Raw genomic sequence first — 144,179 nt, 5'->3', positions numbered from 1 at the left:
GAATCCCAGCTGCTCTTTTTGATTCTCTTGGGCATCATATTCCTCAGGAAACCTTTTCTCTGAGTCCTAGTTTAGGCTAGAGACCCTTTCATGGTACTTCCATTAGGCTATGCATGTCTCTATCATTATACTAACTCCATTTTTTTCTTGTATCACCCTTCTTTTCCAGATTATGAGTAAATTGAGAGCAAGTAGTAAAACACTAATTTTTGCATCCCTGGGAAATAGCGTCTGACACATAAAATTATTGAATAAATGCTGTCGGGAGGTATGAAGTCCGGACAAGTTCAGGAAGGGAACTTGAAGGTGTCATTTTGATTTTGAGGTACCAGCAGGTTCTTTAAGAAGCCAAAATTTGGGAAAGAGGTTATAGTATAGAGTGAAACTAAGGAGATGATCCAGGGGCTCAGAATGTCATGGCGCTGAGGGTATCCATCCTCTCATCCACAAGTGGGATGCCCTGACTTGCCTCAGTACACAGTGAAACTTGACAGGTGGTTTAAGAGATAATAGATTTATTTAATTTTTTTAAAGTTGTGATACAAATTTCAAAGACAAGTTAATTTCAGACACTAGCCCTTATTTTAATAAGACAGTGAGGCTGGAACAATAACACATCTTTCAGAATTTTTAAAACAAGTGATTTTTCCAAAAAAAAAGTGACTTTTTAAAATAATTGAATGGTCTCTAATTATTTAAGAGATTATCTTTCCCAACTTCTTTTCAGTCTCCCATATTACCTTTCCTCTCTACCACCTTTTAAACCTTTTAAAACACAAATATGTTTGTAATGGGCCTTCAAGAGCAATGTGAAGAAGTTTGGCTGTGGAAGGATTTCAGGTGAAGGGAGAAGGCCATATTATTTGAGGAGGTTGAGGACATTCATGAAATGCATATATATGATTTATAGGAAAACAGTCAAATCTTAATTAGTCTGAGAAACACATTTCAGAGCAATTCTGGAAGAGTAGGTGTTAATATATTTGAATATCAAAGGGAATGGTTCCAGCCTAGCATATAATTTGTCATCTTAATCAAATTTATAAAGATAGAATTATACTGCCCTTTTATGCTCAAGTTTTTCATAAACTTCCCTTGTAAAAATGCTTTAGGAATGGGTTGCTTTCTCAGGATTATCTTTAGCCTTATTATCTTCACTATCAAATCAACACCCACATCTCTTGAGATTGTATTTGGATTACAATATTTTATTACAGAACTAGAAAAAAAAAGTCTTAGAGTTGGAAGGGATCGTGTAGCTTTCTTAACCTAACCCTGAACAAATTGAATAGAAAGACAAGTACTTGTCACAGTGCTGTGAAAAGAACATAAATTTTAAAATCAAATAATCTTGGCTGTTGGCCTAGTTCCAGTACCTACCTTTTGGATTTTCTATTAAGTAGGAATGAATTAAATCATTAAATACTGGAATTAAATTAAAATAGTTGATCAGATTAAATGTTTTAACTATTTTAACTGAGTACCTATTGAATTAAATATTCAAATAGATTGTAAACTTGCTTAAAGCAGGAGTTTTTATGTTTTCCAGATCTGGAAATAATGCCTGGAACTTAATAGGTGCTCTATAAAATCTTTTAAAATCAATGAGTTTAATAAATTAATGGCTTTGGAGAAATAAAACCCTTTTAGCATTAAAACTATACTGCATATAATTCAATGTTGAATAATTCGAAGTCTATTACATTGACTTCCAGATATCTTGATATCCTTAAAGTGTTTTGATTTTGAGGTGCCAGAAGGTCATTTGGGGGTTCTGGTTTTATGGGTTGATAGAAATGGAGTCTATTAGGCTTTAACCTCTACTTTAAACTTTTCAGAGACAGGGATCTTACTCTGTATTTGTCCAGACTTTGGCTTTTTATTAATGTAAGTGAGACTATTCTCCTTGTGATTGATGGGACAGACCAAGAAATATGATTTAATTATAGGTAGCAAAATTTTGGCAGCAAACTATCAAATACATTCATTCATTAATCTATCCAACCACCGATCTATTCATAATGGCTCTGCCCTGGAAGCTGGCACGATGGATGAACTAGGAAGTGTATGGTGTAGAGTGGTTCAATAACATCTTCCTGTTTAATATTTATTGGGCACCCTCAGTGTGCTAAGTAACCCACAGAATACAGATTAGATCACAGTTCTCACCTTCAAAAAGTTAAGACATAAGGACCTCGTAAAGTGTCTGTGGAATGAGGCAAACTGCCAAACCAAAAAAAGAAAAAAATCTAAAAAGTAATGACTTCAATTTTACTCTTGATTCTTGATTCTTTCTTGCTCAGTCTGAAGAAATAAATCTGAAACAGAGCAGATGGGGCATATCCAGCCTATGTTCAGTTACCAGGCCATTGAAGTAGACCCATCCATCTGCAAAGGGCTATATAGAGCTGCCTTTATGGAAGAAGCTGCCTTGATTTGTGTTTTAAGAGATAATAAATTTCATCAATTTTTTTAAAAGTTGTGATACAAAGATTAAAGAAAAGTTATTCTAGATATTTCCCTCTATTTAATTAGGCAGTAACCTGAGTTAGAAAAAAAATCCTTTTCTAAAGGATATTTTAAAACAACTGAGTTTCTAAATAATTGATTCATAAGTAAAGACATATGAAGAGGGTGAAATCTCTAAGCCTGTGGTAAGAGAAAGCGCCTTCCTCTTCATCCTTCAGGAAAATCATCTAAAACACAAACATATTTGTAATAGAAATTTGGATTTATTCTATGAGCAATAAGGAACCATTGTTAGGTTTCATCACAAGAGAATCTATAACAGCATTGTCTAAAATGGCTCCTGGGCACTGAAATGAGTCTAGCCCAAACTGAAATGTCCTGTAATTATAAAATACACACTAGATTTTGAAGTCAGTATGAAAAAAGAAATGAAAACTATCTAATTGATATATTTTTATATTTATCACATGTTGAAATATATTTCGGATTGGTTGGGGTGAAGTATGTTATGAAATTAATTCCAAACTCTTTTATTTTACCTTTTTTTTTTTTTTTTTTGACGCGCCATGCAGCTTGCGGGATCTTAGTTCCCCAGCAGGTCAAACCCGTGCCAGTGGAAGTGCAGAGTCCTAACCACTGGACCCCCAGGGAATTCCCTTTTATTTTACCTTTTGAATGTGGCTATTAGAAAAATTTAGAATTGCATATGTGACTTACATTATATTTCTTTTGGGAACCAGTGTTGAATGTTGAGTGAAACTTTTCCTGTTGCCCTGAAATTGGCCTCTAGGACCTACAGATCAGGACAAGAAGTGCTAATTAGCTCCACATTCCAAAGACAGCAGCCAGAAATTGGGCTAAACAACGACCCTCTAAACTAAGATGTGGGGAAACAATTTCTTCTACAATCCCAACTTCCACCAAACAATACACTCCCAAGGGCAATGTTTGTGGAGAGAGACTTTCCCCCCTCCTTCCTGTGTGCACATTTCATCCACCTTCAAGCCAAGCGATGAGGCTTGGAGGTAGGAGTTGGGAATAAGGGCTTGAAGGTCACTGCAAGAGACAGAGCTACGCATTTTGCTTCCATCCCTGGCTGAATGCTTGATCAGTGGTGGGATCTTGGGACCACACTGATGCATCAGAATGCAGTGGAGAGCGTGGTGGAAGAATTGTTCAAAAAGCTTGAAAGTGACTCTTGGACTGAACCATGGAGACTGGTCTCTCTTTCTAGTCTAGAAATGCATGAGAGCAGGAGCCTTGCTGTAATAGTTTGCCCGGCAAAAGGGACTGTTCTGTGATATTCCTGTAAAGAAAAGTCAAAGGGAGGGAGTCATTCCCCAAGTCCGCGGCTCTTAGAAAGAACAGAAGAGGACCACTTTGATTCCCAGGGCTTCCTGTGAAGGGGCATGGAGGTTAGAGGAGGGAGCAGAGTCTATAGGGTTGCCCAGGCGTCCTGGCCAAGTGAGGGAATGTTCCACATTACCAAGAATGCTGTACTCCCTCTTTTCATGTTCCCAATGCTGCTTGTATGCATGTGTGGGAAGGGGGGTGATGGTCGAGGGAGGTCAAGGTAAATCCTGTTCCTGAATAATTGACTGTTCTTTTTATGATATGAAGTACTTAGCATTTGTCCTCACCTATGAGCTCTAGTCCCAAGCACTCAGCCCTAGTCCCAACATCCTGCTACATACTCACTTGTGTCACTGCCCTACTCAAAGGCTTTTCATGGTTTCCCATTGTCTGCAAGACAAAATTGTAATTCCTTAGAATATCGTACTTATGGAATTTGGTCCATACCCAGCTTTCTAGCCTCTATCTGTTAACCCCAATCTTTGTGTGCTTTAACCTGATAGAACCACCAGGAGCTGCTAACTTTTGCTTGAAATCATGCTTTCACTCATTCAGCAAATAGATATTATCTCTTATGCATCCAGGCGCTCTTCTAAGCGTTAAGGATGTAGGAGGAAAATCAGACGTTCTTCCTTTCAACACAGAGCTAACAGTCTAATAAATAGGATATTTTTTGTCTTGGTAAAATTCTGTCCCTGCTTCTTGAATATGTGTCTCTTCCATCACAGCTTAAATATTATCTCCACTGTGAAGCTTTTCTTCAGATAAGATAAAGGCTATCTGGCTCCGTACTTTGTATCTATTGTTTGACGGAACCTTCTATTACTTGATTACCTCTCCACCTAGTCTGAGATCTCATGGAACTGTGTTTGATCTATCTTTGGATCTACAACATCTGGCACATTATGGGTGCTTAAAAAATGCATGCTGAAATGCCTCAACCTTATTGTCATTTATTTAATTCTCTCTTTATTTCTTACTTTTGTGTTTTCTCAGAGGTTATATAACAACCAGAGACTTGGCAAGCCAAGTTTAGTTTAGAACAGTTACACAATCAAAATATGCTTTAAAGAAGTCTGTTCCAAGTAGCATTGGTTGAATGATTTAACATATTTCTTTCTGCATCTAAACAGTGAAGTCATTCCTGTCTTTTGAGCAAAAAGTGGAGTACATAGCTCCCGGAATTATTCTCAAAATTAAGGATAAACAGCTGCTGTCATTTTGAAAATATAAAACTATTTTGACCACCAGAGGCTCATTTCAATGCATACAAAAATAGACCTATATATAATTAACCCAGACTTGCTTGTTGCTAAGTTATAATCACTGAGTCATTGATTAAGGAGTGGCTTACATCTGGGGCTTATCTTGGAAAACAAGATTTTCTACCATCGAAATGGTTATTTTCCGTTCGTCAGTGTTTGATAAAAACTAAAGTAATACAAGATTTCAAATGGCAATCTGTGACACTTTCAAAACCAGCAGTTGAACTTTATTAATCTACTCTACTAGTGGGACTGAAGTAAATAGTTACGTAGTTGATTAGAGCCCTAGACAACCTCAGAATTTACAAGGCACAAAAACATCAGAATGATCCCAGGCATCTGAAAGTGGCATCAGAGGAATGAGGGTCCCAGCCTCCCAAAGTGCCTGGCAGCTCAGCACGGTATGGGGGTTGTAGAAGCAGCAGACAGGATGGGACCACAAGGAGGAGATCTTGTGATAGCAGAAATCTGTGTATAAAATCTACCAAGTACCAACACAATGATGGCCAAGTCAGGAGATGACAGCATGGCTGGATTATGACATAAGGCCAACTATCCACAGATACCTCAACCCCTCTGCTCTTGTGCATGCCTCCTGGTTCTCAGATGCAACTCCAGAAAAATGTCAGGGAATGAATCCTGAAATGAATTAGATTTATTTTTACCACCTGGTGCAATGGGCTTGAAGTATAAATCAAGTTGACTTAGAGGAAAAAAATAACATTTCTTGCCTACTTGAGTTTAGAAGCTGCTGTGCAAATATGTTGCACTATATTCCTGTGCATTTGTGTGTTTTTCTGAAGGATCTATTTCTAGAAGTGAAATGCTGCGTCAAAAGATATGTATCTTTCACATTTCGGTAGGTACTACCAAATCATCCTCTAAATTTTTATTTTTCTACTAACGACGTATAGGAGTGCCCTTTGTCTGATGCCCTTGCCAATATTTATTAATAGCTTCTAAAGATTCATTTACTTAAAATATTTCCTTTGGTTTATTTCCACAGAACGATCTCTTTTGGTTTGCTTCCAGAAAAGCCTTGCCCAAAGATAATTGCATTTAGCTCAATTTCATTCAAATCCAATGTCATTAATTCATTTTTATCATCCATTTCCTTTGCTTTGAGGACATGTAGAATAGAGGTGGAAGACAGGAGAGTAACATTCACTAGGTGGTTACTTTGAATCGAGCACTTTATAAATAGTATTTCTTATCCTAATGACGTTACTTCAGTGATTCTCAAAGAGTGGTCTCTAGGCAAGCATCATCAGCATCACCTGGGACCTTTGTAGAAATGACAATTCTCAGGCCCTACCCTAGACCTGCTGAATCAGAATCTCTGTGGAGGGCCCAGCACTCTGTTTTCTCTTTTTCAAGCCCTTCAGGTAATTCTAAGGTACCCTACATTTTGAGAATCACTGCATATGCCCATTTCAAGGAGAAGGAACTGAAGGACTAAGTAACTTGCTCAAGGTCATCAGCTATGACTTCAAAATCAGCACAGTGCTTCCTCCTTGTGTGGAGGTAAATGTTAATAGGATCCAAGGTATGAGATATGCTGTTGGGGGAGAACAAAATGATAAAGTAAGACAGAGTAGAACTTTGAGGAAACCAAGCAGCAGCAAAAGCCTGTGGATAATCCTTATGGTCAGGCATTACCAACAGAGGAAGCAGGGCTCCAAAACTAGGAGAGGGAGACAGACTTTCCCAGTATATCCGTTGGGCCTGAGATTGACCCTGCAGCTATGATTCCTTTTATTCTCACAAAATATGCCAGAAATGTGGATCGTAGATAGTATGCAGGGCATAAGCTCGTGATTATGGGTTAGAATTATTGTAGTCCTGAAAACACAGCAAAAGACAGAGGCAAAGTTGGAAGCAGACAAATTTATCTTGTGCTCAAATTAGGGCATCTTTGTCAGAGATGATTATTCGTCCCTGAAATGTTTTTGGTTTTTTAAAAAGCAGAAAATATTGCACTTTGTGTGGTAAAAAGGTTGGGTCACAGAAGTATGTGGGAACTAGAAAGTTTTGGGCAGAGGAGAGAGTTCACTGTAACTCACTGTTAAGTACAAAAGAAAATAAGTTCTATGAGATAGAGACTTTCCCTAGCTCTCCTTGTCTGCGCACGTAGAAATATAACTCGAGCTGTAGATAGTAACTGGCCGCTCCTCATTTCATTCAGGAATGTAACCTTGGAAAAGGAGTCCATTGGGTAGATTCTTAATTTCAAGAGCCCTTTGAATCTGGAAGTAGGGTAAATACAACTTTGGCTTCTTATCATGTACCTGAGTGCCCATACCAAGATCTCCTGGGTTGATCTCCAGGAAAAGGCAGTGTTTTTATTTTTTCACCAAATCATAAAATAACCAGAAAATGTTTTGATCAGCTTGGGGGAAAGTGATATGGGTAGCAGGGTATTATACAGTGGTTCTCACACTTAAGTGTGTATCAGAATCACCTGGAGGGCTTGTTAAACACAGGTTGCTGGGCTGGACTCCCAGAGTTTCTGATTCTTTAGGTTGGGGGTGAGGCCCAAGAATTTGATTTTCTAACAAGTTGCTTGGTAAAGCTGATACTGAGAACCACTGGTGTAGGGAAAAGAGTCTGGATTTGGAAATAAGATCACCTGTGTCCCTCTCCAAGTTGTAACGTCTAATTTCCAAATTCCCTTGGACAAATCACTTAACCTTCCTGATTTGGGATTTCTCTTTTGTAAATTAGGCAAAATGGTAATAACACCAAATTAATGAGGTTGCCCAGAATTTGGGGGAGGACCAAATGCAGTGATGCAGGAAAATGTTTGTGAATATTGGATAATAATTTGTGTGTGATGGTTAACTTTAGGTTTCCACTTGCCTGGACTAAGGGATGTCCAAATAGCCAGCAAAACATTACTTCTGGGTACATTCATGAAGGTGTTTCCAAAAGAGATTAGCAACTGAATCGGTAAACTGAGTAAAGAAACCTGCCCCCATCAATGTGAATGGGTATCATCAATCCTTTGAAGGGCCCTAATGGAACAAAAAGGCAGAAGAAGGGCAAATTCTCTCTTCCTCTTCTTGAGCTGGGATGCCCATCTTCTCCTGTGCTTGGACATTGCAGGTCCTGGTTCTTGGACCTTCAGATTCAAACTGAATTATATCATCAGCTTTTCTGGTTCTCCAGCTTGCAGACAGCAGTTTGTGGGACTTCTCGGCCTCCATGACCACATGAGCCAATTCCTATAATAAATCTCCTCATATCTATCTATCTATCTATCTATCTATCTATCTATCTATCTATCTATCTATCTATCTATCTATATCCTATTGTTTCTCTTTCTCTGGCGAACCCTGACAAATACAGTGTGTTTCTTCCACTTTATCTTTACAGTTCAAAACAAAACAAAACTCCTCCATCCACAAATTTATCTCCAGATGGTTCTGCCTTGCTTTTCTCAGGGCTGATGTAAGCCAGAGTAGGTGAGCAGTCTATCACAATGGTAAGTTGGAAATTCTGGTAGACCATATTTGTGGCCTACCCAATAGCCACCTCTTTCTCCTTTTTTCTTGTTAACAGAACATTAATTTTTTTTTTAATTTATATATATTTTTTTATTTTTGGCTGTGTTGGGTCTTCGTTTCTGTGCGAGGGCTTTCTCTAGCTGCGGCAAGCGGGGGCCACTCTTCATCGCGGTGCGCGGGCCGCTCACTGTCGCGGCCTCTCCCGTTGCAGAGCACAAGCTCCAGACGCGCAGGCTGAGTAGTTGTGGCTCACGGGCTTAGTTGCTCCGCGGCACGTGGGATCTTCCCAGACCAGGGCTCGAACCCGTATCCCCTGCATTGGCAGGCAGATTCTCAACCGCTGTGCCACCAGGGAAGCCCCAGAACATTAATTTTGTTCAAGAATGGGATAGCTTTGTGCTCAAGGACAAAGAGTCCCTCCCTTAGCCCAGGGATGTGAATTGGTCTAAGCCCATCTTGGCAACCTTGACTTTTTCTCAGGTGAATCATGCTAAGAGGGTCAAATTCATAAATTCAACATATATTTATTCAGTGCCAAGCATTGTTCTTGGTGCCAGAAAACAAAGATGAACAAGAATGAGAGGCCTACGTTGAACAAATAATAAGTAACTTCTGCCATGAAATAAAAGTACTGTGTGCCGTCAGGCAATGTAATTGGAATTCTAAAATGTTCTAGGGGAAGCAAGAGGAAAGGGGTATTAAGGAAAATTTCCGTTAAGTGGTACTTTAAGAATTAAGGATGGATAGGAGCAAAAATATTTCAAGCTTGTATAAAGGCTGTGAAAAGGAAAGAAACTTTGCACAATATACAGATTGGAGATATCAAATGGGGTCAGATCATATAAGGTCTGGTAGTTTCTGTTGGGAGTTTCAGACTTTAACCAAAGGGAAAAATGGGAAGTCACTGAAGGATTTAAGCTTACTCATAAAAACAGATTTGCATTGAGAAAAAAATTACTCTGGCTACCCATAAAGAATGAACTGAAAGGGGACCAAATGGGCATGTGAAGCCCATTAACAGACACTGCAAAAAGAGTTGGTCAGAGTTTGGACTAGAGCTGCTCAGTTCAATATGGTGGGCCTTAGCCACATGTGGCTACTGAGCACTTGAAAATGTGGTTTGTCCAAATTACAGTGTGCTGTAAGTATAAAGTACACACCAGATTCCAAAGACTTAGTAAGAAAAAAAGAATGTAAATATTGCGTTAATAATATTTTATATTGATTACATGTTAAAATGATAATATTTTGGATATATTGAATTAAACAATATATCTTATTAAATTTAACTTCACCTGTTTCTTTTTACTTTTTTAATGGAGCTACTGGAAAATACAAACTTATATGGGTGACTTGCATGTGTGGATTACATTATATTTCATCAGACGGCGCTGATCATTGTGTTGACAATGGAGATGGAAAGAAGTAGACATGTTTGAAAAGTATTTAGGAGACTAAATTGAGTAATTTGATGATTTATTGTGAAAGAAAGGATTATCAAGGATCAGATCTCTGTTTCTGGAATAAATAATTGGGTGGATATATCATTTCTTGCGATATGAAACGAGGAGTTGGACTGAGGAGAATATGAAAGGTAATGTGTTACATTCAGTCACGTTGAGTTTGATGTTCCCCCAAACAGATGCCTGAGCCGGACATATGAATTTCGGAGTTGGTGAATGAAGCTATGGGAGCAGTTGAGTTTAAGGGGAGACTGATAGTTTGAAGAAAAAAGGAGAAGACTGAGAAGCAGCCACCAGAGGAAGAAGAGGCAAACTAGGAGAGCGTTATCAGAATGAGTGAGGTGTCACCATACCAAAGACTATTGAGGCACGGGCTTCCCTGGTGGCGCAGTGGTTGAGAATCTGCCTGCCAATGCAGGGGACACGGGTTCGAGCCCTGGTCTGGGAAGATCCCACATGCCGCGGAGCAACTAGGCCCGTGAGCCCCAACTACTGAGCCTGCGCGTCTGGAGCCGGTGCTCCGCAACAAGAGAGGCCGCGATAGTGAGAGGCCCGCGCACCGCGATGAAGAGTGGCCCCCGTTTGCCGCAACTAGAGAAAGCCCTCACAGAAACGAAGACCCAACACAGCCAAAAATAAAATAAATAAATAAATAAATAAATAATTAAATACTTAAGAAAAAAAGAAAAAGACTATTGAGACAATAATCACAGAATGTTGATAGCTTCTGAAACTCAGTGATGGACCCATGGTATTTCATTATTATTATTCTCTATTTGTGTATTTTAAAATTTCCATAATGAAAAATTGCTGTTGAGTTTTCTAGAGACCTGGGAAGACAAGGGCCAGAATGTGTTCTTTGGGGGTGGATTCAGCCTAATCATCCATAAATTTCTATGAGTTAAATTGTACACATTTACAGTTCAATTAATGAGAAAACAAACAGATGCAGATCTTAAGGCTCAGGGAGGCTTGTCCAGTGAAGAAATACCTTATGAACATTCTTTTTTCCATGGTCATAGCAGTGTAACTGCAAGTAATTTGAGAAGGGGTAATGTGTGAAATGCAAGTACTCCTTGTACATGGACGAGAAGGAGGATAAGAATAAGAACATTCAGATCATGTCCTGTGAATTTTCATTCCATCCACTGCCCCAGAGGAGGAACAAATCACAGAGATGTAAAAACTTAGATTTCAATAATATAATATGCAGTAGCTTAAATAAAGGCTAATATATTCCAGCTTCAGGATTTCCTGTTACTAACATTTTAGCCAGTGAGCATTGTCTGTCTTTGTGCTTGGTATATTATAATTATTTTGATTATGAGTTCAAATTCCTGGGATTTTGAGTATAATGGTTCTAAATGTCAGTAACCAATAGATCATGTTTCAGTTTTTTTCTTCTCTAGGCATGAGCAAGACTAGAATTCTGAGAGCAGTGAAAGTAAGAAAAAGCAAAGGTTTAAGTTACATAGTTTGCATTAAAAATTTTAACACAATGTGAACTCTGGGAAAACTTATTCTTAAAGTTCTTTCAAAAATGTACTAGAAATATATCTTTTTGTGGAGAAATATTTTGTCTGAATATGGGAAGAAAATACACAATTCACAAACAGGATATATAAGAATTAAGTATTGAAAAAAGTTTAAGTTTGCAGGTTAAGTCTGGATTATTCAATGAATGCTTTTGAAACAGCTGATCAATTATTTGTAATAATCTATAATAAAATAGATTCCTAGCACCATATGTCCAAATATACTAAAATAAACTCCATATGGGTTGAATATCCAAATGCAAAATGAAACAGAAATGCTAAAGATTACATAAGTGATTATTTATATATATATATATATATATATATGCAGAAAACATAAGGAGAAATATTGATAGATTTAACTATAAAATTCAAGACTTGAAAAACACTCTAAACCAAAATAAAAGGCAAAACACAACATGAAGGAAATATTTACAACATATGAGAAAAGGTTAATGTATTTAATATCAAAATCTTACAGAGCTGTAAGAAAACAGATAAATGTGTAGTTAACATATAGACAAAAGGCGTGAAACATTTTCCAAAAGTAAAAAGAGTAAAATTCCATTTCCTGTAACTATTGGAGATTTTTTAAAAACAATAAATGCTACTCTGAGAACATGGGCTGTCTCATAGTCTGTTGATATAACTTAATATAATCTTTTTGGAGAGCAATTTCAAAACATGATTAATCCTAAAAAAACAGTGTATAGTTTTGACCCAGAAATTTTACTTACAAGACTATATTCAAGGATATTATCATGGTTATGTATAAAATATACATGTACAAGAACATTCATTAAAGCATTATTTAAAATTATGAAAATTAAAACAGCCTACATTTTCAGGAAGGTAGGATCGATTAAGTAAAGCATGTTACAAACACACAATGAAATGCCATTCAGGAAAGATGTAAGGATAAATATTTAATATTCTGAAAATATGTGTATACTTTTTTAAACTTTTTTTTTTTAATTAATTAATTAATGTATTCATTTTTGGCTGTGTTGGGTCTTCGTTTCTGTGCGAGGGCTTTCTCTAGTTGCGGCGAGCGGGGGCCACTCTTCATCGCGGTGCGCGGGCCTCTCACCATCGCGGCCTCTCTTGTTGCGGAGCACAGGCTCCAGACGCGCAGGCTCAGTAGTTGTGGCTCACGGGCCCAGTTGCTCCGCGGCATGTGGGATCTTCCCAGACCAGGGCTCGAACCCATGTCCCCTGCATTGGCAGGCAGATTCTCAACCACTGCGCCACCAGGGAAGCCCTGTGTATACTTTTTAAAACGGTAACAGAAAGTATGGTGCCATTTCCCACACATATGACTGTAGAATACACAGCAAAATGTTGAAGTGGTTATTTCTAGATGGTAAACTTGTGGTGGTATAGTAATGAAAATTTCTTTTTTCCTTTTGGCTTGTCAGAATTTTTAAAATGTTCTCTTATTTCTATCTTCAATAATTTATAAAATTATGATATAGTTCAATCATACAGGAAAGTAGAGTATAACAAAAGAAACATCCCAGAACTGAAAACTCAAAATGCCAAGTCTTAACAACTTTTTACAATGTCAATTTCAGAGGGTTTTCCCCTTCCCTTCCCTTCCCTTCCCTTCCCTCCTCTTTCCTTTTCTTTCTCTTTCTTTCTTTTCCTTCCTTCCTTCCTTCCTTTCTTTCTTTCCTTCCTTCCTTCTTTTTTTTTTTTTGGTTATTTTTCAGAATTAAATAATATTTGCACTTCAAACCATAAGGAAATAAGAGGATTAAAAAACTTAAAAATTAAATTATAAACAACCACTTTCTGACATTGGACTAAAGACAGCACTAGGATGCTTGAGGAAAGGTAGATGAGCCCTAGAGTCACCTATACTTGCTGCGTAAAGGTAATTGCTGTACTGTAGTACACATACATCTGATATCTTCCTCCCTTGGATACCCTTCTTGATCTCATTTCTAGTCTTTTTAATTGACACAGGTTTTTATATTTTTACTGTGTACATCCATTTAGTACTATATGGTACTGTTTGGCTTATATGGCTTAAAATTTTATAGAAATGGTATCATACTATATATATATTTTTTCAATACTATGTTTTTGAGGATTTTTTTCATATTAATCCCTGAAACTCTATTTTCTTTGACTGATACATAGTGTTAAATTTTATGAATCTGCAATAATTTATTCATCCATTACTGTTTTGATGGACATTTAGTTCATATTTTATACAATAAATAGATATTACTTTTACAAAACCACGAAAGTTATTGAGATTATTGAGCAGTAGTAAAAAATATTACATGATGGAATTCAATAATTCAATAATACAATAATTGAATAATTGTACAATAATACAATAATTCAATAATATATGGAATTCAATAATACATTGGCTGCAATATCTTGCAGGGATTATCTGATTTTGCCACTAAAATGTAGATATTCATGGATAAGTTCCCCTTATATAGAGATAAATTCTGTTTAAACTCATAACTTAAAATTTTTTCATCTTTAATTTTAAAAGACTAATTACTCTCCAAAATACTAAAAAGAATGTAAAAGAAAATATAAAAACCTATTTTAGCTTCTTTGTAATGGAAGTTTCCTAGGCAATCACACATCCAGCAGAAAGAGATGGTTTTAGCCTTTTTTAAAGGTCAACTGAATTTTAATGTACAATTTACCATCAAGTTGACATAAAGCTACTTATTTTTCTGAACCTAAAGTTAGGACTAATTCTCACTCCTTTATTTTAGGGGCCTGGCATATAATAGATGGCCAGTAAATATTTGTTAAATAAATTGATATTGAATATATTGATTTTTGGCTTTGAGAGAAGGTCTGGGAGAGGGCATGCTGGTGTTAAAATGTAGAAATTTCAGAAACACTTGGGTGTTTTATAATAAGGAGTGTGGGCAGAATATCTCTTTTAAATTGGTATTTTCCTAGAAAATCTGAGACATGATTTTGGTAGATTACAATAGATTCTTGTCTGCCTTGCTGTCCCTTTCACTCAGTACCTGCTAGATTACATTAAAGCTTCAATAAAGAAGTGTCAGATGGCAGTATATTGGCATATAAATCAACCCCCATTTAGGGAAATATAGATATATTTATATACATATTATTACATTCTATATAGACTAGCTTTTTATTAGAAATTTCAAAAAGTTGATGTTATATTAATTCTTTAAAAATGTTATAGTTTCAGTTTTATCATTGATAATTTCTTTGCTGTTTACATTTATTCTTGTTTTCTTTAAGATACATTCAGATATCTCAGTCATGTTCTCAGGTCACAACTTCTTTATAGACAGTACACGTTTTCCCTCTCTGAACTGCCTTATATTTTATTTTCTGTTAACATAGTGATTGTAATGTACAAGCAATTTTGAAAGGTAATCTTGAAACTGATGTCTAACTATATGGATGGAGCCACTCTTTCAAATGTGTTGGTGAAAATTTGCTGCAGATAAATTTTTGAAGACAAAACATTATGTTTTGTGCATTTCATTTTCACTCATTCATTTGCTCACCAGCATTTTGGAGTGCCTAAAATGTGGCAAGTTATTTTAATAACCCTACCGACTTATACTTAGTTGTCCTGAGGCCTGGGTTCTATGATTCCATAACCAACAGGCATTGGTGCAGTGATTCAGAATGCTGGCTCTGAAGAAGGACTCCCCATAACTGACATTTTAGCTGTGTGACCCTGAGCACTGTATACAACTGCTGCAGGCATCAGTTTCCTCATTAATAAATGGAAATGAAAATAGCACCCAGGATTAAGAGGATGATATGGCACAACATATAAAGCACAATGGCCAGCATACAGAGAGTGCACAGTAAGTGTCAACGCGCTGACGAAATTGATAATGATGGTTATGTTGGGCAAGAGCTGCACTTCTCTGGGTCTCTGTTTCTTTAACTATAAAATGCAGATTGAACCAGGTTCTCTTTAAGTGCAAATAATTAATTATTTAGGGGCTGGGTTGGGGAGGCATCTAGCACAAAACTTTTGTACCTCCATTACCTTAGAATAAATTAGGCATCCCAGGAGGTCTTTAAGGGCTGGTCGGAAGTGCAAAGTACACAAAGATAAAAATTCTGTTCCTGAGATGTGCACAAATTAAGTTTCCATAATGTTTACGTTGCCACATCTGTGGCTGATGCCAAGTCCTAGCAATGGTCATACTTTCTTTAAACCAGTGAAATAAAAAGCAATCTTGGTCAGGGTCGAAGCTGAATAGTCACCATTAGCACCATTAGAGGAAACACTGATTACATTTTTTCATACTTACAAAATTTTAAGGTCTGCCTTGTAGACATGCACAGTCATAATAGTAGAACATTACTACTTGGTATATTACTCATAGTATTATATGCTGAATGTGTCAGGATTTTAGCTCTTAAAAAATAGAATTATTTATTTTTGAAAATCAGTTTAAAATACATGTATCAAAGATCACATTCAGTGATCTATTATTTTCCTATACTTTTATTAAAAATTGTTCTATTTTTAGCATTGCCACTGTAGTATTTGGGGCAGATTGTTTTAGGCTATTGCTTTTATTTGTTTGTTCCTGCTTGCCATTTTGGGTTTGGGGCTTTTATCAGTTCTGTTTTGATGCTGAAACTTATTCTCAGAGCTGAGTTCTTATATGGATAGCTTGAACTCCTCTCTCGGTGGAGAAATGCACCCAAAACTGCTAAATTGCCTGCAAGTCTTTCCTCATCTGCTCCGTTATCACTTAGAGCTTCCATTGCATGTTGTATTTTCAAAGTATTTTAGCACTGTTTCAATTTGTGTTATGCCTGTGAAATGAGAATGCCATAAATACCCCCAGTAGGCTAGTTTATAAAGGATCAGTAAATATCTGGACTTTTAAGAGAAAATAAAGACCCAAACTAAAAATCAGAATAACAGGTAAATATATTTAAATAAATGCAGCATGAAAATGAGTCTAAAGGAAGTGTCCCTTGCAACAGAAGAGGGGGAAGGCTAATAACAAATGCTATTTTTAAAAAATATTTTAATAGGCTCCTGTTTAGACAATATTTTTTAAATATATTATATTGCATACAATAAAACACACAAATCTAAAGTTTGCACGGCTTAATTAATTTTGACAGATACCCACCCTGAGCTTCCCTCTCTCACACACCTCACACAGGATTCTAACTGCCTTAGTACATGTCTGTCTCTCCCCCCACCTCTTTCTACAAGAGTGTAAGCTCTCTGAGGATAGGGGCTGAACCAAGCTCTCTGGCTTCCCTGTGACCTCACAGAGCCTGCTGGTTCTCAGTCAGTAATGAATAAATTAAAAAATGAATAACTATTCATTAACAGGATCTCCTATTATCCTGCCTGGCTTCTTTTCCTGGTGGCTCAGATCTGGGAAGCAATGATGGGGATAAGGGTTGTTAATACCTGTAGCAGCCTCAGCCTGAGCGTGTGGGAGGGCGATCTATCAATCAGGTCTCTTCTTAAGTGCAGTTTAAAGTTCCTGAGAGAGAGAATCAGGCAAAAGATGCAGTGTCCTGAGGCTGACTCGTCCGGGAAACAAAGAGCTGTTTCAAGTATGTGGTTCTTGGAGTCAGAAGCAGAGAGGTGGTATAAATCCTATCAATATCTATTAGTTGACACAGTAGGCCTGTGCAAGGGAGCTGCATAAGGTGCCAGCATTTGAAAATCCTTCCTGAAAATAATGTCCTGCATTATTCAACAGTTTCTAATGAAAGCAACCTCACAAAGATCGAGCATTAATGTAAAATAAATGTCTTGATGATTGCAGACCACCTTGTATCTGGGATAAGTATATTAAATAGTGTATTATTATTATTATTATTATTTTTAAATGAGGTGCGTTTTAAATTTATTATTTATTTATGGCTGTGTTGGGTCTTCATTTCTGTGCGAGGGCTGTCTCTAGTTGCGGCGAGCGGGGCCACTCTTCATCGCGGCGCGCGGGCCTCTCACTATCGCGGCCTCTCTTGTTGCGGAGCGCAGGCTCCAGACGCGCAGGCTCAGTAATTGTGGCTCACGGGCCTAGTTGCTCCGCGGCACGTGGGATCTTCCCAGACCAGGGCTCGAACCCGTGTCCCCTGCATTGGCAGGCAGATTCTCAACCACTGCGCCACCAGGGAAGCCCCACATAGTGTATTATTTTGATAAAACGTCAAGGACGAGAAAAACGGAAAAAAGGTGAAAAGGTATACAGCACGCTTATGAGAATAAAGCAGTCATATGTATGCTTAGAAAAGTCACAGTAGTCTAATTGCTATAATAAACAAACGAACTCAAATTTAGTGGCTTAACTATACAAGTTTTGGTTTTTGCTCATGCACAGGTCAAATGATTCTTCCTGGTCCCTTGGCTCTTCTGGACATCTCTTCTACAAGTGGCAGCTCAGGGAACCAGGCTCCTTCCCTCTTGGAGTTCTTCCAACTCTTAGGGCCTGAGCCCCTCGAGAGATATTCTGCACCCAGTCAGCAGATGAGGGGAGAGAAAGAGGTGAAATGACGTACATAATTGCTCACATAGCTTTGGCCAGAATTTAGTTACTTAGCTGCACACCACTGCAAGGCAAGCTGGAATCTGCTGTTCCCAGGATAAAAAAGGAACGAGTGGTGAAAGTTAGCCATTTCTTTGCCAAAGGGCTAGTCTTGTCTTTTGCCTTCTATGAACTGTTAGGTTTGGGGTTTTGAGGTGCCTTTTGACCACCTTCAGCCCACAACCCCCTACCCCTGGCCTCTGGCAGCCACCAATCTGTTCTCTGTTTCTGTGAGTTCAATCTTTTCAGTTTCCACATGTAAGTGAGATCATGCAGTATCTTACTTAGCATAATGCCGTCAAGGTCCATCCATGTTATAGCAAACAGCAGGATTGCCTGCTTTTTTTATGGCTGAATAATATTTCATTGTATATATACATCATCTTTTCTTTATCCATTCATCCATCCGTGGGTACTTAGGTTGTTTCCACGTTTCAGCTATGGTAAATAATGCTACAATGAATATGGGGGTGCAGATATCTCTTTGAGACAGTAATTTCATTTCTTTTGAAAGTATACCCAGAAGTGGAATTGCTGTGTCATACAGTAGTTCTAATTTTAATTTTTTGAGGAACCTCCATACTGTTTTCCATCGTGGCAGCACAAGTTTACATTCCTACCAACAACACACACATGTTCCCTTTTCTCTACATCCTTGCCAGTACTTGTTACTGCTTGTCTTTTTGATGACAGCCATTCTAAAAGGTTTTGATTTGCGTTTCCTTGATGATTAGTAATGTTAAGCACTTTTTAATTTACCTGTTGGCTATCTGAATGTCTTCTCTGAAAAAATATCTATTCGTTTCCTCTGCTTATTTTATAATCATATTGTTTGGATTTTTTTTTGCTGCTATTGAGGCTTTTTGTTTTGATAATTGTTTTAAAATTTAAAAAAAATCTAATTCTCTGAGGAAAATATCTTCTGTTTGACAGTAGCTGACATTCTTACTTTAAGAGGAAGCCACAGCAGGTACTAGGTCAGACCAAAGAAGATGGTTAGGGCTGCAGGGTGGGTATGGGAACGTCTCGGACCTAGTTTAGGTGGCCAGTACTTGAGTTTATTCCCCAAAGAGCAAAGAAGCCGGTCAAAGATGCAAACACCACCAGATGTGGGTGGGTGGGCGCAGTACTCCATTCCTCCCTTAGAGACGTCACCCAGGAATTGGTGGTCCTGCTGATTTTTTTGGAGAGAGGTCTCCCCAAGGTTGGAAGACCATGAGGACTGTGAACTTGTTCTTGTCTACTTCCAGCCAGGTCATTGCCCCGGATCAGCTTACAGGTCTGTCCATCTACCAGTTAGGAACTCTGTCACCTTGTAATGATGTAAAACCTCTGGCCACAGAAATTCTTTCTGTGCCAGCACTGGAGTAATCTCTGTTCCCTGAGCCTGAATGTCAAGGCCAAGGAGTTTGCCATGTATGCCTGGGCTGGGACTTCCCACAGGTAGGTCTAGCTGTGGCTATCACAGAGGAGAAGCTGTTTTCCTAACTCCGGAGACTAGGTTTGGGGATCAAAACATGCTTTACTAATGGGGACAGAACTTCTAGCTGACAAGATCAACTCAGGATTTGCTGTATCTCTATTCTCCATTAAAGTATTGTAATTTTTTTTCACCTTTTCCTTTTTTTACAGACCAGGAGATCAATAGACAAACACTTCTTTGTTGCAGTGAGTTATGTGCTGAAGCAAATAAGTGTGGAATTCAATATGATTATGCAGCCACATGAGCATTACTTCAGAGAACATCTCTTTAGAAATGTTTTCTATCTCCAAGTAAACAATTTCTTATATTTCTTTGACATTAACAATGAAATGGTTGGTTTGATGAGCTAAGTAAATTTTTCAAACCGAAAAGAAAACTGAAATCATGCATTTTGGCAGGTTTTCTTTCAGTATAGAGGGAAATAAATCAGCATATCTAGTGAAAAAAACAGTCATCTGAACGTCTTTGTTGCCTCCTGTTTGAAATTTATATAGGCTTGACCTCTTTACCCCCCCTCCTGGTGAACTCACCTTTTCATCTATGCCCAGCTGCACCCAGTATGAGCTTCTATCCTAACATCATCTGCTTAAACAGTTGCCTCCTTCAGCTGGATTTCAAGAGCTTTAAGAGTCTGTTGGCTCGGTGTCTAATTCATCTTTGTAGCTCTTTGTAGCATGATTAACTAGTAATTAAGTGAATAAATATGGAAAAAAATTCAGTAAAAGCAAAAGTGATGACCAAAGTTGCAGGTGGCAAAGGCTTTCATATAACTAGTTATAGGGATTTGCTTTTTAAAATTTTTTTTAATTGAGGTATAGTTATGTATAGTATTATATTACCAGTAGTTTCAGGTGTACAGCGGGATTTGCTTTTTAAAATGTTTTCAATGAGACATTCCTTTTCAAAAAGTAAGGGACAACTTTTTTTTAAAAAGCCTCCAAATCCATGTATGCAAAACAATCAGTCCCTTGTAACTACAGCCTAAAATTTCTGAATATAATATTATTTTACATGTTCAAAGCATTAAAAGAACTTTCTTTAATAAACGACAGGTTGTTCTCTCTACCAGTAATGGTAAAAGTGATCTTGAAAGAACCAACTAAACTCACTTTTCCCCATGAGTTTTTCATTATAGTTGAAAACGACGTTCATAGATTCCCTTTTAATCTGTGTGCTTTGACTATAGGATGTGAATCAGAAGGAGATTTTCAACTGGAAGTTAACAAGAATGAGTAGTTCACTTATAATTTTTGTCTTGAGTATATTACCAGGGAGGATTTTTGTTCCTTTTTTTTTTAATGGCCCACGCTGTGTTTTTCTCACAATTTTACGTCCATTCTGGCTGGCAGTGGAGTCTTCCGTAGACATCAAAGGCATCATAGAACTGGTATAAAGAGCTTTTACTGGATCTTTAACCTGGAGTTTTTATTTCCAATGAGTCCAAAGTATTATTCTACTTGAAATCTGAATTAGAAATAGGCTAGATAGAATTGTGTCATAAAAATGAAGATGATTTCATTTCAGAAGAATGAAAGATTCTTACTCTATTCTATGAAAGTTGTCATTGAATGCCAGAGGCTTATTCCGGGGTGTACTTTTTATAGTTATGTTTAGATTCGAAAAGATAGACGGTAAAGCTACCAACTGCTTTGTGCCTATTGTGAGGAGTTTTTTTCTCACCTAAGTTCTTTAAATGTTGAAATAAAAGCAGTTACTACACTTATCAGTTTATGAGGATTACAGTGACATCTTGTGGCATGTTATTTTCCCTTTTAAAACTTGCCCAGGTAAAAGCTAACACTTTAGTTCTTGCTAAAGAATTTTAGCTTTATTAATGTAAGAGATATTAATGAAAAAACTCAGAAACTACTATTTGAAGTAGAAGCCTAATGAACAAAATGCATTCCACCTTATTTGGTTCAAGTAAATATTTCTGAATAATTTCAATTAGAAAAATATTTTCTTTCAGAAATACCAAGATCTAGCATTCATTTAAAATTTTCTTCCATTGACATCATTATGACATAGGAAATGCCCTAGAAATCAATCCATGTAAAGATAATGAAATTAAAAATTAAAAGTCTGTTGCTAAGGAAGTATTGTGTGATTATAGCTTCTATAGCTTATGAATTGTTAAGACAAGCTAATTGTAAACAATCTTATTGGAGGAAAGATTTTTATTGGAAGAAAAAAAATTTTCAGGACAAAATTAAACCTCTGCCATTTAATCTGATAATTATCAGCCTCCTCATGGATTGCCTCTAATTAGCACGTACAGTATGTAAGGCGAGAATGTTAAGCTACATTAAGAGATGTAATTTTTTTTAAAAAAAGATAAACTAGATTCAGTATTCCCACCCTCCCACTCTGCCCTCCTCACATGCATTCCGGTCATTAACATTCACTTCTATGTGACGGATGTCAGAAAAATTCTTCTTTCAGATGTTTTTTAATGACCAAGTTCAGTCTACGTCAGATACTGTAGAGTCATTTTGCTGAAAATAATTACTATTTGCAAGTAGCTTGTGAATATTTGCTGTTCTACTCCCTTTTTCCTTTCCTCTCTCACACACTCTCCTCTCCCCTCTTTTTGAATTTGAACTTCTAAATAACCCTTCTGAGAGCCAATGAAAGCCATCTCCGTTGGAATTTATACGTGACATTTCCACTCGCTATGTACTTTAATAAATGTGATTCCTTCACAAGTCTTGCTGTGAATAATATGCTACTTCATCCAATTCAAGACATCAGTTGTAGGACACTCCTTTGTTTTACGTACAGCTTAGAAAGAAAAAAATCACTTTCAGTAAAACTATGACATGTTAAACAGAATGTTTATTTCAAACTCATTTGAAACATTAAGTATATCTTCTATTTAGACTTATTTAAATACATTTTATTGTAGATCATACTTACGTATATATTAAAAAGAAAATATAAGCAAAGTAAAATGTTTCTAAAATACAGAGTCCAGCTCCAAGTCACTTTCTGTGCAGTGATTGATGTCCGCGTTTGCCCACACCATTATCCCCTACAGCACTAAGAGCACTGGTGACACAGTCATGCCCGTAGCACAACTTTTGTCTCTAGGACTTTCTTCTAAGCTATTAATAACTATTCCACAAGTTTTGAAACTGGCACTTTATCTGACAGAAAAATCAATGCAAGGTTTTCAGACGATAACCAGGATTCACAATGCTTCTTCAAATAGCCACTGTGATTCTTTCTCAAATGGTTTGTGGACTGAGAAGCCAAGAGATTACAGTCAGACAGCCGTCATGCAACAAGATTACTGTGTGCGCGGGCAATGCCATCTAAGTCTTGGTTGTTACCTTCACCAGCAACTGTAAGACACCATTGATCACTCCATTCTCTTAATGTTAAAATGTGAAAAATTATGTGCCTTAGAAGAGCTGAAATATGGTAATGTTAATGCTAATTGCTAGCCTTTCATCACTGACTGCTATGTGTCAAGTACTTATTATATTCCTCATACACATTATATCATTTAATCCTCAGATAATCCTATGAAGTAGGTGTTACTATTTGAATATACAGATGAAAATTAAACAACCTTGTTCCAAGGACAGACATCTAGTAAGTGGCAGATCTGGTGTTTAAACTTGATTCTGTCTCATGCACACAGCCCATGTTTTTCCATAGGTACCTGGTTATAAATATTTAAGCAGAAAATACTTGAAGGGAGGTAACTCAATCATATAGAAAAAGATGATCTCTCCATCAGCAATTTTCCTTGAATAACAGATAAAGAGCAATTGCGTGAACAAGTGTCAGATTTATATATTTGTGAATTATCACAAAATTTTCAGAAAAGGGGAGAAATGAAACACTGTCTCCTATTTGAAAAAGAGAAAAAACTGCTATATCAGCTAGTAGCTGGGATGACTGCTGAAAAAACATTTTCTGGAACATGCCATATGTCACAAATAACCATGTAATTTTCCCCCAAATAGACAAAAACCTCTGCAATTTTCAAAGAGAGGAAAAGTGTGTCTATACTCAAGACATAATAAAGGGTGAATTTGGACAAAGGACAGTACGTGTTTTATTTGCATTGGTTTTATTTTATTTTATTAAACACTTTTTCACAAATCCATGCATCTTTGTCTCATCAAAATCAGACGCCAATATATATATAATGCACCTTTAGCTTTTAGCTTATTAATGTTAAACTATCTTCTATAAGTAAACTGATTATTTTGTGGAAATATCTCTCCCAGTTTTCATAAGACACAGTTTTTTTCATTAGCTATTTTTATGTTCATGTAGAGGCTTCAAACTCCCTCAAGAATAACTTAGTTGGCAGACATGAAACAAAGCAGCTGAGTTAAGTTTCATATTCTCTAGATTTGCTCTCTTAGAAGAAAACATAGGGGAAAATATCCTGATACTGGTCTTGGCAATAAGTTTTTGGATATGACACCAAAAGCACAGGCAACAAAAGCAAAAGCAACAAGTGGGATTACATCAAACTAAAAAGCTTCTGTAAAGCAAAGGTAACTATCAACAAAATGAAAAGGAAACCTACAAAATGAGAGAAAATATTTGCAAACCATATATATGACAAGGAGTTGATATCTAAAATATATATCCAAAGGAAAAGAAATCAGTATCTTGAAAAGATATCTGTAACTCCTGTGTTTATTGCAGCATTATTCATAATAGGCATAAAACAACCTAAGTGTCCACTGATGTATGAATGGATAAAGAAATGTAATATATGCATTCCTGTGTAACATATGTATATATACATATATATAAATATACACAAATGTATACACACACACACACAAAGGAATATTATTCAGCCATAAAAAGATGGAAATCCTGCCATTTGCAACAACATGGATGACTCTGAAGGATACCATGCTAAGTGAAATAAGCCAGACAAAGACAAATGCTGTATGAACTCACCCATAATGCAGAATCTAAAAATAATAAAATAAAATAAAATAAAATAAAATAAAAAAATAAAATAAAAAAAAAATAAAATTAAATTAAATTAAAATAAAATAAAATAAATAAAATAAAATAATAAAATAAAATAAAATAAAATAAAATAGTAGAATACATAGAAACAGAATAGAATGGTGGTTGCCAGGGCTGAGGGGGTTATTTATAATAACAGAGATAAACTCGGAAGGCCTTGTGCTATGTGAAATAAGCCAGACAAAGGAAGACAAATACTGTATGGTATCAGTTGTATGTGAAACCAAAAAAAATAAAATAGTCAGACTCATAGAAACAGAGAGAAGAATGGTGGTTTCTAGATGCAGGTGGGTGGGAGAAATAGGGAGATATTGATCAAAGGGTACAAACTTTCGGTTATAAGATGAATAAGTTCTGGAGATCTAATGTACAGAATGGTGACTATAGTTAAGAATACTGTATTGCATGCTTGAAATTTGCTAAGACAGTACATCTTAAGCATTCTCACCACACACACACACACACACACACACACACATACACACATACAAAGGTAACTGTGTGAGGTGATAGATGTGTTAATCAACTTGATTGTGGTAATCATTTCACAATGTATACATATATCAAATCATTGCATTGTAAATTTTAAATATATACAATTTTATTTGTCAGTTATACCTCAATGAAGCTGAAAAATGGTTTAAAATAAAAGCAGATGTATAATTGTTGTTGATTTCCCCCCCAAAATATAAGATACATAGAAAAGTTTTCATAAGCTGGCTGTGCACACTGTGTGTGTGTGTGTGCATGTGTGTATCTGTGCTAACTTATACATTTTAAAGGAAATGGAACTGAACTATACTTTTTAATTTTTCTCCTCAAAAAATTAAAAATATAACTACCATATGATCCAGTAATTCTACTCCTAGGTATATATCTGAAGAAAATGAAAACACTAATTTGAAAAGATATATGCACCCCAGTATTCATAGCAGCATTATTTACAACAGCCAAGATATGGAAGCAATCTAAATGCCTATCGATAGATGAATGGATAAAGAAGATGTGGTACATGTATATGTATGGAATATTACTCAGCCATAAAAAAGAATGAAATTTTGCCATTTGCAACGATGTGGATGGACCTAGAGGGTATTCTGCTAAGTGAAATAAGAGAAACAAATACTGTATGCTATCACTTGTAGGCTGAATCTAAAAAATAAAACAAACAAATGAATATAACGAAAATGTAACAAACTTACAGATATAGAGAACAAACTAGTGGTTACCAATGGGGAGAGGAAAGAGGGCAGGGGCAAGATAGGGTAAGGGAGCTAAGAGGTACAAACTACTATGTACAAAATAAATAAACCACAAGGATATATTGTACAGCAGTGGGAGTATAGCCAATATTTTATAATAACTTTAAATGGAGTATAATCTATAAAAATTTTGAATGCCTATGTTGTATACCTGAAACTAATATAATATTGTAAATCAACTATACCTCAATTTAAAAAAAATAAACTAAAAAAAAAAGATTTACTTTTTCAATAGAAAGGAAATTATTGAAGAAATTATAAACAAAATCAAACAATAGGGAAAACTCGGTACTATCAAGTATTCTATTTTTAAGCACTCCACAAACATGCTAATAACAAGGCAGAATCCATTTTCATTTAAGGGACATCTAAATTGTATTGAAATATTTTATGGTAAACATTCTGAATGGTAGAGTTTAATCTTATGTCAGCTAACACAAATTGCATTTTGGGCTTTATAAAAGCCACATGCTTGTCTAATAATGTTTACTCTTCCTTATAGGTAACTCATTTAGTTGACTGATGGCTACACAGGTGTAGCAATATATGTAATGCTTAAGAAGTAGTGATATGGTAATAAAGAACACCACAAACTCAGAATATCAATGCTGAATCAACATTAGTTAGCCCAATCTGTGTACATTATAAATGAAAACAAGAACACTGGTCTCCAATAACCTCAGCTTTATGAATATGTCTTCTGAATATACAAGCAGTAAAAGATTCAGTGATAAGTATTGTATCCTTGGATACTCATAAATTCTTTCATGGGCATTGCCTATAAATGTCTTTATATTTTTAAAAACTGTATTTCAAGTGTTCTAATACGCAGAGGAAGTCTGCAGTTTTCTATGTATAACAGAAAAAAAAGCTTTAGGGTAAAACCATTTTTTTCTTTTTGTATAAATTCATAGCACTCTTAATGTAAGCTACAACCCCAACTCCTGAATCTCTCCAAGTTGCATGAAAATTATACAGTTTTTCTGTTTCCATAAGTAAAAATATCAAACATGTAAACCTATGTTAAGTGGAGCTTTGCTACCAACCTGAATCCGTGGGTCAGCAGCCATGGCATCACCTGGGAACTTGTTAGAAATATAAAATCTCTGGTCCCACCGCAGATCTACAAATGAGAATTTGCATTTTTAATAAGATCCCCAAGTGATTCCATTACAGATAAATTTGAGAAGCACTAATTTAGGATACTTCATTGATTGACCTAACTTTCTATAAATTAATCATATTTAAACAACTAGTGTATAAGTGTTCCACCTGTATCCTTTATTTTAGCAATATTCAAGATATAGTGTATAACAAAATCACCAAAGGAACTTGTTTAAAATGCAAATTTTCAAGTTTTTTCTCCAAGTTTAGAATTCAGTATGTCAAGGGTCAGGCCTGGTTGCTTCAAATCACAACTCTCCTGAACAGAATTAAAGTTAATAATAATATCAATTCTTCTTAACAGCTCCAAACCATAGCAAAATACCTAACACACAAGAGAGTCACATACAAACTGTTTCTGTTAAATCTTGAAACGTTTCAAACTTTTTCAGAATTTATTAATCATAGAATCAAAAATTTGGCAATAAATGGACCTCGTTCCATTCATGGAACATGACAAGACCATTCTTTTTTTTTTTCTTCCCCCCAGAGGAATGCCATTATTTCAGCCACAGGTTAACAAAATAATTTACTGGAGAACTTAAGAAATTGACACTGTCCCCGTTGGAATCGACTACTCTTGTACTAGAAAATAAGACCAAAATATTATGCAAAGGACTTATTACAACTCTCAAGAGGTCTCAAACAAATGCATCCCAGAGCCATCAGGTAACCAATGGGAGAAGCAAGGAATGTGTTATTCCAGTTACAGACATTCAAGTTCAAAACATGAAAACCTCTTGCACAGAACAAACAAAAACATCCCTGTGGGCAGCTCTCAGCCTATGATCTGCTAGTTTCTAGTATCTGTACTAACAGAGTTTTTCTAGTTAACTCTCCGGTGACATACCAGAGGGCATATTTTTATCATTAATTTGCTCTTTTGGCTTAGTGGGGGACTTTTGGGAACTATGCTACAGTTCAGATTTTACTTGCCACAGCAAAACATGGTGATATATCAGGCTCATAATCTACATCACCCTTATGAAGCCAATGATCTTTAAAGACAAAGTCAATAAGCTATAGCTATAATCTATGGGTTGGCCTAGCCCTATTTTTTTCTAACAAGTTTTGTCATGGAGCCACACAGAAGATGTTCAGTGTGCAGGTTTTTATATTACACTATACACTGTCTTCAGAGAATCAGCAATTAGAATTTTTGCAGAGTACCTGTCTTCACCTCACTTGTTGTTGCTTGTTATGTATGATGCTAATTTACTTTGGTGCTTTGTTTCTGCATGATTATAAAAGACTTAAGATGTCCAGAAACATCATTGTTTCCAAATTTCACCTAGAGGTATCTTTATACTACAACTTCTAAAATGAAAAACAGAGCTGTTCACATGTTCACTATGTACTTTTATTTTAAATACTAGCACAACAAACACAATGACATGACAGGATCATTACCTCAATAATACGGATAACATTCCTTGACAAGTTGGCTTATAATTTACATACATTGTTTTTATCGGGAGCTATTTTAAGTACTATCTTAAGATATATTGTAAACCACAAGTCTCAAATATATACCAGTTGCAAACATAATGTGCTTAGTTACTATTTTCCTTATTATTTAAATAAAATGATTTAAAGTTCCTCAAAATCATGTCCACTGGTGTTCATGGTTTCAGGATGCATGACTCGTCCCATGAATAGGATTGTACCTGCATTGGGTTGGGAATGAACAAAAGAGGAGTTGAACAAAAGATATTTATTTTCCTTCTTGCTTACAATTAGCAATATTCTAATTGTACATTATAAATGAAAGCAAGAACACTGGTCTCCAATAACCTCAGCTTTATGAATAAACTATAAGTCTTCTGAATATACAAGCAGTAAAAGATTCAGTGATAAGTATTGTGTCCTTGGATACTCATAAATTCTAAAGATAAAAATGTAAGTAAATTATTTTCATTTAAAAAATCATTTGAACACATCTGATAAATAATGCGGAAAATGTTTTCAATTAAAAAAATGATTTCTTTTTGGCCTATTAAAGTTCTGTTCTCATAACAGACTTACCTGTTCTCCTGTTCCTAATAAGAAAGAAAAATGGATGGTCGACAATAACTTGAGGATACAGCACAGCCATCCGGCTAATTGCAATCATTCCTGTAACGCAGAGAGAAAGTAATTACACGTCTGTGGATGTGCGGGGACTAATGAGTAATTTCTCCAGACTATCTATGTTTAACGCAAAGGTAATGACTTACACGAAACAAGATTTTAAAGACTTAGAGAAAAATTGTAAATGTGTTAACATTTCTACTTGATCTTAAAAAAAACCAAACACACACACACACACAGTTCCCTCATCATCCCACCAAAAATATAGGACAATTTATTTTGCATGTTACAAATTTTTATTCTCAGTCTCAGATAAATACTTACAGCTTTACTAAAATGAGCTTTGAGTCAAGGAAAGGGGAAAAAAAAACACCCCAAACAAACAAAAAACAGTTTCTTTATATTCTCAAATCATTATTTCTTTTATATGAAATGGGGATTTTTACATAGCAAGTCACCAGGCTTCTAGCAAGTGGCCAGAACAGCAGTGATTAAAGAGAAAATACAGCAGGGAGAGATGCAATGGTGTTTCCTACAGCTGGGAAATTGAATTCCCTTGAGATCCTTATTGTGAGATAATCATTTTATACTTTCTGCGGGGTGATTTGTTGTCAGGAAAAGGCCAAGATTAAATTATGTAGGATTTTAAGCTTTCTCGATGCCTGAGACTACTGTTTCTATTTCCTCCCGAAAACACCATTTTAACTGATGAGATCCTTTTAATGGACAAATGTATGCAGAAGTTAAAAATAATTTGTGCAAATATGATATGTTACATTTTACCGGAGAAGGGAAAAATCCTACCAAAATTTGATGATGGCTGTTGAACATGATATTGAAACAAATCCAAACAAACAAATGAAAAAAAAAAGAAAAATCCTTCTTGCTTAACTAAGGAAGTCAGAACATTCAAAATAACCAAGGACATTTACCATTTTGCTTTGGACACGTAATTTAGGTAAATTAAAAAAAATTTTGTATTTAAAATTATTATTTTATTATTAACTTAAAATTATGTATTGCATGCTATCATGCACTCTTGTTTGTGCATGTGCTTTTTAAAAACTCAAAGCTCTTCACTGACCAAATTAAGAACTAACTTCCAAAAATAATTAAGTAGAAAGAAAAATGATTAACTGGGCAGCAGGGAAATATTTAAAATATTTAAACAGGCAGCACAGCAGGAAAATCTATTCTGCAGAGCTGACAATCTCCTCCTGCCTCTCATTAGAGATGGGAGTTACTCTGTATGGGGCACTGAAATGAGTGCATGCTTCATATCCTATTTGGAAAATTCTAGCAGGTTCATCATTAGCTTGACTTCTAAGTTAGAGCAGCGTCAGTTTTTCGGCTTAGTTCTAAATGACCCCCTTTCCCCACCCAAGATTGCTTTAAAAATACAAATCTCAAAAAAGTGAGAAGATTTTGGAAAACAATAATTTGGCACCTGAAGCAGCAGCAGCTTCCGAGCCTTCTTCATTAACCTCTATGAAGGACTTGTGAATTGCTTTAGAAAGGAAAATCTCTTTGTTATCTGCAAAAAAAAGAGATAACAGAAGCATTTCTTTGGTATCAGAGAAAGGGAAGCACTTTACCTTTAGTTAAACAGATTTGAGAAATATAAGTGATATAAGATACTGATATAAAACATAAGAGATAATGTTGTAAGATTACATTTATGATTTGAAAGAACCATTGACGATGTGTTTTCTGTTTTGTCCTTATTTTATATTCTCTTGTTGATTTTCTCCTTCATTTTTATTGGGAATTTTCCCATCGTTTATTTCTTATATTGCCAGGAAAAGCAGAAACGTGGCTCTGTTTTTAATAGCAACCTCAAATTAGTTCATAACTCAAGATAAAACACCTTACATGTTTCTCACTAACTTGAAATTTCAAAACATAAAATGAAAACAGAAATCCGCATATAACCAGAATAAAAAATTTTCTAAAATCTAATCTCTAGTTACTGTGATAATAGAAATATCCTTGGCAAAGGAAAACAAAATTGACTTCTAGGTTGTAGAAACAGGAATATATTAAAAAGTTATTTCCCATTCCAATTAATTGGTTTATCTGAGGATTCAAAAACATGCTTTATCCTAAAGTCAGAGGAAATAACACATTTTTAATATTAGGAGGACTGTTTTTCCCTTTCAGTTGTCTTTCTAGTTATGCTTACTTTTAAATTAATGGCTGTTATCGGCTGAATTTGTTCTCTAAAATTCATATGTGGAAGCGCTCACCCCCAAGATTTCAGAATGTGACTGTGTTTGGAGATAGTCTTAAATTTAAATGAGTCATTCGGGTGGGCCCTAATCCAGTATGACTGGTTTCTTTACAGGAAGAGGAAACTTAGACACAGACAGGTACAGAGGGAAGACCATGCATGATGGTTAATTTTATGTGTCAGCTTGGCTTGGCCACAGTGCCCAGATAATTGGTCAAACATTATTCTGGATGTTTCTGCAAAGATGTTTTCTGGATGAGATTAACATTAAAGTTGGTGGACTTTGAGTAAAGCAGATTACTCTCATCATGTGGGTGGGCCTCATCCAATCAGCTGAAGATTTTAATAGAACAAAGACGAGCTTCCTCTGAGCAAGAAGGAATTTTGCCAGCCGACTGCCTTCAGACTCCTCCTTGTGTCTCTGGCCTGCTGACCTACCCTGCAGATTTTATATTTCCAAAGTCTACACAATTGTGCAAGCCAATTCCTTAAAATAAATCTCTTAATCTCTCTCTCTCTCTCTACATATATATATATACATGCAAATGCATATATCCATCTCTCTCCATATATATATATATATATATGTATATCCATTCATCCATTGGTTCTGTTTATCTGTAAAACCCTGACTAATACATGTGAAGACATAGGGAGAAAATGGCAATCTATAAGCCAAGAAGAGAGGTCTCATAAGAAATCCACCCTGAAGACAGCTTAATCTTGGACCTCCAGCCTCCAGAACTGTGACAAAATAAATGTCTGTTATTTAAGCCACTCAGTCTGTGGTGCCTTGTTACGACAGCCCTAGCAAAGCATACAATACAATAGCCTTCAGTCTTGGGTTTCCCACTTTTCCCCAAGATTAAAACAAAACAAACAGAAGATACTTCAAATATATAAAAAGGAAAATAGCACAAGAAGCAAGATAAAGGATTACTCAAGTTTGTACCAGTTTTTTTTTCTAATCCCAGGAGGTCTACTTCATATTTAAGATAAATAACTTTGTTGCTGATGCCCAGCCCTATTCAGTAAAAGCACAATTGACTTCCCATTAAACTACTTAGTAATACTTTCAAAAACACATAATTACTTGATACCGATAGAAAACGATGGTCAACAACATTTTTGGTACACCTGTTGCAAAGCACCTGCTTATTTTGAATAAGCCCCAAGACAAACTGGTGGCATCTCTGATTATATTTTAATAGGGATATTCCTTCCTCAGCTCATATTTAGCATTAAGATAGAAGCACTGCATTTTGAAATAGTCCGTCTCAAATATTATGATATTTTCTTCTAGAATGCATTTGATAACTAGAAGAAAAATTAAAAGCAATAAAGTTTTACATCAAACAATTAAGTATAATTAGCTTTCTCAAATCCAGATGACTATGTTTTTTTAGCAAATGAAAAGAAAAATATCAATTGCATTAAGCAACTAGTCAAAATAATTTAGTAGGCAAAACAAACACTGAATTCCAAGACAGTAAAATATAACTATTTAGTAGTTAACAGATGCTATATTATTTTCAGACTCTGCTGCCCATTTTCATCAGTCTGCCAGTTAAGGTAGAGTCATGCATCAATGGCCCTAAATGCGAAAGTGACAGCACCCAGTTCCTAAAGGATAAGGAGTGTCCACATTGCCAGGTAAGCCCTGTTCAGAAATTTGAGGGGAGGAACTTCCCTGGTGGTGCAGCGGTTAAGAATCCGCCTGCCAATGCAGGAGACACGGATTCAATCCCTGGTCCAGGAAGATCCCACATGCCGCAGAGCAACTAAGCCCGTGAACCACAACTCCTGAGCCCACGTGCCACAACTACTGAAGCCCGCGCGGCTAGAGCCCGTGCTCTGCAACAAGAGAAGCCACCGCAGTGAGAAGCCTGCGCACCGCAACAAAGAGTAGCCCCCGCTCGCCACAACTAGAGAAAGCCCGCATGCAGCAACGAAAACCCAACGCAGCCAAAAATAAATAAATTTATTACAAAAAAAGAAAAAGAAATTTGAGGGGAGTTTTCAATAACACCGAATGACATTTCAGACACATTAATTTGCACAAAGGAAACTGCCTCCAATATCCCCTGAGCCTGATTTGCTGACTGTACCAAGCACCTTGAAAGAAGGACTCTCATCCCTTCAACCCTGGCGTCTGCCCCAAGTATACCCTCCTCTAGTCCCCAAACCTTGCATGTGCTCTCATTTACCTCCACAGAACGGTTTTTAGGGGAGGGATGCTGCAAGACATCACGGCAGAAAGATCAAGAAAGCAAGAATGCCGAGGGTTTTTCCCACAGAGCTAGTTATTTAAAAGATAATGAAATGGACAAACCTATAATGAGATTTACAAAGAAGAAAGAGAAATTACCCAAGTAAACAATATTAAGACAAAAAAGCAGAACATACCTAAAGATAACAGAAGAGAATTTTTAAAAATCATGAAAAGTACTATATAATTTTCTGCAGATAATGTTAACTTTAAAGGGTATATTTTATTTACTATGCATTGTATCTATTTATAATACACAATTTGGTAAATTTTGATAGATGTATATATCTATGACCCCACCTCTACAAATAAGATAAAGAGTATTTCCAACTCTCCCCACAAGTTTCTTATGCTTCTTTATGCAGATAACTTTGAAATAGAAGATTTGCCATCAACTACAATTTTATAAAAATATTTAAATTATAAAGTTGAATCAAGGAAAAAAACAGAATGAATAGTCCAGTAACCATTAAAGTAGTTGAATCAGTAGACAGAATCTTGCCCCATCCTCAAAATTAAAGACTCCAAGCCTAAATGGTTTTCTAGGGAACTTTAACCAAACCTTCTAGCAACAGAATTTTCTGAGATAAAACTATTCCAGACTCTAGAAAAAGAATAAAAGCAATCTAAGTCATCTCTGGGTCGTCTTACTTGCTATTAAAATTAAAAAAGGACTGTCTAAGAAAAGAAAATCATAGACCAAACTCACCTATTAATATGGAGGTAAAAGTTCTTCAAAATCAGAAAATTAAACCCAGCAACACATACAAATAACTTTTTAAAATGAGTTTCTGGGGATGTTAGTGTATCATGACACAGCAGTTAAAAGTACTCTAACTGCCTCCCGTTCACATTAAAGCTTCCTCTGGGATGATCATCAAATACAAACCAATTCATGCTACTCCCCTACTTAAAACCCTTTATCACCTCTCCTGCTAGCTCTACCTCCCATCTCCCCATCAGTATATTAACACACTTGCACACCTGCTCAGTATGTAACATGAGGGCCTCCATGAGGTTGCCTCTGCCTCTTCCAAATAGCATTCTTCACTCTACACACTGTGCTCCAGATTATTTGAATGGCAATGGCCTGATCATACCACACTTTATCACTTCTGTGTCTTTGCTTCCCCAGAAACTCACTGAACGCTTGTACAGTGAGACACCTAATCTACTTTTAAGGCTCAGCTTCGAACCCTACCAGGACTTTTCTGCTCTCTCCTGATTCCTACCCCCCCCACTAAAGTAGAACTGATCACTCTTTCCCACTGAACCCAGGATCTAATTCTATTTAAGCCTTCATAATATATCATATTCACATTGCTATCTCTCTCTTCCTGGACTGTCCACTTCCTTCAGGCAAGGATTGTGTCCTTCCCCTTAGTGCCCCTGGCTTCTGGCATTTAGGGAGCTTAATGAATGAACTAACCTAAGTAGAGGGAGTTTCCTGGTAGTGTGTAATTTTCCAGTAGTTAACCCAACATTTAGTAACTGTTGAATGAAAGGGGTTAGTTATTTCATATTGTAAGACTTTGGGTGTTGTCACTCTGTGGGCACCATGACCACAATTCTGTTCACAATTATAGCTATAAAGTTTATTCTTGTAATAAATAAAACATGTGACACTAATCCAAAGTAGATGGTCTAGGAAAATTGATGGAAAACAGCCCCAGAGAGAGAAAGAATGCAAAGACCACACACACACTAGAAAAACTTGAAAATCTAATTGAGTAGAAGAGCAAAGGGAATGGGATCCAACAGACCACTGTCATCATATATATTTCAAAGACAGCAAAATAAAGATTGAATCCAATGTTCCAACTCCCAGGGGTGATTAACTGCTACACCAAGGACAGCAAATGTCTGCAGTTGTAAACAAGACTTCACAACACTTAACCTTCAGCAAAACACCACCCCTTTGGATATACAAGTAGGAGAAAATGTTAACAAGTAAGAAATCACATCATGAACACTGAGGGAACAAAAGAAAATGAAACTTTTTTCTCTAGGCACAAACTGCAAGCTGTCACATTAAAATAAAATATAAGCTGAAAGTAGTTTAAGCAAGAATGTGTCTGCTGCCACATCTTAGGAGATCAGATCATGCAGGATACAGGCAAGTTCATAGCTTCTATGTTTGCCCTCCAGTATTGCTCATTCTCGTGTAATTATACGTCAATCAAGGCCATCTTTCCTGCCATGCACTTATTCCCTGAGGGCCTGGACCCTCCTATCCTATTTATCTCCCATCCCTATCCCCAGTTCCTTGCACATTTCCAGCCACGAAGTACTCACTCAGGTACTCGAGGAATCATAATATGAGGGGAGTTAGAGATTTACACTGATGAGTTTGTCTTATTTGTTAGAGAAAAGTTAACTATTCTCTAAAAATGGAAATAAATAAATCAATGGCAAAAAGAACTACAAAAAACAAACAAACAAACAAAAAAAACCCCACACGCTGGTCCCAAGCAGTCTTCTCCTTCTGGCCACAGCAGACATTGCTGCCAAATAACTGGTCCTACTTTTCTCCAGGCAGCGTGGAGCAAGGCTTTTCACAATGGATAAGATGGAAACAGTGCCAGCAAACCCTAGGTTCCCCAGAGAAAAGCTGGGCAGTAATTCAAGCTCTTCTGAAAAAAGCAGGGCAAAATACTAAGGCATTCATTCAGTCACTGAGCAAATATTTATCAAGTACCTTGCCCGTATGAGGTATCGTGCAGGGCACCAAAGGCTCTAAGTACCTGTGATTGACATAACGCTGGCCGGATGGCCATCATGCAAGAGTATGCCACTACTTCCTTTGTGGCACTGTTCCTAAACAGCCAATTTTAATGGATTTCTGCATCACGCTTCAAGGACATGCTTAAAATAACAGAATGAACGGAGTTCCATAACAGAACCCTAGGATACCAAAAACGTCTGTCTCCGTACTTTAGTTGCTAAAATACTTTTAGCTTCAGCCCCACCCATGAACTTTAGAAAGGGTTTTAGAATTTGAGCTCCTTCAAGGTAGGAATAGTGTTTGCTTATTTGTTTTTCTGCATAGATTTTTGTTATAGACCAGCAAATATTCACTCATTTATTCTCTCATTCATTTATTCTTGTACTGAGCACCTCCTATGTGCCTGACATTGTTGATGCACTGGGTATACTATGGTGAGCTAAATAGTTCCTTCCTAATGGGGGAGAGAAGACATTAAATAACAAGGACAATAAAAAAGCAAATCAATAAATGACCACAATTTCAGGGTATGGTAAGTATAAGAAATAATATAAAGTGATGGGTTGGCTGGTGACTAGGGGAGGGAAGAGGAGCTACTTGACATTGGATGTTAGGAAAGGCTTGTCTGAGAAGGTTAATTTGAGCTGAGACCTAAAGAATACAGAGGAGCCAGTCCCAGGCAGACCTAAAGGTAGAGTTAGCAGTTGGGGGGGAAAGCCTAGTGCAGAGGCAGATACAAGCGAGGTGTGTTCAAGGACCCAGAAAAAGCCTGTGTGGCTGGAGCATGGGGAGTGAGGAGGGCCAGAGGCTTGAGAGAAGCCCCCAACTTGGAGCCAGGCGGAGCCCAGCACCATCTTCTCTGGGCACGCACCCACCCAGCATCTATCCTGCTCCCCACACCACGCTGGGCTCTGAGGACAGAAAGATGTCTATGACACAGTCCAGGCTTCTGAGGAGCTCCGAGCTCAGTGACAGGTATGAGAACAAACAATCCAAGGAAAAAGTAGAACTTGTGAGAGCACTTTGCCCTATCAGAATCCAGAGAAGGGAAAGTAAACCATCTAGGAAGGGCAAGATGTCAGGGGAAGCTTCTCAGGGATGCCGACATTTGGACTGGTTCTTGAAGAATAAGTAGAAGAGTGAAAGTCAGAGAAGGGGACAAGGGCATTCCAAACAGAGAATTATATCTGCAGAGTGAGAGAAGCAGTGGTGATGACCTGAAGGTCCAACTGAAGCTGGGGCTAGGAGGAGGAGGGGAGTGGCGGGGGATGTGCTTGATTTTAAGAGCTTGGACCATGATGCTGGAGAGCCCGGGCTTCGTCCAGAAGTAACAGGACATGACGGCTTTGATTTTAGAAGGTATCGGTGGCAGCAGCTGTAAAGCGTGAATTGGATGAACAATCAGCAGGGGGCAAGAAGATCAACTGTGTCAGCTGTTGCAACAGTCCAAGCAAGAAAGTGGGGTAGAACTGGAATTACGGTGCTGGAAGAGAAAGACAGCTCTCTGACTTACAGGTAGAAGGAGAAAGAGAACGAACAAGGGCAGGATGTAAGAGTCAGTCCAGCATAAATCTAAGCGCTTGAGTCTGACCTGAATATGGCTTTTGCTGTGTCTTCTTAATTCCTTTATTTCATTGGCTCCTTTATTAAAGCTCATACTTCATGCTGAAGGATTTAGTACTCTCTTTCTCTTTCCCCTTACACCTTCCAAGAGGATTATCTATTAATCCAAATGCTGATGGTCCTTCATTTCCATTACAAAAATAGCCCGACTCTATGGACTCTATGACAGGATCTTCGCTGCAACTAGATGAGCATTTTAAATAGAGCCTGAGAAGAAAATGATTCTCAGCACTCTCTAGATTCCATGTTTATTGCATGAGTCTTTACTATGTTTTATGTTCATGGAATTTAGCGTCAAAAGCAATGGACATCAAACTGAGGTGAAAAAATAAACACAATAAATACAGAGCATCTCGTCTTATTTGTTCCTTCATTCAGGGAGTATGAAGCAGAAAGCACAGTGCTGGGTGCTTCTTAAACACACATAAGGGTCAATTATGTGGAAGTTTAAATTCTGGTGGGGGATATCCAATGCATAAATAATAATAATATGAAATTATATGTGGTATGTGGCATAAGAAAAATAATGGAATATTGTAGTATTTAAAAGGAGTGATTACTTCTGGTTGGTGTAATCATGGTGGCTAAATAAAGTTGGAGATATCTGACCTGAGGCTCAGTTCAAAAGGTATTTCAGGTGGGAGAAATTTCATAAAGATGAGGGCTGGGGGGATGTGAGGTGCAGAGCGAATGTTCAGTTTGGCTGGAGCACACGCTGTGTGTAAGGAATCAGCCAGAGATGAGGCTGGAGGGAGCTGAGGTCTGAACGCCCTGCCGAGCGCGGACGGTGCACAGCAGACCAAAGGCAGGCTCTGAACAGGAACTGGAGTGATTAGAGAGTGAGTTTACGGTGATTGATCTTGGCAGTGGTAGATAAGACAGATTAGATGGTGGAGAGATTGGAAACCGTTTAGGAGGCTATTGAAATAGTCCAGGGCAGCAGTAATGAGAGTCTGAAATGAAAGTAGACGCCATGGAACAGAAAATGAAAGCACGGATTCAAGAGGTCTTAGCAAAAGACTCTCAAGTCATTCAGGTTTTGCAGAAGCAAGAGAATGTCACGTAGGGTATTTTTGGTCCACTGCTAAATCACATTAACTATTTTTAAAGAAAGATAAAAATCTCATTACATGATTCTAGAATGTAGCAGTGTCCCAATAGTACTGAATTGGTTTCTGGGTACTTTCGAGTTTTCAGATTCTACTCATAATGTTATTTTAAAAAGATTTCCCCGTAAGGCTTTTAATTAAAGAAGTTATACATACACAAGGTAGATTTCCAAACAGTACACAGTGATCTACGAAACGAAACCCCTTCTCGCATCTAAGAGCCTGTGTCCCGTATTCTCGAGGCAACCACTTCTATCATTTTCTAAGATGTTGTTCAAAAACGTTCTACGCATTTGGAAGCTTAAATACATACTTATGAGGGGGGTGGTCTAAGATGGTGGTGTAGGAAGATCCTGAGCTCACCTCCTCCCACAGACACACCAAATCTAAAGCTACATATGGAACAGCGAGTGTCGAAAAAGAACTAATAATTAGCTGACCAACTGGAGGCACAACAAGGGATAAAAGGGCCTCATGGAGACAGGTAGGAGATGCAGAGGGTCAGTCCCACCAAAAACTCCATGCCCCGGCGCAGAGACCTCCAACAGGGAGGGATCTCACAGGTCCAGAGCTACACCCTGAGGAGCAAGGTATTTGTGCCCCACGTTGGGCACCCCAACCCTAGGGACCTGCGCTGGAGACACAAGGTCCCCAAAACATCTGGCTTTGGAAACCTAAGGGGCTTATGTCCAGGGCACCCAGGGTGGTGTAGAGACCTGAGATACTCCTTTGAAAGGACTTGCACACTGTCTCACTCATCCCAGGACCCAGTACAAAGGCAGCAGTTAGAGAAGTGCCTGGACTTTATGTGAAGGAGGTTCATTTGCTAATCTTAAAGCATCGGCTGGAGGGGCAGGGACAAGTTGGGACTTTCTTTGGGGACAGAGGCATGGGTGAGCGCCGTTCTTGCACTCTCCCTATACCTTGCTAGTGCAGGTGGGCACACACAAGCATAGCCTTGCTGTAGCCTTGGGTGTGCCCCATTCCCAGCGCTCTTCCTCCACCTCGCTAGAGGCAAGGGTGTGCCCTTCCCCCAACGCTCTTCACCTGCATCGCTAAAGCTGGGGGTGAGCACGGCCCACACAGGGGGCGCCCCTTGATTGCCTGGCCCTGGTGGCCAGAGGGGCTTGCATTTCTGGGCCCCAAAGGACTGTAACAATCAGAGAAACAGTCGTGTGCAGGCTATCACCCCCCCCCAGGGCACTGCACAGACGGCAGACTAAAACCATCCCCAGTCTGCCTGTGAAAAAGGTCCATTTCCTTGTCTTGGAGCTTCAACCTGAGGGACAGGCTACAGGTTTGTTACACATCTAGGGGCTACAGAGGCGCTCACAGGGAACGTAGGCAGGGAGATACCATCCTTCAGCCCCCCCTTGGCCTCGCCACAACTTACTGGTACCTCCCCAGAGTTTATTCATTCATCTGAAACCCTGATTTTTGCAAACTGTCACCCAGGAACATGTTCAGATCTGGTCTGGAAGTCAGCAGGGTTTATAACTGTGAACCCACAGGGCTGCATGGATTTGCATACTTTAAAAGCTGCTGCCTGAAGAGCTGGCTTCTAATCAGCCTAAAACCAGGTGCTGACTGAGATCCCTCTTATTGGAACACTGCTGGGTCTTCACACACTGTCCACAACTGGGATTTATCAAGTCTTAACCAGGCTACTTAGACAATCACAAGGGTTCAGGAGTCAACCAAGAGCTGGGGAAAGGTTGAACAATAAGGTTCATCTCCTACACGTGGTCACTCCATCAAGACTGGGAGAGGTACCTGTTTTGCTTAATTCACAGAAACAAACACAGAGAGTCAAGCAAAATGAGGGAACAGAGGAGTGTATCCCAAATGAAAGAACAAGACAAAACCCCAGAAAAAGACCCATTAAAATGGAGATACAGAGTATAGATTGGTGGTTACCAGAGGAGAAGGTTACCGGAGGAAAGGGGTGGGCAAAATTGGTGAAGTAGGTCAATTGTACAGCGACAGATGGTAACTAGACTTACAGTGGTGATCACTTTGTAGTGCATACAAATAGCAAATTATGTTGTACACCTGAAACTTATATAATGTTAGATACCGATTTTACCTCAATAAAAAAAAAGAAAAAAAATACATATAGTCTCTTCCTCCATCTTTTGACCCAATATGCTCCCTCCCATTCTCCCCTTTGATTTTTTTCCTTTCTGCTTCCATAATGCTTTCTCTAGTACAGAGTTTCTCAATTCATTGCTATAGAAATTTGGGGCTGGATAATTCTTTGTCATGGGAGCTGCCTTGTGCAGTGTAGATCACAGGGATGTAGAAGCATCCCTGGCCTCCACCCAGTAGATGGCAGTAGCTCTCCCTAATTGGGACAACCAAAAAGGTCTCCAGCTATTGTCACATGTTCCCTGAAGGGCAACATTGTCCTGGTTAAGAACCACTACTACAATAAAACATTTCTATCACTCTTCCTTTTATTAAACCCAGCTGTTTATGTCTTTCTCCCCACGAATCTATGTGTTTCTTCAGAACAGGTATGATATCTTAATTATTTCTTCATTTTTATGACCTAGTACTTTGCTCACACTATCTGCCTCACAAAGAGTTGTTAAATGAAAGGAATAGACTTGGCATTGAATATAATTAGTTTGTGTATCTTAAACACCATGAAAATTCTCACTGAAGTAGAAAGTAATAACCAAATACATGCTAATAATTTTCCTGGGTACTTGTGGGGTTACTAAGTGTCATAAACACTGTAATCATCAAGGTTTTCATGTAATTTGGGGAGGCAAAGAAGTATACATGTGAACAGGACACCAATCATGTAAGGCAGAGCATATAGTGCTCCAAAATGATGCAGGGAATAAAGGCTATTGAATTTAGAGGAAGCAGAGAGGAAAGTTTTATAGCTGTGTCACTAGAAAGTTTTTGAATGAATGATTCATAAAGTAATGTATATATTTGTGTATATGTGTGTGTGTGAGTGAAAGAGAGAGAGAGGAAGAGAATGAAGAATGTATTGGTTGGGGTGGCTGGCATGCCGGGACTTCTAAGACTGTGGCAAAACTAGGAATTTTAAGAATCAAAGAATTCCCACTGAAAACTTGAGAAGTTGGTTTTACATCAGTTATCCTGAAGACCTGAACTGGGTAGTGTTTGAGGATGACCAATCCTAGATCTCTTACTAATATTTTAAGGAGTTAAATGTTTCAAGAAATATAATGTACAAGGTGGCCCTGGGTAAATCTCTTCTCTCCTTCTCTCCCTTGTTTTATCCTCTAGCAGACATCCACTGTGTGCCAACTACGTGTCAGCCCTGGGCCAGGTACTGGGAATGCAGCTCTGAGCAGGATGTTGAGAAGGATTCAGTTCTGATGCAGGTTTGATCAAAGAGCAAAGACTTTCCACTATAGACTGTATGAACTCTGAGAGAGCCTAGTGTGATTTCAAATCTGCACTCATATGTACATTTATGCTCTACTGTCTCTGTACATAGTAAAGGCAATTAAATATTACCTTATAAACCTTCCAGATAGGTCAAAAAATTTGACCTACACGGACCACAATAATTGATCTGCCACTGCAGTGATACTCCCTCAGGACTGAAAAGCAGTAAATATTCTGTGTGTGTGAAATAACTGCCTAGACGTTTGGGTGACACACTGAGGAAACTCTAATCAAACTGAAAATAGAGCCATGGTAAGAAAGCAAAATATAATTATTTAGTTGGAATTTGGCCAGTATAGCATTCTTTGAATTCCTAAGGAAAGGAGTATAAGAACTTTAAATTATCCTGTGCTTGAACCACAAATATGTATATATTTCTGCCTCAAGTACAATGTACCCATTACCCTTTGAATCTCCACTTATTCTACCTTCATGGCTCACATCCAAGCTCCTAGGGCTCTGAACTCTTGTTTTATCTTGATATAAATCTTTCTTTATCTCATCAGAAAACATATTGTTTTATTTCCCATGTTCTATAGAAATGATGAAAATTATCATTATCTAAGCTAACTAAATCTTACACTCACAGGTACCTTATTTCAATACGTGTCTTGGGATTAACTGCTTTAAAAATATTTCCAAAAGGATTTTACATTTCTAAGTACTTTAATGTTACTAATATGTTAAGATTTTTATCCTGACCAAATTAGGGCATCTGAATCAAATAATTTAACTGGTTGTTTTCCCTTGGGATATTTTAAATAAATTACTCAACACCCAATATGTCAAGTATATTTTGAAGCTACTTCTTCAAAACCATTGTTTTTTATTGAAGACTTAAGATAATATTTACATCATCTCACAGGTGTTCTTTTTAAAAGCATCTAGTTCTCACAGCAGGCACTCATTTATCCTCTCTTCCTTCTTTCTTTCCCATATGATTTATTATAACCGGACATATTGAGATATTCAATCAACACATTTATTGATTATCTGCTCTACAAGGCATTCTGTCAGATGTGATGGGGAATTCAAAGATGCATAAGACAGGTCTTCTGGAGAATATAATCTGCTATCAAAGACAGACATGGAGCAGAATAATACAAACAATGTTGTGACTGTATTTATAGTTTTGCTTGTAGAAGTTAAATATATTTCTCATATTTATCTGGCAACTGATAACTATATTTTACCTCAGAACTCCTTAATAAATAGAGGATTCACCACCATCATTTTAAAAAAACTTTATGAATAACATTTTTTTAAAATTGGTGTTTATTTCCTACCAGACAAGGCTGTCAAATTTGCATTTTTGATGAAAACTTCAGTTATTCCAAGAGCCTTCAAAACATGTTTTAAATCAATTTCCTGTTCCACTGTGAACCTGGAGAACACAGAGGGGAAAAAGTATTTAGTTACAGCATTTTAAAAGTATTTAGTTACAGCCTTTAAAAAGTATTTAGTTACAGCATCCTGCTACCTGGGACAGGAATAAAATGTTAGATATGTTGATTTTTAAAAGTCTGTTTTATAGAGGGTAAATTATACTGAAACTGGATTTTGACTATAAGTAGTATTTGATTGTTATTGTAAAAAAAGGGAGCATTGAAAAGAATAACATAACAGAATAGTATTAAATTATTAAGTCAGAAGCCAGATTGGTCTTAATATGGAATCTCTCCCAGTGAGATTGTATCAAACCAATGAATTGTATCACCCATCTTTCCAGTGAAAGATATGGACCGAGTATGGCTGTATTAACAAGTGCAGTTTTTAAAAGCAAAGGCTTTTATTACTCTTTTATTAAAAGTGAAAAACAACTGGTTAGAACTAAATATTTCCTTTTTAAAAGATGTTGCCTCCTAATCAATACAGATCATAAATATAAGTTTTTAGGCAATGGGCTGTGTCCTTAAAAAGCTAAGTCTGTAATAGTCACTAAACATTACTTTAGCATCATTTCTGATGTCTGGTTTTAAGAAGAATGAAAAGAGAATGATTGCTATAAACAAGACTCAGACACCAAGAGGAATAATCAGGGGAAAACCAACAGATGAGTAAAGGTATAACAAACATATTAGACTAAGTACTAGATTTTATCTATATCCTACACTTTAACTTGCACTTAACATTGTTTATTTTGTTTCCCACAAAAAGCAGATATTGACTGTGAAAGTAGAAAAGGGGGATGAGTAGGGAAATACATTGGAGAATATATTCAATGACTTGAATGAATTCTTAGTTTTCTCTGTGTGCTTTGTTATTTGTTTGTTTATTGGTCACATATGTAGCTTACTATATAATAGGAACTGTTCCAACATTATAAAACAGATTAATTTAACAGAAACAGATTAATTAATATCACTACAGCTCTTTGAGTTAGGTATTATTATCTTCAGTTAATATTTGAAGAAACTGAGCGGCAGAGAGACGGAATAACTTGACCAAGTTCATACAGCTAGTAAGTGGAGGAGTTGGGATATGGATCCAGGTAGTATTATATATATCCTGACCCACCTAAAATAGGAAAGTGAAGGAAGATGTGAGTAGGGATTCTTTTTACTTCTTAAAAGCAGCTTGGTTTGTTTCACACTTTTTAGGCTGTTTTGGTGAGGGTGATATTTTAGCTAGATTGAATTTGGGCAAGTTCCCTAATTTCTGAACCTTGGTTTTGGCATATGGAAAATGGCAATAATAATGCCTACTTCACAGTATTGTTGAGGGGATTAATTAAGTTTTCTAAACATCTTAGATGATGCTGGCTTGTAGGAGGCATGCAGTAAAGGGCAGATATGTTAATAGTACTTACCATACTGCAGTTATGTGTAACATTCACATTATTATCGATGTTAAGGTGTTGAATATTTGCATTTTCGTAGTGGTGGAGTAATTTGATTAAGTAGGTATACTAATCTCTGCTACTTTAACTGTAAATTTGTCAGATCTAGTGTTTTTTCATTTTAATATTTGTAGTATCTGGCATAAGATCAAATACGTAGGGTGAAGTGAAATAAAATCTACGTGTCCACGAGAGTGTTTGTTTAAAGTTGAAGACAAGATGTAAACAATTTCCACTTATCCATTCCTTGCCTTTGTTCCTTATCAAACTATTAAAAAATAGCTATTATCCATATACTCTCTCTTTCCTCTTTATATAGACTAATATTAATATAAATAATCATTATCATCTCCCATATACTGAGTGTTTACTATGTCCCAGGCACTATGCAAATCCTTTTACGTCTAGTATCTCATTTAATCATCCCTGTGATAATCTCACACAATCCTATGAAACAGGTATTGTTACCTCTATTCCACAGAAGAACAAACTGAAGTTCAGTAAAGCTAAACAACTTCCCTAAGCACACAGCTAGTAGGTGGCAGAATAAAGATATGAACTGAGATCTTTCTGACTGGGAAGTCCTCCCACCCTTAATCACTATAATTCCAACAATGGCTTATTTAAAAACAAACAAACTACAGGAAGATTTTACATTTCACCCACTGATTTTAAAAATAAAAAGCCACAATGCTACTTCTTTAAAACCAAAAGGCATGGCTGTTTTTGTAAAGGCATTCGATGTAATCTTGTATTTGCAATTTTCTATCTCAATAAATTAAAGAGGTATGTGGAGGGCAGAAGCATCGGAGACTGAGCAGGGACGGTGTGGGGCAAGTGTTAGAAAAGAACAAATATATATTACACATAAGGAGATTTACAAAAATGTGTAAGAATTAAGCAAATTCTTTGAAGAAAAACCTAATAAAAGCACTCATGATAAAAAATAAAATCAGATGGCTTATGCACTGGTTTTCTTTAACAGACATGAAACTGAAGTGCTTTATTAGTAGACAGTCTCTTCAAAATAGCAGGATGGTTTCTGGTTACAAAATAGAGAATACTTATCCTTTGATTTCTAGTACTCTGATCACAAATGACAAACCTGAGACTACAAAGGTAACAGTGGAAAGATACTACAGCCAGGTACATCTGCATTCCAGGTATTGGAGATTTCATTTTGATTTTACCAATAGAAAGATCTTTTTATACCTAAGCTGTAGCAGTAAGACTGAAAAGTAAGAATATACAGTGAAGAGGGTAATTTCATTAGAACCAAGTTTAAAAAAATCCTACTTAGAGAAAAGTATATAAAAAGATTGATTAACAAAAGATAAATACTAGGACTTAAAAATAAACAATAATAGTAATATTAGATAATAATTATATGATGCTTACTTTATGGCAAGCATCATTCTAAAGTGCTTTTTAGATATTTTACATATATTATATATATATATATATATATATATATATATATATATATATATATATATATAAATAATATATATTTTTACATATTAGCCAAACTGTTTTTTCTATGATGGCTAAATTGGAAGAATATTTGTCAATCTCATTTAAATCTTAGAGATATATGACTGTGCATAAACCTTGTGGTATTTCACTGGATTTGGTGATATCACATAGAGATAGCAATCTTACCCTCTTCTGAATAGATTCTTGTATTTTGGACAAAAATACAATTTCAATTCAGCATCTGATTCCTGTAGGATTTATTGTTCAGGGGAAAAAATATTAATACAAAGGTAATTGCCTCTCCCCCTTCCCCCTCCCCCCCAAGTACCCTATGCCTCTTAAGGGAAAGTATTTTAAAGCAACTTGTATAAAATCTGGTATAATAGAAAGTAAAAGTACCTGTGAAGTAGGACAAGAATGTGGTCAAACTCAGAAATGCAAAGTTGCATTTTTAGAGTAATGTCTCCATGTGAAAAAACTATACAAACCCTTTAAGACAGACACTTGAGTAAAGCTGGAGTACAACTATTAGAAAACTTTTACCTTTGCTAAAACTGAGTCACATAAATCACTTCCTTCACTGAACATTTGGTGGGTCGTAATGCTGTAAAATGGAGGGGTGGATAGTTCCCATTGATTATTACCAACACACTGGTATTTGGAAACAGTCAACCTCTTAAAAAGGGACACCAAATTTATCTTATCTAGCTACTTAGGCTCCCACTCTAAGCATTAGCCATGCAGAAGGAGAATTCATGGAACTCCTGGAGAAATGGATACATGGCAATTAACCATGCCTAGTTTAGTACCAGGCATTAATATGAGCAAGCAAGCTAAACTCTTTCATAATTGAAGAGTATCTCTTCGAAAATGAAAATTTAATTTTCTTCTGCTGCCACATTCAATTTCTCAGTGGACAGGACTCGAAGGCCACATTTTCTAGTGAATGTGGTTGAATTACAATATGTGATACTTAATAAACATTCCTTTAGAATTCTTTTAAAATACTCTAAATAACTTTGCATCCCTACAGAATTAAGGCATTTGGAGATGCTGCAGTCAATTCATAGAATTTAATAAGAGAAGCATTAACTCTCTACCGAATTTCTCATATTATCAAAAAGAATTCCTTATAAAAATGCAAGGGAAAAATACAAAATTTATGATAAAAGGTCACTAGATGAAGGTTTAAATCCGATTTAGTTATTTACATTTAATTATTAATATTTAAAAGTAAATTGTTCTTTTAGAGTTAAGATATATTGTTCATATATTAAATATGTAGATGTCAATTATCATGTATGAAAAAAAAAACCCTGGTTGTGTATGTTAGATATTCATTGGCTACCTCTCCTTGAGAATAGACTTACAGTGAAATCTTTCTCCATAAATTTATTGTCATGGAAAGTTATGCAAGCTAAATATCTTAGCTAAAAAGAAAAAAACATTTGGATTATGATTACCTTTTTATATGTAGACTGAGAAGTATATGGCTATATATTATATATGGCTGTATATTATGAACTACAACATTAACATAATGCATCAATATATGCATATTTCTAGCCAAAAAATGTCTACAGTTCCAAATAGCTCTCCTTCATTAACATAATGTAGCAAACAACAGCTAAGTTTTTGGAAAAATAAGCATTCATATAAGATGTAATTTTAAATGACACTTCCTAAGATTAGAATAAATATAAATGAGTCAATGAGGTTTTAGTAATTCAATTTTAATACTAATATCTTATTTATCATCCTTCAATATTCATACTAATTAATCATATTTGTGTAATTTTCTTACATGGAATGAATATTGGAACTCTACTTCCACATACACACACACACGCACATGTTTATTGGCTGTTTGCGTGTTTTGTTTTCTAGCCTAGAATTTATACACTATGTTTATAAATTTGTTGTTTGGTTTGCTGGTCTAGCTCCCCTATTAAGTTTTAAGGTATTCAAGGGGAGAAATAATATCTTCGGTTGGGTTTGATTTTGCCAACACACTGTATCGCTAGGATAGGAGAGAGAACTGACTTTACCCTAGAAGAATTTACAGAAGGAAAGCAAGACCTACAAAAAAGGTAATTCTGTTGTGGGGTGGTAATGTAAATGTACTGTCATAACAGGGAGGTGCATAAGTGAGGCAAAGTGAGGGTCACCTGCTCCATCACGTGGTTCATGGAAGGCTTCCTAGAAGAACTGGTGCCAGACCTGTACCCTGAAGGCTAAGTAAATAATATCTGGCAAAGGTATGTGAGGAGGGCATTTTAGGCCAATGCAAAAACATACATAAAGACCCTGAGGCATAAAAAAGCATATGGTGTCTGTGGCATAAATACAAGCACAGGGATAGTACCTACTACAAAAAATTGAACGTGGTGAGTGGCCAGAGATAGGGTCGAGGAAGTGGATGGTAGTCAGAACATCAAGGCCCTGCATGGATTTTATTCTTTCAGCCACAGGGAGAATTTTAAGCTGCTTCCTGCTTATTTATGGTTGCATCTTGGCACCTAGCCCATGACTTGCTTGCACTTCTTCCAACAAAGTAGAAGATTATTTTTTCTCCAGCTATTATCAATTTAAATATTAATGAAATACAGAAGACTGTAGATGCAAATGATATTCAGAGACCATCTATTGAAAAATCTTCTAAAATGAAGCTAAGAATATTGACTCATATCTGAAACTAGGTCTTGATAAGTATTATAGAATGATTAATGAGTCAGCCTGTGTCTCTGGGCAGGACTGAATGAGTATGAAAGAATACTTCTTAAAAGATGGAGGAGAAAGAAGAGGAGGAAGAAGACAGCAACACAAGACAAAATTCAAAAGCAGTGGCAAGAGTTTCTCTGCGTCAGAACCTTCATTGATACCCTCCCTCCATGCTATCAGAGGGAGTCACACAGGAACCTCTCACCTGGGGAGGTACACTTCCACTTTTTGCTTCTTCACAGAGTTTGCCCATTCTTCAATCAGCTGTGCTTTGACCAATGGCTCCAGAGTGGCCAGTGGAACTTCCTGTCTGGACAAGACCAGCATCATACTTATCTCATCCCCCTCATAGGGTATTTCCAGGACTTGGTAGATACCACCAGCTTCATTGGAGCCATCACTAAATTCCCCTGAAAAAGGACAGAAAGGTGATAAAAGGCCCCTTTCAAGGCTTAAATAATAAAATGTTTACATTTGTTATAACTTTCTTCCAAAATAGTGTATAGAATATAAAAAATTCAGGCATCTGAGAAGAAGAGGGTTTATTTTAAAGTAAGCCCTGAAATTCAAGTGAATCCTCAGCCCTACAGAATTTATTTTATTTTAGGATCCCCAGAATTGTTTCACATTTGTCATAGCATGTTCTCTAGACTTACTTTTTATTTTTAAATGAGATATCTCAAATGAATATATTTTAAGGATATCATTAAAAAAATGAAAAGTCATGATTAGAAAAATAAAGCCCTGGATCCAAGTCGGATGTAAATCACGTTTACCAATATCCACCTGGTTTCTAAGAAGGGAAAAACTGACCACATCATACCTGGTACTCTATTATTACCACAGCTAAAAGTTTTGAGGCCAAGGTAGCACAGCCAAAATGAAATCTACTTCATTCGGCAGTAGTTATCTAGAGCATTTGTGGTGATTAAAATCTCCAAGTTAGATAATTAGGTAAATTAGGTAATTGGCTTTGTGTTCTATGAACTTAGCTAAATTGACCAGGCTTTCATTAAAAAAAAAAAAAAAAAAAAAAAGTCTTTAAAACAAATGGTCCTGCCACTACTTTAAAATTTCCCCCATTTTCAAAACAAATGTAATGCTTTTGTTCTGAATATTTTCATTTAACTGATCTAGGTCCTTTAGATGTCACATTAAACATTTTGGTTCTCAAATAAATAGGTATTTCCCTTTCTTATTTTGACTGTTAATTTGAGTGACCGTGATTATCATATTTTAATTTTACTGTGTACCTTTAAATAGAATAAAATATTAGTTCTAACATATACTTAGCTTGCAATTACATTTCTGCTTATGACAATAAATAATTACAGTTCAGTATGGTATGGAGAAAGGATTAGCACCCTAAACTTCTGAAAAGGCCAATGAAATATCCCTGAAAATAATGCCAAGGATGCTGACTTGTATCACAAATTATATACTCTCAGTAAGTGAAACTATGAATGAATAATTATGCCTGACCATATGTAAACAAGTCTGAAAGCAAAATTTTAAAGGAATGCTTATAATTCAAGAAGTGATGAGGTGTTCAAATCAAGAGCTGGGTGGGACATACGGTTCCCTGAAAACCACCCCAAAGCGAATGACTTTCTGGAGTAACTCAGAACATCCTTACACAAGGTCAGATATTTTCACATGAATAAAGCCACTCTGTAGGTGTAATCAACTTTATAAATTAAGAAACATATTGGAAAACTATCAAAACATATAACATTCACTGAGGATCTAATTAGAGGCCTTTGAAAATGGGGCCAAGAAAATTGAATTGTAGCCCAAACCAGACTGTTGAGAAATCTGAGTAACGAATATTTCATGTTTTTTCTTAGAAATTTGTTGATATACTGCGAGAAGAGACAAATAAAAGCCAAAATGTCTTACCATAATAAAATTCTCCTTGTTGATACATCATCGGAATTTGGACTTCACTTTCATCATCTTTAGTGAAGGAAAAAGTTCTGGTATTTTCAGGTCTAAATTGTGACTTCCAATTCCCTTTGAAATAGACAGCATTGATGAGGGCCAGATGAGTGACGGCGTCAAAATCCCTTGGAGATACCAAATCTTTCAACAGACCTATTCAGGAAAAAATGAATGGATGAAAATTCATATTAAATTTGAAGGTGAAAGGAAACCAAAAGATTATCAAACTACCATCCAATAGAGTGCTTGAGATGAACTTTATATCATTATAAAATTTACAATAAAAATTAAAAGTATCTAACTTTCAAAGGAAAAAATGTTACACACACACACACACACACACACACACACACACATATACTTACAGACTAAGGGCATCTAAAATACCCACACCACCTAAAATAACACTAACTAGTAGCATCTTGACATTTGCACAAACTATAGAACCACATACAACAGAATCTCAGGCTTTACTACTTTCTGGTTGCAATGATGCATGTAAAACTCAACACAGAGTAAGCATTCAACAAATATTTCTTAAGTTTATTCTTGAACAATGTACATGATTAAAATGTCATCCAGTTCAAACCTTTCCCCCATGTACATTGGATATCTATCAGATATAAGAACTGCTTTTGATTAGGTGAAAACAGATGAGTAAAAGCCAATTTAACTAATGATACCTTATTTTTTATCACTTATAATGTTCCTTTCTAAATCCATTTTGAAAGACATTGGGACTTTATTAATGGCTGAAATTGTTTAAGAAGAATTTGGAAATAAACAGCTTTCAATAATCCAATCTAATGAAGCTGAATTATTATTCTTAATTTATTCTTTGAATGTTAAAAAATAACCATGTTTCGATCACAACTGGCTGCTGGACAATCATTGACAGGAAGACCCTGGACGTCACCAAGGAGGATACCCCACGTCCAAGGACAGAGGAGAAGCCACAGTGAGACGGTAGGAGGGGCGCAATCAGAGTAAAATCAAATCCCATAACTGCTGGGTGGGTGGCTCACAGACTGGCGAACACTTATACCACGGAAGTCCACCCACTGGAGTGAAGGTTCTGAGCCCCACGTCAGGCTTCCCAACCTGGGGGTCCGGCTACGGGAGGAGGAATTCCTAGAGAATCAGACTTTGAAGCCTAGTGGGAATTGATTGCAGGACTTTGACAGGACTGGGGGAAACAGAGACCCCACTCTTGGAGGGCACACACAAAGTAATGTGTGCATCGGGACCCAGGGGAAGGAGCAGTGACCCTGGGGGAGACTGAACCAGACCTACCTGCTGGTGTTGGGGGGTCTCCTGCAGAGGCGAGTGGTGGCTCTGTTTCACCGTGGGGATAAGGACACTGGCAGCAGAGGTTCTGGGAAGTTCTCCTTGGCGTGAGCCCTCCCAGAGTCTGCCAATAACCCCACCAAAGAGCACGGGTAGGCTCCAGTGTTGGGTTGCCTCAGGCAAAACAACCAACAGGGAGGGAACCCAGCCCCACCCATCAACAGTCAAGTGGATTAAGGTTTTACTGAGCTCTGACTGCCACAGCAACAGTCAGCTCTACCCACCACCAGAGCCTCCCATCAAGCCTCTTAGATAGCCTCAACCACCAGAGGGCAGACAACAGAAGCAAGAAAAACTACAATCCTGCAGCCTGTGGACCAAAAACCACAGTTACAGAAAGATAGAGAAGATGAAAAGGCAGAGGGCTATGTACCAGATGAAGGAACAAGAAAAAACCCCAGAAAAACAACTAAATGAAGTGGAGATAGGCAACCTTCCAGAAAAAGAATTCAGAATAATGATAGTGAAGATGATCCAGGACCTCGGAATAAGAATGGAGGCAAAGATTGAGAAGATGCAAGAAATGATTAACAAAGACCTAGAAGAATTAAAGAACAAACAAACAGAGATGACCAATACAATAACTGAAATGAAAACTACACTAGAAGGAATCAATAGCAGAATAACTGAGGCAGAAGAACGGATAAGTGACCTGGAAGACAGAATGGTGGAATTCACTGCTGCGGAACAGACTAAAGAAAAAAGAATGAAAAGAAATGAAGACAGCCTAAGAGACCTCTGGGACAACATGAAACGCAACAACATTCGCATTATAGGGGTCCCAGAAGGAGAAGAGAGAGAGAAAGGACCAGAGAAAATATTTGAAGAGATTATAGTCGAAAACTTCCCTAACATGGGAAAGGAAATAGCCACCCAAGTCCAGGAAGCGCAGAGAGTCCCATACAGAATAAACCCAAGGAGAAACACGCCGAGACACATAGTAATCAAAGTGGCAAAAATTAAAGACAAAGAAAAATTATTGAAAGCAGCAAGGGAAAAACGACAAATAACATACAAGGGAACTCCCATAAGGTTAACGGCTGATTTCTCAGCAGAAACTCTGCAAGCCACAAGGGAGTGGCATGATATACTTAAAGTGATGAAAGGGAAGAACCTACAACCAAGATTACTCTACCCGGCAAGGATCTCATTTAGATTTGATGGAGAAATCAAAAGCTTTACAGACAAGCAAAAGCTAAGAGAGTTCAGCACCACCAAACCAGCTCTACAACAAATGCTAAAGGAACTTCTCTAAGTGGGAAACACAAGAGAAGAAAAGGACCTACAAAAACAAACCCAAAACAATTAAGAAAATGGTCATAGGAACATACATATCGATAATTACCTTAAACGTGAATGGATTAAATGCCCCAACCAAAAGACATAGACTGGCTGAATGGATACAAAAACAAGACCCATATATATGCTGTCGACAAGAGACCCACTTTAGACCTAGGGACACATACAGACTGAAAGTGAGGGGATGGAAAAAGATATTCCATGCAAATGGAAATCAAAAGAAAGCTGGAGTAGCTATACTCATATCAGATAAAATAGACTTTAAAATAAAGAATGTTACAAGAGACAAGGAAGGACACTACATAATGATCCAGGGATCAATCCAAGAAGAAGATATAACAATTATAAATATATATGCACCCAACATAGGAGCACCTCAATACATAAGGCAACTGCTAACAGCTCTAAAAGAGGAAATCGACAGTAACACAATAATAGTGGGGGACTTTAACACTTCACTTACACCAATGGACAGATCATCCAAAATGAAAATAAATAAGGAAACAGAAGCTTTAAATGACACAATAGACCAGATAGATTTAATTGATATATATAGGACATTCCATCCAAAAACAGCAGATTACACGTTCTTCTCAAGTGCGCACGGAACATTCTCCAGGATAGATCACATCTTGGGTCACAAATCAAGCCTCAGTAAATTTAAGAAAATTGAAATCATATCAAGCATCTTTTCTGACCACAACGCTATGAGATTAGAAATGAATTACAGGGAAAAAAACGTAAAAAAGACAAACACATGGAGGCTAAACAATACGTTACTAAATAACCAAGAGATCACTGAAGAAATCAAAGAGGAAATAAAAAAATACCTAGAGACAAATGACAAGGAAAACACGACGACCCAAAACCTATGGGATGCAGCAAAAGCGGTTCTAAGAGGGAAGTTTATATCTATACAAGCCTACCTAAAGAAACAAGAAAAATCTCAAGTAAACAATCTAACCTTAAACCTAAAGAAACTAGAGAAAGAAGAACAAACAAAACCCAAAGTTAGCAGAAGGAAAGAAATCATAAAGATCAGAGCAGAAATAAATGAAATAGAAACAAAGAAAACAATAGCAAAGATCAATAAAACTAAAAGTTGGTTCTTTGAGAAGATAAACAAAATTGATAAGCCATTAGCCAGACTCATCAAGAAAAAGAGGGAGAGGACTCAAATCAATAAAATCAGAAATGAAAAAGGAGAAGTTACAACAGACACCGCAGAAATACAAAGCATCCTAAGAGACTACTCCAAGCAACTTTATGCCAATAAAATGGACAACCTGGAAGAAATGGACAAATTCTTAGAAAGGTATAACCTTCCAAGACTGAATCGGGAAGAAATAGAAAATATGAACAGACCAATCACAAGTAATGAAATTGAAACTGTGATTAAAAATCTTCCAACAAACAAAAGTCCAGGAGCAGATGGCTTCACAGGTGAATTCTATCAAACATTTAGAGAAGAGCTAACACCCATCCTTCTCAAACTCTTCCAAAAAATTGCAGAGGAAGGAACACTCCCAAACTCATTCTATGAGGCCACCATCACCCTGATACCAAAACCAGACAAAGACACTACAAAAAAAGAAAATTACAGACCAATATCACTGATGAATATAGATGCAAAAATCCTCAACAAAATACTAGCAAACAGAATCCAACAACACATTAAAAGGATCATACACCACGATCAAGTGGGATTTATCCCAGGGATGCAAGGATTCTTCAATATACACAAATCAATCAATGTGATACACCATATTAACAAATTGAAGGAGAAAAACCATATGATCATCTCAATAGATGCAGAAAAAGCTTTTGACAAAATTCAACACCCATTTCTGATAAAAACTCTCCAGAAAGTGGGCATAGAGGGAACCTACCTCAACATAATAAAGGCCATATATGACAAGCCCACAGCAAACATCATTCTCAATGGTGAAAAACTGAAAGCATTTCCTCTAAGATCAGGAACGAGACAAGGATGTCCACTCTCACCACTATTATTCAACATAGTTCTGGAAGTCCTAGCCACGGCAATCAGAGAAGAAAAAGAAATAAAAGGAATACAAATTGGAAAAGAAGAAGTAAAACTGTCACTGTTTGCAGATGACATGATACTATACATAGAGAATCCTAAAACTGCCACCAGAAAACTGCTAGAGCTAATTAATGAATATGGTAAAGTTGCAGGATACAAAATTAATGCACAGAAATCTCTTGCATTCCTATACACTAATGATGAAAAATCTGAAAGAGAAATTATGGAAACACTCCGATTTACCATTGCAACAAAAAGAATAAAATACTTAGGAATAAACCTACCTAGGGAGACAAAAGACCTGTATGCAGAAAACTATAAGACACTGATGAAAGAAATTAAAGATGATACCAACAGATGGAGAGATATACCATGTTCTTGGATTGGAAGAATCAACATTGTGAAAATGAGTATACTACCCAAAGCAATCTACAGATTCAATGCAATCCCTATCAAATTACCAATGGCATTTTTTACGGAGCTAGAACAAATCATCTTAAAATTTGTATGGAGACACAAAAGACCCCGAATAGCCAAAGCAGTCTTGAGGCAAAAAAATGGAGCTGGAGGAATCAGACTCCCTGACTTCAGACTCTACTACAAAGCTACAGTGATCAAGACAATATGGTACTGGCACAAAAACAGAAACATAGATCAATGGAACAAGATAGAAAGCCCAGAGATTAACCCACGCACCTATGGTCAACTAATCTATGACAAAGGAGGCAAAGATATACAATGGAGAAAAGACAGTCTCTTCAATAAGTGGTGCTGGGAAAACTGGACAGCTACATGTAAAAGAATGAAATTAGAATACTCCCTAACACCATACACAAAAATAAACTCAAAATGGATTAGAGACCTAAATATAAGACTGGACACTATAAAACTCTTAGAGGAAAACATAGGAAGAACACTCTTGGACATAAATCACAGCAAGATCTTTTTTGATCCACCTCCTAGAGTAATGGAAATAAAAACAAAAATAAACAAGTGGGACCTAATGAAACTTCAAAGCTTTTGCACAGCAAAGGAAACCATAAACAAGACGAAAAGACAACCCTCAGAATGGGAGAAAATATTTGCAAATGAATCAACGGACAAAGGATTAATCTCCAAAATATGTAAACAGCTCATTCAGCTCAATATCAAAGAAACAAACACCCCAATCCAAAAATGGGCAGAAGACCTAAATAGACATTTCTCCAAAGAAGACATACAGACGGCCACGAAGCACATGAAAAGATGCTCAACATCACTAATTATTAGAGAAATGCAAATCAAAACTACAATGAGGTATCACCTCACTCCTGTTAGAATGGGCATCATCAGAAAATCTACAAACAACAAATGCTGGAGAGGGTGTGGAGAAAAGGGAACCCTCTTGCACTGTTGGTGGGAATGTAAATTGATACAGCCACTATGGAGAACAATATGGAGGTTCCTTAAAAAACTAAAAATAGAATTACCATATGACCCAGCAATCCCACTACTGGGCATATACCCAGAGAAAACCGTAATTCAAAAAGACACATGCACCCGAATGTTCACTGCAGCACTATTTACAATAGCCAGGTCATGGAAGCAACCTAAATGCCCATCAGCAGACGAATGGATAAAGAAGTTGTGGTACATATATACAATGGAATATTACTCAGCCATAAAAAGGAACGAAATTGAGTCATTTGTTGAGACGTGGATGGATCTAGAGACTGTCATACAGAGTGAAGTAAGTCAGAAAGAGAAAAACAAATATCGTATATTAATGCATGTATGTGGAACCTAGAAAAATGGTACAGATGAGCCAGTTTGCAGGGCAGAAGTTGAGACACAGATGTAGAGAATGGACATATGGACACCAAGGGGGGAAAACTGCGGTGAGGTGGGGATGGTGGTGTGCTGAATTGGGCGATTGGGATTGACATGTATACACTGATGTGTATAAAATTGATGCCTAATAAGAACCTGCAGTATAAAAAAACAAACAAAACAACTAATACTAAACTTTTATTGGGTTATTTGTATGGAAATATGTTAATATAAATGTTTCAGACATTACATGAAATTTCTAAAAATCTTGTATTTGTATGGAAATATGTATGGAAATATGTTCATATAAATGTTTCAGACATTACATGAAATTTCTAAAAATCTTATATGTTCTGGTATAATGTTATAAGTAATAATCCTAGTTATTACTTTAAAATGTATATCTCAGAAATAACTAATTTTCTTGTCAACTGCATTATTATGAACTTTCATCAAAAATTTAACCGTGGTCATTTTTAAGTCTTTTGTCATTTACAGACAGTTCTGGGTGTACTCTGATGATTTTGCAAATATGTTCCTATAAAAGGGTTTCATCTTCAAAAAATTCATGGAAAAGACTCTGACAAGTACAGGTTTCTGGTAACTGACTGTACTGCTGAACTGAATGAATAAGCATTTTCAGAACTCTAATGAAAAACTGATGAACTCATAAAAGTGCTAACAAAAGATCAAGATGAAAAAAAAAAATTAATTACATGGGACTGAGTGAACTGATGAGGATGAGTATAATTTTTGTGACTTTCTGTCTGAATTTAAAAAAAAAAAAAAATCCCACAAGGACTCAGAGGCAAAGAATATACAAATCAATTTTCACTGCAAAGTAAAGGAGCTGTTGCAGTGGAGGATTACTGGACTGAATGTCAATATTATGACATAGTATGAGTGTGTTTCATGTTTGGTAATTGCAATCATTGTTGCTTTTGTTGTGGTCATCCATGTACAATGCTTGGTGTCAGTCTATTTATCTCTTGTAAAAATAAAATACAGTGTGTGTGTGTGAAAAAAAAAAAAAATAACCATGTTTCTTTTATCTTACATTTTAATCTCATAGTTAGAAAAGATAGGACCAACATTCACTCTGTATTCTCTCATTTTATTAGTCATAGCACTTCTTTAGGTACTTAAGAAGGTGCCTCAGCATTTTGGGGAATATAGGACAAAGGGTATGGGATGAGGGTCTTTTGTTGTTGTTGTTCCAGCATAAAATGTACTAGATTAACATTATTTTGGGAGTTTTGACAACATGAATTAATTAATTTAATGAGCAGCCATAGTAATCTACTTTCAATTTGGTCTCTTTTTTTATTCTAATTTCAATTATTTTGTTGGTAAAATCGGAAAATAAAATAGTAAAATATGAAACATTTGGAGAGCTTAAATACATTTTAAAAATATGATTTAGAATTAAGATTTGAAATAAATGCATCCTTTTCTAATTCCTCTCCATTTATTTGGGCTTAAAATGGGCTGCTCTTTTTTTTAAAGGCATCCTGTACAAATTTTTTGATTAGCAATCAAGTTCTGTGGTTTAAAAGCCAACAAATATCTTTAAACTCTCTTACTCTATTTTAATCATATTGTTAAGAGAGCCAGCAACTGTGATTCTCACTAGTATCTAACTTATTAAATGGTCAGCTCAAGCAAAATTCCATACAGTAGTTAAGACTACTATTCAGATGAAGCTCACCAACTGGAGAGCACAGATTTCATATTAATTTATCAGTGCCAATATTCTATACATGCCAAAAGAATTAACTTCTTTCTCAAATGTTTATTCATAAACAACGCTTCTAAAATAGGCTGTAATCTATACAAGATAATTAGTAGATACTCAACTAAATGCAATCTAACATTCAAAATGTAAAAGGAACAAGGGGACAAATAACTTCAGAAGTAAAAGAGAGTTAAAACTAAGCTATTAGAGAAAGAAAGGAACCAAATGACTTACTATTTGTATTATTCTCCACCCACTTATTGATACGGTTGGCCACAGCTACATTTTGACCGAAGTCCACATGATTGACTTCTGCGTTAAAGTACTTTTTTATCATTTGCAAAAACTCATCATTGATATGAAATCCATTTTGCACAAAGAGGGAATTGGCAATTTTCATCACATACTGACTCTCTTCAGCAGTCACCATGTGAGAAAGATGCTTCAAGAAAGAAAATTCTTCACCTGCAAAATGACAAAAGATAAGTTTATTAGTGGAACAAACACAGTGAAGGATACTGGAGAGTGGAGGAGCATGAAAACACAGCAAGGGGGATTAATAGAACAGAGGCCCAAAGGAAAAGCACTGGCTTATTCCCCACACTGACATGCTAAGGAGGTTCCAATATTTGTGTTGTTTCTAGATGTTCAAATTAACTTTTTGCAGTTTAGTATTATCAACTGATATTATTTTCATTTTAATTGACTTTCTCGGTAAAATCCATAAAGTAGAGATACTTCGATTGTTTTCTTTCAAAGTACTTAGGTTACTTTAATTAAATGAGTCTTATTTTATGATGATCAGAAATAATCTGTTTCTGTTATCAAGTTTAATTTTCTAGTTTAAAAATCAAAATATTCCTTTAAATTTTACTTTAAGTAGACTTTTTTTTAACCTTACAACTAGAAAATCCAATTGAAATTGTTTTGGTTCTCAACTTTTTAATGAGTTAATTCATATGTATATTAGAAACATTAAAATAGAAATTATACATCATTGAAAAGTGATTACAAAATACATGTTGGCTAGAAATTTTCTCCAGTACAAAAATTTTTCATGATAATACAACATTCAAAAAAAAACTTTTGGGACTTCCCTGGTGGCACAGTGGTTAGGAATCCGCCTGCCAATGCAGGGGACACAGGTTCGACCCCTGGTCCAGGAAGATCCCACATGCTGCGGAGCAACTAAGCCCGTGCGCCACAACTACTGAGCCTGCGCTCTAGAGCCCGCAAGCCACAACTACTGAGCCCATGTGCCACAACTACTGAAGCCCGCACGCCTAGAGCCCGTGCTCTGCAACAAGAGAAGCCACCACAATGAGAAGCCCACGCACCACAACGAAGAGTAGCCCCCGCTCGCCGCAACTAGAGAAAGCCTGAATGCAGCAACAAAGACAGAACACAGCCAAAAGTAAATAAATAAATTTATTTAAAAAAATTCTTGGATGCCATTTAAATAATGAAGGTACCGTTGATTTTAAGTAAAAATTTCTGATATTCTTAGAGAATAATGTTTTTTTTATAGCACTCATCAGTTACAATTTCTCATTTATTTATGTGATAATTGATTAATATATGCCTCTCCCTCTAAACTGGAAACTCCAACAGAGCAAGAGCCCTGTTTGCTTTTGTTTATCACAGTGAGGTTTATTTAAACAATAATAATAGAAGATACAATTTCCTTAGATTAACTCAGCCAGGGATACAGCTAGGAACTAAGAACTTTCTTGGGTTTCCTAATGGTTCTCTTACCCATATCACCTCAGTGAGACCTCTTTCTTACTCTTTGTAAATACTGCTGCCTCAGGCATAAGGCAACATAACTGAGTTGAATGTTAATGTCAAACCATCTTGAGAAATTAAATCTAAGCACACTTACCATTTTTCAGGCTATCATATCCCATTGAATGACGGATTTCTTTCAGGGTAGACCCTTGGGCCCCAAGTTCCATCATTCCCATTGCAAGGGTGACACTCAGTGGAGAGAAGAGAATATTTTCATCTTCTCCAGTGGCTCGAAGATGGTTATACATATTCACTGACAACTCAGCAATGGTTTCATCAGTGAAAGTGGTCCCTAATGCCAAACTTTGCAGAACCAGCAAAGAGAAGAGTCCAAGGAAAGCCATGTTGGAATAGTTTCAAGCCTGGAGAACAATATTTTACATATTAATTATTAATTACCTCAGAGAAATGGAGTGAAAGGTAAAAAAAATAATAATTTCATGGCAAAGTTGTAAGTAAACCAAAAGTTTTTAAACATATGCAGTGTTAGTGTCTCTATAACAAAAAGCCCATTAAAGGATTTGTTGGAAGATCCTATTAAGTCAATTAATAGTCAAATGAGCGAATAACACTGCTAAGTCCTGAGGATACTCCCAAGAACAAGATAGCCCTGGTCTCACCTTCATGGGGTTGAGTATATATAGATATACATTCAACAATGTTTGGTGAGGCTAATTTATCAATTTTCATAGCCTCATCATGCATATTTCAGTCATGACTTTGAAACAATTCACTCTAGCGTACACTCAACTACACAGGTACAGGACAATTAAAATGAAAACCAAAAGGTATTCACAGGGTTTAAGAAGAATTAGTGAAGTTAGGCATTTGAAAATGCCCCTTTACCCATTTTCTACAATTTATGAAATTAATGTACCATGCAACTGGGTTACCAACTAGTGGGGAGAGATCATACACACGCCTGCCAGGAGCCCCAGTTTATTCATCCCAGGCTGCAGAACCCACAGGAAGTGGTAACCCAGAGAAAAAGCAGATTCGGCACATCCTTGTGTGGTTTTCCTTATTTACTTGTTCCCTAGCAGGCTGCTGCCCTCAGTGACCATCTCTGCACAGGGAGACGCCTCCCTCTTACAACAATGTCCTTTCATTCTTAGACTTACATGACCATTTCAGCTTACACCAATACTCCAGTGATTTTATTTAAATGACTGTTTCTACATATCAAGCTCATCTGGTACTTGAACTGTTTTCTCTTGGGAAAAGAAAGCAGTGTCAGTGCCCAGATATCTCAGAATAATATTCCTGCCTTTTGGCACACCGGCATTCCACACGCTCTGTCTCCCCACAAACAGTCTGACTGGCACACATTGGGGACAGGATTCCCTCTTTCCTCGTATTCTCACACTTTGTCACTCTAGGCATCTGAAAGGTAAACTGCCGATTCAAACAGTTAAGTAGCTTCCTTGTTCTTGATCTTTAAAAAAAAAAAAACCATCATTAAAACAACAGGTAAATGGGCATCATCAGAAAATCTACAAACAACAAATGCTGGAGAGGGTGTGGAGAAAAGGGAACCCTCTTGCACTGTTGGTGGGAATGTAAATTGATACAGCCACTATGGAGAACAGTACGGAGGTTCCTTAAAAAACTAAAAATAGAATTACCATATGACCCAGCAATCCCACTGCTGGCATATACCCAGAGAAAACCATAATTCAAAAAGACACAGGCACCCTAATGTTCATTGCAGCACTATTTACAATAGCCAGGTCATGGAAGCAACCTAAGTGTCCATTGACAGACGAATGGATAAAGAAGATGTGGTACATATATACAATGGAATATTACTCAGCCATAAAAAGGAACGAAATTGGGTCATTTGTAGAGACGTGGCTGGATCTAGAGACTGTCTAACAGAGTGAAGTCAGAAAGAGAAAAACAAATATCGTATATTAACACATATATGTGGAGCCTAGAAAAATGGTACAGATGAACCAGTTTGCAGGGCAGAAATAGAGACACAGATGTAGAGAACAAACGTATGGACACCAAGGGGGGAAAGTGGCTGGGGTGGGGGGGAGGTGGGATGAATTGGGAGATTGGGATTGACATGTATACACTAATATGTATAAAATGGATAACTAATAAGAACTGCTGTATAAAAAAAAAATTCAAAAATTCAAAAAAAAAAACCAACAACAACAGGTAAAGTGATATTGAGCAAACACATTTGGAAAATTGTATTTTGTTAGTATGAAGCATTAACAGTCCCCACTACTCAGGTAACAGAGTGCACACATGTTTAACCTAAGAGCAGCGTGTTTCCTACAGGTTTTTGAGTCAGAATGTCCCAATCAGCCCTATAATATTTCTGATTCCAATTTCAGAGGACTTTGCCTGATCACTTTGCAAGTCCTTCCCATTTTAGGGTTCAGTTTCAGGTATCAGTTTTTTGTCTGAGAAGTTCCAAGTCCCCCTGTATCCTGCCCCCCACTTTTGTATTAAGGTTTAAATAATTCTTGCTTGTTTAGGAAGGTAAAGCTCAGCCTATACGTAAATATGAACTCTCACAACCCACGCTGTGAGGAGGCCGAGAATGGCTCCTGGCGGGAGATAAGTACGTGGCTGCAGAACAGAGTCTGCAGTGCAGGGAGCATCGGGACAGAAGCCAGATGCCACAGCACAGCTGCCCTGCTGGTCCGCTGGCTTAGGCCATTGATGGGAGGCTGCTGTGACATTCTCTCTTCCTCTGTCCTCTCCAGGGAAAGTGAAATGGAAGAGATGAGTTTTCTCTCTCTTCCTAGTTTCAGAGGGAAGAAATAGAGCACACGCTCTTCTAAGTTGAAAGAGAACTTAAAACGTATCCAGTATTTAATACTTAAGATGTAATAGTGTTTAGGGGAACTCTGAAATCCAAGCCCCTGATCTTCATCATGACACTATCGTGCTATCTGACGTGCCATCTTCACTCTACCAAGCAAAGACCCATTGCTTTCATTTAATGTTATCTAGTACAAGACCAAGAAATTAAACTCACTGTATGATAGTAGTATCTGTCATTCAATAACACAGCTATTGCAAAACCACTGCATTTAACATGAGGATTACATTTTAAGCTAATAAAAAGATTTCATTCATATAAAACAAAAACCTATTGCCAAACAATAAGCATCTCAGGAAGTAAGGCCAAGTCTATTGTGTTTGTAGGCGTTTTTATTTATGTATGTACCATGAGATAATAATAATAGCTGGCATATGATGTATGACCTGTGACAAGTCATGTGCATTCTTTCAGTCTTGGCGCCATTCATGAAATGAAGATACCAATCCCTACTCTGCACAATTATTAAAGAAATAAAGGAGATAGTGTGTGTGTCTGAAGCACTCATTTTAAGCTACAGGTTATCCTAATAAAGGACATTATCATTAAAAAATATGTTTCCTAGGTTTGTATACTTGCTAAGTCAAGCAAGAGGCTATAGAGTCAAAATGAGTATTTTATGATTCCTGTTGGCCCATGGAATGTAGCACCATTACCCATTCACTCAGCCAAGACTGATAGAGGTATCATGAAGATCCCAAAATTTATAAGGACAGGCTCTTGTCTTTAGGGAACTTACATCATTGTGCAGCAGGGCATGATCCATTACAGTGGTTCTTATCTTTTTAAGAAAAGAGATACTTTTAAGAATCAGGTGAAGGGTAAATCATCTCCTCAAGAAATGCACACATGTGGAACAGAACATTACATTCACTGGCCAGGATATTTGCTGGCCTCGGGTTAGGAACCCCTGGTCTACAGCAGATGGTCCAATGCAGAAAGAAGAAGTGTTTGATGGACCCACAGCTCTGCAACATTGCCTTACTGGGGGAAAGAGATGTCAAAACCACTCATGTCTCTTCAAGCTTCTAGAGGATTCCTGGAAAGAACACGCGTATGTTTGTGAGACAGGGCTCTTCCCAGGGTAGTGAGTGGACACTGAGTCATACTGGGAAACTCCTTAATAAAGATTTAAAGAACTCTGCTCTGGAAACACACATTTGATCTATGGTTAAGTGATCTTTCCTTCTTTCGAAGGCAAGATTTACCATGTGCAAGGAAAATGACCTCTGCCGGTCTGATCCAGCCTTTTTTTTTTTTTTTTTTAAATGTCTGTTCAGGTCCTTTGCCCATTTTTTAATAGAGTTATTATTATTTGCTATTTTTTTAAACTTATTTATTTAATTTTGGCTGTGTTGGGTCTTCGTTTCTGTGCGAGGGTTTTCTCTACTTGCGGCGAGCGGGGGCCACTCTTCATCGCGGTGCGCAGGCCTCTCACTGTCGCGGCCTCTCTTGTTGCGGAGCACCGGCTCCAGACGCGCAGGCTCAGTAGTTGTGGCTCACGGGCCCAGTTGCTCCGCGGCATGTGGGATCTTCCCAGACCAGGGCTCGAACCTGTGTCCCCTGCATTGGCAGGCAGACTCTCAACCACTGCGCCACCAGGGAAGCCCTGATCCAGCCTTTTTGATCCCACATACACCACCCCTGTCCCTGGCCCCCTTCACCTCTGCTGCCCCAGACTCCTCCTTATGAGTGTTTTTTTGTTTTGTTTTTTTCAGAGGAGAGGGGAAGATTTTCTTTTCCCCTTCTATCTTCTAAGTACAGGTATCCTCCATGGATCTATTCCTGGCGCTCTCCTCTGTAATGTTCTTCTTGCTCCTGCTGGTGAACTTCTCTCAAAAGAAAAAGGTACTTCAACTATTATCCCTATTCATACTATTCCCAAATAAGTAAAATTCTAGCTCCGGCTTTATTTTTATCTTCATTTCCGATGTGCATTGCAAATTGATCCTGCGATATCTAGTCTTTTACTCTTGCCAGCACTTTAAATTCAAGGTGGCTCAAATAAGAATCTTTGTCTTATCAATCACACCCACTCTTATTTCCTTAAAACATCAAAGTCTTTGACTCTTCCCCATCTCTTTTTCCCTTATGTTCAATGAATGTCAACCCTTATTCCATACCGCATCCCTGACACTTCTCCTAGCCATCGTCCATGGCCATTGCATTCCCAAGGACTCCATCAATGACTCTCAGCCATTCTCTGAAATCCAACATTTGCATATCCTCCAGATGAACTGTCTTGATGTGCTGTTATGAACAGATATTCTTATATTTACAAAACCTCAGGCTTGCCCTTATGCCTGGAGACTAAAGTCCCAAATCTTGAACATAACCCACTGCACTGTGTTCCAGCATTTCCTTCTACCCACTACTCTCCTTCCTGGATCCTGCAGTTCTAGCCAGAATCCCTTTTGCAATACATATCCCAGAATTTCCCTCTCCTGTTGCTGGCTTGTGGAGTTTTTCTTCTGGAACTGCTTCAACCTGGTTCCATATGTTCAAATCCTAACCACTCCTCAAGGATCTGCTCCACTTCCTTTTCTTTTATGAATACCCTCCTAGTTCTTCAGTTAAAACAACTATTTCCCCCTTTTTTGAAATCTTGGCATATTTTATCTCTACCTCTCCAATAGCATGTACTACTGTTTCCTTCTATTACAGATAATTCTGTACATGTGTCATCTCGTCTCCTAAGCTTTTTGAAGGCACAAATGGAAGTGCATTCATCTTTTTTTCTTTTTAATTTATTTATTTTATTTATTTATTTTGGGCTGCATTGGGTCTTTGTTGCTGTGCACGGGCTTTCCCTAGCTGTGGTGAGCAGGGGCTACTCTTCATTGCAGTGCGCGGGCTTCTCATTGTGGTGGCTTCTCTTGTTTCGGAGCACAGGCTCTAGGAGTGCAGGCTCAGTAGTTGTGGCATGTGGGCTCAGTAGCTGTGGCTCGTGGGCTCTAGGGCACAGGCTCAGTAGTTGTGGTGCACAGGCTTAGTTGCTCCACTGCATATGGGATCTTCCGGGACCAGGGCTCAAACCCGTGTCCCTGCATTGGCAGGCGGATTCTTAACCACTGCACCACCAGGGAAGCCCCTGCATTCATCTTTTATATCTTAGGATACGTAATGCATTACACATACTAGGTGCCCAATAAATATTTGTTGAATGAATACAGCATGAGATATAAAGGCCCACACAACTGCATTAGAAGGAACTGCAAGAGGGGCTGCTGCTTCTAAATTCTCCAGGCTAATTTAATTTGAGCCCACAGGTAGTAGCTCATTTCCATTTTTTATTCCCTTGATAAAGTGTTTCCTTATTGAGTATGAGACTGTCTTTCCAGCCTGACAAAGTGGCACTGTCACCAATGTTGGCATAATGCAATGGCTGGGCATGGGATGCATTAACAAACAAGTATACCACCTTGAAAAACTGCAAAAGGTGATACCCAAATGTTACTGTATTAACATTCATCTACAAAATGCCAGGGCCCCACCATTAATCATAATAATCAACGCATTCTAAAATACGTTACTCTCACATGGAGCATTACTTTGTAGATTCATTACTTTCAAGCTACTGAATAAAATGCCTTTACATAAAAGCAAGTGGCTGCAGTACCAGACTAGTAGTAGACTGTGCTGTTGTGCTAGAAAAGGCAAAGGCAGCTGAGCTGTGAATAAACCACATTCATTCTTGCAATTCTCCTCCCATTGCCAGTAGTAAGGTAGGTTATGGGCACGTGTATGTGAGTATCCTGCTTCAGAAAACACTTCATTGAAACAGGTCAGAGAACTAAATCTTCTGGTAATCGAGGTATGAGGAATCACAGAACTAAAGCTAGAACAATAAAAAAAGATAGTTTTTTTTAACTTCCTTAGTAGTTAGTCTGATTTATAGAGAGGCTGATTATTCATATATGAAACATTTCTTTTTAGATAACCCAATTATTTGAAATTTTTAAAGAACGGTTTCATAATTTTGAGTTGAGAAAACAAGGGAGGTGCTCTTTAGAAGGTGAGACGAATATCTGAAGAAGGTCCTTTCTTCAGCAAGAAACAGCCATGGGAAATAACTAAGGAGAAATGTCTAATGAAAAGAACACTGTCTTGAAGCCCTCTGGCCTATTAATTCTCAGATTTTTGCATGTAAAGGACTAGTAATTTTTTAACTGAGTGAACCGATATAGGGTTGCTAAATTTTTATTTTACCAAGTAAATATATTGGGATGGGGGCAAAAAAAATTAACAAGCATAATGACTCTTACAATCACATGAAAGAATGAACACATCGACCACATGAAAGATTGAACACATCAATCACATAAAAGAGTGAACGTTTCAACATGAAAATAAGACAGTCATTTAAAGTGGATACATTTGTATTCATGAAGGTTTTTTGTTTTTGTTTTTTCCCTCATGGGTAGGCACTGAGTGTTTGGAAATCACTACTCTAATTTTGGTTAGTAGTAGCTCACTTGATGAAATTTGGAACAAGTTGAAGTTTCCAGGTCTGTGTTTCCTGATTTATTAAGAGAAAGTGTTAACCTAGATCAGCAGCAATGAAGCTGGGAAATTTTTCAAAGAACTTGTCACATACAAAAAAAAAATTGTTACCTTGTGAAACAATATGTATTTAAGCAACCTATAATTTAGCAAATTTCCTCAACTGTAACATGCACGGTGTTCCTCTCCACCCCCAATTTTGCCTTTTCTGAAATTGGAGTAAGTCTTATAATCAATGTCCAGCTGGCTCTCAGACAGAGAGGCAAATTGTGAGACTGTTCCCATTGCCTGTATAAGTGTCATAGCCTGGAAAAGTGTGAACTTTAGGCTATTTGTCTATCCTTATTCTCTCAGCTGACTTATTTCCACTGATGCTGGCTCCCATAATTAAGTTTTTTGCTTCAACTTGGACCTAGAATTATCAGGACCATACTATGATGGCAGTACTTAAAAGAAAGAGGACCACGTACAGGGACAAGAACAGAAAGGAGAATGTAACCTACTGTAAGTGATGCGAGCATTCATCACTAGAGAAATGAACCAACTGATTTTCTTGTAAAACAAAAACCAGATTTTTTCTAAAGCACCCAAGAACAGAAGACACATGTAAGAGTTAATTTGCATTAGTAGATAAATCTTTTGTCCTTGGGATATATACAAAGAACTGTCTGTTGGATCCCAAGCAGTACAATTAAAGGCAGAAGAATTTGCCAGATTTCTCAGGATAAATCATAGTGTTTTCAAAGCAAGAAAAGGTGAATTACCTATGCATGCTTTGTGAAGGACTATTGTTCAGGTGCTAAGCTGTCAAAAGCTTGCTGTTAACTTTCAAAATTAGCTGTATACGTACATGGGGATGGATTAATCAAAGAATCAAATGGAAGTGTAGAGAACACATCACTATTCTTTGAAATGCCTTAAGATTACATTTTCAATCACAACAGCACTAAAAAGTTTTGATCAGAAAATACATTATGAAAAGTATAATGTCATATGCATGATAAATGATGGCCCAATGTAATTCAGAAGAATGATAAGAAGACTTAGATTTAAACTCTGATTATTAAGGGAATAATATGCTATGGTATGAATAAATATATTCCATTGTGCTATTTTTAAAAAGAAGTGTACATTTTTTTCCTTTTAAAATGTTCTTTGTCCTAAAAAAGGTGTTATTAAATTGAGATGTGTCTGAAAGCCAAGAGGTCAGAAACAAGGAAATAAGAGAAACAAAGAGGTTTAATTCTGTAATTGCAACATCTATGAAATTTTGATGTAAATGATTTAATCTTCTCATCTTTTTCTTTCTTTTGCTTCTCCCTTCAGCTATTCAGCCCACTGTGACCCTTTTCAATAGTCTCTTAACTTAGAGTTTTCAATAAGATACATCTTTATGTTCTTTTTCCTGTTCTATTGAATCAAGCAAAAAAGAAAGCTCATCAAGTATCTCTCAAACAAGGAGAAAATGGCCAGGCAAATCAGAGGAGCAGAACTAGGGAGAGAGTAAGCTATAAAGATTTCTACCCTAAAACAATTATAAAAGGCTTGGAAATGGACCAAGATGATTACTGGGCATCTTCAATGAAAAATTATACATTACCTAGAAATACCCTTCCAAGTTATCTGACTATGGGTTTGGGCCCTTCATAGTCTTTGAACAATTTTACAATTCTCTAAATCGCAGAGAATTGATAGTGACGCAAATGTCTATAAAAATGCACAGTGTACCTGGATGGTGGGATGCAACTGATTATTGTCCTGTGGATGTTGACCAGTTTTGCACCTATTAAGCAAACATATTTCAGTATTCCTGACAGACTTACGTATTCATCTGCTTTCTGGAGTCTCTCGTGAATTGTTTGTAACATCTTACTGGATCTCTCACTAATTAATGAGCTAAATAAAATCTTTGACATCTGTTCATTTTATATTTGTATTAAAATCAAGCCTATAACCTTTTAAAAAATAATTTTCCTTTAATATTTTAAATCAAAGTTAGAAAATTTTCTTTTAAAAAATGTTTATTTTCATGGGATACCCCAATAATCAGAATAGGAAAGAAATGGCAATATTAGCCTTTTCTTAATCACTGAATATTCCTTAATTATTGGTTGAATTAGTATTGTACCAGTGGTATCCCAAAGTGATTTGGTAGAATTCTGTGGCTTGGAATTACTGATCATATTGCAGCCAGCAGCGAGCTGGCTCTGCTATAGGTTTAAAGCTCTTGAGTATTTTGCATGCATCCAAGAGGTAGATTAGGGCTGGAAGAGTCTATGGCGGGCTGCTCATTTAGGGACTAACTAGTCCTAGAAATGTGCAGAAATAACCAAAGAAAGCTATGGTGCCAAAACTTCGCAGAATTTATAAAGTGCTTTGGTATACATTAATATAATTAATATATAGTCCTCAGGCTAATTGGAATGAAAATGAACAGTAACTGAGAAGATTGCCTTTCTTTGGCAGCACCGAAGGCTTCCAAGGAGTTTTTGAGCTTTCCCAGTAACCTCCCTGGGCCACATCATCTACCTGGTAGGAGATAGGGGCTATAAACCTTCAAGAATATTTCACAACAAAAATAGCCTCTTGGGAAATTGTTTTGACTCAATAAATAAATGCTGGATAAATAAATCTCTGGCCAAAACTTTTCCTACCTTAGGCCATAAGAAATTTCTAAAATTAAAATCCAAAATACTTGATTACTCTGTATCCTTCGGAAAGTTAGAAAAATGTGGTCCAACAGAACTCTCTGCGATGATAAAAATATTACGTATGTGTTCTTGTCCATAAGGTAGCCATTTGACACTAGTAATTATTGGGTTTTGTAATGTGACTAATGCAACTGAGGAACAAGAATTTTACTTTTATTAAATTTTAATTAATTTAAACAGCCACATGTGGCTAGTGGTTACCATATTTGAACGTACAGAGCTAGAAGCAGGCTAAATAGATTTAGTCTTCAATAACATTGATTCCTGACCATAATACAAGTGTTTGAATCAAAAACAGAAAATTAGTAGCGTGAACCTCACAAAACGCGTCTCTTTTTAAAAACATACTCTCTTTCTTTAAGAGACCTCAACTGATAAGGAGGCTCCTTTTGGAATTCCAAAGGCATTTGGTTACTGCTGGTGACTACTGAGGAAAACAAAGTCAATGCCAGCAAGAACCAGTGAGCTGGCAGGTCCTTAGCCCTCCTGGAACTATGATTTGGGCTCTCCGTTAAATGGTAATGAATGATTCTGCTTGGCACAACTGGGGGAGACTTCGTACTGGCCAGTGAATGACTTCCTTTGGAATATACTGCCGGGAAAGCTAAACAAGTGACACACAAGCCCTTAGGCAAAATTCAGTGAAGTTTCAGAGAGACAGGTTAAAAAGTCATCATCTATCAAGGTCATGCATGGCCCAAGGCCATTTTGGAACTAAGCCATACGTTAATGGTTTTAGCTTACCCATTAATGTTTTAAGAAATGCCTCTGCTTGCTCTCTTCCCTGGCCTGAAGGTTTAGCTGTTTACAAGATTGTATGTTTCTGCTGGAAACACCTTGTCCAGCCCCTCATTTTATAAATGAGGAAGGGAAGTCATTTATACGGAACATCTTCTTGTACACAAAGGATATTTAATGAGCTACTACGGATGTTTAAAATAAAGCCAAAAACTTCAAATGTGAATACAGAATTTCATTCACTCGTACAATAAATATTTGTCCTTGACAACTAGTTACTAGGGATGTAGAGGAGAACAGGGTGACATAAGAGATGCCTTTGGGGTGTTTTCCTTCATGTGTTAGGCCTACATTGTTCAAAGAGATTCAGCTTTTTATTCAGAGCTTCAAAAATATTCGATTTTCTAATTTTTCAATATTAAAATGTTGCTTGTGTAATAAAGTTTTTAAAAGTTGGATGTGTCCCTAAAAATCTAAAAATACCCAGATGTAAGGTTGCTTCTCAATTATTTTGCCAGTGGAGGGAGTAGTAGCCTGGCTCATCTTGCAGTCATGCACTAACACTTGAATACACCCTGAAAGGCTGAGAAATGAGGTAAAATATCCAGAGAAGTTATTTGGTGCACCAACCTAAAGAAAAAATTCTCACAGAAAGACTTTCAGAGCACTCAAAGCCAGTTTTAAACTTGTCTTGATAATTACAGTCAGAAGTGTAAATACACTATTGTAATGTGATGATATCCTAACAGAGGACAGTAGTGGTTAGGGCTCCTGGCCAGACACACCAAAGTATCCCAAATACTAGGTATTTATATTTGTATTTTTATTAAATTATATTTGGGTTATAATTACAGTGTTTCTGTTTCTCCTTCCTCCTTTCCTCCCTTCCTCCCTTCCTTTCTTCCTTCCTTCCTTCCTTCCTCCCTCCCTCCCTCCCTCCCTTCCTCCCTTCCTCCTTCCCTCCCTCCCTCCCCCTCTCTTTCTTTTCCTTCTTTCTTTCCTTTTCAGATTCTCTGTCTCTCCCCACTATAATGCAGCCCTCACGGCTGTTGTTATTTTGCTCCTTTAGCTTTACCCTCTTGCCTTATTTTATAAGATTGTGTGTGAGGGTGTGGGGACATCTAAACTCTCCTGAGGCGAAATGCATAGGGTCACTTTGCCTCAATGTCTGTTAAGGCCACACAAATATACTTCCTTGTCTTGGCTAATAACTATAACATTACCAAGATCTGCTTGCTCTTTTAGTAAGACGGTTTAGGCTCATGGGATTCTGACACCAAGGTGAATAAGGAAGGATATTAGTATTATATCGAATCCTGTGAAATTGCCATTTTTGTAAGTCAAAGTGGTCAGATATCAGCAACTTCATATGCTTCAGCCTACTCCTTACTGAGCATCTATTGTGTGCCAGGCTGAAGATTAGAACATTCATAGGCTGCTTTGTTACTTAATATTTCATACAGTTGCTTCACTGTTTTGAGAGGTCACAATATCTCATATTTTAAAAATGCATCCTATTTAAGAAATCTGGAAAAAAATATTATGATTCTGTCTTAGAATTCTTTTCTCTTCACCTTGTGCTAGAAACGCTAGAAACTGACAGAAGGAACTCTCCAACTGATACAAAACACCAACCTTAATTAAGTGTCTCTTTCTTTAAAAGAAAAAATACAAAATCCTCATGGCTCATACTTTCTGTACCCTGTGGAAATTAAGTTACATACATTCCTTTTTAAATGGTCTCTTGCTGGACTACAGACTGTGGGGAAAGTGAAAGCAAGAAAGAACATGTCAAAAAATAATTTCACTACTTTGTTTTTTAATACTCTTATAAACTTAAAATACAAAATTTTCCTGATATTGACTAACATTGTCTTAATGCTGCTTGAAAATATCCACTTGTTAACTCTATTTATAAACCTGCCACACTGTAATAGGGGATTTCTAACAGTACTTTGGTTTCCTCTTCCTGTTCATCACTGTGAATGACTGAAAAAGCAACTTGTAATTTTTATTGCTGATTGTGGGCAAACAAGTAAAACATAAGTACGTAGATATAAAGGGCTCTATGAAAGTATTCTGGTACACTTCCCTGTGATTTTCAGAAAAACATTTACAATATAGTAACAGCTTTAGGAAGTGTGTAGAAAGATGAATCAAGGAAATCAGCCAATGTAAATGTTGTATAGACAAAAAAATAAAATAAAAATAAAAATAAAGGGAGCTAGTGTACTTCTTCTCCACAAGGCAGAGTTAAACTACTGCAAATGGTAATCAACCTCTCTTATTTTCAGAGCTCTGCAGAGATATAGGTTTAATTCGTTTCTTCTGAATGTCTTCCAAGTTTAATAGTCCTCACTGATAGGAAATGGTCCCCATCAAGCTCCTTGCATAGCAGCTTAAGGCTTTTCCCATTATTGGACAGGTAAGATGGGAAGGATTTCTCATGGGTCTTATATCGTGAGCACCAGCGCTCACTGCCCTGACCTGTTAGGGTGCAGCTCTCTTCCTCTGAGTTAACTACTGAAGGATCCAGAAGAGTCTGGTGAAATGCAGGCAAGGATACTGGCTTTTCGCTTTGTTAACTTGTGGGCTGCCTCTTACATGTCTTAAGCATTGTCGAAAGTTAAAGCTAGTTGTGTCAGAGAAATTTCAGAGTGTATTTTTATGACTCCAAGATATGTGTCAGAGTCTACCTTGCAGATGAGACTTGTCTATAAGTAAATTGGAATAAAATGAAATCGCTCTCTCAACGTAGCTTTTTTAAAAAATTCAGATAATTGGCCTTGCAAAGAATGACTGAATGATGGGCATCCTGAGCCTCGTAGACTTTACACTGTAACAGAGCTTTAGAACTATATTTTTAAATATACAGTTTTATAGTCCCAGTGAGAAAAACAATGAGAGGCAAAGCTCAACTTGAGACAAGTGCATGGGAGGCCACCCAAATAGAATGGGATATGTTGCCTGCTTTCTCACTTCTAGGATTGCTTGAGAGTCTACATATGACTGGTTGGGAGCTTGAAGACTAGGTTCAAGCTAATAGAGTTCAAGAATATGATCGGAATTTTTTTTTTAGTTTATTTTTTATTTATTTATGGTTGTGTTGGGTCTTCGTTTCTGTGCAAGGGCTTTCTCTAGTTGTGGCAAGCGGGGGCCACTCTTCATCGCGGTGCGCGGGCCTCTCACTGTCGCGGCCTCTCTTGTTGCGGAGCACCGGCTCCAGACGCGCAGGCTCAGTAGTTGTGGCTCACGGGCCCAGTTGCCCCGCGGCATGTGGGATCTTCCCAGACCAGCGCTCGAACCCGTGTCCCCTGCATTGCCAGGCAGATTCTCAACCACTGCGCCGCCAGGGAAGCCCATGATCGGAATATTTAAGTTTCCAAATGAAAAGGAAAATTATTCCCATAAAATATATCCTTTGACCTCAATTTTCTCCCCAGGGACCAATTAATTCATGGAATTCTAGAGCTGAAATAATAACATCATGGACCAGGCATCTGGACATAATACAAATTATTGCTAATCCTCATAACAAGCTGGAAGGTAGGTGAAGGTAACCCCGTCTTGTAGATTAAGAAACTGAAACCCAGTAAGTTTAAGATATTTTTACCATGTTCATAAGTTTACTAAGGAATAGAAAAGGGATCTGAACTTTTGCCTGAAGGCTTCAAATCCCTTGCTAATTTTACTGTGTCATGCTGCCCGTGTTGGGCAGGAATTCCCTCTACAAGACTGACTCTGCTTGAATTCTGTGTGCCAAATAATGCTACAACAGGCTTTAAACATAACGTATGTTAATTGGGATCTTAACCTGTTATATAATACATTACAATACTTAAATTTTTTAAGCTAAAAAAAATTAAATAGGTAAAATATTCACAGAGTACAAACTCAAAAGTATGAAGAGCCATATAGTGAAGATTCTCTTTCCCACACTCTATTGTCCCTTAGTCAGCCAATTTCTCCTGGTGGAACCAACCAATGTTATCTTCCAGAAATATCTTATGTATATTCAGTATGTATATTTCCCATTTTCCTACGGAAATAATAACATAATATACACACGCTGGTTTGCAACTTCATTTTTTCATTTAGCAACATATCTTGGAAAATATTTCCCATCATTACATAAAGAACTTCCTAATTTTTTCTTTTACCAGCTTCAAAGCATTTCACTGCATGGGCATGTTATAATTTACTTAATTAGTCTCCTACCAATGGGAATTTAGATTATTGCAATCTTTTGCTATTACAAATAATGAGACAATGAGTAATTTCAGAAATACATCATTTCACAGGTGTGCAATTATCTCTGCAGGATAAATTCCTAGAAGTTAAGTTGCTAGGTCACAAGACACATGTACTCATAATTTTGATAAATGTTGCTAAACTACTCTTCTTAGAGATAATATCATTAAAAATCCTAGGAATATGCTCATAAAGAAACAAGGAAGGTATACACTAAAGAAAAACTGAAACGTCGCTGAGAAATAGACAAAAAAAGAATAGAATATTTAATCTGCTACGTGGTATTCTTCCTAAAATAAGGACAGATGAACATGTTAAACAACACCGTGGGGGGGGGGTGTAATTGACAAGATCCTGATGGCGGGGAAACTCCACAGGACAACTGATTCAGTTTCAACAAATAAAATGTAGAAATAAAGGGCAGTGGGAGGCAGGGAGGCAGATGGCTTTAAAAAGATTTAGACAACTAGAGAAAGCCCGCACGCAGCAACGAAGACCCAACACAGCCAAAAATAAAATAAATAAAATAAATTCTTAAAAAATAAATAAAAAATAAGGTTTATGTAGAAAAAATTAGAAAGCAGGAACAGCAAGAAAAACTCTGAGGAAAAAAGAACAGTGATAAGATACTAAAATGTAATAAAAAGCTATAATAATTAGAATAGGGATGGTGAGAAATATAATTTGGTATATGATAGAACTTAGCATGTCAAATCAGTGGGGTAAGAGAGATTATTCAGTAAGTGATAACTGGTGTTAGGAGAACAGAATATCCAGGTATTAAAAAATAAAGAAGATGAATATTCTAATTTATTATTTTGAATCAAGATAAGTTCCAGATGGACCAAACTTTAAAAGTGAAAACTGAAACTTGAAAATTCCAGGGAGAAATCATGGGAATTTTAAAACATACATTCATAAGTAGATATATATATATGCATATATATGGTTCATATATACATATGTATACATTATATATGTATAGGTTGCATATATTTATATTGTACTATCTATTATTTGTATACTTTATACATATATATAAATATATATATATTATACACACATGTATTATACACACAGTGTTGAAATGGACAAGGCCTAAGTGTGACAAAGACCTAGGAGCCATTAAAGAAAAGATTAATAAATTTTACTAAATAAAGATAAAAATCTGCACAGCAAAAGCCATATGAGAAAAGTCAAAAGACAAGTGACCAACTGAAAAGTCTTAACTTACAGACTAAGGCATTGGTCCCCAACCCCCGTCCAGGGCCTGTTAGGAACCAGGCCGCACAGCAGGAGGTGAGAGCGGCGGGTGAGCGAGCGAAGCTTCATCTGCCCTCCCCATCGCTCCCCATCGCTCACATTACCGCCTCAACCATACCCCACAATGTCCGTGGAAAAATCGTCTTCCACGAAATCAGTCCCTGGTGCCCAAAAGGTTGGGCACCGCTGGACTAAGGGATAAGTTCTCTGTTCTATACAAGACCTCTATAAATCAATAAACCCAACAAAAATCCTATAGAAAAATAGGCAAAGGATATGAATAGACATTTTACCAAAAGAATGTTAAACAGCTCTTAAACACATAAAAATATGGTCAAACTTACTTATCAGATTGATAAAAGTAATATTAAGGCCTAAACTATGCAGATATAACAATAAGGCCTTAAAGTCTTAGAACCACTTACTACAGGCACATTTCTTATGAAGATCAGGGTATTAATGTAGTGCCCAGTGTTAGATATTCATGATGATGACCCTGAACCATCTCAAAAATATTAACTTATTCTGTTTGGTAGATTCTGGAGGGATACAAATAACATACAGTTAGGTAAACTACCATAAGGCATCTGAAACAAAATACTGGGATATTTACTAGGGTACATTTCAATTGTCTTTTTCTAGACACACAGGAAAACAAATTCTTCCTTGGACACAGCTAACTATGATATTACTGTAGGTTAAAAGACAAATAATAGGGAGTTCCTTGGTGGCCTAGCAGTTAGGATTCTGGGCTTTCACTGCTGTGGCCCGGGTTCAGTCCCTGGTGGGGGAACTGAGATCCCACAAGCCACGAGAAGAAGCCAAAAAAAAAAAAAAAGACAAATAATAAATCATCATTGGTGTGCTTTTGTTTTTAACCCACAAGTCAGATTTTCGAGGCTTCAATCAATCTGAATTGAGTAATATCTAACTTACCTTATGATTATTTACAAAGGAATAGTTTTGTGGGTTTATGACCTTATTGTAGAACATGGCCACATGTCATATATCAAAATTACTTGCCTTAGCATAATTATGTCAATGGAGTGAAATTATGTTCACGTTTGAATCTGCAAGGCTTAATCATGGCAGCAGTCAGCACCATCTGTTGATGGCTTTCCTTAGTGTCTGTGGCAGGAAGGCTCTCGGAGGTCAATATTCTTTTTGGTTGTGGCTCTCTTTGCTATTCTGTACTTTTTAGCCATGTAAATGGATGGCATTTTAAAACTCTTTGTGTTTTTTGCAATAAAGCTACTAGGCAACAAAAGGTGCCCTCAGGGGGGTGAGTTATTTTAAGATTGAGACTCTAGTATGATTGGATAGTGTGTGTGTAGCCTCTAAGGATAATTAATATCATTAATGTGAGGCAAAAGTCCTGGAATAAATGGCTTCTGGGAGAGCATAATTTATTCAGAATGACATGACTTTAAAATATTTTTATTATTACCTGTTATTAAAAAGAAAGATGATAAAGCTATTTCTTTAAATCAGCACTTCTCAGGGTGTGGTCTGCATCAGAATTTCCTAGGATGAGGTGAAAATGCAGGTTGGAGGCCACGTCACCTAGCTCTTGAATCAGAAATTCTAGACACGGGCCTCCGTTGCCTGTATTTTTAAGAGATATTTCAGGACACAATCAAGTGTGAAAACCAAGTTAGTAGGATACCAACTAGGATATACCTGTCAGTAAAACTGAGGTTAAAACAAGGCAGTGGTGGCGTGAGAGGAACACTGTTTCCATTTGTTTCTAGGACTATTGTTTAATATCTATCTCCTCCCTAGACTGCAAGCTCCACGAATTACATCTGTCTCACTCAGGACTGGCTGCACTTAGCCCATTGCTTGGTCTAAGGCTGTCCTCAACATTTGCTGAGTGAATGATTTAAGTATATTGTGCCCACTTACAGGTGAGCAAACTGCGACTTGAAGAGGGCAGACAGCCCAACACCACTCAGATGACAGAGATCTGAGTGACAACTCAGATCACTCAGTGATAGCCACTCACTGGCTCCAAACCCAGGCCCCTTCCTTGTCATGGGACATTCAATGTGGTGGTAGAGGGGACCTATATCAGCTTTGCCGGTTAAACACTCAAATCCTCAAAAACCCCTATAATGGAGTTTATTTAGAAAATTAAAAGTTTTATAGTGTTTTAGAATGTGTTAATATCCTGGAAAGAAAAAAAAAAAACTCAGCATAAGGGGATAAGAGAGTGAGGGGGTGTGAAGGACTATCACAATTTTAAATAAAATGATTAGAGGGTCTTTACTGAACAAGTGATTTTTTGAACAAAGTCTTCAAGGAAGAAGCAAGCCACTGATACCTGGGGTTGGAGGCCAGGGATCAGCAAAAGCAAATGCCTGAGGAATGAGTATGCCTGTTTAGTCCAAAGATCAGCAAGAAGCCAACACAGATAGAATGGAGAGGGTGAGGAGGAGAGGGGGTGAGACCTGATCAGAGTGAGCTATAGAAGAACGGGAAGAGAGGACTCAGAAACTGAGCAAAGACAACTCTTTGGAAGAACAGAGAAATCGGGCAGCAGCTGGGTGGAGAAGGGGTTAGTCAAGAGGGAGTTTTCTTTGGGCTCCCCTGGTGGTGCAGCAGTTAAGAATCCGCCTACCAATGCAGGGGACACGGGTTCGAGCCCCTGGTCAGGGAAGATCCCACATGCCGCGGAGCAACTAAGCCCATGCACCACAATTACTGAGCCTGCGCTCTAGAGCCCGCGAGCCACAACTACTGAGCCCATGCACCACAACTACTGAAGCCCACACACTTAGAGTCCCTGCTTCACAACAAGAGAAGCCACCCCAATGAGAAGCCCGCGCACCGCACGGAAGAGTAGCCCCCGCTTGCCACAACTAGAGAAAGCCTGTGCAGCAACGAAGACCCAACAGAGCCAAAAAAAAAAAAAGAGGGAGTTTTCTTTGTTTGTTTAAGGTAGGAGAAAAAACAGGATGCTTGTTTTCTGGTAGTAATGCTCCAGAGGAGAAGGGGGAATTGATGATTCAGGAGAGAAGGGCATTGCAGTAGTGGGATTGTGAGGTGAGAAGGCTGAGAACCTGTGCACAGGGAGGGGGTGGCCTTAGAAGCACAGACAATTCACCTACAGAAACAGGAGAAAAGGTAAAGTATATGGGTACAGAGCTATTAGGTGGGGGCCTGTGGTAGTGGGAGGTTGCACAAGTCTTTTGATGGGTTCCCTTTTCTCCACGAAATAGGATGCAGGTTCATTAGCTGAGAACAAGGCTGGGAGCAGGTGCTAGAGAACCCGCCTTAAGAACATCTTTCACTGCAAATCTACTCATGCATAAGCACCGTACTTGATATTTCTGCTTAAGCATACGGAAATATCTTATGCACATACTTTTGCCAATGCAGCATTACTCATCTTTGGTTAGAATTAGCTTGGGAAGTAAACTGTACAAGTAATGACTTTTGAAAAATGAATTAATACAGACTGAAAACCTTCTTGTCTGCTCCCGTTTGTATTGCAAATATATTCTCTCAAAATTATTTCATGTTCTGAATGTCACTGAGAAATTTAGTAGATCGCTGAGCTACACCGCAGAAGTGGGTTTCCAACCATAATTTAATCGGAAGGGTCATAACTTTCACCATATAGGGCTGCCAGATGTAATCAATGCAGTATAAGTTTGAAGAAGACATTGAGTGTGTCGAAGCACATTTTATAAGCAATGCAAGCTATCATTTATGCAACAGAAATCACTCTAATGTCATGAAATTAGGACATCAGTAGAATATACAAGTGTTAGAGAGTTAATGAAAAACAAGTAATTTTGGTTGAAAGCATACCATTTAAAGACATACATGTCAGATAATAAAGGTATTACTCATCATTCCTCCACCCTACCATATCAATCAAATCTGTAAGGCTGACATGGCTTGAAGTTTTTATGCCAATACAATTGGAAACTGATACAATGGGGAATTTAGTTTTATTAACAGAGAATCTGGGCAAATTCCTCAGCCATAAAGTAGAGGCCCATAAAATTTTCAACCTGGGGCCAATGAATGGTTTAACAAACTGAAATCGGCATTACTGAATTTTCAGCTTGATATCTCAATTCTTAACGTCTCAAAGCTCATGCAACTCAGTGGCTAGTCTTGCAATGGATAAACATAACAACACCTGTGATCCCAAAAGTTTATCATTCCGATGTTTGAAGGCAGGCTCAGAACAAAAGATCACAACTGAATAAACCATATAAAAGGCATTGTCTTCTCCCCCTCCAGGTCAGGTTGAAGAGGGTTCTTGTACAAGCAAAGAGTTCATCTGCCCTAATTGTGCATCAGTAGTAGCTATTGTACTAGTATTAAATCTTGCTCAAATGCAGATGCATATATTACATATGCCACCAAAACAACGGCACTCCAAAGCTAAATATCCAAGATTATCCACCATGCAGGGAATAATCATTGGGTTTTACTCTCCCTGAACTTGGCTACAGTTATTTGCAGAACTGTGATGAATGAATCAGAGTTTAATGCCTTAAGTTCCCACAATGTGGAATTCATCCCCCTCATGGAATAATCTGAGCACATGTGTGAAACCAGTGAAGGAAAGGCAAACTCAGATAATTTGAACTTCGTAATGTGTGGCCAGATGAGATAAATTGAAGAGAGATATTTCACTTAAAGGGTTTAGCAGGTTGGGACTTCCCTGGCGGTCCAGTGGTTAAGACTCCATGCTTCCACGGCAGGAGGCATGGGTTTGATCCCTGGTTGGGGAACTAAGATCTCTCATGCTGTGCAGCCAAAACAATGACAACAAAAAGTAAATAAATCAAAAAATTACAAATTACTGTAATTTAAAAAAAAAGGGGGGGTTAGCAAGTTAAGGGTTGTAAAGTAGTCAACAGCGCGCACACACAAACACACACACACACACACACACACACTTTGGAGCCAGGCTACTAGAACTGAAGAATCTCCTGTTGCCAGCTGGAGAATTTAAGCTGAGACAGTATGTTCAACCCAGCAACATAGTGTGAGAGGATCGGAGGCCACACTTGTTCTCTGGTCAGTTGCTTTCTGCTGCCCTGGTGCCAGGCAGGCGCATCTTCTCTTGACATCAGTTATCCAGCCACCCTTCTCCAGTAGCATTATAACTTTGGTAAGATCCGACTGATGGCACAGCACAGAGGAACTGTTGAGGCCAGCCAGCTGGACCACAGAGATACACGGGCAACAAGACTAATTTAAGCTTGCCAGTGAAGCAGAATGCAAGTAAATTCTACAACAATTCCCAAAGCAAAGCTAACGTGAAGAAAATAAAGTTTACTTTTAAACCGGTCTGTAAGTGGCCTTTCACTGGTAGATGGGCACTAAATGCTTACAGAGGAGTGAATAAAAGGAACGGTGAGGAGGCTGGGCCCCAAGGCCAGTTCTGTGGTACTCTTGCTGCCATCTTTAGAGGCCAAGTTACCACCCTCCCTGCTCAGAATGATGTCCTTAGCTTTTTCTACCTGGCTAACTTCTACTTCTCTTTCAAAACTCACCTCATTGAAGGTGGCCTCCAAAAACTAATTTTCATTTCTGTATGCATAGTGCTCAGGGCAGTGCCTTGACTAGAAAATTCTAAATAGATATTTGTTGAATAAAAGAGAGAGATAACTATATTTATGGAATATGAATGAAAAGAAAATTGGATTAAGTATGAGAAGACTTGAACTTTAGCTCTCATTCCACCACTCACTAGCAGTAAATCTTTTACTCTTGCTGGAACTCTGTTTCCAAGTCTATAACATGGGAATCATAATGCCTTCTCCTTCTCCTTTGTAAAGTAGCTATGAGAATGAAGCTGCCGTGGTGAGGATCTAACAGAACACATGGCTTTATAATGGGTAGCCTTGGGCAAATCACAGAAATGATGGGCATTTACTTCCTGTGTCAAGGGAGGATCATAAAAACTTCCCTATTTCTTAGCATTTTTTAAAATAAAGGGCCATTCAAATGTTAGAAAATGTTAGAACTTTTTTATTTATTTATTTTTAAGTTTAAATTTTTAAATTTTAGTCTTGAAATAATTTTGGACTTAGAAAGAAGTTGAAAAAAGTACGAAGTATTCCTATATACCCCTAGTCTCCCCAAATGTTAATATCTTACTTATAACTGATGCACAATAATCAAAACCAGGAAATTAACATTGATATAATACTATTAACTGATCTATAGACCTTACTCAAATGTTTCCAGTTATTCCATTTATGTCCTTTTCCTGGTCCTGGATTCTATCCAGGTTCTCACCTTGCATTTTGTTGTCATGTCCCCTTAGTATCCTCCAATGTTTAGAAAAGTATCTCATGGGTGGATACATTAAGACAATGCAAATATCCTATTTCTCATTATACTTTTGGCCACTAATTTTAACATCCATGTGTTATTCTTATCTGCAACAATAAACATGGTGTTTGCCAAATGGTGATTTTTTTACTTCTGTCATTCTTTCTACATTCATCAATTGGACTTCTATTGTAAGGAAGAGCTATCCCTTCTCTCTTTTTTAGTAATGTATTCAAGTTACTTATTTGTATGAATATGGACTCATGGGTATTTATTTTATATGCATTACAGTCCATTGCTATCATGATTTATTTTATTTCTCAAATTGTCCCAGATTTACTATGGCCTTTTTAGATGGTTCAACTCACATAGATCAATGCCTTGCTAAAAATCAATCCACCCCAAGAAATGCCTGTTTTTGAGATGTGGCATAGGAGAAAAAATTAAAATGTATAGCTGGAGAAGGAAAAAATGTCTGGGGTACAAAGGACAAAGGGTACTGAATCTAGATCCTGGCAGCTCCAAGAATGAAAGACAAAAGACCTATAAGGATACAGAAGCTCAGGGTACTGAATACCCCTGACATTTATACTCTGGCTGGAGATTTGACCACCTGGCAATTGGTAAGAAGGGTGTTAAGAAATATTTCTATCTCTGGATCATCTGAATATACAGAGGCCAGCCAGAAGCCATAATTACAAGTTCAATAACATTAACTCATGGGTGTGTGTGTGCGTGTGTGCGCAAGTGTGAAAGGGCAGGGTGGGGGGAGAGATTAAGATATCACCAGTGTAGGCCACTGTAATGAGAGAGAACTTTTTGAAAACAGATAAGATCAACCTTGAATATGATTTGTGTAACACAAATCCCTGTGCAACAGACAGGTGATCATGTTTGTTCATAAAATCACTTATTAATTCATCACACAGACTCACACTCTGAATGTTTAATATGTTCCTAGCACTGTGCAAACACCACGGATATAAGCAACAATTAAACACTGTCTTCAGTGACCTTGCAGTTCAGTGGAACTGAGGTCCTTTCAAAAAGCTGGAATGTTCCAGGTGGTCTTAGAGAAAGCTTTGGGCTTCATCAGTAAAATGGGAGAGTTGCTCTTTGATCTTTAAGATTCTTTCCAGCACTGAAGTCATTTGATATTGTAATTCACTAACTTGATTATTTAAAAATTACCGCTTAATGTGCGTTTTGTAGCATCACTAAACAATCATTGCATGGTTTCTTTTATTTTTTTAAAAATATTTTTGCCTAAAATTGACAGTCCTCTGATATGAAGGCTTCATTTATCAGTTATTATTCCAGTGACATTGGTTCTAGGCAAGATTTAGACATGTTTCTCAACCTTTGCCTCAACACACCTGAGGAATATAATATACTTAAAAATAGCCACTCTGTAGTAAGCAGTGGAGGTGAGGTGCAAGTGCCAGGCGTTTGAAAAACACTACAGAAGTTATTCTAATGCACCTACCTCACTGTCTCCCCATTCTCAATATTCATGGCGGCCCAGGGCTTTTCAGAATCACTTGTGCAAAAAAAAATCAAAATTACTATTTGAAAAAGGCATTAGGGTTTCCGGCATTTATTGAGCACCTGCTGTGTACTAGGTACTTCCTATGATTTTTTTTATTAACCCTCTCAGAGTGTCACTAGAAAGGAACTCTGCAAAAGAAGAAACAGAAGTTTATCTACTCAACAAATATTTATTAAGCATCTGTTATACACCAGGGACTTTTCTTATCACTGTTGGGATACAGCAGTGAACAAAATAGACAAAGTATACGCTTTCAAAAGCTTACAATCTAGGGGCTCAGAAAAGTTGAGTTAACTCACCCCAAATGAAGATGAGATTTGAGACCAGTCCATGTTTCACATATTATACAACACACTTCCAGAGGCCCCTCATCACTGCCTCCTCTTCTGAACAATCTGGTTTTCTTCAAGCACCAACATCAAAGATAGATTGTTTTTCACTTTAAGCAGATAGCAACTACTGTGTACTGGGCCCTGGACATAGTACACAAGGTGCCTGCCTTATGGAGTTTATATTAACCAAATAAACATACATATAAATGTCTATTGCAAACTGTGCTAAGTGCAATGAAGAAAAAATTACAATGTGCTATATGATAGAATCATGGCGGCCTACTTTAGAGAGAGGACCGGGAAAGGCCTTTCTGAGCAAGTGTCATTTAAGCTGAGCAATGAAGGATCAGTAAGAGTTAAAGAGGAAAGCAGTATTCTAGGTGGAGGGAACAGCACAAAGCCCTGAGGTCAGGAAAGAGCTTTGTGACTGTGAGGAACTGATAGAAATCATTGAACAAAAGGGAGAGAAGAGGCTGGCTTAAGTAGGTAGGGGCCAGAACATACAGGGCCTTGTAGGCAGCAAGGATGTTGCATTCTCTCCTAAATGCAGAACAAATTAAGAAGCTGATATTTACAGAATGGATTTCAAGGGAGTCTAGAAGTAGAAGCCTAAGGACAAATGGGGTGGTTATTGCAACAATCTAGGTGAAGGGAGTTAGTGGCTGGATTAAGGTGGCTACAATGGAGATAGAAAAGAAGTAGACAGAGTCTCAATATTCTTATATAAGAGATAGACTGAATAGGACATAGGTAATGGAAAGGAAGGACAACTCCTTGGTTTCTCCTGGACCAAAAAGGTGGGTGGAGGTGCCCTTCACCAAGATGGAGAGGTTGAACTAAGAACAGAGAGGAGTGAGAGAGGGAGATCAGAAATTTTGTTTTGGATAGGTAAATCTGAGATGCCTATGAGATATTCACTTGAAGAGGCAAGGAAGTACAGTTAGATAAACGAGGTTAGAGTTCAGAGTAGAGGTCTGGGATAGAGAGACATTTGGGAGTTGTCAGCACATTTAAGACTATCAGGACGGATGAGATTTCCTGGAGAGTGTGGTGAATAGCCCGCCTATGGCCAAGCTCTGGAAAATTCCAATATTTGTAAGACTTAGGAGGATGGAGCAAGAAAATGATCATCCACGTGAGCACCGGGCCTAGCAGAAAGCAAGGACAAAATGCGTGTTTATTATTAGCCTAGAAACAAAACCATCTTTTAGTTTCTGTTGAAAAACACTTTCCCAGTTTGAAACAATTATACCTAGGTTGGAATAGCTGATGTACTATGTTAAACCATGTGAACTGTCTTTTTCTTTTTTGTAGGTCAAAAATAGTCGAATTTTGGCATTTTTATAAAGTTCTATCTTATACAAACATAATTTGGAAGAAAATCCATTTGTATCACAGGACAGTATACAGTTCTAAAATGTTGCCCTCTCACACACGAAGAGTAATCTTTTGCTAACATTAGAAGCTTCTTTATTACCTTATATATTATAAAAGATATTAAAACAAATCATACATGGTAATATTGCATAGCACTTAACCAAATAATTTTACCCTGTCAATCAAGCTGACAGCCTGAAAATGCCATTGACAATTTATCATTGTATTCTGACTACTGACAACCCCAATACTACTACTCCCTGGGAAATCTACACATCCATCAGGGTAAGCACTTGCAATTTCACACATCTCAAATTTTCTGTCTGGTTTAAGAAAAATCTCTGACTTTCTACTTCTTTCTACAGGGAAAAAAACATTAATAGGAAATTAATAGACATGGTTGACAGCTCTATAATCTAACCTTAGTTTGTAGGGACTATGCTTTGAAAAACTAATCTCATATAGCTTGAGTTACTCCGTATAATCACAGGTCTCTCTCATTTTACCAGACATATTCCAAAAAAATGTTAATAATTCAATACATTTTCAGTTTACCAAGGACTCATGATTTAAAGCCAGGATTACAAACTTAGATGTCAGATATGTGAATTGGGCCAGTGTAATAGAGAGGAGTGGCATCTGTGGCAAATAAAGAAAAAAAAGTTTTTTCTAAAACATAAACTCTGCAAAAACAATTCAGTAGGGATGAGGTGAGGGGGGAGGATTTCAGTCTGTCCAGCTGGAAGTTTGAGATATCTGATTTAAAGTAACCTCGCAGTGGAGTTTTTGGTATTATCACTGGATATCCTCCAGTTTTGTCTGAAGTTAGAATTTTAAAATATTGCTTTTGTTATTTTTAAAAGGGGAAGACCTGTAATTGTAAATGTTCTCATTTTTTTTTAAGAATGCTGGAGACTTTATAGTTGCAGAATGCAAGGTGCATGACACAAACGGTATGCAGTAACTGTGGAGAAGTCTATAGAAATACGCAGAGGATTTTGGTCACTTCTGAAGTAATGAATATAAGCCACGCTTAGGCTAAAAAAAAAAGCAAACTTGGTCCTATGTGGTGATACCTGAGATAACCTACACAACTTTCTGTGCCTCATTTTCCTCATCTGTGAAATGGGGACTAAAACAGTACTTGTCTCACAGGATTATTATAGAAATTAAGGGGGATAGTGTATATATATAAACATACTAGCACAGTGCATAGGTCGAGGTAAAAGTCTAGTCTCAGAAAACAGTAAAGTACTCTGGATCTCCCTCTGCACAACACCCACTGCCCCCTCAAAGTTTTCACCTTATCTTCACACACTAATAACAGTCTCTACACGATATGCAAACAAGCATCAGGAACATACGATTGCAAACCCATTGCTCAATGTGGCCTTTTCTATTTCATTAATTTCTGTGTGCAGTCATCCTGTTCTTATTTTCCCACACCTAACTGTGCTGATGAAATAATACTTCTCGGAGAGCTTTCTAAACCCGACCAGGAAAAGAGAACGCCGTCATATGCACATCTCTAAAGTAAATATCCCAACATTAACAACCATTATTTTAGCTATTCAGATAAATACATATATGTAACTATACATATAAAAAGCAAAACTTTGATTTTCTTAATTTCTCTGAAAACAAGTTGTCCTGGCTGGGTGTTTTGCCAAGGATGTGAATTTACTACTTATGCACCAAAATTTCTATTACCATTTGCATGAAACTTAAAGAAAACATGTAATCTACTTTTTTTCTCAGAAAACTGGAAACGTAACTATTTATCCTCTTTGTCACTCTGAACTTACTGTTCTTCACTCATCCAACTAATATCCACTGAGCATCTCCCATCGTCCTAGGGCTCATGTGTCACAGGACTTCACTGAGGTCTCAAGACATGTACTTTTCAGATAACTAAGCTTTTTTAGTTCCATTGTTCTTTTTCCCCCTCCCATTTATATTGAGAGAGTTTATATTATTGAATCATGGCTAAACATACAAATTAAACAGTTTATTAAAAGTAAAACAGGCTCCAGGGCTTCCCTGGTGGCGCAGTGGTTGAGAGTCTGCCTGCCAATGCAGGGGACACGGGTTCGAGCCCTGGTCTGGGAAGATCCCACATGCCACGGAGCAACTGGGCCCGTGAGCCACAGCTACTGAGCCTGCGCGTCTGGAGCCTGTGCTCCGCAACAAGAGAGGTCACGACAGTGAGAGGCCCGCGCACCGCGATGAAGAGTGGCCCCCGCTCGCCGCAACTGGAGAAAGCCCTCGCACGAACCGAAGACCCAACACAGCCAAAAAATAAAATAAAATAAAAATAAATTTTAAAAGATTACTATAAAAAAAAAAAAGTAAACAGGTTCTGAATAAGGGCTGAAGGGGCTAATGAATGCATAAAGTGAATTTTACAGCAAGAAATTTGGCTGGATTAGAAAGCTGGGTTCTAAGGTATGTTTTGGTTGGGATTCTGGATCCATTTGATAAATGAGATCTTTCTGTTAAAGGTTTTCACTTACAAGTTATTCTAAAAGGGAGAAAGAAGAAAACATTTCTTGAAATACCAGCTGGCACACTATTATATTTAAAGTGAAACTGGCTTTATGGTTTTAAGTTATCAGCCACATAATCAGAAGACTGTCTTTACTTGTTTAAAGACAGCAATTACTATAGTTAGTGATTCTTAGTGATGGATTATTCATGCTAGTTAGCTAGCTGAACATTATGTTTCTATAATAGTAAAAAGCATAATTAATATGTTTTGTGGCAGTTAAGAAGCAGGTGTCAAACCAAAAACTAAAATTTTCCAATTAGGGTGACAGAAAAAGGAAGGTGATATGAAAGTAAACTAGAGCAACTACAAAAATTTTAAGACTGAAAAGAGAGGAAATGAGACAGTATTTTAATTAAAGTTGACTTCCTTAATCTAAAAGCAAGGGGACAATTTTTACATAGTGATGTATCAATGTCTCAATAAGCCATTACTTTTTATTATAAAATGAAGCAAACTGAATGCAGGTGAGTGAACACAATCCTCTTAAGACAAACAGATTTAAATGCTTCAGCTGATTTATAATTGTTACTACATTTTTTAGGTTTCTAACCTTATTTTTTATTGTGGTAAAAAAAATCCATCTTAACATTTTTAAGTGTATACAATTGTTACTTTTTGAACTATTACAATTATTCATTCTCCTCTTATTACTCAGACTCACAACTTTTTTAGCCATTTTTCCTTGGCCATCTCCCTTACCTCATCCCAGGGTTCATACACTGAAATGCCTACAGAGGCTGGGGTGTGGGGCGGGCAGAGGCAAGGTAAATGGCCCCAATGAGCTCAATATAAGACAATAGAGAATGGCGGTGACTGTGGAGAACTGGCATTTAAACACACACACACACACACGCACGCACACACACGTACCTGCGGGCTGACTTCTGACTTGTTTCGTAATCCTTGGGCTATAGCTAATAAAGGGACAAGAACTGTGGATACCGTATCCCAAATCTTGAATCTACATCATCGTTGCTATCACCCCGGGCCACTGTCATCACTTCTGCTTCTTCCCAAGTCCACTTTTGTCCTTTCCTTAGTCTTAACATCACATGTTTATTTACATGTTTCCCTTGAATCCAAATCTGACACCAAAGGCCATGTTTTCTTTTTCAGATTGTTTTATGTATTTTAATTCTGTATGACCAGTACAAACAGATTCATGGCTATTAAAGCTTCAGTGTGGATTACATCTTTACCAATATAAATTATCCTTTTTGACCAGACTAAAGCTTTTTACTTTGAATTCTGTCGTCTTACAAATATGCCACCTACACTTTTAAATTTATTTTTGTCTGTTATTGCACTGCCATCCTTTTACTTTAACTGATATTATTTTGCTTAGCTTTGTCTCTAAAAAACTTAATAGTTTTTGTTTTCCACCCAGCATGGCAGATTCTACCTTTCAATAAGAGACTAAAACTATTGATAATTGCAATATGTTTGTTTAGCATTTTGTCATGCTTCTTATTCTTTTCTTTTTGCGTTGATTGCATTTTTTCCTTTTTTCTTAAATATAGTTTTTCTATGAATGTGAAGAATAAAACAACATTTACTGACTCCACAATCTGTAAAATAAGGCATGTGATATTTTTTCTTATACATCTCTCTCTGTGTTTTTGAAGTGATCTGGGGTATTGGACCCAGAATATTATTATTTTTTCCACCATAAGGCACCTTATAAGAATTATTTTTAACATCTGAATTGTTTTAAAACAAAATAGGAACAACTTATGTAAATGTCATTTGTTTCATCATTTTATAGTTCCTTGAATTCAAACTTGAATTCTTGATTTTGATTATTTGGGCAGCAAAGTATGCATTTTTTGTTGTTGTTGTTGGCAGCGGTGGTGGTATGTGCATGTCTGCCCTTGTATGGCTGAGAAGATCATTCTTTTGTTCTTATGCATACTGAATGCTAGCTCAGCTGGAAAAGCAAGTTTGAATCGTAAACTTATTCCACTGCAATTCCATATACGTTATTCCATTATTCTTTATGCCATTAAATGCCACAGAAGTCTGATCACAAGCTGATATTTTCACTCCCTTTATTTTTTATGTTTGGAGTTCTTTAAGTTCTTTTTCCCCTTCATTTTAAAATTAAAAAAACAAAACAAAACAACTTTACCAAAGTGTGGCTAGATTGTGGTCTCCATTAATTTTTCCTGGTGTTCTGAGGACAAAAGATATAAAATGAGAGTATTTCCTTTTATCTGCTAGTTCTGGGTTTATCTGGGTTCCTTATAATTCAATCTTCTATAACTCTTCTTTATGTTTTTTAAAATCATTTTATATTATATTCACTTACACTTTTTACAGGTTCATTTTTAGAGTGTACAATTTAGTGGTTTTTAAAAGCTGTGCAATCATCACCACTATCTAGTTCTAGAACATTTCACCCCAGAAAGAAACCCCATAACCATTAGCAGTCACTCCCCATTCCCGCTGTCCCTTAACACTAATCTACTTTTTGTCTTTATGGATTTGGCTACTCTGGATATTTTATATAAAATGAAATGCGGCCTGTTGTGTCTGACTTTTTTGTTTAGCATAATATTTTCAAGAGTCATCCATGTTGTAGCATCTATCAGTACTTCATTCCTTTCTATGGTTAAATAATATTCTATTGCATGGCTATACAACATTTTGTTTATCCATTCATTTATTGATGGATACTGGGCTGTTTCCATTTTGGGGCTATTATGAATAACACTGCTATGAACATTTGTGTACATGTTCTTGCGTAGACCTATTTTTCTCCAATTCTATTAGGCTTATGTCCTGATCTTAAGGAGAAATATTCAGTCTTTCACCATTAGGAAAGATGTTAGCTGTAGGTTTTTTGCAGATGTCCTTTATAAGTTGAGGAGGTTCCCTTCTATTCCTAGTTTGTTGAGTTTCATGTTTTCACCCTGAAAATGTGTTGGATTTTGTCAAATGATTTTCTGTATCTATTGAGATGATCATGTGTCTTTTGTTCTATTGATACGGTATATCAATAGATTTTCTGACTGATTTTCATGTTTAACCAACCTTGCATTCCTGGAATAGATCCCATTTGATCATGGTATATAATTTTTATTTCTTGCCAGATTTGATATAAGGATTTTTGAGCCTATATTCAGAGTTTCTATTTCTTGTTTTGATAGTTTGTGTTTTTGTACTAATTTGTCCATTTCACCTAGGTCAACTAATTTATTGCCATATAATTGTTCATAGTATTCCCTAATACTATCTTTTATTTTTGTAAGGCTAGTAGTGATGTCTCCTCTTTATTATATTCACTTTTAAATATGATTTTCCTCTAAGTCTCCTCTTTATTATATTCACTTTTAAATATGATTTTCCTCTAAGTTTTAATAAAGTATCTTAATTTCGCTTTTAATTGACTGTCATGGCTTCCTATAATATTTAATATGCTATTCATTCTTTATTAATTGTATTTTAAAGTCTGGGCTTTACTATTCAGTACGTTTATGTTGTTTGGCTCTTACGTCAATATCATTGTCCCTATACAATATTTTGTGCAACTCTTGAAAATTTCTTACAATAAGATGATACCCTTCCCAGTTTCCTGAACTTTTATTTTAGGGGTAGGGAGTACTTAAATTTAGAGATTCTAATCCCCATTTGAATTAAAAGTTATAGTGCACTTAAAATAAAAATCATAATAAAATAAAATCTAACATTTAATAAAATAACATTTAATAAGCATATAACACACACCAGGTATTACAATGCACTGTATGTGAAATCTCCCTATATCAGTATAAACATCCCTGGAGTCAAGTTACAGATTACAAAGCCAAATTTGAACCCAGTTTTGTATGACAACAGAAACCACGTTCTTAACCAGTGGCTGACAAACTTCTTTTTTAAAGGGCCAGATAGGAAATATTTTAAGTTTGTGGGCCACATGGGCTTTGCCATAGTGACTCAACTCCGCTGTTGTAGCAAGAAAGCAGTCTTAACAATATGTAAATGAATGCGCAGAGCTGTGTTCCAAGAAATCTGATTTACAAAAAAAGCTAGTGTGCCATAGGCCATAGGCTGTGGTCCCCTGCTCTCACCAGCACACCACACTGGCCTACTTCCTTCTCAAAGCCTTCCCTGATTACCACATAGATAAATTTCTTCTGCTTCTGGACATCTACCATAGTAACTGTTGTAATACCATCATCCTAAATCATATATCCTTGTTTATATATATATGTCTTGTGACATCTTCTTTTGTTAACTATATTGACAAAAGCTTATGCCAAGGAGTAAGTGATTTTATATATTGCAATATTTTGTTGTACCTCTCTATAACACCCAACCCCATGCTACAGATTATAGTAGTTTAGAAATTTACATGAGTATATCTGGAGAGTTTTGCCTCTATAAAGCCATTCATCTAAGTTCACATAATAGAAATGTAAAAACTGGACAATAAAGATGTTGATATGGAAACGCAGACAACTGCTGTATAGCCAAGGTTCTATGGTCAACATCTTTGATCATGAGTTTTTTTAAAGTAGAAAAAATATTTGTTTCCATTTTCTCAGTTTCAATTTTCTTCTCAGACTTTCCTATCTCAAGGAATCCTAATTTATCAAAACTATAAGTCCATGATGTATTATTCTAAGAATGAGTAATAATTTAGGTAATAATCAAGGTATAGATGTTGATAATATTTTTCACATTTTAGAAATGGGTAATAACACCATTTTCCAGGATTAAAATTTTTTAGAATGAGCTCCTTTCTATGAAACAATGGCTTTTTGGCTTTTTTGGGCAGATAGCATTTGTTTTAAGATTTTTTTAATATTCAATTGTTCTTTCATTTACATTATACCCATATTTTTAATTCAGTCTATAAGAAGATACTTTGATACCTTGAGGCTCAAAGCAGATTTAAAACAGAATTGTCCTTTCAAGTGTTACTGAATACATCTGTAATGAAAAGTACAGGACAAGGATTATATGTGGTATGGGCTACAGGGTCTTTTAACTAGAGATGCCATCAGTGTCTGAGAAATGCCTTTGCCCAGAGACTTGAAATTTGGTAGTCACAGAAGTGAAAACTTGGTGTAAGAAGGTTAGAGTTTTCTAACCTGGAGAAAACAAACAAACAAATGAACAAACAGGCAACATAAACATGAGTCGGAACGAGAAGGAATACAATTTAAAGTTAGCATGGTTTGAATTATCAGACTATGGCTGAAACTATTGACTGGTTACCCCAAAATCACACTCAAACCACTGTTCCCCTGCTTCCTCCACCACCAAGGCCCAAAGTCCTTGATATCTCAACATCCCTTAAAAATAGGGACAGCTACATGCCATGAGCCAGTAAGTCCACAGTCGACATTTGCTAGAGGTCACTGGGAAAGCTTTTACTTCCTGATTAAAAGAGAAAGACTCGACAGGCACAAGCCTTTCCTCATTCTTCCTGCCCTGAACTAGAATATGATGTCTCGATCTGCAGAAGCATCCATCTTGCATCAGGCACAAGGTTTTGCGAGGACAACACCCTGACAACATTAAGCCTCTAAACAAAAAGGACACAACCGCTTTCCTCTAGACTTCTTGTCCTGGAAAAAATAAATCCCTATTATTTTATGTCATTGTACATAAAACTTGCAGCTGAAAGCATTTCTAATTGATACATACTTGAAAACTACTTTTTAAATTGTCAGTTACTTTTGGGCCACGTAATGTGAGTAAAAACTGGCTTTTAAGATAACCTTGGACAATAGGATTTCTTTCTCTTTCAAAATGTTTAATTTCATATTAATAATTATTAACTAAATCTGCTGTTATATTAAAAAATGAATAGTTATTATTATTAGGTTTTCATAATTTTGTTACTGACATTTTATTTTTAAAAGAACAAATCAAAAACTTTGAAATACAGAAAAAGTTACTTTTCTGGCTTTGACTTAGTTAATGTACCTTGTGCGCAATACCTCACAATATAATTTTTAAAAGTTCCCCGACTTAGCAAGGACAAAAATTATACCATTGTCACATAGCTGTCAGAATCCTGGTATTGTACAAATTTCATCCAGTATTATATGTCAAATGACGTATGGTATAAATAAAATTTAACCTGCCTTAGACATAGAACAAGAGATTTAGGATACTTTGTGAAGGTTTCTTAACTGGAAGGCTGAATGTATCTAAAAAACATTAATTGCTTCAATGATTTTAAATTGCTTTGTGAAGTACACAACAATTAAATGCTCTGATAATTGATTTAATTCAAGTGAATGGCAAAAATTCTACATCATAATACAGTATTTATAGCATACTACTAACAGGTGAAAAAACAATAAAATTAACTCTTCAAGTTACATAGGATTAAAAGACCTCAAATAAAACTTAGGTTCAGAACAAAATTTAGGTTATCAAGAAAATGGCAGAAGCAATCCAATATGGGCAAAATATCAAAAGTATCTTGGTGAGCTCTTTCGGGTCCGTTCAAAAGAAGCTAAGACACTAAGGGGAAAATAGACTACAGGTTGACAGGTTGACTCACTGTATTGCTAGATTGTGCAATAGAAATCACTTTCTGACATTTGAGTTACTGTTACTGGGAACTTTGGTATATCTGGGAAAAACAATACACTTAGGCAAATGAGGTTATTAAATCAAAGTAAATTCCAACTGCCTTTCTTCTCACACTAAATTATGAGCTGTGTGCTCAGAAGGCTCCTTTCCTAGGCTGAACCAGAAGGGGGCCTTGAAGCACTGGCTAGAGCTGGAGGTCCCATGCACACTTCAGCAGCTATGCTGTACGGAAGGCCAGCACTGAGTACTGTCAATGCCAAATCTCAGAACTCGTCTCTTCCCCATGCTGGCTCAAAGATGACAAATGCCTGAATAATTTAGATTTAATAAGCCTGAATAAGGTCTCCCATTGCAACCATTTCACTGAAAATAGAACATTCAAGAGCAGTTAAGTTTTAGTTAAGATAAAGCCTCATGTTACGTTTATATACTTTTCTCTAAGGCTCTTTCTATGTGTCAAGAAAAAAAGTCATAAAGTGTGTGTATATACATATAGTACGGAATGTTACTTAAAAGTACATCTTTAAGTCAGCAAAGTTCTAGAGACAAGGAGAGAGCACACAAATTTCAAATGGCATTGAATTAATAAATGTATATTTAAAGTATACACACATGCAAGGTTGTAGTTAATAGCAATGTTTACTCCATTCAGAAATCCAACAAAATACAGTGATATTTATATTTAGCTCAATATAAGCAACTGTTGTGGGCAGAGGGCTGAATTTAGTGCTAAAAGACATGTTTAAAAAAATTCATTTTTCTAGGTGTACTTGTGAAAAATGTAAAATGATGCTTCTTTACAGGTTGCGAAGTATAACTGTTACTGTTAAACTATTATGTGTAAGGCTCTCAAAGTAAATACCAAGGTAAATGAAACTCAGTCTTAATTCTGAAGATACTAAGCATCTGGTGAAGAAGACAGGAACTCAGCTAACTCTATACGAGGCACTGTGCTAAGCATTAAGAGTAACGCCAACGAACCATGAAGAAGGAAGATTAACCTAACATCAGTTCTAAGCCAAAGTGTATCTATCAGCATGCTAGTAAAGGCATATCAAAAAGCAAGCAGGGCTTCCTTGTTGAGAATCTGCCTGCCAATGCAGGGGACACGGGTTCGAGCCCTGGTCTGGGAAGAGCCCACATGCCGCGAAGCAACTGGGCCCGTGAGCCACAATTGCTGAGCCTGCGCGTCTGGAGCCTGTGCTCCGCAACAAGAGAGGCTGCGATAGGGAGAGGCCCGCGCACCGCGATGAAGAGTGGCCCCCACTTGCCGCAACTAGAGAAAGCCCTCGCACAGAAACGAAGACCCAACATAGCCATAAATAAAAAAATAAAAAAATAAAAATAAATAAATAAATAAATATTAAAAAAGCAAGCTCTTTAAAAAAAAAATAAAAAAGCAAGCAAATGATAGTTAAATATCTGCTATTATTAAATTTACTACTGAAGAACTATTTACAATTAACTAGAATTCTCCAGGTCTTGTAATAATAAAAGAAAAATCACATTTGAATTCTTAATTCTAACATTAATCAGATTAATTTGTTTCTGGAATAAATGCCAAATTCCACATGTGCTTAAATACAATGAGTCTGGCTCTTTTTTTTTTTTAAAGAACAATTAGAAAAATGGAAGAGCAAATTCAATTTTTATAGAATAATGTATGCTTTTACTAGATAAGCTTCTACAAAGGTATCTCACTTGAAGTAAACAGTGGTGAGCCACAGGCTTCCTTGGCTGTAGAATGCAGACCTTGAGTACCACCGGTGGGAGAGCCCTTTTCCTTACCTATAACTGCCTGTCTCTGGAAGAATTTAGAAATGTTGGCTCATGAAGTTGTAGGTAAGTCTTTGCAGTCCACAGTCTGAATCAAATTGGGCTCAAGAAACACTTTTGCAAAGGCTAACCAGCACAAGGGCATTCTCAGAAGGCCTAATGTATAGTACTTATTCTGTGAGGGCAACTGACTCTCGTTTGTCAAAGAGCAAGATGTATCAATGCATACATTAAAGAAGTATTGGTCCCCACTTCTAATTCAGTAAGGTTATAGGGCAAGTTCTTTCTGCTGAGCATTATATAAGGTGCTGAGAACAAATAGGAGATAGGAAAGAAGCATAGTCTCTAGGATAATTGTTACTTAAAACACACTGATCCAAACTTTAAGGACTAAATTCTGAAAACATTACATTGAAAATAAGACAGAAACAAATCTTTACCTTGTATAACAATTAATCTTGTTCCCCAAAGCACTGTTTAACCTTAGGAGATGACTTTAAAAGGCAGCAGGGGCTGGGAGGGGAGGGTCCTGCTCAACTTTAGTGTATGGTTCAAGTACCTTTGCTATTAAGGGGGAAAACCTCAGTTTTTACTTTTTAATATTATATCCAAATAATATTAAGTTTCACTTAGAAGTGAATGTATACATGCAGGATCCTTTTCACTTTGCTTCAGTAACCCATAATTATTCAAAACCTAATGAATTAATGTCAGTCCGACTCCAGTTAAAAAGACAATGTAGGAAAGTACCGTCTCCCACTATGGGGATAGGCCTCTAGAAATTAATAACTGGGAAAACAGGTCATGAAATCACTTATAGGCATTCAACAACAAAAAAAGATCAAATCTCTTTCTCTCTTGCTAAGGGTATGTGTCTCAAACAGGTTTCTTCATATCTATGCCCCCTTGTACACCACCTCTCCCCCACCACCGCCCCCCCAAAAACCACTTGATCTTGAACCTTTACGTCTTGCTCTTTTGTACTGCATGCATCAGTGAATCCTCCTGTTAGAAAGAGAAACCCATGCCACTCAATTATTTTTACTCAATAGGCTTAGAGTTAGAATTATAAATTTTAAAAAAACCCAAAGTATATTGTAATTTGAAATTAACCAAGTCTTTCAGCTAAAGAACACTAATTTCATGAGCATCTTCCACTTGAGAGACATTCTGCACTCCACTGATTTTCTTCTTTCTCATCACATACATACTCTGATAGCCATACGCAAAGAGTAAAAATCAAGCACAGAATAATATGCTTTTAACCTAGGTAGTACTTCACATAAAATTATAAACTGTCATATGATGAACATTTTCAACACCAGTAATGTACAAGAAGTCTTCAGATGATCTGCGATTTAATGTGAACACCAATTTAAAATGTGTCAAGAGTTCAAGGTAACAAATACTTAAGTGCCACATACTGCCAATGATTTTCTTCCTTATAAAAACATGGTTTTCTTACTCTCAAATGCTATAGGAGGCCAATCTCTTTCACTGACACAATAAAAAAGATCCATATCTTGGAAACAGGTGAAAAATCCAGTACTTTAATAACACAGACTCATTCATTCCTAATAAGATTCTATCCTTTTTGATACTTCAAAGCAGAAGACCTATAAATAGTTGGGATTCAAAGTGCATCTGGATTTCGACTGTTTTGGTATTTATTTTCTATCTCACTTACTTATTAACTGATTCCCAATCAAACCCTTTCAAAAAGATCTTCTGATAAAGGCCCTGAAAGAACTTCATTGCCAGTATTATTATTAATTATTATTATTACATGGGGGAAACGATCCAGTGACAGCAAGTATTCAATTTCACAAAATGAATCAGTAGCAGAGCCTGAAGGAGAATCTGAGACTCTGATTCAGGATGATCTATTTAATCAGAAATAACAAGCGCAAACACAATCTTTTCCAAGCCTAACTATACCCTAGTACCCATTTTTCCCCTAAAATCATTTTCACAGGGTCATATCAGCTATGTGGATTAACAGACTCTCCTGTGATGTAGCAAAGATAAAATCCCATCCTTACCATGGCTGCTAAATTTAGTGGCTACTGGTGCTTTTTCTTTCTTCTAAGCTCTTTGCTGTCTCTAATACTTACCTGATCTACTTGAGGACAATCGAAAAGCAGCTGTTTTTCTAAGATCTCTCCCGCTATATATTCCTCTAGTGGGTGAGAGTATGGGAGGGAGTGTTGGAGTATATACATTGATAAGTCACTTAGGCTTATCAGTAGTAGCACTCAGTAGGATTGAACTTGAAGCTATGAAGAGAATTCTTTCCAGCCATTTCTTTTCAAAAAGGAATTTTGTGTGTATTACAGAAATAAAATCCCCAAATCATGAGTAAATCAGCAAACCATGAAAACAGAACAAAACAAACAAGAATAGACAAATAGGTCCATTTTATTCACCCTAGTTCAAAAAAAAAAAAAAAACAAAACCCAGATTAAAGTACTCAGGCAGACTCTGAAATATACAACTATCACAAGGAAAGCATTTCAGAGCAAAATGTGCTGCAATATGCTACTATGATTAAAAGCCATGTAATCTGGAGAACCTCTAACAAAAAGAAAAAGAAAATGAACTAGGCAAATAGCTTTTTACAGTTTTTTTCTAAAAAAAAAAAAAGGCTGTAATTTTGTCATGTTACACAAAGGTAGATGCGACTTTCATCTTAGTATTAAAACATATTTTCATCTATTGGTGTTTAATTACACTCAAAGAAATCACACATGGTTTAATACTAAGAATAAACTATTATTTTATGACACTATTACATGTGTTAAGTCTGAGCCCATCATAACACATACTAAGGGAAATCATTTAGCATACACTATCTAAACAGAAAAGATCCTTGCACAGCTTTTCTTGTACTTTTGTTTTTTAAAATGTACAAATATTACTAGACACAAATGAGAGAATAAGGAGCAGCAGTGAAGTACACCACACGTTCCCACTGTAGGCTGCTGAGTCCTAGTCTTTGTTCCGATAGTTTAAAGCCACTGGGAGGAAAGCGAAGTGTCTCTATTAAAAAACATTTTTACATTATTGCTGGCAAAAGTTATACTTCTGATAGGTTCAGTCATCGTGATTATTCCTGACTGTATTTCCTTCTTTAATAGAGATCTCTTTCAATTCTAGGAACCTGCAGTATAACCACCCTGGAAAACAGGTCGGTAGCAGGGCAATCTGATACAACAACGTGAAGGATAGATAGTAACGAAGAATGCTAAGTTATTTTCCTAGTGAAACAGTTCTGAAGTAATTCTCTATCAGTGACAAAATTTTTGTTTTTTACCAGCTACGCACCTATCCAAATATCATCCACCTTGTCCTCAATTAGCAGTTTCCTCAATATTAAAATTTCCCAGAATAGTTTTAATGGTACAACTCAAACCAAAAACACTAACCACGCCCTTTATACCCTGAGTCAAGCCACCTTTTGCTTTTTAATCCCCCCTCAAACTCCAAAAACGTACATCTTTCACCTAAAAGGGTTTGCACCAGTTCCCTAACCCGAGTCAGAGACTCTTATTAGCTGTGCCTTGATAAAATTCCTATTGGAAGACGCTTTCTCCCGGGCAGAGGAGACGCCCAAAGAGGCACCCACGCTTACCTCCCACACACCTGCAACCCCTGGCGGGATGCTGGAGCAGAGGCTCCGAGGACTGCGCTCCTCTCCTGTTCCTGCTCTCCTCTCTCCCGGGAAACTACAGTCCAGGCTGCGCCTTCGGCTGCTACAGGGACCTAAGCTCCGCCTCCCCCTCCTCTAGTTGGCGAATTCGGCAGCTGTTGCTCCTCCCCCTGCTGTTCCGGCTGCTGCCCTGACTGAAGGCGGCGGGAAGCTGCTGCCCTGGTACCTTAGCGCTCCCCACACTTCTGCAGCTGCTCTGCCGCTTCCCTTCCCCGGGGACCCCTCTCCCTTCACTCAGTGGCCTGAACCTAGAGCAGCCTCCCGCCCCGTCCGGGCACCTCCGCGAGGAGCCCAGGCTCAACCTATCCCTGCCCGAGCCGCAGGTCTCGCCGCTCGGTGTGCCTGGTGCTTGGCCGCTTTCGGGGAAACTGCTCCTCCAGCCAGGGTGCATCCTCACACCGAGCCCTCCCTCCACCCTGGCTATTCTCCCGCGGCTTCCTCTCCGCCCTCGCAGCTCGGCCGCCCCACGTTCCCCACTTGGAGTTCTTCCCCCGCCCCCCTGCCTTCCTCGGCTCCGCTAGCCCGCCCCCACAATGGGTGAGTCGCCTGCCGGGCCGACCCTGCATCCTGATTGGCGCAGGTGAGAGCTGACCCCTCCCTTCCTCTTCTTTCCGTGCACCCTCTCTCTTTTTCTCACCTCCTCCCGCACAGGCAGGGAACTCTCCTACTATTGGCTAAAAGTGTCCCCACCCATCGCCTTGGGCTCCACCGCATGGCCTGACGGGAATTGTAGTCTTGCATGTGCAGGAATTGCCGACAACGCCGGCGAGTGGGACTACGAGTCCCCATAGGCCCCTGCGCGACTCCGGCTGGGCAGGATTCCGGACAACGCCTGGTTCCTCTCGGGTCCTTCCGGCGTCGCCGGAGTACATTGATCTGGGAGTTGAAGAGGGCTCCAAAGGTGGCAAGTGAAGTCAGTGCCTCAGTTGCCGGTAAGGTGTGGCTGTTCTGTCCCAGTCACCGTAGTCCCGCGCGGAGCAGAAGAGCTCTGGGGTCACACGGGGGTCGTGGCTGAGGCACTCGGGCTTGGTTCTGGCAGGCGGAGCGGACGGGGCTGGGAACGGGGCCCTGTGGGCGTAAGCGAGGTTACCCTACGCGAGTGGCGTAAAGCGGGTTTGTAAATGCCGCCTGCCCTGCTCGGGCCTGAACGCCTCCAGGAAGTCTTCTCTAGGTGGGGGCGGGAGGGGAAGGGCGAGGTTGGCCTCTGGTGCCCCCGGAGGAGGGAGAGGGCGGATGTGCCTGGGGTGGGGTCCTCTGAAGGTGTGGCTTGGGGCGGGGAGATGAGGCTGCTGTTTTCCCCCTGCTTTAGAAATAGGATAGGGAAGGAGTGGAGGAAGGAAGGGGCGCTTGGAGTGTGCTTTTGAGGTGACTCGGGTTATGCCCTTTGAGGGGAGAGGAGAATTGTGGAAGAAAGAGCCAATGTTGACAGAGACCTACGGATTCAGTACCAGTTTCATGATGTGGTCCCTCTGAGGAGGTAATTTTGCCCTAAGTAGAAAAGCGTAACGCTGTAAAGATGTAATTCCTAAGATGTATTTACTGTTTTCCTGTTTACTGTTTTCAGAGAGCATTCACAGTTGCATGCTGATGAGGAAACTGGGGGGATAAATGACGTACCCAAGGTCACACACGTAGGGACCGATCGTCTGAATCTAATCTAGTTGTAATCCAGCTTCTGCATCGGAGCTGCCGCACCAGAAAGGAGTAGGGAGTTTGGTTTTTTTTTGAAGAGGGTGGAGGAAGTTGCAAAGTAATGAATTTTAGGTATTTCTAAGAAGCCATCTGTGAGGTGAAGAGTTTTTTTGAGCTGGAGAGAAATTCCTCAGCGAAAGAAAAACACGCACTCTAACCTGTTGGAAAAATAAGAAGAATCAGTTTCAACTTACCTATTTTTTCCTTTTATTAGAGGTATATTAAGGGATGGACTGTGCTACCATTTTAAAGGGTAGTTGATGGGACAGGAGAAATTCAGGTAACAATACAGCTCACCCTTACTGGTGAAAGATACTCCTTTCCCTTCCTACCTTAGTCTTTACTCTGTTTTTTTACTTTCAGCTGAGAACAATGGGATTAGGATTCTTTCACGAAACTTATTTTACACTTTTTCAAATAATACAGCAGCAAGAGAGAGTTTATTTCTAGTTGTGCTTATTACTAGAAAAGAAGATACGTTGCATTTCTTGGAGGTAGCATCACATTTTTGTTGATTTTTATTTACTTCCCCTCATTTTCTTGGCTCGTGTGTGTGGTGTGTGTGTGTGTAAATAATAACATCAGACTTTTGTATATTTTATTTTTCTTAGCATCATCTATGAGTTTTAACTCATCCTTATTTTACATTAAAGAATGGAAAAATGGACATTTGTGTTTCGTATTGAGCAGAAAGCTGTGTGCTTGTTCCAGTCTTACCCACTGTTGTCACCAATTATAATTACAGTTCACAAATATTATTATTAGACAGTTCTTTAATAGAATTTTAGGAGTATGTTCATTGACATCAAGATCTCTTCCTGATAAGTTTATAGCTAAAAATCGGGTATCTACTGATAGCAGGTAATCAGTCATGGTTTACTGTTGTATAAGTTGACCATTTAAATATGCAGCATTTTGAATGTACTCTGAAATTATTAAAATTATCCACAATGTGTTTAACTTTTGAATGCAAAAACACTTTATAGGATCGGATGTACTCTTACATTCCCCTTTGATTGAAACTAAGATGGTCTGGAAATTAATATGACTTTTAAAATGAAAGAGAGGTATGATACTATAGAATGAAGTAAAATAAAAAGTAATTAGTACCATAAGTAAGTAATGCAGTAGACAAGGAAGGAAGACCGACTGAACAAATGGAAAATTATGTGGAGGTGACTGGCTCAGTGCTGTGTTAGAAGGGTGCGGTAGTATAAATAGACCATAAACTGAATATGAGTCAGTTATGGTAAAGCAAGAATGTGAAAGTATTTTCTATATGGCCGTGTAAGCATTTGCTTTTTGTTGGAGGAAGTGAGAAATGAGTTCTTATTTTTGACATGCAGTTAGGAGGTTGTGGAATGACTTTTGAACCAAAAGTCAGGAAGATTTGGAAATTAGTAAAATTAATATAATGCACTTGTCTAGGGAGTGTTAGTTTTTGTCCTTGGTTCGATTCTACACCAACTGCTCTTCATCTCCGAGCTTCATTATAGTATTGATATTTCACCAATGGCGAATGGTGAGTAACGGAATGGTGGGATAATGTTTCTATTGTATTTATCATCTTTCAGTCACATGCTGGAGTACTGTGGTCATTTTGGAGCTCTGCACACTGAATAACTTAGGGCTCACAGAATGATGTGTACACTTGTATTTTTATAGTAGTTTGCAGTTCACCAGTGTCCACATTTGTTGTCATTTTGGGTTTTGCAGGAGCCTTGTGTGAACTTTTGGACCTCATCTCTTATAGGGCTTAGGATGTGTCCCGTATACATGATCTTTTTTTCTTTAAGGATGTAAGATCTGTAAGAACAGGACTGTTGTGTTATTATTGTGTTTCCCAGTAGGTAAAATAATTGGGTACCTGTTTACAAAGAATGAAGAAGTTCAGATTGGTTAAGTGCAAGATCATGTAGCTAGTAACTGGTGGGACCAAGGCATAATCCAGGTCTTCTGACTTTAGATCTTTAATATTGTGGAATAAAGACTCAGTTCCCTTAGATTATTTATTTTACATGAGAAAAAGACTTAAAATGATTTAAATATTCATATACTGTTACCCTCTTACTCTGTTTAATGCTCACAATTTCTTTTGTGTCCTATGTAGCTCTCCATCCTTAACCCCAGCATTTCTCATTTACCGTGCTTTTCAATTACTACCTACAAAAGCTCTTTCCTGACCTTTGTACATGTTACATCCTCCTGCCTGGGCTGCTTCCCCTCCCCTTCCCAAGTCTGGCCCACTCCTAGTTAATTTTCAAGTCTCAGTTTAAATGTTATTTCTCAGGGGAACCTTCTCTGACCATTGACCCCTCCTTCCCCAAACTAGAGTAAATTCCCACTATATCTTCACCATACTCTGTAATTCTTTGTAGCATCATCACAAGAGGAATTTAATTATTTCTGTGTTTATTTGGTAAATGTCTGTCTCCCTCACTAGACTGTAAGCTACCTGAGCAGGGCCCTCATTTGTCATGTGCCTTACCTCACTACTTATACAGTGTCTGACACAAAGTTAAGTACTCAGTAATTATTTGCTGAATTTATGAACAAATGTAAATGCATTCATGCACAGTGCCTCCAGCACTCTGCTAGGGGCAGAAATACAGAAATTAATAAAGGAGACATGTTCCCTACCTTTGAATATAAAGGAGTTATTTTCAGAAGTTTAATATAAATTGTAGAAAGATGTTTGTTCTTTCTTAGAGGTCTGTAAAATCAGGGTAGTTTTCTATGTGGACATGGCAAAGGAATCATTTTCTATTACAGCAAAATTTCTGTATAACAGCATTTTGGAGACCTTGTCACTATCCTGCTTTTGCAAGCAACATTCATTATAACAGAATACAGACATGGAAGAAAGTAACTTTCAATGGATTCTGTTCTTCCCTAATGTTATCTCATTCTGTCCTCAACAAAATTCATGCTTTTTCCTTTTTTCTTTGTTGTTTTGTTTCATTTTTTAGCCACAGTATCTTCCTTTGAGTTTTTACCTTCAGTATCACCTGCCTTAGACAAGGTGACTGTAAAATTGAGTAGTACTTATTTCAAAGGAGCTTATAGTTGGTGCTTCTTGAAAGTTTTCATATTTCAGTGAGTCTCACGGTAATATCTTGTTTGCTTTAACCTAGATACTTAGGAGAGTAAAAATATTATTTTCAAAACATGCAGACTAAATTCAGGAAAAAATTTTGTTAGGTTTTGGTCCTGAAAACAAATTCTCTGATCTTTCACAGTACTGTGATAATGGCATAGAATAAATTCAACAGCTCTGTGTTGCTGTAGCTTTGCCTGCCTTCATGAATTTACCAATTTACTCTTCCACAAGATATTGTCAAAAAGTGATTGCTGATATTTGGCTTTAAAACTTGGTAATGGGGGGCTTCCCTGGTGGTGCAGTGGTTGAGAGTCTGCCTGCCAATGCAGGGGACACGGGTTCGAGCCCTGGTCTGGGAAGATCCCACATGCCGCGGAGCAACTAGGCCCTTGAGCCACAATTACTGAGCCTGCGCGTCTGGAGCCTGTGCTCCGCAACAAGAGAGGCCGCAATAGTGAGAGGCCCGCGCACCGTGATGACGGGTGGCCCCCGCTTGCCACAACTAGAGAAAGCCCTCGCACAGAAACGAAGACCCAACACAGCCATAAATAAAATAAATAAAAAATAAAAATAAAAAATAAAATATATTAAAAAAAACAAAAACAAACAAACAAAAAAACTTGGTAATGCTCCCAGTTTTTATTATTAAATGTAAGTCTTTGATAAGTCCTAAATTTAATTTTTAAAAAGTAAGTCGCTGTGTTGTTTGAATCTTGGATAAAAAATTCATATTGACCTAGCATACTAATATGTGAAAGATAAAACTGAAGTACTGCTTCTTATATCTTGTTGGGTTATTAAGGTTGATATGATTGGTAATGTATGCCAAAAATTTTAAGCTAATTCCATGATAAACAATTTTTTTCCATAATATAAACTGCAGAAGTGATTTAGATGTTAAATAGTGTCATCGATGGTGTATATTATTGTATTTGAAATGTTATAGAAAGTTGCAGTCTTAGAGATTTATGTTTTAGCAATCTGCGTGTGCGCATACACACACACACACACACACACACACACACAGTGTAAAAAGTGAAAGCATCTTTATTGTAGCAGTTAGAAACAATTTATTGGCAGGAAGGTAAACAGTGTAGTTTGGTGGTCCATTTTCGTCTGTATGAAGATGAAGAATTCAGTTTTCTCATTTTAGCTACACAATTAATTGCATCTTGGATGTAATGTAATATTAGTCTTATTTTTCAAGGTCACCCTTACATTTTTGGTATGTATAATCTTTTCTTTTTTTTTTAACCACCCAAAAAGTGAAATAAATATTTCAGTCTCACTCTGCAGTTGCCTAGAATCAGGTGTTGCTGTTACAAAAAAGAAAGAAAGAAAAGAGGATTTTTTTATCAGCAAGCTTATGAATTATTGGGTAACAGCAGTGGAGCTTATTAAGTGGTAGCCACTACTGTTTACTTAGGCCAGTCCTTTGGAAATAAGCTTACCAGAAGTAAGTTAGATTGCATAATAATGATACTTTGGTTCATTCATTTATCAAATATTTATTGAATGTATATTATGTATAAAGTTGCCTTAAATCTTCTTTGTACCGACCCTATGATGTAGAGGCACTATTATCCCCAAGGTAAATGAGAAAACTAAAGTACAGGGAGGTTAAGTAACTTCCCCGAGGTCACACAACCACTTATTGCTTGGAATTAGGATTTGAATCCATGCTGGCCGAGTTAACACACCATATTTTTAATCACGGCAGTAAAATGATGTTAGTGATTGAGCGCCATTGGAGGGCAGTTAGAGTTGCAGTTACAGAAAAGTTGTATCTTAGATGCTAAGGTCGGTGTGGCAGGCAAAAACTACTTATCTTCAAGCTTACTCTAAAAAAAACTTAGGAAGTTACCACATTGGAAACTAACAGAGCGTCAACACATCATTTTTCCTCTAGCATTGGAATAGAATTACTTTTCCTTTGAGTGCTGGGTCAGGTATTTAACTTGTTATTCAGAGATCATGTTGGAAAAGAAATATGTACATTATAATAATCACAGTGTGATTATGTGGAATCACAGTGTGGTGAGCTGCTCATTGTGAGGGACAGCTATGGCTCTCAGTCTGATGCAGTGGGGGGGCAGCAGATCCATGTCTTTTTCTCTTTCATTCTGGGGCTTATATGCGTGGAATGGAATTATGATCACCTACCTATTTCAGTAGCTTTCTTTTTTGTTTTTTCTTCAAAAAAAATTGTTCAGCATGCTCATTGAATTTGCATAGAAAAGTGTATATATAGTATGACACAGGTATGCTCCCTGGAGTTATGTGAAGTGGCAGCTTAACATGTATTTCTTTATTGTCTCTCTTCCCTGCAAGACTGCACACCCTCAAGGGCATGGACTATATCTGGCTTTTCATCATCACATCTCTAACACTGCTGCTGACGTAGACTGACTATATAGAGTACTGAGCTAGGTACTAGGAAATAGAGAATGGAATAAAACTTCTCTACAGTGTTTATAATTTGGTGGATAGTAGGGGATGGAAAGACCGTTATATGGACATTTAGCCATTCTGATATATTAAGTACTTGTACATGCATCAATTCATTTGATAATTTTGGGTCAGAGCTGATAGGAGGGGGGAAAATGATAGTTTCTCTAAGTTACCTTCCGGTCCCTGGCACTGAAACATGCCTTCCTGCTTTATTCAGCCATCCTGTCTTCAGGATGAACTGGAACTCTAGTGGAGTTTGGAGTTCAGGAAGGACAAAATCCTAAGGTGTTACACATCTGCTGCCTTCTTAGACTTCATTAGGTTGCTGCAACCAAAGGCATTTGGGAATGGTAAATGAATCAGACATGGCCTCCAGACTTCAACTGCTCCCTATACCAGTTCACATTGTTGCAAGGCTTTCTAATTTAATTACAAAGCATTTTGAATATGCTGAATTTATTCTGAATTTATTCAGAAGTAGATACTTGTGGAAGCCTTTATCGGTAATAAAATTGGCATTTTGGCAGTATTTTCAAAACTTGAGAGATTTCTGAGGTCCTACCTTAATTTTGGTGTGCTTCCTTGAAAAATGAATTACAGTTTTGCAAGTGAAGGTCAGGTGGAATTGTACGTATGGTATAAGCAGATACCATTCTATCTCCCTTATTTCTTCCTGGGACTAATAGAATTTTTATTTGAGATCAGTTGGGAGCTAAAGGTGAGGTTAAAGTTCATCATCATGATAGAATCTTGTCCTTATTAGCACCTAGTCCATTTATCATCTGAGGCTAATAATTTTATCAACGTTTAAGTGCTTTGTGGCAGTGTTGTGGTGCAGAGAAATTTGATAAGGTAAGGTAAAGAAAATACACATTGCATACTGTAGAGAATCTTAGGCAGTAAGGAGACATTAAGTAAGGTAGTAGGTCTCTAAGATTATAAGTGTTACAGAGCAGGTAAGCCTGACCCATGTGGTACAGTCTCCTTACATTGTACTTCCAAGCATAGAGAACATAGGGACAGTATGAGAACTTGAGTTTAATTGAATTTCTAAGGGGTTTTAAAGGAAAGCTTTAGCATTATATTAGAGAAATTAAAACATCACAAATACTAATAAAAAGGAAAATACAAAGATGTACGTCAATTAAATACTAAATGACTGTTCAGTTAGGCATTATTTAATTCATGAACCACTACATTAAGAACTTTATGGGCATAAGTGAACACATTCAAGGGAACAAATTTGTTTCCTGCCTTCCAACAAATGTTTTCATTTAAATTTTGTTCAGACCAGAATTTAACAAAAATTTAGGCATTTGAATAGGAAAAAAAATCGAGGATTGTCACAACCAAAGAGACGTGTATCCTTTTCCCTGAACCTGTTGTGCAGAAATGTCTTAGAAGCCAGTTGTTGCTATTTTTGTTGTTCCCATTTCCCATCAGCTAATTCAGAGGTAGCAAGCCTTTTGATTCTATTATCTTTTGGTTTTCCTGTGTAGATTATCCCCCTTTATGGATTATCTTGAGAAAATCTTTGATCACATCTTGATTTCACTCTGCTGCTGAGCCTACTTCTGGGCCACGGCTTTCTTTATTAAATTGCTCTATGTACATTAAGAGAATAAAAAGTAATTTTAACGCAGGCTTGCATTTGGTGATCACATTCTTTTAAGGATTCCTAAACTATGTAATTTGCTTTGGATGATATATGTAACTTTTTTGGGTGGCCCAAGTAATTTATATATGCCTCCATTTTGGCAAGTGGGGGAGAAAAGTTTTTAAAAATATGCTATGTAAGTGGCCTTTATGACATTGTGATGTCAGTATTAGGCTATCCTTGTGTGTGCTATGCAGGGACAGGACTAGGGTGAGGCAGGAAGGGTCTAGGGTACAAAATTTAAGAAGGCGCTCACTCTCTGTCAGGCCGGTAAGAGCTTAATTTTGTGCTCTAGGCACCTGGTTTGCCTCACCCTAGTTCCAGCCCTGATGCCATGTCAGGTTCATAGAATCTTGGATAAAACTTTAATAACTAATAATAGGAATTGAATGTTTATTGTGTGTCAGACAGTGTAATGAGCACATGCATTTTGTACTCTTAATAATCCTGTGAGGTGAGTACCTCAATCGTTATTTCCAGTAATTTCTCATTGAGTTTAGAAAGAGATTAAATAACAGATGATATCACCCACCTAAGCAAAATTCAAACTTAGACCTTTGTTTCAAATCTAAGCACTTAACCTACTGCTCTGTACTGTCCATCTGTAGAAAAACCTAATTACTTCTTGTCCGTTTTACGATTTTTGTATTAAGAAACTACTCCCCCACATATGGAAGTTCTTACACTGACGTGATGTAGGTAACTTTTAAAGTGAGTGAGCCAGAGGTCTCAGCAGCAGCACATGGAAGATCCACACACTTGTGCTGCTGGGTACCCTAGGGCGACCTTGAATCAGAGCCACATTCCCACTGGCTTCCATCTCCAGACACTCTGCGTGGAGTCTGGGGGTCTTGGCTCTCAGCCGCGGGACCAGTGGAGGACGCAAAGAGCAGGGCAGGTGAGCCTAGAAGTAGATCAGTTTGGCAGACTAAGATGTCCTGTACAATAGGTTATAGTAGCTCAATAGCATATTTGTTTAAAACATCTGTGACTAGTTTCTTAATGTGAACTTCTGGGGACTTTTATTTCTAAATTGTGAAATTTGGAAATTGAACTAGATAATATATAGTAATGTATACTAATGGCTGTTATCTCTTTAAAATTTTAGGGTCTTAACGTTTAGGTTTCTTAAATGCATGAGCATGTGACAACAGTACAGATAAATTTACTGGTGAGAAATTGAGATCTGGAACTATCTGAATTATGGAAAAAATCTGGGTCCAGATATCTTTTGCCAGTCCTTATCCTTACTATTCGGACCACTCACCTTTGTTCTTATAATGCTTTGTTCATAATGCTTGTGTAGTGATTGTCCCTAGAGCAGTGATTCTCAAATTGTGGAGAGAGGTGTTTAAGGGCTCCCGTGAGAGGAAGGGCTGGTAAACCATAGTTATTACTTAGTACATGTATTGAATGAATGAACAGTTTAGTGTGTTTTATCTCACATTTAGGATTTGATAAAAGAATTTATTTGAAAAACAAAACAGTTCTGCTGTTCTAAGGTTTACAATCACTTATCTTCCCCCATTTATCTGGTTTTCAAGAGTCCTTGACTCCCCTGGCTAGATGGTTGATTGTACAGAGGACCTGACCTCTAGAAAGAGATCTTGTCATCCTAGATTTAAATGTACTTAATCATAATAGCTAATATTAAATAATTACTGTGTTCCATGTACTGTTCTAAACACTTTTTCTGTAATAACTTGTTTAATCTTCACAACCTTAAGAGACAGATACTATTGTTATTCTCATTTCATAGATGAGAAAACTGTAGCACAGAGAAGTTAGATAACTTGCCCCAGGTCACAGAACTAGTGAGTAGTAGATCCAGGATTGATTCCAAGTGAGTCTGGTTCTAGAATCACTATGCTTGTCACTTACCTCACTAATGACAGTGCTGTCAATGTTGACTAAGTATAGTAGGCCCCCCCTTTTTCTGGCTGTAGGTTCCAAGACCCCTAGTGGATGCCAGAAACCTCAGATAGTACCATCCCCTCTATATACTGTTTTTTCCTATACATGCATATGTGTGGTAAAGTATAATTTATAAATTAGGAAGAGATTTTTTTTTTAAGATTTTTTTGATGTGGACCATTTTTAAAGTCTTTATTGAATTTGTTACAATATTGCTTCTGTTTTATGTTTTTGGTTTTTTGGCCACGAGGCATGTGGGATCTTAGCTCCCCGACCAGGGATCGAACCTGCACCCCCTGCATTGGAAGGTGAAGTCTTAACCACTGGACCACCAGGGAAGTCCCAGCAAGAGATTAACAACAATAACTAGTAATAAAATAGAGCAATTATAACAACGCACTGTAATAAAGTTATGTGAATGTGGTCTCTCAAAATATCTTATTGTATTATACTTACCCTTGTGATGATGCAAGGTGATAAAATGCCTGAGTGATAAGATGAAGCGAAGTGAATGATGTAGGCATTTTGATGTAGTGTTAGGCTACTAGTAACCTTCTGATGATACGTCAGAAGGAGGATCATCAAGCATGATGATGTCAATGGTTGCATGTTGGGAGCAGACGATATCTATGGTTGGGGGTCTCAGGCTGGAGGGTGTGAGATTACGTCATGCTGCTCAGAATGGCGAGCAGTTTAAAACTTATGAATTGTTTATTTCTGGAAATTTCCATTTAAAATTTTTGGACCGCAGTTGACCTCAAGTGAGTGAAACTGGATTGGGAGGGTGGGCACTGTATAATTCAAACAGCCCTATTACTATTTTCCTTTAGGTAACATTGTGAACTTTGAAGTCTTTCTTAGAACCTTAACCCTCACTTAACCCTCTATAGAAAAATAAACAGTAAGTTTTAAATGACTGATTTATAAGTATATGTTTAGAACCAGATCTGCTTAATAGTTAAGGAACACTTGTCTGTGAAAGCTATATGGAGTTTAACAAAGAATGATAAAGTAAATGGAGTTAAATTGCTAAATTTTACATTTAGGCATTTTTCCTTCATGGGTCATTGTGTGCTAATTTGCCAGTGTTACCTATTTTCAAAAACATCTTAATTTTCAGATGTTGTTTTAGTTAGAAACTCTATTATTTCTTAATTAATAACTCAGTAAATGCTTGTTTGGTCCGTCATGTTTACAGAGATATTAGAGATTATATCTTTTTGATCTTGTTTTTTTTTAAAAAAAAAAAACGGTTGGTGGTATCCAATTCCTGGAAATTGTGGTATAACAGAGGAGGTGCCTTTACAAATCTGACTGAGGTCAGATCTTCCAGTGAAGTGATAATTCTTTGCAGAATGTATACTTTCTTTAAATAGTTACTTAAAACTGCAAAAATACAGTGCTTAGTAACTTAGTAAATTAAAGTGATTTAATATAGAGGCTTTATGGTTTGATTTAGAAATTACTTCATCTTTCAGTCTAATTATATCACTTTCAAGTATACAGCTCAGTTTTGGTCCATCTTAAAAAACTAAAGCATAGATAGGTCAAGTGACTTGCTCAGAGACAAGATGGTTTATAATGACAGGATTTGAGCCCATGTTTTCAGATCGTTCTTACACTCCTTTCACATATCTGCACAAATTGTGCATTTCTTATTTTGGAGAAGCCTAGAAAAAATTGATACATATAAACAAATACAGTGGCAAAATGTAATACATTACACCTACCATTAAGAAGAGATTGTTCCTAGAGGTCCCTAAATGCAAAATTCTATCAATACTAAGCTGACAGCAGTGCATGTTCAGGGAGGCTGAGTTCCACATTACCTTATTCAAGAAGAAAACTGTAGAATGGAGGGCCTTGAATTATAGAAAATATAATTTGCAGAGGAAGGAGAGAGATGTAGGTGTATCCTGAAGGTTCAAGCTCATTTTGGTCTAAGTAGGATCACTTACTTACCCTGTTCCTCTGCCTGCCTTTTTCCTAGCTTCCTCCTCTAAACCTTTTGTCTCTTGTTGGGAAGTGGCTACAATATTTTAGCATGAGAAGACCCTAAAAGGTAGGTTGTGATATCAGATGCCCACTTTTCCAGCTATGTGAAGTGGCCAGACTGATCTATACCCACTTTGGAATAAATTAGTTTCTGGGTGTGATTCGTGATGCCGGATGCTTGAGAGAAAGCAAGGGGTTGTCAGTTATTTGAAACCCTGAATCAACCAACTATTGAAGAGGATCTCCTTATTGGAACTAGTGAATTTTTTTAAGATCTGATGAGATCTTTTTCTTTTTTAAAAATTTCCCACGAGATTACTTTGGAACCTGTAGGAGATACCAGTAATAAAATTTTATTATCACTGAATTTTAGAGTACCATGGCCTTTAAGATGATATAATTTTTACCCCCTTTCTGTTTCTGATGAGGAAACAAGGTCAGTGATTAAGTGAAACTTCTACAAAGTCAGGACCAAAAACCCCTGTCTCAGGTACTGAGTCAAACTTAATTTTACCTATGTCTCAAGACTGGCCTTAGCAGCTCTTTTTTCTCACTCTAGCCACTGTTCTTTCCATACCAGTGATTTCCAGCCGGTTCTGTTCACAAGAATCATCTAGGCTGGCTGTTAAAATACAGCTTCCTTGACCCTTTCTTGGAGATTCTGATTGAGTAGTCTTGGGGATTTGTGTTTTTAATAGGCCCTGAAGTGATTGTGATGCCTTAGGTCATCCAACATTTGGAAACTGCACCACTCTTCCACTTTTTCTCGTAGAAAAAGTTTTGCTTTCTGCTAAAAGTTGGGTGATTTTTAGGATCTTTCTTATGTGTAAAGCAAGGTTAACCAATGTTGGAAATGCTTGCACTTTGAGAATTTTGTGAACTATTAAATTATACAGCAGTTATGTCCCTAGGATCATGTCCTGGTAGCCTTAATAAAATTGAGACATTAGAATTTATAATCTCTGTTTTATTTTCTTTGGTTTTATTTGGTTTTCATGTAAATTTCTGTTGGAATTCTGGTTTTATTTGCAGCTCTCTGATGCTTATATTCTCCTAGCTTACTATGGTAAGAAGAGCTTGGGATAGCCAAAAGAAGTAAAAACTGGTAAATGTAACTGGGTCCAGACTTTGTTAATAAAATTATTTAGATTTCTGTGTCTGTTTTTGTTTTGCTAGGCTTGATATTTGAGAAGTATTAGCAAGACTGATTCAACTTATCAATTGCCCATCTCTTATCTCATTGATTTATTCATTCAACAAACATTCATAAAGTGTCTACTATGTACCTGCTATGCTGACTGTAATGGCTATTGGAAAAAAGAACTACACTTGTAAACTGTAACATGAACTCATGGGTTCTGTTTACTGCTAGAATAAACAAACTTCTTTTAGCTAAATATTATGGACAGTTTGGAGATCCAACAAAAATAAATAAAACTTCCCCTCTTTATGGAGGGAAATTAAAGGGATTATTAAGAACTTAGGACCACGTAAGGGAACTAAGTACTAGATTTCACTATAGAGAAAAACAAGGCAAATAGACCTGCCTACAAATATTTTTTAGGTGTAGAATTTACTTTACTTGGGAAGCTTCTGTTTCTCCCCAAGAACTGCGTACATCAATACCAAGAACTTCCCTTTGTTCACTCATTTTTTTCATGAGTAAATAGCTTTGGCTCTGTTGTGCCCAGATGGAGTAAAATGAGGCTGTTTCAGGAAATGCTGATTCTGAGCCTTAAGATACACCCAAGTATAGTTCTTTAAATGAACAGACTCCTGTGGGTTGGTTGGGTAGTGCAGGGCAGAAACTCCTAAGACTGAGTTTGGCATTGGAGTGGCTTGGAGTAATTGGCAGGTTGTCCATTAAACCGTTTCAAATGAAGAAGCATGTAGAAGGAATGACAGCATATTTTAACTTGAAGTTGAATTAAAATTGGCAGAACAATTTAATATTTAAAAAGCCTTATTGTTGATTTTTAATCTCATGTAAACACTAATGAAACTGTGTTTGGCCCCAGCTTGTGAACGTGTGTTCTGAAAAGGTTAGATGTAAATTGGTTCTTTGGAACATTTTCCCATAGGAACAATATTTAAAAAGGTGGTTAAGTGTGGAGTGGGCCAGCCACCTATGTAGCCCATAATGTTGCTATAATATTGTCTTTTTAATATGACAAATAGTAGCTGATAGTCCTGTAAAGTTAGTTTTAGAGGCAAGAAATAAATATATATACATTTATATGTATAAAAATAAATATATATATATACAGAGGGAGAGACAGTTGACTTAAATCATAAATATTTTAAGTGAAAATTTTCTGAGGTGGTACAATGCTACTTATTACACAAAATTTTTTTTTTAAAAATTCCATGCCAGTATTTAAAAAAGTGAAAATTAAGTGAGCAGGTTTAGTGGGGTAGATTGGTGGGTATCAGCAGGAATTCAGAAAGTGACTCTAGCCACTTTACTGATCCCTTCAACTCTGTCTGCCTTTATTTATGCAGGGATAGGCATGTGTTCAAACGAGTGAAAGACAAAAATGATCCCATTGAGCATACTTCAGTGTTTTATCTCCTTTAATATTTCACTTCCTTTTTACTGAGATCCTTGAGAACTTAGACTCCTCTCTGACCAGCTCACCACCTCACCACCTCAGCCCCTGCAGTATGCCAGTGACCTCTGCCAGTATGCAAGTGACAGTACTCTTTGAGTGTTACTCTTGACCTCATCAAGAAATCAAGTTAAAAAATTTTTTTACGTTATTGTCCATATTCAAGAGCATCTAAAACTTTTGACCACCTTCTCTGAAACACCCGGTTTTTGTGATGCTGGTCCTCTCATCCAGTTCTCCCGTAGTAGGACAGCATCCTGTGTGGTTTTCACAGTTGTTCATTTTCTGTCTTTCCTTCCATAGTATAAGCTCCCTGAGGTCTTGTCTTGTTCACTGCTCTCTGTTTAGTACCAGGCCTAATATTGTGTAGATAGTCAGTAAATATTTATTAAATAAACAAAAGATTTTTTTTTTCTGTCATCCAGTAAAATAGCTCTTCAAGTTCTGTTGTTGGCCCTGTACTGCTATTTTTCACTTTCTTTTTTCATAGATACTGATGCTTTTTATTTACTGCTTATACTGTACATCCAGTATCCATCATTTTCATTTTGACAGCATCTCAGCCCCTCTTCTTTATTCCAAGTTGATTATGAAAAGGTATTCACAGTTAATTTTTAAGTGGAAAAGCAGATTACCAAATGGCTTATTAAGTAATCAAATAGGAACAGCAGGGCCAGAATTGATATTTATCTGCTTGCTCTTGCTTATTATTCAGGTCCTATTGATCTAGATACACTAGTTTTCTTAAGTTTTCCTTGCCTTCAACTTCTGTTCCTCCATTCTTTCCTTAATGCTATGACCAAAACAGTCTACTTAAGTACCAATTGTCTCATTAGGTAATGATTTTCTCCTGTCCTATAGAATAAAATTTAGGAATTGGCCTTTTCTTCCTTTTATTTATTTATTATTTATTTAATTATTTGGTTCTGTGAAGTCAGGGAGCAGATTTAAGCTCAGAAACAGGAAAGACTTTCCATGTTTAGAACTACCAGAAATAAGGCTAAACTGTTTTTGTAGGTGTTGAGTTCCCCTTCACTGGTGGGGCTATATGGAAGAATAGTAAACAGTTCTCAGACGGGACAGGTTATTGGAAGTTTTTAAAGCTATGAGTACTGGCCTTTGTAGCTTTCAAGCTGCTTAGGTCTTCCACAGTCTGGCTCAGATAATGTTTTAATGATTAAGACCACATCTTTTTCATCCCCCATTGTATCTTGCATGTAGTAAGTGCTAAACATATATTTATTCAGTGAATGAATAACTTCCGGGCATTTTCCTGGGTAGATGAAGTTCTGGGTTTTCACTTCATACTTTATTTTCTGATTTGGGAGTGTCAGATCTGGATTCAGAGCACAGGGTCAAGTCACAGGCCTCTGCATGTGTGACCTTTGGCAAGTTATTTGTCATCTCTGAGTCTACATTTTCATCTGTAAAATTAGAATGACAGTTACTCTAAGGTAAATTATTAGGAGGACTAAATGCATGTGAAATATGTTTTATAATCTGAAAATGCTTTATAAATGGTAGAAATTATTCAAAATTAATGGCTTTTTGTTTAACATATATATTATATATCATTTAATATATAGGTATGTTACTACTGTTACTCTTTCACTTTATAATTAGGCTCATATTTCAGCCTAGCAAAGGAATTAAATACAGTTGCATTCTCTTAAAAAGCAACACATTTCTTCAACTCCTCAAAGCAAAATTTCTCTCTTATATTGTTGAATTCTTGATATTTTATTTCCAAACTACCAGTGTCTGTGGGTTTTTCTTCTTAGTCTCTGTGTCAGATTTGGACAAAGATTCAAAAAATGACACTGGCAAAATTAAATAATAGTAAGTGAATTATTTAATTAATAAATTAGGTCAATTTTTTTCCCAAATAGATCACATTTGGTAGAATTTAAAATTTTGCCTTAAATCTTTGATGCTTGCTATGTTTTGGTTATTTCTTAGGTGACAAAAATCAATGAACAATTAGCAAAAGTATTTTAATGAAAATGTTAAACACCTTAAGTTTTTATTATTAATTCTAACATAGTAAATCTCTGTTCTTTCTTCCCCTTTAACCAGGTCAGCATATGTTTTGTGCCCTGTTCTTTTATCACAAAAAAGAGAAGAAAGGCTGCAGTGAATGAAGATTCCTCTGCATTTTAGCACTGCTTTTTCTACTGTAGTTGGCTTTTGAATGAGGATGACAATGGAAGAGATGAAGAATGAAGCTGAGACCACTTCCATGGTTTCTATGCCCCTCTATGCAGTCATGTATCCTGTGTTTAATGAGGTAAGTGGGTAAACATTGCTTCATATGATCTCTGCAGTTCCTTAATGCTTGCTTCATTTATTCATTCGTTTGTTCCTTCATATAATAAGTACTTACATAAATGGACTCCATCTATGTGTTAGGCATTGTGCCAGGCCTGGACATAAAACATCGAGGGAAAAACCCTTATTTTTTGCTCCTCCTCTGGAGGTTTCACTATAGTGGGAGAGAGAGACATTGACCAAAAGAATACAAGTAATTATATAAATGAAAAATTGTGGTAAGTGCTAGGAAGTTTTTTTTTTTAAAAAGTGTGTTAAATAAAATAGCAGTTGGGACCTATTTTAGGGGCCAAGACAGGCCTCACTGGAAAAAGAGACATATATGCTAACATCTGAAAGAGATAAATAAGGGTTAGAGTGTTGAAGAGTTGGGGATTAGCACATTTTAGGCAGCCAGAAGAGCAGGCACAAAAATATCCTAATGAGTTATAGTCAGTAGCAACAAACATAATTTTACTGATAAATGGAAGATACCATTCTTCGTATCTAGAGAAGATATAGTTGCTTTTTTATTTGAGGAATTTTCCAGGACTTAATAATACCAGTACATTTTAGGTTTCTCTTTTAAGTTTATATGCTAAGGTATGTAGAGAATTTTAGAACTGGAAGTTCCTTAGAGATAATTACTCCCCTCCTTTTAATGGTGAACTGACGTCCTGATATGTGAAATTATTTTACTTTAAAGTTTATTTCTTTACATAAAAAATTCTGGAGGTAAGTGGTCCAGGAGTAGTAGTATTATGAGTCAGTATTGTCAGAAACTCAGGTTCCTATCTTCGGTTTCATCATCCTAGTGCTTGCCTTCCATTATCAAGGTCACTTCAGCATGTAGGATGGCCGCTGCTATTTTGTCCTAAGTTGTTGTCTAGAAGGGGTAAAAAGTGGAGCAGGGGGTGGGGAGTTATTTCCAGCTGATTCAGCTTCCTTAAAGTAACCTTTTGGAAAGTCCTACATAAGACTTCCATTTACATTTCATTGGCAAGAATTTAGATTTATGACCACACCTAGCTGGGTGGTTAGGAAATTTAGAAGTTTACTAAAGAGGAAGCAAGGAGGAGGCATCTTTTGAAAAACCTGTCCCTATTATCCTGCTACCGTGGTAGCATTGGAGGTACTTTTTTAGGGCTGGTTATATCCATCTCTGGCAGCTGTAGCCAACGCTCCAGTAATTCTGCCATTTTGTTCTAACACTTTACCCAGTCATTGCAAGACTACAGTTATTGTTGGAAGCAAGTGCTTTAGTACTGTTCAGTGAATATTTACTAAATGCCAGCGGTTTATTTGTCAAGTACTCAGCAAGGGTCTGGAGATATGAAGAAAAAGTCGGCATACTTCTTCCCAGGAGTTGTAGGGAACACAGATGTTTAAGCAAATACATTATTAACTATTTAATTATTCTTGTACCAGGTATGAGGTAAGGAGAGGGTCACTGAAGGGTAGGTGAGTAACCTGTCTTGACATTTAGTGTTTGAACTTCGCATGTTCTTCAAGAACCATCATGACAGTTCCACCCAGAGGTGCTCCCTCTTTTCATGTCTATATAGCTAACTCTGTAGGCTATTGGATCAAGTTGTTTGGGAACATTTTCTATATTTATCTGGTATTTTGAGTCTTCATTTGAAGGGAGGGCAATTTACATTGCAGAACTTCAATTTGATCCTCTAGTTAATGAGGGAGGAATGAGAAAAGCTTTTTTCCTAACAATTTGAGTGACCCTTTCCGACATATGGTAAAATGATTTTATTTGAATCTTGACTTTGGAAAACTGTTATAAAAGAGATGGGATTCTGGTAAAATGAACTGTTGGGATTAATACTGGTATACCTCTTCTGATTGATTCATGTGTATGAAAAATTAATTTGAAAGAAAAAGAAATGGCTATGAAGGGACTAGTAAATCTCTTCCAGAAATCTGAGATCTGAAAACATACATGGGTTAATGGGCCTAGAATTAGAACATGTTGCCAAATGATTTATAGTTGCTTCAAGAACTAATTGTTAGAAGTGAAATTTGGAAATGAAATGGCTGGATGAGGCCGACTGAGAGATACTATGTTAAATTGTCAGGATCTAATTCTCACATTGAATTTACTGATCTAACGTCATGGTATCAAGCTTTTTTTTTTTTTTTTTTTTTTAAATACTAGCATTGTTCTCTGACATTCCAGTGTATTAATGTACCATCTTAAATAAGGTACCTAATCAGTTAAACAATATTTAACTATAGTTCAAACATGGATTTTTCTATAAATAGTAATGGGGAAATTAGAGTTTAGCTTGGCTCTGTTTTTCTCTGCTTTGCAGATTTAAAGATAAAATGGATGTCAAATTAATTTTACAGAAAATAGCACCACAGTAGGGGTAAAGTTTTACTCTGAAGCGAAATTGATTCACTCAATTTTAACCACAGTGTATTGTGAGAGTTAAAAAGCTTGCATTCTCACCTTAACATTACATTCATAATAGTAACAATGGTAGCCCAGAAGTCATTTTGCAGAACAGATTTTTAGGTAGTAGGACATCCTTACACCTGGGGAAATTTTAGTACCGTTACTGCAGCTCACAGGGGAAAGTTATTTATGGCATTCTGGGACCTAGATGCTTGCTAAACTTAATCAAGCTATGCCAGCACAGCTGAGGAGTAAGCTTCTCGTTTAATCAGCTGCTGCAGAGTTCAGAGTCCAAGTATACTGCATGTGTTGTAAATGTACTGTGAAATAGGTCTCCTGGTTGCATGATAGAATAATAAGTTTATAGAAACCTCATGCCAAGTCTTAGATCAGGTTTTTATGTACTGTCTTATCTTTTGTTGATTCTTTGTATATGGAGGAGGAAAGATATATGGTTCAGTTCTTCATTCCAGGAAAAGACATATCATGTTATCTTCTTTTCCTATGACTTTAAAGGAACTTTCTAAGGTGAAATATAATTATAAATATAATTTTTCCTATTGAAAAAATCAAACCTCAAATTTTGAGCATAGTAAATACACTTCTCCACAATGAAGGCATGGGTTTCACCTGCAATCCCACCATCGAGAAGCCATCATAGTTAATATTTTGCATTGCATTTGATTTACTCCTCTGCCACTTACTATGCTATATAATCTTGTCTTAGTTTCCTAATCTGCAAAATGAGGATAAACAATATTTTACTTAATACTCAGAACTCTGGGAAATAAGTTGATGTTTTGTAGTGCTTAGAATAGTACCAGGCATGTACTATTAGTAGTAAGTATTAGCTATTATTATTAAGGAGTCTTCCACATAATTTTCTGACAAAATTGGGATCATACCCTAGAGTTTTGCACATTTGTAGGCAATGTTTTAGTGGAATATTTTTATACTAGTTAGATGGCTCTGGTTACCTTTTTGCCAGACAACTTGGCAACGCCAGGAACTTATTCTTTTAGAACCAGTTACTGGACTTAATATCAATCTGTACAAAACAGATGGTTGCATTTTGCCTTCTCTGTGGACTCATAAAATTTAACGGGTGGCCTCTTGATTCCATCTACTTCTGTTTTTCTTCTGGCTTTTTTTTTTTCCTTTTTTTGACCTAACTCACCTCATTATCATTTGAATCACAAGAGATGTATGTGGAGTTTTTATTCTTTTTATTCTTGGCTCAGTTTAACTCTTTTTAAAGAATATGATCAATAATCTTCGTCGGGGTGGAGGGGAGGGTGGGAAGAAGGGTAAGGGATATCAGCATGTGGAAAATATACCTAATTTTGAGGAAGCAAGATTTATAGACAATTTGGAACCAACTGATCTAATTATTTTGACCTAAAAAAAAAAAAAAAAACAAAAAAACTTCTGAAAGATTTTATGCAAGACTGTTTAAAACTTGAGCAACCAAAGGGTTAAGTGGATATATTTTTTATAATTACGGTTTAAGAAACCAACTTGATACTAGAAAATAAAGTATAGGAATGAACTGATATTTCTGGAGGGAGCAATATAATAAATGAGCTTTTGTGGAATTAAAATTAGTTATAAGCTTTTAAAATATTTTTATAAATGACCCAGAAAGTTAAATTTGACAAGTTTGCAGTTAGTTAATAGTTCAGTGCGCTCAAAATCTATGAAGAGTCAGTTGCAGGAGGAGTTCACACAACTGAGAGTAGGCAGAACATGAGGTTGGGGTGAGACCTTAATGTTGGGCTCACCCAGCCTGTCATTTCCCTCCAGTTGCACTTCCCTCTCTTTAGGTGAGGGGAAATGTATGCGCCCTTTTCTCTCGCCCTGATTCTCTCTCTTTTTTTTTTTTTTTTTTAACTCTTTTTACTTGTGACGTAGAAGTTCTACATGGCAGAGACCCAGGAGTGCCTCTCCATGTCCCAGTATCCATTAATGCAAAGTGTCATCATATGTCCCCTCTTTCTTTGGACTTAAAACATTGTGTATGCACTCTCAGGTACCACTGAAAAATGATTGCATTGGCTCTTTAAATATACCCTAGTCAAAGACCATTATCCCAAAAGTTAGAAAAATACTGGACCCATTAGTAAAGGAAACAAAGTGGATATTATTGTCTGTTCCAAACTGACATAACATCATTACACCCCCATGTGTTACCCTGAAGAAACACTAAGGAAGATGATTTTAAGGGACCACATTCTTCAAGGACCAGTTCAGATCTCATCTTCGTACTTTCCTTTGTACTTTAGCTGACAGTGATCCCATCAGTTTCCATGTAGCTACTTACTTAAATTAATCTTATGGGGTTCCAGGACTATAGTCTATTTCTTTGTATCTCTCACACTGACTTCTCTCACGTGGTAGAAACTCAGGACTTTGTTCGTTCTTAAGTAGCTGAAGAGATTCAGTAATAGGTTAGACTCCAGTCCAGAAAGGGTGAGTACCAGGAGGCAGGATAGCATTAGTGGCTTGTGTATGGGTTTTGGAACGAGACAGATCTGGTGTGAATCCTGTCTCTGTACTTATTAGCTGTTTTATGTTGGGTAAATTTATGCAAACTGAGTTTCTTCCTCTGTAAAATGGAGATGCTGATAGTTACAGATTTATTATGAGGATTAGAGATACTCTCTATAAAAATACTCTATATAATAGTCCATAATATGTGCTTAGTAAATGGTAGCTGTTATTAGTATATTACCAGAACCTGATACTGTCATGAAAGGTACAGGTAAGATGAACATGATTTTATTGTGAAATCATCTATCACATGTAAGAGGCCTAAAATAGAAGCACTTTTTAATAGGGCATGTATAAACATATCTTGCTACCTGAGTATTACAGGCTGAAATTATAAATAGATGCAAGAACAATTTAGATAAATTTATGGATGAAAGATTAAGTTTCATTCAGAATATTTTTTGAATGTATGTATGTGCCTCTGTGCCTCATACTTCTTGGGCAATGTTGATATCATATGAGTAATAAAGCCTGGTGGGTTTATTGCAAGATGTGTGGGTAAATAATGTATCCCCAAATGATTCCTAGCAGAGTTCTGGTCAGGTGCTTCACAGCTCACAGATTTGATTCAGTACGTTAAGTCTGACCTTTCTGTCTTTCCTAAGGTATATATATATGTAAACTTAATCTAGAAATCTAGAGATGTAGATGTCTATCTTGACCAATTTTATAGTTCTTCACTGACTTTTGGGGCCTCTTTTACTTCCCTTGACCATTTCACATACCAGTCAGGGCAGTGCAGAATGAGTTAATAATGCCGATACTTGAAGGCACACATCTGACTCAGACCTTTGACTTGTCAGAAGAGGTCAGAGGGTGGTGTAACCCGAACAAGGAAATGGGTTCCTATCTGGGAGGAAACACTCATCCTGCTGTAGGCCCCTGCCTCCCTTGCACAACATGAACTTGAGATCAGAAGAGCTGTATTGTTATTTTACTATTCATTGGGATTTATTGTGATTAAATTAATTTGGTCAAAGAAGAAAATTTTAATTTTGGGAAATATACCTTCATTAATTAATATACCTACCTTATTTAGTTGCTTATTTGCTGTTTTTGCCTACCTGGGTCCCCTTGTGTCTTTCCTTTGACCTACCAGGGCAATGTTAGATTTTACAAGACTTGTAGAAACCAAGTTAAATACTAAATTAAATGGCCCATTGTTTATTTTTGGAGATAAATTATTTATCTTGGCAGATTTTGTTGTTTTTGCCTTTTGCTTAAGGTGATAACTCGTAAGGAGATAAGGTTTTTGGCATTTCTGTCTTGTTTAGAAAATAAATTGATTTAAACTGTTGGAGATTCATTGGGGGGTGTGTGTGTGTGTATGTCATTTATAAAGGAAAACATTTTCATTGCCTTAAGGAATTGAAAGGAATATTTATTGTATGATGTGATATATAATCATAAGATTTTTGTAGAAATATTCTACTTGCATAAAAATCTACAAAGGTTACATTGTTTTTGAACATTTAATATTGTCCCAAGTAAAAAATATTTATGTTGAGTTTTATTGAGTTAACTGGCCTAATTCTTAGGGACTAAGGAAATCTGATTTTAACTGAAGCTAGTTATTTTAAGCCTGGCAGTTAACTCTTCAAAAAATGGAGTTTTTTAATGAAATTGCATGCCTTCTTCAGCTCACTGAAAAGCAACTTATATAGTGTCTAATAAGGACATTTATCTTTCAGAATTGTAAACCTTACACATTCAATATAAGAATTAAAAGCATTTGAGCTTTTGACTCATGATTTTAGGTAACCATATTTTAATCCTGGTAAAAAAAAAAAAATAGAGGACAGATGAAAGCATCTCTGAAATCCAGATGATCCACAGTCTTCAATTTAACTGTCAAACCTTTTATCAGTGCTATTTGCTAATTAATAAAAAAGATTAATCTCAGTTTAATGCCTGACTGAGGGGATTGAAAAGCAATTTTAAAAGAGTAAGGTAGTAAATACAAAGAATCTTAAGTAATAGATATTTTCTTTGTTTTGGTCATTTTATAGTCAGTACACACATAATTTGCCATGTATTTGCAACAGAGCACTGAGAGTTAATCTTGAACCCTCCCTATTTTCAGAAATTTAAGTGAATATGTTTATTCTTTCTATAGGGACTTAATGTTATTTTGTATTCTGTGCATATCTTAAAATAAATCTATCTTTAAGGTAGAGTATTTTTTTAAAAGGAATAAATTAAGAGACTGATATACATGCCTTAATTTTTCATGATTTTAATGAAAATTTTAGATTGCCTGTCTATTTGAAGAATTATGGTGATTTAGAATCATTAACAAGTATTTTTGTTAATCGATGAACATATCAATGTGATTACTGCCGAATGAAATATCAGAAATGTGCTTTTTCCAAGAAAATCGATGTTAATAATGATTTAAAATTTTTATTGCAGCTAGAACGAGTAAATCTGTCTGCAGCTCAGACACTGAGAGCGGCTTTCATTAAGGTGAGATGCAGATAATTTATTATGATGATTAAAATGTATGTTATATATAAATCTAAATACCATGTGATAATTGCCAGTTTATTTCTTTATTTTTTTAGTGAAAACCTGTTTTGTTTTGTTTTTTAGTGAAAACCTTTTCAGTCATCTTGTGCTTGTTTCAGTGTACTCTTTAAAGCTTAAAACACTTCTAAAGAGTGAGCTGGAACAGGCGCTGTTTCCTTAGCATTCAGCTTTTGTCACTTCGTGCTTTTGAAACTGACTTCTTCAGAGTGTTCTGTTTAGCTTTAGAGTATATTTTTAAATTCTGTTTTATTTGACTTATTAAAACTTTTATAAAGTTATAACTCAAAGATTTTCTTCGTATTGTTTACCTATAGAACATAAGTATAAAACAGTATTTTTGAGTGGGAAAATAAGACCTCTGTGTATGTCAGATTAAGGATATTTTGAGGATATACAGCTGAGTCACTTGAATGAATTTTTTCATTGTCTCTAGACCTGAGATGTTCATTTGATAATCACTAGCTACGTGTTGCTGTTGAGCACTTAAAATATGGCGAGTTCAAATTGAGTTGTACTCCAAGTATAAAATACACACCAGATTTTGAGGGTGAATACCAAAAAAAAAGAATGTATATAGCTCAGTAATAAGTATATTATGTTGATTACATGTTGAAATGGTAATATTTTGGATGTACTCTTAAAATAACTTCACATGTTTTTTCTTTTTACTTTTTTAATGTGGCTACTAGAAAATTTAAAATTACATAGGCTCCTCATTGTTTCTTGCATTATATTTATTGGACAACCCTACTGTACATATTGGGTACAGTCTTTCATATAAAACTTAATCCAGGGCTTCCCTCGTGGCGCAGTGGTTGAGAGTCTGCCTGCCAATGCAGGGGACCCGGGTTCGGGCCCTGGTCTGGGAGGATCCCACGTGCCGTGGAGCAACTGGGCCCGTGAGCCACAATTACTGAGCCTGCGCGTCTGGAGCCTATGCTCCGCAACAAGAGAGGCCGCGATAGTGGGAGGCCCGCGCACCGCGATGAGGAGTGACCCCTGCTTGCCGCAACTAGAGAGAGCCCTCGCACAGAAACGAGGACCCAACACAGCCATAAATAAATAAATAAACAAATACTTTAAAAAAAAAAAAAACTTAATCCATCCCATCTTTAAATACATATCAAGATACCCAAAGTCTTAATTTTTATTTACTTTTTGTGTGTTTGCTCCCATCAATAGCTAAAACAACTTATATTTCAAGGAAAGTATTTTAATGTTTAAATCTAGAAAAAGTTTATATTTGAGCCTCATTGGAGTTGAAACTATAAATCCATCCAGCTTGATTTCTTTTTATGGCAAAGATTAGTTTATAGATACCACTCTTAACTGATAGCATAAATAATGTCATTAGACATCTGCGTATTTCACTAGAAGAAATTACATTGTGTGTGTTGGATTAGAGCTATTTTGATGTGTTTAATACTCTAAAATGCAGTGCCTGTGTACACATACATACTAATTTCATTAAAATACATCCTGCCAAATCATTGGGTTAATGAAGAGAATCAGTGAAGCAGCACCATCCTTAGTGTTTTTTTTCTGCTTTCCATTAAGTATCAGTGTGGTTTGGAAGGGTATATTTGGTCATTAGGGAGGCAGGAGGGGGACTATTTTAAGCATCTTTGTGGCCAAAGAAAAGAAGGAAAAGTGATCTGTTGCACACTGTAGTATCGATAAGGCAAAAGTCAGTTTTTTAGCTTTTCTGACATCAGGAACAGAGAGAAATTTCTCCTGTGTGTCCTCATAAAGAAGACCCTCTCTGAAGTAGTATATGGTATATACTCAATGACATTCATAAAAGAGATAAAATAATGAATTTCATTAAGCTCTTTCTTAATAATATCCTTATATATAAGCTGATGTTTTAACTCTAAAGTACAGTTAAAAAGCAAACTGTGGGGCTTCCTTGGTGGCGCAGTGGTTGAGAATCTGCCTGCCATTGCAGGGGACACGGGTTCGAGCCCTGGTCTGGGAAGATCCCACATGCCACGGAGCAACTAGGCCCGTGAGCCACAACTACTGAGCCTGCGCGTCTGGAGCCTGTGCTCCGCAACAAGAGAGGCCGCTACAGTGAGAGGCCCGCGCACCGCGATGAAGAGTGGCCCCCACTTGCCGCAACTACAGAAAGCCCTCACACAGAAACGAAGACCCAACACAGCCATAAATGAATGAATAAATAAATAAATGAATAAATAAAAAAATTAAAAAAAAAAAAGAATAGCATCACAGGCCCACATGACAATACCAGAAAACTTTATAAAAAAAAAAAAAAGCAAACTGTGTTTAAAGTATGTGGTTATTATAGATCTGGTTTAATACATGGATAATTTTATCCACGGCACTGATTCTTAATTGGGGATAGTGGAAGTTATTTGGAGGAAAATATATTAGTTTTGCATTGATTTATTCTTAATTACTATATTTGTTAGAATTTCAAATGACTTTAAAGGAGGACATGCATTAAAAAAATTAAGATTTTTGTAATTTTTACACTCACTTATTTGAAAAAGATTAAAAAAACCTTGTTTCATGTTTCTTGCCCAGCCATATATCCATATTTATATCCATATATATATATATTCATGTTTCCAGTTCTTGGTCCACAACAACAGTGATATTTATCAAGCTTTAATATCTAGTTTTGTTATCTGGAGAAAAAAGATTAAAATAATTTTTCCAAAGATAAAACAATACTAGTTAGTATTGTCTTTTATGATATCTATCCTGCTGTTGATTCCTTTGCCCTCTGGGAGGTTCTGATAGTGTTGAGAATCATTGCTCCACAAGAGTGGATGTTATTGCCTTTGGGATAGTTTTCTCTCACTCTTGGATTTTTCAGAAAAGTTGGACAGCAGAGTTTAAGGTTGTATTCTGAGGGAAATCTTGAAGGTATAGATAGAGTCTCTGATTTCAGGGTAGATATATTTGTTTTGTCAACTAGAGTCACTGATTAAATTTAAGGCTTTTAAGATAAAAAATAGCTAAGATGCTAGACTACTGTTCCCAAAGTACGTGCCGAGGCACTCCAGGACCACGCAGCAAACTCAGTGGTGTCGTGAGATATTTTAAAAATTTGAAGGAACCACAGTGATACTCAACATTAGGTTGACACTGTATGAATGACTATCTTGAAATAGTTTGCAGTTTCAGCATATTTGATTGGGCTACATTCCTTTCAATGATGTCATATCTTTGTGAAACTGGACTTTTGGCCACTGCTGTTGACAGAATGCAAGTATCACAAGAAAATCAATGTACAACAGGAAATGAGGGTAGAAGGGTCTAATTCCAACATTTGAGAAATTGTGCAGTGCCCAACAGGTGCACACATCTCGTTAGGGATTGTGGTTATTTAAGAATAAAATAAAATACTTTTCTTTCAATTCATGTAATTTAAAGGTTATTAAGTTGTTAGGATGTATTTATTAAGTTGTTTTGTACTTTACTTAATACACAGCACTGTTAGGTATTTCTTTTGGTACTAAGAACACTGTGAACTAAGAAAGTTAGGGACCTCTGTAAGAACTCTGTAATGCTCCAGCTTTGGCATTTGGGGACTGCAGATGAACTTGGTATTGAAAACTTTGTTCTCAGGCTTTCAGCATTTAATTCTTTCAGTAGCTTATTATAACTTAATCAGAGAGGCATTATTTTTCTGTTGGCATTCTCTGGAAGCACATAGAGAATGCTCCCCTGCTTTCCAAGATAATTCGTTATGTAGGTGGATTTAATGCTACTTAGAGAAGATAAACCACTGCTATCAAATAGTGGCTTATTTAATTAGTATACTGTATGTTATTTTGTGGCAGTTTACCAGATTAATAATGTTGATACCGTCTTAAGCCATATTTGTACAGCTTTTCTTTTAATGGCAAATCTTATTAAAGTAGATTCTTCCTTAATTATATTCATGAGAGGAAAAATCAAAACAGGTTATAAAAGAAACGGAATTCAGTAGGACATATTTTATTATTATTAATCAACTTTCAAAATGATTTTCCTGTGTAGCATTTGACAGCAGTTAAAATGACCCCAGGACTGAGATAAATGTGTATATTTTTTCTCCTTTCATTCCATAAGCTTTCGGTTTTTGGTACTTGAAATTAATGAGAAGCAAGGTGTTATAATGTGAAGAGCAATAGGAACCAAATAAAGCTGAATCTGCAGTGATACCAGAATGGAATTGAGGAGGCAGAGGTTAAACATAATTGGCACATCAGGAAGCAAATAGATTGCTATCTGATAGATCATAAGTTGTGTTTGTGTTTGCTATTTAATATCAGGGCAAAAAAGATAGGAAATCATCAGCATAATGATTAAAATTGGCAGGCATCCTAAAAGAAACTGAATGTGATTATAAAATTTTCTAAAATAATAAAATGGGACAGAATTACAAAGGAAAACCAAAATCTCGAAAATTAACTTTGGTAAACTCAGAACTCTTTATGCTCAATCTTGAAATGACTAGAAGATTTTAGTACCGAAGGGAGTGTAAGTAACATGAATCAATGCAAACTCATTAGTGAAACAAGCTCAGGAGGTAGTAAAAGGATTAATGATGTTCTGAAAGCTAGTGAAGGAAATACTCTTGCTGCAAAAATAGGAAATGAAAATCATTGTGTGGGAATGTAGTTAAGGGATCACATAGCTTCAATAAAACCTCCAAAGGAAGGGTTATTTTTTTATTTTGGTTTGTTTTTCCTGACATTCTGTTAATTTAAATGCAAAGAATCTGCAAAAATTTGGTGAGATGACTTACTGCTTGATCCTCAAGTCGAAATATTTACGTAATGAAAAAAAAGCTAAAAATCTTCAGTGTCTTTAATCTATTGAAAAAAGTAATTGAAGAACTACCAGTATATATATAATCTTTATTTCTACGTTTGTTATTAGTTTGATTGCAAGAGAGTGTAAATGAGAAGTAGGAAATGTTAAATACTTTATGTTGAAATGGAAAATGGGACCATGGCTGTAATAAGAAGTTACGGATGCACAAGCTGTACCCAAACATAAGTGAGTGCCATCACGACACCTGCTTTGCAAAGATTTCTGCTCTTATTTATAAGTTGATCAGTTTAAGGAGGTCCCAACAGGTTCTAAACAATTAGGTTTTGGCTTTGAAATGGCTAATTTAGTTTCTATATTTCAAAACTAGCTTTCTCTTTCTTATAGGCTGAAAAAGAAAATCCAGGACTCACACAAGACATCATTATGAAAATTTTAGAGAAAAAAAGTGTAGAAGTCAACTTCACAGAGTCCCTTCTTCGAATGGCAGCTGATGATGTAGAAGGTAATCAGAAGGAGTCTTGTTTAGTTCCTTCCAGTTGCTGAAAAGCTCTTCCTCCAGATCTTTCTTATTTGATAAAAGGGACTTCCTCCCCTTCTCCCTTCCCTCTTATTGTTATTGTTATTATTATTGTTTTGAAAGTGGGAAAAAATAAACCCATGTACAATAGAAATGTAGTTCTTATTTTATATTTGTCAGATTTAATTACTTGAAGTAAAGCATTTGTTTATGCTGCATGCTTTAATTTTTTCCCCTACTAATTAATATGTTTGATGAGTTCTAGTTTCACCAAGAGACAAGCTGTTTGGAATGGTTATTTTATTTTGTGTTGACTTTATGCAAATACCAGTTTGAAAGTAATGAGTTTCTTCTTTTTAAACTTTAGTATTGCGTATTTTTTTTTTTCAAACACAGATTCGAGAGAACAATGTAATAATCATTCTTTTGGCCTCTTTTCACATTTTTGCTTTTCTAAATAATTAGAAATGTGTTTCAGTTAAATTTAGCTTAACTGAATTAAATGCAGTTCCCACTAATTTAGAAAAACATAGAGGTATAATTTCCCATGTTTATTAAGGGAGAACAAAAGTAGATGTAGATGTTTTCAACTGATTCCATAAATTATGAGAAAGTCCTCATCATTATTCTAGATTTGAGCATCTGTAGCCTGTTAGGCTGGGTTATATTGAAGAGTTGGTAGAGCTGTAATGTTTCCAAGTCTATAATGAATCTGGTAGTACATTCAGTATAGAGGTTTTTATTAAACTCATATTCCCCATTGCCATTGTATTTGTTACAAATGTTACTTACTTTAAGGTTTCCTTGTGAAATGTAGCTTGAGAGGCCTGAAAAACTTGATTAAGCCTCCCTTTTAAATTGTATTTATTTATTTTTTTTAATTTTTTTAATTTTTAAGGTTTCATGGGTTTCCATTTACCCCAAATTGAAAATGTTCAGTCTTTCATTTTCTGATATTTTATTTGGAGGGAGTCCTAATATAATTACAGAACTAAGTTGAACTGTAATGACTTCTGCTTTGCAACCTTGTCTTCCCTAATTATCTGGCCTTTATCTCCCCCCTCCCCCCCCCCCACCTCCTTGACCAACACATTGGAAATTCTTAGACTTGAATTTGGCAGCAAGTTGCATGATTTTTTTTTTATTATGTATTTTATCAGAGTATATGATTGAACGACCGGAGCCAGAATTCCAGGACCTAAACGAAAAGGCACGAGCACTTAAACAAATTCTCAGTAAGATCCCAGATGAGATCAATGACAGAGTGAGGTTTCTGCAGACAATCAAGTAAGCAACTTTTTATTTGGTTCTTATTTTTTTTAAGTACTTCAAAGGAACCACTCATTCTGTATGTTTTACGTTGGTATGATATTAATATTAAATTGAAATATTAATTTGAAATAAAATATTTGAAAATTTTAATTGCTACATTTTTATTATTAACTTCTAAACTGTCCCTTTGGCTTCTGAGTACAGTAACATTTTTTAGAATGTTTAAAAACAGAGTGAAATGTGCATAAACTGGAATGCAGTTTGAACTTCGTGAGAAATGGAAAAATGTAAATGTTAGATTAAAGTGAAGAGAGGAGTTGGATAAATTATAGAGATTGATAACGAAGGGCACCAATATTGTTTTTATTTCAGAAATGGTACAAGTCATTAGCATAATAATGTACCCTTAGTGATGAATAGCACTTTCTAATGTTGACCAAATGGTGAACCTCCAAAAATCCTTGCCTTTGGGATATAGGTTAAAAAAGACTGAGAACTGTGTGAGGCCAGGAGGCTGGTTGATGGGCAGCAGCAAAAAGGGTCATTCTCGAGCAGGGGCACGAGTGCCTCAACCCAGGGGCACTCTCCTCGGGGGGTGAGAGGGCGGAGGAATGAGGGGGAAGCTCCAAGCATAATTTCTAGATAAGTATTTTCAAACTAAAGAGTCAGATAATTTTCTTCAGCCTCAATGGGTAGAAAACAGAGAAAGCTGGGAATAACTGTAGTGGCACTATGAATGCAACCTTTTGGTGAAACCACAAGTAGAAATTGCTAGAAAGGAAGAACTTAGCACAGATCTTTTTCTGGAAGAAGCTGCATCATATGTTGTATCTTTAAAGAACTGAAGGAGGCCGCCTTGGAATAAATATTAGCATACATCTCAGGGGAAGAGTATTCCTTGTAATTCACATTGCAAACTTCTATTTTAGCTATTTGGCCACCAATTTTGAGTGCGTTAGAGGGAGGAGTATGACCCATTTTAGAAAATAACGGTGACAGGTACCAACCCAGCTATCAAGGAGTGACCCTCTTCTTTTTGGTCCTCTAATTGAGGATCAGAAAGTACAAAAGACTTCACTGACTAGCCAAAATCCATGTCACAGGGGATAAACCCTAAGGTAAATATTTTACCTTTATTGGAAAGCCCCAACTTTAACAGTTTTTAATACAGCTTTTTATTTTCAGTTTGGTATAAAGTGAACATGTTTGGCCCATAAAAGGATAAATTATCAGTGATCTCAAACACAGCTGTTTAAACACTTAGTTCTAAAATTTTCAGATGATTTAAGGTTTAATTTGTTTTGGTGATCATATGCTACATTTCTATAACTTGGTTTGAGCCTAAGCAGACTGACTCCAGGGACTTCTCTGCTGCTTCCCAATCATAGATTCATAATGTTGATCTAATCTGGTGATTGAAAAAAAGAATGTTTCTGCTGTTTGGAAGAGGTGTGGTGAAGGACATCCTATCTAGGGTGTCAGTAGGAAAGAGGCAGAACGGTGTTGTAGTTGAAGCTCAGATAGAGATGGTAGGTCTGGAGCCCTCATCCTGCTATTTTGATACCCTCTTTCCATCTTAGGAAGTCCTGGAGACGTCTCTGCTAAACCCAGTGTGGCTCTAAAGAGATACAGTTTGAAAACCAATTTATTAATAGCCGCATTTTGATCAAAAGGGAGTTAAGGTCAAGAGCCTAAGAGGCTTGACAAAGGCTGAATTAGGGTCTTGTCTCTCATTTATGGGGCAGTAGTAATATTTCCGTTCTGTTCTCTGGAGTGTACTCAGCCAACTGAATTAAGATGATTGGCAATTAAAATTTATTTCGTATCCATTTTAGGAGGGATAATTTGCCATGGAAAGTTTGTTGTTAATATATATTGTTTCTGAGACTGAAATTCAGCCATGTGTGCATTAGCACGGATGGCTAAGGTATAATTATTTGTATCACTGATATATATTGATAACTTTTGATATATATTGTTACCAGTGTTAATTGTTTGACAAATTAGTGGATAAAATTGCACCAAAGTATAAAATAGTTTATCCTTCAAGCACAACATATTGTACAGTTATTATTTTTCTTTAAAATATTTTACTTTCTCATATTTAAGGTGGATATCCTCTTCTTTCAAAATATTTTAACAATATTTTTCAATAAGCATGGATTAAATACCTACTATACCAAGTACTGTACAAAATGTTACAGGAGAAAAGATTCCTGTCAGCTAACAAATATCCATATATTTTTGTATATATCAGCAGACTTAGGTTCGACTCCCCATTCCAGCATTTTGCTGTGTGACCTTGGATAATTTGCTTAGCTTCTGTGATTCTAGTTTCTGCCTGTGAAGATGAGGGTAATAGTTGTGAGAATTGAAATGATATACCTGGTACCTAGTACAGAACCTAGCATACACTCACAGCACCTAAAGCATTGTGAAATAAGATTTTTTTTTCCCTCTCTCTATGAAGTTGATTAGGAAAAATGATCCAGCAAACAAATTATTTTAAAAGTACTTTTGATTAATGAATGTGTCTGTTTGACTACATTTGAGCTTATGCAAATATTTTATAAAATTAATTCTTAGGATACATTCCAATTAATGGATGACTAGTGGAAACTGGTGATTTAATAGTCCAGAAAGCTATGCATTTATCTATTTACTCTTTATAATCTACATTTGCATATTCAGAGGTGAAAAACCAGCGTTTGGTTTTGATGCTGGCCTCAAAATAGCTTTTCCAGAGGTGTCCAGACCAAACTAAACATACAGTGTAGGAATTTCCTTCCTTTAGAGTGTTTGTATAAACATAATTATACAAATTTGCTTGATACAGTTAGAAGCTCTGCTATTCCATGCAGTTTTTTTAATAAGACGTATTACATTTCTTCTGATGCCTGTGGTCCTCTCTTTCAGCGTATATGTTCCCCAGAGTTGCCCCCTTAACCCCTTCAGCAACCTGCAAGTTGCTAAAATTCCTTTCTACTTACACATACTATATGTCCCGTATCACAGAATCCATTAACTCCAAACTGCATATAATTGCATTATAATTATTTTACCCTCAGTTTTTCCACAGTTCTTTATTTTGTTTAATTGTCTGAAGTATTTTTTGTGTGTGTGCCGGTATTTTCTCTTATAGGAAACAAACCCTCGGGTAGTTAACTAAAATAATTTAGCTTCCCTGGTGCAAACCTTAGTGCCATAAATGAAAATGCTGTTCCGTGTACATACAGATGACATAATATTTGATATAAATTGCTGCAGATTGTTTTAGAAAAGGCCAGGCCTAGGGATAAACAGCCTTGGTCTTTATAAAGCTGCGTGGCAAATAGTGGATCAAGGATTAGCTCTAGGTTCTGGGTTTCCAAGCAGTGGTTTCCAAACCTGGTTCATCAGCAGAATCACCTGGGGAGTTTTTTTTCCCTTTTCTTTTAAAGTACATACAGACTCCCAATATTCATTAAAGTACACAACAAGGTATGGTTATGTATAAAACAGCTGTCTGATCACTATAATTTGCTTCGTTGTATTCCTTTTGAATAAGCTTACTGTGGGTTTGAAGAATCTTCCATATTCAGAGATTTGACATTTTTTATTTGTTGAAACTAATTTTTCTCACATAATGAGATGGTCATATGACACTTTTATTAAGCAGTAGGGGGCTTACGCCCATCACAGCAATACAGAAGGATTCAACTTTCTCGAAAACATAAACGAAAGGAACAGTTAATGTAACTTAAAATTGTTATTACTAGAGGCCAAAAACCAAAAAAGAGTGGACAGATGTAATTATGTAAATTCATTATCCTGTTTGAATATCTAATGTTTTAATGTTTCAGCCTGATGCCGATATTTGAAATGCAAGAGGTAATAAGGAAATAGTTATTGAAATATTTAATAAAAATATCGTTACTCCTTCAGAATAGGCTAAAATACTTTTTTATACCAAAATTCTGTATATTTATAATTTTTAGAATTTCCATATGCTTATTTACTAGAAATAAGCTATGAAACACACACGTACACACAAAAATCTGGACACGGAGCTTGTTGGTTTTCTTTAAATAGTATAGCTGAAATGTTTTAGGTGTGAAATAACTGAAATCTGAGATTTGTGATTAAAAAGTAGGTAATAAAAGGTTATGTTTGTGGTGGTCTAGGTTGATGTTTTACTAATTCATATCTTCACACTTGCATTGCATTTGAACAGTAAAAGTTTTTGTAGCAATTAACAGCTAAGAGAATGGATGTGAAAAGGAGAAGGTTTGCCTTAGAGACCGAGAGGCTATTTGAGAATGCAGAATTACAGTTAAGTTCAGTTTGCCAAAATATTACTATGAAGTTAGAACATGGAAGTTGAAAAGGGCATAGATACAAAAGATAAGAAGACTTTTTAAAAAATCGTACATGGATAGGAAGAATAGTCAAGTCAAATGAGAATTATTGATTTCTTCTCTCTTTCTTTAGAAAGGGGAGAAAAGTGCTGATACATATATACTCAAAGGATGATTGCTGAAAAGGTTAAGGTAGAAGAATATTCTGATCTTGTCTCCCAGAAATTTAAATATATTTTCTAAAGGAAATAGTGTCAGCAAAGGTTTGGAAGAGAACAGATGTGTCTTAAGAGAGAAGAGCTACATCTGAGGAGGAAATATTTTAAACATCAGAACTATGTTTGAAACTATGTTTCAAAACTACATCAGGTCTGTAACTTGGTGTTTTAAGTACAGAAATGAGTTAACACGTAATAGCAAAATTTCATATAATTGTTCGTGAATTAGCAAAAGTGGATGATATGGTTGCTTGAATTCACCTACATGGGCCAGAGAAAGGAAGAATTGTAACTGGAAAAGGTGAGAGGCAGAGGTATTTTCTTATAAATCTGAGTGAGTAATGCTGAATGAAATGTTACTGATTTGGGAAAGCTGATGTTAGTTGTGCAGTGTTTTGTCAGCAGTGCAAGAGTAGTTGGGATCACAGGAGGGTACAGGCTAAAACCCCCATTCAACTAGCCAGTCAAGTATTTGTGCTTGATGCCGTGTTCATATGGTTGTTAACAGTGCAGTGATTCTTAAAAAAAAATGTAGACTTCTTTCAAATGAAACTGATTTTAAGAAGATTCTTTTTTCCTCACCCAACAGGGATATAGCTAGTGCAATAAAAGAACTTCTTGATACAGTGAACAGTGTCTTCAAGAAATATCAATACCAGAACCGCAGGGTAAGTTTAGTAGAAGCCTTGCAAGCTGCCACCCTAGATACTGGTTTACACCTAGTCGTTTTACTGAATTAAATAATAAGACTGTTGAACTATTGGAAATGGTTTTGTATCATTAATGACTGGGTTTGTCCTTGCATTTAAATATGCTGTTACATATATTTAAGTAAATACTCCTAAAAATGCTTATCTGTAATATAAGGTACGTTCGTATTCTGTGTAATCTCCTGTCTTTGACTTTGGCTTTTGTGTTACTTCTCTTTTCTTATTTAGTATTTTTTAAAATTATTTTTGATGTCTGCAGGCACTTGAACACCAAAAGAAAGAATTTGTAAAGTACTCCAAAAGTTTCAGTGATACTCTGAAAACCTATTTTAAAGATGGCAAGTAAGTATTGTCATTTATCATCCTTTTCTTTTAAAAATTAGAAAGCTGTGTGGTTTTATATGATACTAAAACCATATAAATTAAACCCTTTTACTATATTATTAATACTTACACCAACTTACTAAGATAGACTGTTAAAAATAGAAAGGGAATGGTTGATAATCCAGCCATAACTCTAGTCTGGAGCAGGAGTTGCATGCAGACTTTTTCTGAAAAGGGCCAGATGGCAGATATTTTGACTTGGTGGGCTTGTTGCAGCTGCAGCACTTCACCTCTGCTTCTGTAGTGCAGAAGCAGCTGTAGACAGTGTGGAAACAAGTGGCATTTTTGTGGCTGTGTTCTAACAAAACCTTACTTATAGACACTGAATTATATAATTCAGCTGTCACATCATAATATTTTGATTTTTAAAAAAATTTTTACTGTTTCAAATGTAAAAGTATTCCTAGCTCGCAGACCATACAGTGAGTGAGATTTGGCTTACTGGCCTACTTTACCAACCCCTGAAGCAGTGATTCTCAAACTTTAATAGCCTCAGAATCACCTGGAGGGCTTGTTAAAGACAGATTGCTTTTGGGTCCCACCCAGAGTTTCTGATTCTGTAGGTCTAGGGTGGGCCCAAGAATTTACATTTCTGAGAAATTTCCAGATGTCATGGATCCTGCAGGTCTGTTAAGAACTGCTGCACAATTGTTAAAACAGTGTTTCTCAATACTGTTTGCACATTACAGTCACTTGGGTTCAGTGTGTTAAAATCCCAGTGCCTTGGCCCTACCTTCAGAGATTCTGACTCCATTGGCTTGGAGTGGGGTCAGGGTTCAGGTGTGTTTTTGTAAAAGTGCTTCACATGTTTTTAAAATGCTGTAAACGGTTGTGATCCACTGTCCTGAAATAGGGAGGGCTTTCTGTAAGACAGGAAGTATACTAAAAAGGTAAATAGGACATTATTTTAAAATTTACATACATTTGGCTGTAGAACATTCTAGAAAGCCGAGTAATCTTATGTGATTTATGTATGATACACATGTACCTATAATGTATAAACTGATGCAGAGGCTATGTCTTCTGCAGCCTCATACCTTATCAAGAATTCTTTGTACCTCAAATAGAGTTTTGTGGACAAGACCAATTTCCTACAGTGCTTGAAGCAGAAGAATAAATGGTGATTATTTCAGCTCTAATTGGCAGGGACCTCTAACATCCTATACCACCATTGACATTTTAAGATCCAAATATCCATGTCAAACTATTACAATATTACTGTAGTAATATTAAAAAATAATAAAAATACATTAGAATGGTATATTGATTTTCATAGTTATTTTAAATAGTTCAAACAGGTTGAAATATTTACATTTTATTCTAAATTAAAGATATTGAGCTAAATATTATTAATGGTTTTGTGTTGTTTCATACTACTATTCAGGTTGTCTAGGGGAAATGTACCTTGTTGACTTAGTTTAATAAGCTAGCAGGTGTGTTCTGAAAATAAACTTACATCTATTTTTCCTTGGTCTCCCCTGCTAAGCCCAAATAACCAAAAAACACATTAAAAGAATAATTTGCATTAAGAAAATTATTTATGATACTGATTAATTGAGAACTATCCTAGAATAAGCACATTGAAAGGTAGAAATTCATTTGGAGCATAATTTTCATTAATCTGAAATTATTCACTCTCATTCCTGTTTGTACATTAGAATCACTTGGGTTCAGTTTTTAAAAATCCTGGTGCCTTGGTGCCATATTTATTTTTAACAGTTTAAACAGGCATATGGATTATTCAAGCTCTCTACTACTTTTTCTCCATTCAGCAGCTTGTTTAAATTACCATTATTTGCGTATGAATAATGTGCCACAAGTTTTGTCCCTGTTTCCTCAAAATTGAAAATTATTAATAGAGGCTGATCTTTGAGCCATTTTTCAGTAGGAGGATGAATTTACATTGATTCGTCGTCTAATTCTTCCTAGTCCCCCTTTTTTGAGGAATGTCTAGGATGAAGATACAGTCAGCCCTTAGTATCTGCAGGTTCCACATCCCTGGATTCAACCAATTGTGGATTGAAAATATTTGGGGAAAAAAATTCCAGAAAGTTCCATAGCATTTATATTGTATTTACAGCTATTTACATTGTGTTTACATTGTATTAGGTATTACAGGTTAGAATCTAGAGATGATTTAAAGTGTACTGGAGGATGTGCATAGGTTATGTGCAAATACTACACCATTTTATGTAAGGGCATTGAGCATCCACAGATGTTGGTACCTGAGGGGGGGTCCTGGAACCAGTCCCTCTTGGATACCAAGGGACAGTTGTACAAACTTAGCTTTGCTGCTGAGAAACTGATAAGGCCCCGCAAGGGGACTAGGGCGTCACGTCTGTGCTCCAGATCATATGAAGATGGACTGACAGGAAATATGGTGCACGTGAAGTAATTTTTAAGAGCATATTTTTATATATTGTCGACTCATAAATATTGAAACCACATGATTATTTTGTTTTAAAAGTATATTCTAAAAGTAATTTAAAATTCTCAGTTTTTTTTTTGAAAGAAGGTAAGAGAGATTGGGATGAATCAGATTCAAAGTAATGAGCTTTTTCTTAAGTATTTATCATGCCCATTGATATACAGATTTTGAGACGGAGTATAATGTTTTAGCAGATCTTATTTTGGTAACTTCTGTGAAACTGCAGCTGGAGACTATGTTTGAATCCTCTTTGGCCAGTTATTTTTTCGACCTATAAGTGAACTCTGGTTGTTGAGGTGCCACCCATCATTAGCAGCCCACCAACACCTTATTGCCAGCCAGAACCACTAGGGGGCAGTAATTCCTAGATAGTTTCAAATGATGCAGGACCCTTCAGTTCCAAGCTGGGATAAAATTTATGATACTCAGTACCAACTTGCCTTTTTTTCCCCCTAAATTGATCTTTATTGCTACTGCTAGTAGGGCATTTTAAGTATAAAATATTTTTAAAGGATGATTTTTTGGGGGATAAAATTAATTGTTCTTTTTTTTTTTTTTTTTTTGAAACAGGGCAATAAATGTGTTCATAAGTGCCAACCGACTAATTCATCAAACCAACTTGATACTTCAGACCTTCAAAACTGTGGCCTGAAAGTTGTATATGTTAAGAGATGTACTTCTCAGTGGCAGTATTGGACTGCCTTTATCTGTAAATTTTAAAGTTTTGACTGTATAAATTATCAGTCCCTCCTGAAGGGATCTAATAATCCAGGATGTTGAATGGGATTATTGCCATCTTACACCATATTTTTGTAAAATGTAGCTTAATCATAATCTCACACTGAAGATTTTGCATCACTTTTGCTATTATCATTCTTTTAAGAATTATAAGCCAAAAGAATTTACGCCTTAATGTGTCATTATATAACATTCCTTAAAAGAATTGTAAATATTGGTGTTTGTTTCTGACATTTTAACTTGAAAGCGATATGCTGCAAGATAATGTATTTAACAATATTTGGTGGCAAATATTCAATAAATAGTTTACATCTGTTAAACATTTCTTTACTTGAAAAAATGCATATATATATGTGAATATATATATGATCAGAAGACCAAGACGACTTGGTGTAATGTCTAAAGAACTTCTAACGGGAGCTTATTAGCAGTTTATCAGATAATAAAGCAACAAGAATTCCTATTTTTTTTGTCCTTAATCACTCTGGGCAAAACGTAGTTAATGAAAATATTTTCGTTAGTTATTATATTTGAGGTACTGAGTATTTTTCCAACCTTTGTTTTAAGAGACTTATGAGAAGGAGATGGCAGTTTATAGTGTCTTCACACTGTACTGCCACTTTTGAACTCTACAATGTAAGATTAAGTCTTTCTGGTATGCTGGGCCCTAATAAGATTTGCGCCTTTTTTCCGTAAATAGCCACAACTAATAGTAAGTTGAAGCTATACCAGTGCTAGTTGGTTTGAAATTGTCATGAGTGTTAATAATATTATATACACTCTTTAAATATGTACAGTTTTGTTTTACTGTAGAGAAGTTTTAAGGAAATCATGTATCAAGTATTCATGTTAAGTGATTTCATTTTTCAATTATGATAAAATAAAGGAAAAAATCAGAATTTATCTTTTATAAAGATTTTAAATGTTAAACTAAATTTATGTTGGCAATATAAATTTTTTTGCTATGATGCAATTTAGTTATTTTTTAAAATTCTTTCTCCCATTTTAAAAAACAGACTTTTAAAGAATTACTGTCATTAGCAACATAAAAGGAAATCGTCCTGTTAGATGTAAACAGGAAATATGTGGAGGGGAGCAAAAAAAAATAGACAGTTGGATGAAATCTCATAATTTATGGACATTTTACTGAATTGATTTTTTTTTTTTTTCTTCAGAGATACATAGCTAGTAAAACACAAAGAACTGGCAATTTTAATACTGTTTGTTTTTGGTATAAGCTATTTTTCACTCTTGGAAGTAGAAGGATGGTTATTTGCAAAATAGACTTGTGAATATATGAAGAAAAAATATACTGTTTTTCTTTTTTTTGAGCAGCAGACCTTTCTAAGATAAACAAGTACTGTCTTTCTTCCTCTTGTCTTTACCTCCTTAAGAGAACTCATCAGTTACCAGCCGTGCCCCAACTCATCTGTTTTTATAAGTCTTCTGTCTTTTTATTCTACTATGCAATATGTCTGGCTTCTATTTTCATGAAATTTACCTCCAAAAAGGAGGTTTATTCTCAGGATAATTCAGTTTCTTACATGATCCTAGTGGATTTGTGTTTTTGGGTCAAGGAGGAAAAGACCAGTGTG

The 144,179-nt window shown here is 36.8% G+C and overlaps 2 protein-coding genes across 3 annotated transcripts; one reads left to right on the top strand and one right to left on the bottom strand.

The window, feature by feature from the left end:
* Window positions 1-28,406: 28,406 nt before the first annotated feature.
* Window positions 28,407-102,000, bottom strand: SERPINI1 (serpin family I member 1). Of its 2 annotated transcripts, none has more exons than XM_068547403.1 (9): window positions 101,898-102,000; window positions 61,610-61,877; window positions 59,962-60,192; window positions 51,449-51,643; window positions 49,755-49,959; window positions 43,800-43,897; window positions 30,573-30,659; window positions 29,081-29,170; window positions 28,407-28,722 (listed from the first exon to the last, which is right to left on the bottom strand). In XM_068547403.1, the coding sequence occupies exons 2-9, from the start codon at window positions 61,857-61,859 to the stop codon at window positions 28,646-28,648; spliced, it is 1,233 nt and encodes a 410-aa protein (XP_068403504.1). In that variant the 5' UTR covers window positions 61,860-61,877; window positions 101,898-102,000; the 3' UTR covers window positions 28,407-28,645. The 2 variants fall into 2 exon arrangements, with proteins under 2 accessions (XP_068403504.1, XP_068403506.1); XM_068547405.1 differs by having other exon boundaries at window positions 101,909-101,976.
* A 791-nt stretch (window positions 102,001-102,791) lies between these two features.
* On the top strand, window positions 102,792-143,047 carry PDCD10 (programmed cell death 10). Its single transcript, XM_068547402.1, has 8 exons — window positions 102,792-102,907; window positions 119,470-119,680; window positions 127,073-127,126; window positions 132,365-132,482; window positions 133,658-133,784; window positions 138,914-138,992; window positions 139,294-139,376; window positions 142,417-143,047. Exons 2-8 carry the CDS (start codon window positions 119,585-119,587, stop codon window positions 142,496-142,498), a joined length of 639 nt encoding a protein of 212 aa, XP_068403503.1. The 5' UTR covers window positions 102,792-102,907; window positions 119,470-119,584; the 3' UTR covers window positions 142,499-143,047.
* Window positions 143,048-144,179: the final 1,132 nt, after the last annotated feature.

The sequence above is a fragment of the Eschrichtius robustus genome, chromosome 6, assembly GCF_028021215.1.
Source record: "Eschrichtius robustus isolate mEscRob2 chromosome 6, mEscRob2.pri, whole genome shotgun sequence".
Taxonomy (NCBI): domain Eukaryota; kingdom Metazoa; phylum Chordata; class Mammalia; order Artiodactyla; family Eschrichtiidae; genus Eschrichtius; species Eschrichtius robustus.
Note: the sequence above shows the minus strand (reverse complement) of the source record. Positions and strands in the feature narration are given on the sequence as shown.

Coding starts and splice junctions, on each gene's coding strand:
- SERPINI1 (XM_068547403.1), bottom strand. CDS start 61,859: ATGGCTTTCCTTGGACTCTTCTCTTTGCTGGTTCTGCAAAGTTTGGCA. Junction 60,193..61,609: donor ATATGATAGCCTGAAAAATG/GTAAGTGTGCTT, acceptor GTCATTTTGCAG/GTGAAGAATTTTCTTTCTTG. Junction 43,898..49,754: donor GTGGAAGTGTACCTCCCCAG/GTGAGAGGTTCC, acceptor TGTGTTCTCCAG/GTTCACAGTGGAACAGGAAA.
- PDCD10 (XM_068547402.1), top strand. CDS start 119,585: ATGAGGATGACAATGGAAGAGATGAAGAATGAAGCTGAGACCACTTCC. Junction 127,127..132,364: donor TGAGAGCGGCTTTCATTAAG/GTGAGATGCAGA, acceptor TCTTTCTTATAG/GCTGAAAAAGAAAATCCAGG. Junction 138,993..139,293: donor ATCAATACCAGAACCGCAGG/GTAAGTTTAGTA, acceptor TGATGTCTGCAG/GCACTTGAACACCAAAAGAA.